Source organism: Dermacentor albipictus, chromosome 1 (genome assembly GCF_038994185.2).
Source record: "Dermacentor albipictus isolate Rhodes 1998 colony chromosome 1, USDA_Dalb.pri_finalv2, whole genome shotgun sequence".
In the NCBI taxonomy this organism is placed as follows: domain Eukaryota; kingdom Metazoa; phylum Arthropoda; class Arachnida; order Ixodida; family Ixodidae; genus Dermacentor; species Dermacentor albipictus.
In genome coordinates, this window is record NC_091821.1 from 219,472,813 (window position 1) to 219,616,991 (window position 144,179).

At 44.7% G+C, this 144,179-nt stretch overlaps 3 protein-coding genes across 3 annotated transcripts in view; 1 reads left to right on the forward strand and 2 right to left on the reverse strand.

Moving 5' to 3' along the window:
* Positions 1 to 31,205: 31,205 nt before the first annotated feature.
* On the forward strand, positions 31,206 to 95,550 carry Cog4 (conserved oligomeric Golgi complex subunit 4). The gene is made up of 22 exons (XM_065426026.1): positions 31,206 to 31,349; positions 31,889 to 31,971; positions 32,782 to 32,896; positions 35,304 to 35,405; positions 35,498 to 35,573; positions 39,585 to 39,778; positions 43,066 to 43,222; positions 43,488 to 43,594; positions 54,422 to 54,468; positions 54,550 to 54,646; positions 62,270 to 62,312; positions 62,858 to 62,976; positions 67,981 to 68,066; positions 71,440 to 71,668; positions 75,515 to 75,577; positions 75,698 to 75,754; positions 77,250 to 77,396; positions 77,479 to 77,571; positions 77,831 to 77,932; positions 85,618 to 85,746; positions 91,673 to 91,764; positions 95,368 to 95,550. Exons 1-22 carry the CDS (start codon positions 31,245 to 31,247, stop codon positions 95,408 to 95,410), a joined length of 2,286 nt encoding a protein of 761 aa, XP_065282098.1. The 5' UTR covers positions 31,206 to 31,244; the 3' UTR covers positions 95,411 to 95,550.
* A 6,106-nt stretch (positions 95,551 to 101,656) lies between these two features.
* Positions 101,657 to 117,283, reverse strand: LOC135897425 (uncharacterized). Its single transcript, XM_065426038.2, has 3 exons — positions 117,157 to 117,283; positions 112,328 to 112,752; positions 101,657 to 101,851 (listed from the first exon to the last, which is right to left on the reverse strand). The coding sequence occupies exons 1-3, from the start codon at positions 117,281 to 117,283 to the stop codon at positions 101,657 to 101,659; spliced, it is 747 nt and encodes a 248-aa protein (XP_065282110.2).
* Positions 117,284 to 121,163: 3,880 nt separating this feature from the next.
* Positions 121,164 to 144,179, reverse strand: part of LOC135897426 (uncharacterized) — a 27,611-nt gene continuing 4,595 nt past the window's right edge. The window contains exons 2-4 of the mRNA XM_065426039.2: positions 127,044 to 127,111; positions 124,564 to 125,051; positions 121,164 to 121,959 (exon numbers count right to left, since the gene is read on the reverse strand). Of these exons, the coding sequence (XP_065282111.1) occupies positions 121,747 to 121,959; positions 124,564 to 125,051; positions 127,044 to 127,098 (756 nt within the window). The 5' untranslated portion in view covers positions 127,099 to 127,111 and the 3' untranslated portion in view covers positions 121,164 to 121,746. The remainder of the gene's footprint in view (positions 121,960 to 124,563; positions 125,052 to 127,043; positions 127,112 to 144,179) is intronic.

Consider the following 144,179-nt stretch of genomic DNA (forward strand, 5'->3'; position numbering starts at 1 on the left):
ACAGTGCTACCTTTCTCGCAGGCTACGAACAATGACGCTCAACAGCGCCTCGAGCAAACACGTATCACTGTGTGTTCTGTGTACTACATAGACAAACACAAGTGTTCACGCAAGGCAACGTTTTGCATCACATTACGACTGTCGTAGGCCATCAACATCAGCGCCATATATTGTCAGTGAACACAAAACAGCACAGAAAGCTTTGCTTATAACAACCTTGCCACTCTTCGCTCGAAGTCCCATGCAAATACAAGGAGGGGGGGGGGGGGGGGGGGGCAGGGAAACTGTGCCGTGAGAAAGCAAGGAAACGCTAGATAAACTCAAGTTCAAGGTAGGGTACGGTGCGTTTCTGCTATTTCTAAAAAATAAAACCATGCAAATATGTCTAGCTGACAACTTACGCAGAGCGTGAAGAAGCAGAGGCGCATTAATTAAAGTGCACCGCAGGGTCTAGGCGACACAACGGCAGCTGTCGCACGTCAAATCAGCACTTCTGTGCCCGCCGCGATAGCTTTGCGGCTACGGCATTGCTCGAGGTCGTGGATTTGACTGAGGCAGCCGCATTTCGACGGGGGCGAAATAAAAAACGCGCATGCACTTTGATGTAGGAACACGTTAAAGAACACCACGGTGCCAAAATTAATCCGGAATGGGCCACTACGGCCTGCCTCATAATCCGATGGTGGTTTTGGCACGTACATCCCCACAGTCCAATTCAAGCTTAATACTTCTGCCATGATGCGATGTGCCATGTGAGGCAATGACAATGCTTAACCCTCTGAGAGGTTATGAAATACGGCACACAACAACTCCTCAAGCAAACACCTCTCTTTTTGTGTTTTGTGTATTACGCTGGCAAACAGCAGTGGTGCACGCAAGCTAACGTTTAACATCAACTCACCACCCTTGTGTTGGACAAAACGTTGAAGAAATTAAACATTCGCCGTCAACATCACCGCTAATTATCGTCAATCAAAGTAAACAGAACAGAAAACTTCGCTTTCATCGATTCCCACAGTGCGTGGGATCTGCATAATTTTGTTTTCTTTGTGTCAACTATTCTGCAAGACAGCAGCAGCAGTACCCGGCAGCAGCCACGGTCAGTAAAGTCTGCGAGGGTTCGCCTAAAAAGCTTCCCTTTAAAAGTTATTTACAAGCGAAGATTTTTCTGGAGTACATTTCTAGAGCAGTTCCTTCCAAGTGATGAAATGCTACAAGCTATCACTCATGAAAGAGTTCAGACACTGCATATGCGGCGTAAATACTCACTTCATTCATAGTGTAAACTTCGGAAGCGCTCCCCCACATGTTGATATGTGGCCTCACTGAGCAGCGCTCATCCGATGTGCCAAATTTTTCTCGTCTTGTTCAAAGCTGCTATATTACTGCGTCTGGCCAATAGAGTAAGGTTCTGCCAAGCTTTGTCTATTTATGAAGTAGGATAGCTTATCTAGGCTCTCCGTAAAATATTTCTTATAGGCAGACAAATATTACCGGCATTGTTTCTTATCAGCTTGAATTTTGTCTTACGATTCAAGTCATTACGACGACCCCCCCAAATTAAGTAAAGATCCTATTAGCAGTTGTCGTCAGACCCGTACGATCTCAGTTTGGCGAGCCTTTTTCAGCTCCCTTGGGGAGCCCAAAGGTGAGACATCGTTTAAAGAGGCACTTCTACATCGACCTCAGCTCGCGAGACATCGACAAACGTGCGACCACGTACGCAGGGGCATCATAATGATGAAGGCGATCGATTGGTCGCGCTAGAAGAAATGCTGGACGTCGTCAGAGCATGCTTCGCCCGTCATCATTCGGTCACCCGGTTGCACAACACGTTGACGAGAACGCTTTCAGAGACACGAATTTCTATTGACTGATTGCTAAATGCGTAAAATTGGGAAACAGGACACCGCACGAGAAGAGACACACAGAAAGACCGAGCGCAGGATCTTCTGTTGGCGCTGGTTTGGCAGAGATGATCTACGTTTGAGTATCTCGCTCGGAGAGCACCCCCATCAACTGCGATCGAGTGAGCCAACCTCCGCGATTCGACGCGGCAGGTCTTGTTGGTATGACCATGATCGATGCGCGAAAGTTTTTCTTAAGTATCCGGCTTACTTGCGGCTCGTATCTGGATGTCATTTGCAACAAGTACTTTTTTCGTGTGCTTTGCCTAATCGTGTACTGCGTGATCCTAGCTTTCTTTCATTTTTCGCGCTATTTATTGCATCACTCATGGTATTGATTGTATATCTTTAGGATATCCTTCAGTCTTGGTGAATTCTTTGACCGGATACCTTAGCTTAAAGCTTCTGACTGAGCCTTACGCGATGCAATATGTTCCCAAGGTTCTTTTTTTTTTGGTAGTAAGGATATTTTTCCCCTCTATATCGATGCTACGATAAACGTTTTATTCATATCACGATACAGCCTATATTTCCCATAAGTCTTCTGAAAGAAAAAAACAACATCAGGAGACTTCAGTGAATCGTCAGGCTCTTAACTCATTTTCTCACTACGGACACCGCCGTCTTCTCAAGAAGTTTACGACGTGCACAACAACGTCGCCGTCGTCCACTGCAGTATTACCTGTGGTGGCCTCCGGAATACAAGTGCAGATGCCACCGCTCTCAGAGTCTGCGTATAGCGCACAAAATACCGCACAAATTGCCAAGCACGAATGTTGCGTGATATACCTGGTTCTCAGGTGCACATAACCGAACGAGCATGCGTGCGATCTGCAATGGGACTATAGTGGGCAAAGTTTTGTAAGCGATAGCTTCTTTGCCACTTCGGCCACTTTCCGTGGTCGCTGCAGGTTTGGAATGGCGTTTCTCACCTAAAGTCACCGGTGTGGGTGTAAGAAAGTTGTGTGAGAACGTACAAGGCGGAAAGAGTAGTGTCAAGCAGCGGGAGAAAGACGGAGCGCTGCTGGCTCGAAGCCGTGTCTCTAGGGGGAGAGGCGCGCGCTCGGCTGGAATCGGCGGCGACAGTTCCACTTGCACGAGCGGCTGAGTGCGTCGCGCGCTTGTCACACTCGTTGTCCATGTGGACAACGAGTGTGACAGCAACGTGCGGCTGCCGCACTCGCACGTTGCAACGATCACAAATGTATTTTTAATAAACGACTGAAGTGGCACAGACACATTGGGAGAAAATGTGCACTGATTGGTTGGCAAAGCACGCGAACAAGGGCGCGTAGATTAAAACCTGCATGGAGCAAAGGACACTGGGTCGAGTACGCCGAGCTACAGTGTAGCCGAGTGCAGGTCACGTGTCGGGCCGACTATATTGACAGAGAGAGAGAGAGAGAATGAAGAGGAAAGGCAGGGAGGTTAACCAGATATGAGTCTCCGGTTTGCTACCCTACACTGGGGATGGGGGATAGGGGTTAGAAAGATGACAGAGAGGAAAAGGCAAAAAAAAGAAAAAAAAACGAACGCGCACACATGGAGACACACACACAAAAGGCGTTCCAGTTAAAGTCGTTCACGCAGGCCGGTAGATCGCAAGAAGCGCAAAAGCGCTTGCACGGCCTTCTGTGACGGTAGGTCCTTTCGATGTTGCAGAATTCTTTTTTCGGACAGCGGTTGGTCGTCCAGTTGGTCAAGTTCTTGGCTAAGGCATGCCCTCTGTGGACTGTACTGCGGGCAGGTGCACAAAATATGGCCAATTGATTCTTCATGGCCGCAGTGGTCACAGGTTGGGCTGTCGGTCATCCCTATGCGGAAGGCATAGGCTTTAGTAAAGGCAACGCCCAACCAGACAGAGAAAAGGCGAAGGGGATATGCTTGACGGAGAGTTGCATGTGTTGCGGCTCGAGGTGGCGTTTGGGCCAGGAATCCCACAATTCCCATCGACGACTACTTCCGGCAGTAGGAATGAAGGAAAAATGGTTTATTTTACATTAATTACACTGGCTCCAGCTACGGAAGCCCACTCCAGGCAGGAGAATATACAGAAGAAAAGTTGTGCAGCCAGATTAGGAACAAAATTTTAAAACTATAACATTTGGTGTCAACTTAATTTTAAAGATTTTTTTTACCACTCACGCAAGCCAGTGGCTGTGTGGAAGGCTACGCTTTAATGTGACAATAACGAACTTCCACAGGCCAGATTTGCTCGAATGTCAACTATATTAACCGAGTTCACATTAAGACACGTCAGCACCTCCTCTCACTGCACGAAAGGTCTTCGCTTTTAATACCGTTCTCTTCCTTAGGCGACTAGACTAGGGGAGACACTAGAAGAGAGACTAGGGATCTAATGACTGTATCGCGGCCAATCACAATTGTCGAATTAGTCCGTAATATGCCGCCCATGATATCGCATCGTTCAGCCGAACTCCGCCTCCGATGTTGCTAAATATGCCCCCGCATATCTAGCAGGCGCGCAGCAATCTGGGAATCCGAGGTCGAAGCCGTTCCCAAGGTAGCATTCGACGTTGGCCCTTTTCATCTTTAGTTCAGGTTGTCCGGTGCAGGAGGAGGGTCCTTTGTTAGCCCGTCAGCTGTCGGAGTCAAAGCTGCGTTGACTTCTGGATAGGCGCCGATGAATGGATGGCGTTGCCTCGTGGCAGACGTCGAATTAATGCCCTTGGCCATGTTGAGACGTATCACATGGCTTGCGAAGGCTGGCTGCATGGCGTAGTGCTCCCTCCTAGTTTATTTGCTTCCTCCGTACTTTTGCCCTTGCGGTGGTTTTTATACAGTATCGTTGTCTCTATGTTGCAAAAAGAAAGGCCGAATCTAGGAATCAAGCGCAATCGCAGAATAATTTAGAGAGCACCATCTCAAGGGCGTCGCCGAGAACTGTATGCCGTTATCAACAAGTAACGATGAGCGACGTCCCTGCGTATCGTTACGACACCGTAACACCACTGACATTTCTTTTTTTACGTGCGATGGAGTCAGCCTTTGAAGTGCCCTAAATATGCTGAATACTTTTGCGACTACACTACGAATCTGTTAAGAGAAACTTCAGAGAGAAATAGGGGAACAGATTCGTAGTGTAGTCGCAAAAGTATTCAGCATATTTAGGGAACTTCCATTATTCGCCAGGCTAAACTCGCCGGTTGCTACAATTCACCACCACCACCACCACCACCACCACCACTTCTATTATTATTATTATTATTATTATTATTATTATTATTATTATTATTATTATTATTATTATTATTATTATTATTATTATTATTATTATTATTATTATTATTAATCGGACTGCATGCTATGCCACAAATTAAATCATTTGTCAAATATTACATACTTCAATTATTATCTCTCTTGGAGATACCCTGCAAAGTCCACTGGACGAGTGTGATTATCGGTCTCCGACACAACTGTAATGCAGAGGACGAGACGGAAGCACATGACAGCATTTGCAAAGGGAACACACCTTCATCAGTTCCTAGCTCTCCTCCAATTATGAGGTTGGTTCCTTCACGCGTCGTTACCACATTGTAAGTCGAAGCAAGAGAAAATGAAAGAGAGAGAAAAAAATTAAAAAATCACCGCCCAAGCGCTCCGTACAGATGGTTAATCATCAAAGCTGAAACTTGCGGCTCCGGTGTTTATCACTGTGGTAATCCCGACGGTTCATTAAACGACGGCTTGGTCGGCTGCCGGATCCTCAGTACGCAGCTGATGCTGGCGCTCGGCTACACGAGCCTGTTTTATGCCAGGGCTGCAGCATCGGAACGGCGTAGACGAGCTCGTTCCCGCTTCTGCTCGTGGCGTTGCTGATCAGAAGCTGCCTGCTCCTCAGGAGCATGTATGACGCGTGGCCTACCCATTTCGGAGCCGGAGAGAAACTGCTGCGTGCGCGCTCAGCTGCGACGGATAGCAACGATGTCACTACTGGTGCAGCCAATCGCAATCCTTTCTTTCTCTTTTTCTTTTTTTTTTCGCGCATGTGCATGGAGTTGCGCCGGGCGAGTTTTCGGCGTACAGGCGACAGACGGACGGATGGACGAATCGGCTAGCCATATAGAGCTTCGCTGTAAAACGAAAAGAGTAAGCATGGGCCAATTTATTGTAGCAGCTCAACGCACATGGCAAAACACTGTGGTGCTGTTCATTTAGCTCAGCCATCGGCGTAACTAAAAGGGGGGGGAGTCAAAATCCCCCCTAAAGGTGGGCTCCGAAAGACCGACATAGATGAAAGGGATAGCTTGAATGTGAAAGTAAGGCGAGGGCTATAGTGGCGGGTGTTGCCATGGGGGCGATCCCTTCTCCCATGCACAGAACATTGCGGCCCCACTCATGGCGCGCCTCCACCTTATTCCGGGTCGTGTCAACCATAACTGCTGAAGGGGGATCAGGGCTAAAAATTCCACACGCAGATAAAGATCGGACGAGCGCGTGCATAAAACTTGGAGGGCATTGTTGCTCTCCTCAAGCCTTTGTGACGTCGAATAGCTTCTCCTTTCGGGTACTTGACCGAATTGTCGACCATGCGGCGCGGAAGAAAAGCATTCCGAAAATATTGCGACTTGCTTGCATAGGAAATGCATAAAAAAAGAACGGGTCAATAATAAGAAAAGAAGACGTCAAGAACGAAGTTGGCGGATGATTGTGGACATAGGAAGAGCCGCTCGTCACTGCCCGATATCCCAACACCAGGTGGCTGTGGCCAATCGCATAGCTGATCGAGGCTCACCTACCACTTCGTAACACGTGCTGCTTGCTGCGGAGAGCCCATCCTAAATAAACATCTAGGCAATTTTCAGAATAGACGGGTGCTAAGAGACACGACACTTTCAAATCTCTCGGAGCTGCTGGCCCTTATTGTACTGCGAACTACGGATGCCGTAATTCTCACAAATGCTTCTAAACAGGAAGCAGCCCTACTTCGGGTGTCTGCCTCATCAGTTCCCGAAGGGGATCAAATAACAATATGCATCGCATGATGACACAATACCATAATCGCAAGTTACTTCCGAACATCTCTTCATACAAGTCGGACAACAGGGCACATTGAAAGTGAGCGAAACTTGCATCATATGATACTGTCGAAGTTCTACCTGTATTTTTAAATCTACAATAATACAGCACGCCCACAACGCCGAAAGTGCTATTGAGTGATAGCCGACTTGCAAAATAGTGCCCTCCCTATTCCGAACGTAGCCGTGGCCGTACCACTTACTAGAAGATCTGGCTGGAATACAATGGTTATCTACACTGTTGCCTCGGCTGCAGCAAATCTGGCATGCAAACAGGAAGACACACGATAGTGCGCTGTCTTGTTTTGTCTGGCCCCATTTTTAGCGCTGTTCGTTTTTCCAAGTTATGTACCAGCTAGGTCATCGACATAAATTATATAAATGCATCAATTCGCTAACGAAGTTTGTTTTTTATTTAATGTCATTTTTAAAAATAGCATAAGGATGATAGAATAATTTGATGCGAAGTGACTGCACGCCTTAGCAACGAAAAACTTTTGTCAGAGGCTAAGCAAAGTGTTCTCTCGGCAACGAAAAACCGTGCATCCTCGTTGTTAAAGAATTCTTGACCGGGGAGTGCTAGGACTTTGTCTTTGCGTGGTGTACTACCTCTGTATATTGTAATGGTAACGAAGTACGCCGCAAGTGAACGAAGAGGAAGAGAAGGGCAAGGCAGAAGGAGCCCAGTGGGAGCCACACACGTGATAGGCAACAACAACAACAACAGTTGGTTTTTGGAACGGCAGGGATTTGGGTGTGTCGTGTACCACTTGGAACTTGGTGTCAGCGGTCATGTTAACGCAGCGAGACGTCCCCCAGTACGACGCCTTCGCACGTATCGGTGCCCTAATCTGTGCCGGCACCATCATCGGATACTCAACTGGACCACGGCCTTTCCGCGAGCGACGCCACCACCACGCAACCGTCGCCGCTATCTCAGGCTTCATATTCTAGTACGATACTGTCAAACGATGCCTTCGCCCGACCTAGCGGCTCTCCTAGACTCTTTTGAAGCATGTCTTGACCTGCGACTTCTCTCCGTTGAGAACTGTTTAGTCCAGCATATGTCTTACGCGGTGAGTCGCATCGCCGACCTCACCACACGTGTTTCAAGCCTCGTGTCGCCTACTTCCACTGATCAACCTCCATCTGTCTCGGCACCTCAATCTCCCTTTCCCAATTCCATCACGCAGCAATGTCAGAGACCCTTCCCAGGCCCACCTATCTTTGACTGTACCACATCATGGTCTGCTTTTCGTATGCAGTTTGAGTCTGTCGCTGCTCGCCACTCCTGGTCACCGCACCACAAAGCTCTAATCCGCGTGGGTCAGCTTCGTTCTGCTGCCGCTGAATTTCTGGCGTTCCTGCCGGCATCCGACCGTTCCAACTACGCAAGTCTCGCCTCGACCGAAGTCGTCTACCATTTCTTAGAGAAATCTTGATGACTGTGACTGTTTTCGGAAAAAGTGTGTGTCCCATTCATTGTGGCGCAAAACATCTGCGTACCGTTAATTTTGGGCTGCAACTGGTGCTTAACACTGGGCGTACGCATGGACTTTAACCACGCCGGGCGCATAGTAGGATTGCACCCTCACAATCTGGCATCTGACGTGGCAGGCCAACACAGTCGCAAGTAGAGTGCTGTCCTCGTGTATGCGCTCTATCCTTAAGTTGGCCAGCCACCTGGCCGCAGGATCTCGCTCCTCTCTGAGCAATGGAACTTCGTCGTTGTGTAAGCTTTTATCTCATTTCGTACGAGAGTACGTGCCCTCTCAACATGGCTATGTGTGCTAACGACCGTGCTTCTACCGAAGGTCCACAAAACTGAACATGTTCGCCCACCACCACGGCTTTCTTCTCCTGTGCTGGCGACATCTACGGTACATATACCCTTGTCTTCTGCTGCGTGGGTGCCCGTTCTTTGCGTCATGGACGTGTGCTTAGATGCGGATGTCTTTATCGACGGAACTATTGCGACCGGGCAATGAATTTGCCATCCCACGCTCTTTACAGCGCTCCTCTTCAAGTGCATTTGCTGTCCTGGTGTTTAACCTTTCAGACAGCCCGCCGCGCCTACTCTCTGGAACTGTGTTGGCGTCCGGGGCAGCCCTTCAGCCCTGCTCCGTCCTCGCAACAGTGCACCACTGTACTTCTCCGGAGAGTGGCGATGACTCCGTCGACTGGAATGTGTTCCATTTCGGCCCAAACCTAACGTCATCTGAGAAGCCCGATATCCAAGCATCGGTGGTGAAATTTCGAAGGTGCTTGGCATTATCACCGAGCGAACTTGGCTGTATGACTCTTGTCCGTCACAACATCAACACTGGCTCATATGCGCCCGTTCGACACAGCCCTCGTCGTGTTTCTGCTTCTGAACGCGCTGAAGTAACAACTCAAGTGGAAGGTACGCTACAGCGTGGCATCATGTCTCGCTCGTTCAGTCCTTGGTCATCCCCTGTAGTTCTCGTGAGAAAGACGGACGGTACTACGCGATTTTGCGTAGACTATCACCGCCTAAACAGCATTGCCCAGCAGGATGTATACCCTCTTCCCCGCCTCGACGACGCCTTAGATCGGCTGCACGGGGCCAGATTTTTCACTGCACTCGACCTCCTCTGCGGCTACTGGCAGGTCGGGCTCGACGAGAGCGACGCGGATAAGACAGCTTTTATCACACCGGACTGCCTGTACCATTTTAAACGCCTTCCTTTTGTGCTCTCTAATGCACCAGCAACTTTCTAATGACTAATGGACCGGGACACCTGGGCACTTGGTCGATGGCGTTGATGTACTTGGATGACATCATCGTTTGCGCTTCCATGTTTTCCGAACACCAACGGCGTTTGAAGCTCGTCTTGCGTGTTATAGATGACGGTGCGCTCCGCACAAAACCTTCAAAGTGTTTCTTCGGCTATTTAGAAGTTACCTACTTGGGTCATGTTGTGACTGCCCACGGCATCAGCTTTGACCCTTCGAAGCTACAAGCTCTAGCAAGCATTTCGCCTTCTACAACAGCCAAACAAGTTTTTTTGTCTTGGCTTTCTACTTCCACTGTTTCGTCCCTGGCTTCGCCGCTCGCGCTGCAGCCCTTAATGAACTTCTGAAGAAAAATCAGGAGTGGCATTCGGGCCCCGACCAGGAATAAGCCTTCCAGAACATTAATGCGGACCTGACGACTCCACCGACACTCGCACACTATCAAGAGGGAGCCCCTAGCATCATCCCCACTGAAAGCCAGTGGTCTTGGCCTCGGGGTAGTTCTTCTGCAATCTGACTCCGAAAGGAACGAGATGCCAGTCGCCGACTCAATGAACCAGAAAGCCGGTACTCCGCTTCAGAACTTGAGAATTTCGCGGAAGTCTGGGCCATTGAGAGGTTTCGGCATTACGTCTACGGCAAGCATTTTACTATTGTTACTGACAACGTTGCACTGCGCTGGCTCCAAACAAAAAAGACCTAAATGTAAAACTTGCCCGGCTGGCCCTCAAAGTTCAAGACTACAGTTTCGCGGTCGCTTATCGTAGTGGTTCTTTTCACCATGACGCCGACTACCTTTCACGCAACCCTGTCGTTACTAACTACTCTATGCCGGCATTTGCAGTACTCGATCTCCGAGCTGCAAAATCAAAGGATACCGAAATCTCCGACATCGCCCGCGCCTCTCTGGTGATTCCACTACACATAAGCGCCGCCTTGAAAGGCTGTCATCAGCTTATGCAGTCAAGATGGCATCATTTATAATCGATGTACAGGAAGTGAGTCGTACCTACTTGTGGTGCCTGTGGCCAAGCGACCATCTATATTTTTCATGTGTCACGACGCCCCCACTGCTGGCCATCTAGGTCAGCAGAAGGCTCTAGCTCGCGTTAAGGAAAGGTTTCGGTGGTCTGGCGTGCACGCTGATATCTACCTGTACGTGTCATCCTGCACCATTTGTCAAGCTCGTAAGGTCGTCGCAAACCCACAATCTGTGCCCTTAAAACCAATCCCCCCTCCTAACGAACCGTTCGATATCATGGGCATTGATAACATGGGGCCGTTTCTTCGCAGCAAGCATGGCAACAAATTTTAACGCGACAGCGTTAAGGAGCTCGTGTCGCAGAAAAGCCGGTGTCGTCGGCGTCGGTGTCGATGTCGGCGTCGGTGTCTATGTCGGCGTCGGCGGCGTTGGCCGTGAGCGATAAATCCAAGCAGGCACTTCATGAATAAAAAACAACTTGCAAGATGGGATGGGTGGGAATCGAACCAGTGTCTCCGGAGTGTGAGACGGAGACGCTACCACTGAGCCACGAGTTCGATGCTTCAAAGCGGTACAAAAGCGCCTCTAGTGAATGCGGTGTTGCCTTAGAAACGAGCTGTTTCTAAGGCTCAGGCGTACGTCGCTTGCTCAGGCGCACATTTCGTAGCCGCGCCGAACGCTGCGTTGCTCGACGCTCACCGCGTCCGATGCGGGGCGCGTAGTCGCTGCACCGTAGCCCATTGTCTTACACCCCTTGGCGGGTCGACGGGAACACTGTCGCGTTCCACTCTTGAAGGCGAAGCTTAAGCGTCCTCCAATTTTTTTTCATTGTGGCCATGGACTACCTAAGTGGGTAGAAGTTCGAGCCGTCCCTGATTCTGCAGACGCTTTTGTCATGACTTTTATTAACGAGTGCCTCATATTCCGGCATGGCATGCCGATATTGCAGCTTTCCAACTGTGGCACGGCATTATGTTTCTTGACAACATGGAATACGACACGCTGCAGCATTCCCTAAACATCCACAAACAAATGAACAGGTCGAGCGAGCCAACCGCACCATAAAACACATAATTTCTTCCTATGTCTGTCCCACACACGACGACTGGGATGACTACGTAGCTGCTGCGGTTTTCGGTCTAAATACGTTCCAACAGGAAGTCACCTGCGCCACGCCGTTTCAACTGCTCTACGAGAGGACGCCAAGGTTACCGCAAGAACACCTTCTTAGCTTCGACACGTCTCTTCAAGGACGCCTCGTAAAGGTGGACTCCAGCGAGACCCTGCGCCAGGCTCGCCTCCGAGTTCAGCCAGCAATACTGCCCCACCAAGCGCAGTTCAATACGTTTTCTCAGCAACGTCCTGCTCTCCCTCTCCAACGGGGCGATTTAGACATGGTTCCACGGGCACTGCGTTTACCTCGGCGCTGAGAAAAATTCTTATCCCGGTTTTCTGGCCCTTTCCGTGTTGTGGAAGCTCTGGGTCGCGTGACGTTTCGCTTAGCCGCGATTCCCTAACTTGATGACAACCGTCGCAAACGCGCTTTTCCTACTCATGCCAGCCAGATGAACCTTTACGCCCCTCGTGAAACCTGTACTGAACTCCCCCTGTGCGAACTCGAGGGGAAAGGGGCGGCGAGTGTAGCGGTAACGAAGAAAGCCTCATGTGAAAGGAGAGGAAGAGAAGGGCAAGGGGGAGACTAAAGATGCAGTGGTTCAGGGGAATATAGCTGTTTTTTGGAACGGCAGGGATTTGGGTGTGTCGTGTACCGCTTGGACCCCGTTCAAGGCGCCGGACTCCCGTTACAATATATATATATATATAAACGAGAAGAAAGGGGGTTAACCTGGGGGCTCGATTTTTATTAGTCATGTCATGAGAAGCCAACAAACACTGACACCAAGCACAACATAGGGGAAATTACTTGTGCTTCACAAATGAAATAAAGAAACGATAAACAATGGAAATTAAAGTGGATGAAAAAACAACTTGCCGCAGTTGGGAACCGAACCCACAACTCCCAGGGTTCTACTAGGACACATAAATACCCAAGAAAGTGGATGGGAAAACGGCGCCGCGGTAGCTCAATCGGTAGAACATCGCACGCGAAATGCGAAGGTTGTGGGTTCGGTTCCCACCTGCGGCAAGTTTTTTCATCCACTTTAATCTCCATTATTTATCGTTTCTTTATTTCATGTGTTAAGCACAAGTGATTTCCCCTATGTTGTCCATGGTGTCAGTGTTTGTCGGCTTCTCATGATAGGACTATATATATATATATATATATATATATATATATATATATCCGCGCGTCTACTTCACTGTGAATATTTACCCGGACCCAGAACTGCTCTTTTTTCTGGTATATATATATATATATATATATATATATATATATATATATATATATATATATATATATATATATATATATATATACATAGAGAGAGAGATTAAGGAGTGGCAGTTGTCAGCGGAGAACCCCTCTTCCCCCCCCCCCCAATAAATTTCTGGCTACACCACTGCAGCCGGGGGGCTGAGAAGGCTTCGCAGCAAACAAGTCCGTGATTGTTTTCGCCTTCAGCGAGTTTCAAGTACCTAGGCGTCTATTCAACCACAGATCTAACATGGCAAACACACACACATAGAATATATAACCAAGAAGGCATTTAAGAAATTAGGATTAATCAAACATCGTTTGTATCCTGCCAACTCAGAAACGAAGCTTCACGCTTACAAATCTCTCATCTGGTCTTTGTTAAAATCCACATCGATAATATGGCACCCAGGTACCGTTACATTGCAGAGCCGCATCGAGCCAGTACAGAATAAGGCGGTAATATTCATACTTTCCCCATATTCTCCCTATATGAGCGTATCATTCTTAAAAAGCAGCATCAACGTTTCCGCTCTGCATGATCACCCGACGCAAATATTAGTGTTTAACATTCTTTCTTTCTTTATATTACGGCGAGTCAACATTTGCAACCAATCGCATTAAACCGGAACAGCACGTTTTATACAGGCGGGATCATGAAAACAAAGTGCATCCCATATTTGCTCGCACACTGAAGTACCAATGTTTACCTCTATGTAATCCATAAACGAATGGAACACGCTACCAGAAAACATTATCGCTTGCAACGATGCCGCTAGTTTTCAAAGGAAACTTGTGAACCGTCTCCATGAATAACGGCTATTTTTATGTGTACGCCTCTCTTAGAATTATATAATGGCTTTTTGTTTTTACTCGTGCACATTTAAATGTGTCACTCAGCATTTATATTATACTACAGTGCTTACCAATTACGAGATTCATTTCAGTGTTCCTCTTAATTATGCGCATTCAGAATTGTGTAATATTTATTTCGTTGCGCATGATGTAAATATGAATAGCATCCTGAAAGTGTCGTTAAACTTTATACTACGGTGTTTTCCTTTTGCCCAACTCATATCTTACTTTTTCTTCTTGTTTGTTCAGGTGGTTCTATATTTTACACAATGATTTTGTATTGCACCCCCACCCCCCATGTAATGCCCTTCAGGACTTTTCGGGTACCTAAATAAATAAATAAATGTCTGCTTTCTCGAACGCAGCTCTCAACGCTAGTCCATCTTCACCGTCGTCGTACGTGTATAACTGTGCAACGAGTCTACGGCGTACAGCGCTTCCGCAGCCGTCGCAGCATCTTCATGTGTCACGGAACGCACAATGTCACCTTAGCTATTCTGTAGCCAGCGAGTCCGTATCAGCGCTCACGTAGTCACACAACGGTTTCGCCTTCGGCCACAACACTGGCATCACGAAGGGGTCTCATGACTCCAGGGCCAGGCTAATGTATCTATTTTATTCCAATTCTTGCCCTACTCGCGTTTCATCGGAGGTCCAAACGATTTCCTGCCTATACATTTTGACCAGACTCGCCGGTCGGCAATAATAAGGAAGGAATAGAATCGAGTGAAAAGACTCCTCACTATACAGGAGTGTCACACGCAGCGCTTCCCTTGTGGGCAGCGCGTCCCTTGTCGCCACTGCATGGTGTCAAACGAAACCTGCAAAGAAGGCCGAGTCATTGAAAGATGAAAGGTAAAGTGGAAAAAAGGCAGGCAAGAGATCGATTGGAACGAGTTCGTTACGTGCATAGGTAACAGTACAAGCCAGATATAGAAGTCGTAAGGAAACGAGAAAAGATTAATAAGATGCAGACAAAATGCTGGACTGAAAAGCATGCAAGTATATACCTGACTAGCTCAAGCAGGCTAGGTGACTATTTGTCACCGCCCAATCTCAGAGAGGATGCCAATAAATCATCACCATCACGTGCAGAGATTTTCATCGCTATATTCGATCTGAGTAGATGTTTCACTGAGGTAAACACACATGTTATAGTGCCTAAAATTACAAATGTATTGGATTCGACGATCATGAGTGTTGGGCAAGTCTCGAACGTGGCTCTACAAACTACAATAAAAATAATTAATTAGTACAAAAAGTAAGTATGATGTGAAATGGCGTGAAATGAGTTAAAGGATTAATTTAATAATCCATTAAAGCTACATACTATCGAACCACAATCCTTTTCGGCCAAATGTAAATTCTGCGGACAGAAAGCAGATTTGTACCATATGGTTTGGACCTGCCAGGGTAATTATAGTGCCTTAGACACTACACTACAGCCAACTCGGGAAGGATGGGAGGCAGCCCTGTCCAGCTAAACCCTCGAGGACCAGCAAGCCCTCGTGGAGAGAGCCGGGGCGGCGGCCTTAGCCAAAAGGATCCCAGAATGAGGATCCGACCACCCTTCCCCTAGCTCCCCTCCCCTTCTCCAGTCAATAAAACCTTTTCATCCTCATTGAGATATATCAATTAAGTTTGGTAGCCGGCGGCCTACGCTGTGCCGAAAAATTAGAGCCTCTCTAAAAGCAACTCGGCAGGACAGCCCTGACGTCCAATACACGAGAAAATCGAATCAGTGTGGAAAGTTTCTTGCACAACAAACGCTATCTGTTCGGTGGGCAAGTCCGTGATTTGCTTGTTACGTAAAGCTTTTCTGTTGCCGAAAATATTATTCTCAGCCTTGAATAAAGTCAGGGCCGGGTTGCATCAAAATCTTTGTGAGCGTACATACGAGTGTTTTTGGTACATTAAACTAGCGCGCCTTGCATAGAGATGATTATTTCACCACTCGGCCCTGTAACACAAATAAATGAGCTTGATTTATTTTTGTAATATGCGTTTATTTGATTAATTTGTTGTAAAAAGTGTGGCACTCAATTACGTTTAGCGCTATGTGGGTGCAGCAAACACGACTTAATTAGGGGTTCATAGGGAATGGGTCATCGGATGGTTCCTAGGCTTATACATTTGCGAACTCAGTGCTATGCTTAAAATATGAAGTGCGTTCGGGACTGGAGATTAATCTTAGGGCTGCTAGAAGATTAGCAGATTAGCACTGAGAGCGAAGGGAAATATGACATGCACATGGAGCATTAAAACTTCTTTCTGGGCGAGTTGGCGCATACTTGACACGAAAATTGTAACAGCGCAAACACATGCAACCACAAAGTAACAAGGACGAGACACTCTCGTCCTTGTTACTTTGTGGTTACGTGTGTTTGCGCTGTTACAATTTTTATGTCAAGCATATGGAGCAGCACAGGAAGACATGAAGCCGGGCGTTATTGGAAGTGCGGCAAGCTCAGAGCCAAATATGCTTCGACAGATGACTGCCGTATATCAATGAAAACAGATGGATGGCAGGGGTATTTATAGGCAACAGCATGCGAAAGATGTTGATTCATAACTACCCGGAAACTAAGCAGTAAGTATTGCGCTAACGTGATCGACAGTGAAGAGGGAAGAATGTTAAACCTAAGTTCAGAGATGAAGGAACATTATACTGGATGGGCGCAATGGAGAGGGAGCTAGCTATAGATCTATATCAAACACAAATAGTTAAATCATGACGAAGCAGCTTTATGATAATCGAAAAGGCAGTGCCCTGCTGTTCGAAGCGACCGAGATGAGGCTATATACCTGAGTACACGTAGTAATAGAAACATTTCAGAGGAAAACGATTCGTGCACGGCACGTGGAAATGGCGTAGAAGCTATTGAGCATGTTCTGGTAAAATTTCAGTCTCCATCCAGCAATAAATGTGAAAGTGGTCTTGCCCGAGCTCTTAAACGAAAAGTATTCTGCGGTGGAGATTAGTAAGAAACGGCTGGAAGATTACGTAGACACGTAAAGGAAGCAGAAATCGGCAATGAAGCAAACTTAATTGGCTCAGTGTAACAAACAGGGCAGGCACGTACGCAGGACTTTTTTTTTGGGGGGGGGGGGGGCTAAGGGGGGGGGGCTAAGGGGGGGGGCGAACCCAAGGTAACTTTTCTATGCAAATGAGGAGGAGGAGGTACTTTTACTAGCAGAAATGTGAATATAACCCACCATTCCCCATAAAGACGCGTAAACCCGCAAAAGAGAATTGAAATAACGTGTATCTCACAGGTACGCCTGGGAGATACACCTCTCCTTTACTTGGCGAACAAAGATCCACATCAAATGGACTCGCACATGAACGATGTGCAGGAAGAACCTTGCCAAGAACAGGTTAACAAGCGAAAGTGCAAAATTAAGATTTCTAGTAGCATTTTTTTAAATTAGCTCTGAAAGAATTATAGAGAAAAATATATTTGCGGAACAATCACAGTTCTTTTGGATCCCTAGTTTACTGCTCTACCAAGTGCCAAAACCAACTCGTGTTGTTATTTTAGGAAGTTGCGTAACGATTAGTGGTCACCAGTCCCGTACAACCGCATAGAGCGCAAGATGCTGCGGTTCTAGACGTACTGCGCCAACCCCGGAAGGTTAGAAACACCCACATTAGCACAGCACAGGAGTGTCTATGTCAGGCGGCTCGACTGATAACTGTAGAAGCGTCATTTAAAACACACAGAATTATTCCCCACTTCCGACGGCGTTTTCTCTACTTTTTTAAATAAAAAGATGTTGACCCATAAATATTTTCATAAATAATTTTCGCTTTTCCTCCCTGTCTGGTTGTTGTCTTTGCTCTCTCCCTTAGTAGATCGCTTAATTTTTCAACAGCTTGCGACTCTTGTTTCCAGTTGCCAATTTTGCACGAAAAGTGCTGTACAATTAGGGAAAAGCCAGACGAGGCAACGGGTGACTGTCATATTGCTTATAGGTTTAATGGTTATTGCAGGGTCTGATGATGGACGCTGTTCTGCATTATTTTATTTTCCACCTTATCCAACTCATATCGCGGGTATATGGTTCCGAGGATCTGACAGCGTCGCGGTGAGCGGTCACTTGAGGAAATAATGAAGCAAAAAGGAAAAGTTAAACGCAACTGGCGTTTTCTAAGGCCACAGCTCGTTCCACGAGCATAAAGGCCAGCTGACTATGAACCGAATCTCTTTCTTGGCCCCTGGATCCGTCTAAACAAAGGAGGTTGAACTAACGAAGCAACGGCGATGCGCGTGATCGTTGAATAGATGGTCACATAAAAATTGTGTTGGGTATTATAAATAAAATAAGGTATTTCAATTAAAACGATAAACTACGCCCTGCCTGCAACAATAGATGTTGACAACTGAACCCATCTTGAGTTAATTCGCGGGGGCACCGAATCAATGAGAACATTGGCCTCCATACCCCAAGAGATGCCGACGACTACCGCCATCCAAAAGGAGTGAAAAAACTGACAACAATGGCAAGCCGACGACAGTCAAAGCGCTCAAACGAAAAGTGTTTCACCTCTGCCGCGGGTCGGCCTGAAGATAGTGCAATATCGGGCCGACCCGCAGCGGGGGTGAAGCTGGCGTTAAGCCCCCGCCCCATACGTAGGCCGATCCCGAAGGTTGTGCAACGCCGGGCCGACCCGCGGCAAAGGTAAAGCAGGCGTTAAGCACTCCCCATACGTGGGCCGCTCCCGAATATAGTGCAATACCGGGACCACCCGCGGCGGAGGTGACGCAGGCGTTAATGCTCCCCATACGTGGGTCCACCCCGAAGGTAGTGCAATGCCAGGAACACCCGCGGTGGAGGTGAAGGAGGCGTTAAGCAATCCCCATACGTGGGCCCATCCCGAAGATCTCGAAGGCCGCGTTATGCGTTCCCGAGTCCACAGGTGTATGTGCCATTGATATTGGACCCTTCTTGCACTGTCACCAGGATCGGCCCACATGATGATTTTTTCTTTTGTTGGACGGCGAAAAATCTACAGAAGTTAGTCATATAATGCTTTCGCTGTAAAAGGCAGCAAAACGTTGACCGCCGAGTAGATTGATTTGTCGGAGCTTTAGGAATGTGCGTGAGGAGTGGTGGCGTGGGCGGATGGGGGGGGGGAGGGGGATGTATGCTGCTTAATTTCGGGGGGGGGGGAGGGGGGGCCTGGGCCCCCTGCCCTGGGTACGTGCCTGGAACTCTCAATCATCGCCATCAAAGTGGTTATGAGTTGGTAAGAAGGATTAAAGGCAAAGTTACGCAACACCTTGCCAAAAATTCAGTACTCGCAAAATGAGTTAATAAAGGAGCCTGCTTTGGATAAGTTAACTTTTACTTCCACGACGGCCGAATTTCAATGCATTCTTTAAAACATTTACACCCTCTGGGACTTACTCCTGTTCCACAACATGAGGCGATATGCGAAAGCACCCGTGTAGTTAGATTTAGGTGCACGTTAAAGAACCCTAGTTGGTCCAAATTTCCAGTCCCCCCCTATACACTCTTGAGCAAAATTACACCCTTTTGCCACACAACGATAATCGTCATCTGTCTTGTCCGCATTTCCTTTATTTACCGCGGCGAGCCCGATACTTTCCAGAAACGAACGGCATGCGCGTTATCAGCATGACATAGCATTCCCGACAAGAAAGTTGCGGGCGCGGCGTTTTCAAGAAAGGAAACGCAAGCAAGGCAAATGACGATTATTGTTGTGTGGCAGAGATACACTCCAAAGGGTGTAACTTTGCTTACACACTCTTAAAACGGTTGCACCCTTTGGGGTGTATATTTGTCCCACAACAATAATTGTCATCTGCCTTGCTTGCGTTTCCTTTCTTGAAACTCGACGCTCGCTACTTTCCTATCGAGAATGCTGCGTCACACTGATAACGCGCATGCCGTTCGTGACTGGGAAGTACCGGGCTCGCAGCGTTAAAGAAAGGAAACGCGGGCAAGACAGATGACGATTATTGTTGTGGGACAAGGTACGCCCACAGGTAAATTTTTCTAAGAGTGCACTCTTAGAAAAATAGCATTCCCGACAAGAAAGGTGTCGGGAATGCTATGCTGGTGTCGGGAGTGCAATCTTAGAAAAATTTACACCCTTTGGGGCGTATCTTGTCCCACAACAATAACCGTCATCTGTCTGGCCCGCGTTTCCTTTTAACGCTGCGAGCCCGGTACTTGCCAGTCACGAACGGCATGCGCGTTATCAGTGTGACGCAGCATTCTCGACAGGAACGTAGCGAGCGCCGAGCTTTCAAGAAAGGAAACGCAAGCAAAGCAGATGACGATTATTGTTGTGGGACAAATATACACCCCAAAGGGTGCAACCGTTTTAAGAGTGTAAGAGTGTACGATGTGCCTCATAATGAGATCGTGGTTTTGGCACGTAAAACCCCATAATCTAATTTTTTTTACTTTTACTTCTCTCTTTCATTTGTTATTGATTACAAAATCACAGCTTCACCCGAAAGGCGAAGCATCGATTGCGATAGCAATTTAGTAGACAGCTACACTCTAAAACAAAATTACACCCTTTGGGTCGTCTCTTGCCACACAACGATAATCATCAACTGTCTTGTCCGCATTTCCTTTCTTTAACGCTGCGAGCCTGGTACTTCCAAGTCACGAACGGCATGCGCGTTATCAGCATGACAGAGCATTCTCGACAGGAAAGTAGCAAGCGCGGCGTTTTCAAGACAGGAAACGCAAGCAAGGCAGATGATGATTATCGTTGTGTGGCAGAATACATCCAAAAGGCTGTAAACTTTTTTTTGAGTGTATACACTCTTAAACAAATGTACACCCCTTTGGGGTGTATATCTGCCACACAATAATAACCATCTGTCTTGCTTACGTTTCCTTTCTTGAAGACGCCGCGCCTGCTACTTTCCTGTCGAGAATGCTCTGTCATGCTGATAACGCGCATGCCGTTCGTGACTTGGAAGTACCGGGCTCGCAGCGTTAAAGAAGGAAATGCAGACAAGACAGATGAGGTTTGTTGTTGTGTGGCAAGATACGACTCAAAGGTTGTAAACCTTTTTTAGAGTGCACACGAAGTAAGCACACTAAAAACAGTTGCACCCTTTGACATTTATATTTGCCACACAACGATAATCGTCATCTGTCTTGCCTGCATTTTCTTTCTTTACGAGCCCGGAATTCCATGTCACGAACGGCATGCGCATTATCAGCATGACAGAGCATTCTCGACAGAAAAGTAGCAGGCGCGGCGTCTTCAAGAAAGGAAACATAAGCAAGACAGATGACGACTATCGTTGTGTGGCAAATATACAGCTCAAAGGGTGTAACTGTTTTTAGCGTGCGCTCACCCTTAAAACTGTTGCACCCTTCGGGGTGTATATTTGTCCCACAACAATAATCGTCATCTGCCTTGCTTGCGTTTCCTTTCCTGAAAACTCGGCGCCCGCTACTTTACTGTCGAGAATGCTGCGTCACACTGATAACGCGCATGCCGTTCGTGACTGGGAAGTACCGGGCTCGCAGTGTTAAAGAAAGGAAACGCGGGCAAGGCAGACGACGATTATTGTTGTGGGACAAGATAAGCCCCAAAGGGTGTAAACTTTTCTAAGAGTGCTCTTTAAGAAATGTACACCCTTTGGAGCTTATCTTGTCCCTCAACAATAATCGATACCTGTCTTGGCTGCATTTACTTTCTTTAATGCTTCGAGCCTGGTAGGTCCAAGTCACGAAGGGTTTGCGCGTTATCAGCGGGACACATCATTCTCGGCAGGAAAGTATAGCAAGCGCTGAGTTTTCAAGAAAGGAAACGCAAGCAAGAGAGATGACGATTATCGTTCTAGGACAAGCCCCAAGGGTTGCAACCTTTTTTAAGTGTGAGGATATAGAGTAAATTTATCGACCGTACATATACTTGGAAACATTCGCTCACTAATGGCGAATTCGGCAAATCGCACCTGTGCGCAACGGGACGCCCCAATGCGCCGTTTCATATAGTCATGGCCGCACAATAGCGTCCCGGTGCGCATTGGTGCAATTTTCCGAACCCGCCATACCTGAATTAACAAGCATGGTGTCAGCGTGCACAAGCAAATATGAACACATCCCACTCGATGATCGCGGACACTCCCGGTCAAAACACTCCACACTCTTACACTCTTAAAACGGTTGCACCCTTTGGGGTGTATATTTGTCCCACAACAATAATCGTCATCTGCCTTGCTTGCGTTTCCTTTCTTGAAAACTCGGCGCGCGCTACTTTCCTGTCGGGAATGCTCTGTCATGCTGATAACGCGCATGCCGTTCGTGACTGGGAAGTACCGGGCTCGCCGCGTTAGACAAAGGAAACGCGGGCAAGACGGATGACGATTATTGTTGTGGGACAAGATAAGCCCCAAAGGGTGTAAAATTTTCTAAGAGTGTAGGCAAAGTTACACCCTTTGGGGTGTATCTCTGCCACGCAACGATAATCGTCATCTGCCTTGCTTGCGTTTCCTCTCTTGAAAACGCCGCGCCCGCTACTTTCTTGTCAGGAATGCTATGTCATGCTGATAACGCTCATGCCGTTCGTTACTGGAAAGCACCGAGCTCGCCGCGTTAAAGAAAGGAAATGCGGACAAGACAGATGACGATTATCGTTGTGGCAAAAGGGTGTAATTTTGCTTAAAAGTACACTCTCAGGCCCAAGTTACACCTTTTGGGGTGTATCTCTGCCACGTACCACTCTAAGAAAAGTTTACACCCTTTGACCCAGTACAAAACATCGCTATTGCTAGCACACCAAACGAAGAGCTAGCTATGAGCATCCGTCACATCACTACAATTCACCTTGGCAGTCGAGAATTTGCAGTCACGGCATACGGGGCGGCACCCGACAGCTCCGTCAAAGGGGTCATTCACGGCATTCCCGCAGGAACTCCCACAGAAGTCCTCCTTAACGGGCCCTATGCACCTGGCCGAGAAATCTTACATGCTCGTATGCTCGGACAAACCGGTGTGGCAGTGATCACATTCACTGGCAAGGTTGTACCCTTCTACGTGCGATACTACAGCGGTGAAGTACGATGCAAACCATACCGACCAACCACGCATTTCTGCCGTATCTGCCAAGTCGGCCACCGGACCGATGTATGCCCAACTCCAGAAGCGAACGTATGCCCCCAGTGTGGTACACGGAACCCCGCTCAGGACCACCCCTGTCACCCCCGGTGCGCCTTATGCCAGGGGCCTCATCCTACGGCTTCCGAGGAGTGCCCTAATCGACTGAAGAAGGCATCCTCAGCATCCCAAAGGACTAGCCGCCAGGACTACTCACGGTCGAAGTCTAGGTCACGTACAGACCAACAACGGAAGCGTTCCCGCTCCAGGTCTCGCTCCTGCTCGCGTAACCAACAAGGAGCGACCCGGAACCTCAGCGGACCTGCTGTACCGGGATCACAAGCGGTGAGCTGGTCAGCACGGCTTTTCCCCTCTCACACAGTCCACCAAGACAACACCCTCTCATCACGTCTACACACAGCACCCACCCCACATAATTCTTCACCCATACACAATACTGATGTTCAACTGCAAATTCTAGCTGAACTAAAGGCCATCAGAGAAGAAAACAAACGCCTTCATGAAGAAAACAACAAACTTCGCACGCAGATTGCAGAACTATGCGCGACTCGTACTGCCACTCAGCATTTCACACCAATAACCGCACCCTCAATGCCATCATCTTCGGAACATTCTGAACCCATGATTCTCGCGGAATCAGCAAAACCGACAGAAATCGCACAAGTCGAGGAGAAGGTTGATGTACTGCAACGGCAGCTTCTAGCAATGCAACAAAGCATCCAGCAACTGGCAAGTGTTATTGAAGAAACACGGCTCGGAAAAGATCAGCGACGCAAGAAAGTCAGAACACTATAGTACAACAGGAAGTAGAGCAGGGACACCCTGCCGATCCACCCGTCAGCCAGGACGAATAGCAAAACCAACCACAGGAACGAAAACCCACTCATAATCTGGCAATGGAATTGCCGCAGCTACAAACGCAAGCAAGGGTCACTGAGACAGTACATAAGTAACTCCAAAACGACACCAAGCATAATCGCACTACAGGAAACAGGCACACACCCAACTCAAACTGGCTACAACACACATACCACCACGCCTGAAAGCCGCGTGGCCACACTTACAGCTAAAACGCTCACAACCACACAACACACAATAGACGGCAGTGACGTCGATCATAACGTAATTGAGATCCTGCCGCTCCAACGAGGCCGAAAGAGCCTTTTCATACTGAATATATACAGCCCACCCAAGCAGAAGCAGGCCAAGTTCGACTACTTGAGCTCTAAAGCGATTGGCATAGCCAAAAATAATAGTCTGCTGGTTGTAGGCGACTTCAACGCTGCTCACCAGGCATGGGGCTACACGACAGCCACATCAAAAGGCACTGCACTCCAGTGCACGATACAGCAGCACCGTCTCACCATCATCACAGACCCCGCATACCCCACACGTCTAGGAAACAGCGTCTCCCGAGATACATGCCCTGACCTCAGCCTCACTAAAGGAATACAGCAAGCTGCCTGGCTCAACACCGAGGAAACTCTGGGCAGTGACCACTGCATACTTGCCACCACATCGAACGTTACGCATGCACGCCACCCGATAAAAAAGACAACACTCACAGATTGGACAGCTTTTCGCAAAGAGCGAGCGAATGACTCCTCAACGGGTATCACGGATATCGAGCAGTGGGTACGAGAGCTCCATCAAGACGTAGCCAGACATTCAAAACAGATCACACTCACCACAGACATACCGGCCGTAGACCCACACCTTCTTCACCTCTGGGAAGCACGTCGAGGCCTTGTTAGGAGATGGAAGTGCCAAAAACATAATTGTAAATTGAAACTACGTATAGCGAAACTCACGGCAACCGCGGAATTTTATGCTGGGGAGCTCACCCGTCACAACTGGCGACAACTATGCAATAAGTTGCAGGGTGATCTTAGCACGGCCAAAACATGGTCGCTGCTACGCCATCTTCTTGACCCCACACAAAGCAAGGCAATTAGCCAGCAAACAATCCAACGTATCCTCCACAACCATCCGGGTTCTGATGACGAAATCCTGGAGGAGTTGCGGGCGTGGTACATGGGCGATTTCGAACCCGCACAAGGACAACCTCCAACCTACAGCGGGAGCGACAATTACGACCTCGACAAGCCGATCACTATCACTGAGGTGCAACAAGCACTCCATGCACTCACACGAAACACCACCCCAGGCAAGGACAAAATAAATAACAAGCTCCTGCGCAATCTGGATGATGGCACCATTCAATCTCTTACTGACCTCTTTAATCATCACTGGGAAGCGGGTACGCTACCAGCAGACTGGAAGCACGCGGACATCATACTCATTCCGAAGCCAGGCAAACTCTCCAGCTTAGAAAATATGAGACCAATCTCACTGACTTCATGCCTAGGCAAGCTTCTGGAACATGTCATTCTGAACCGGCTTCAAACTTACCTAGAATCCAGCGACCTCTTTCCCGAAACAATGTTCGGATTCCGGCCCCACCTTTCTACCCACGACATCCTTCTTCAGCTGAAGGAACAAGTCCTTGAACACATCTCACCGCACAACACCGGAGCGATTTTAGCACTCGATCTCAAAGGCGCTTTCGACAATGTGGCTCACCATACCATCCTCACAAACCTAAGCCTCACGAACTGTGGTCGTAATACTTACAATTATATACGCGCCTTTCTAAGCAACGGCACGGCCACAATAGGCATTGGCTCAGTCAGAACCTCGACGTTACCTACCCGCAACACAGGAACCCCACAAGGTGCTGTTCTATCACCCACCCTTTTCAATATTGCTATGATGAAATTACCTGACAAACTCAACGCAATACCAGGAATCAGGCATGCAATATACGCCGATGACATCACTATCTGGACCACCGCTGGTTCCGAAGGAGAGAAACAAGACGTCCTTCAACAAGCGACCGACGTCGTCCAGCAATATGCAAAAACAAGTGGTCTCCGGTGCTCCCCCTAGAAGTCAGAACTATTAGTCGTTCGACAGAAATCCCGAAGAAAACTCAATGAACTACCAAGCATCACGCTCACCCTCGACGGCAAAGAAAACCCACAGTAAACCGCGTCCGCATTCTCGGACTCCACATACAACAGGACGACGGAGGCGCATACACCATCCAACGTCTCAAGCAGACCACCTTTCAGACCATGCGAATGGTCAGCCGTATCACCACCAAACAATACGGACTGAAAGAAGACGACATAATACAGCTCGTCCAGGCCCTGATAATCAGCCGCATTGCCTACGCTGCCCCGTATTTGCCCCTCACTCCCAAGGAGATACATCAATTAGACGTGCTTCTTCGGAAAGCCTACAAGCAAGCGCTCGGCCTACCCCCGGGAACAGCGACACTCAAGCTTGAAGCCCTAGGAGTCCATAATACTATAAAAGAAATTATAGACGCCCACCTCACAAGCCAACGAGAACGACTAGCCCTCACACCAACAGGAAGAACAGTCCTAGCGCGCCTAGGCTACCCCACACACAGCAAAGGCCACGAACAAGGAATCCATCTGGCCCCCAACTTACGGGAGCACATCAAGGTAGCCCCTATCCCCAGAAGCGTGCACCCGGAACATCATGCCGATCGTCGCCAAGCTCGCGCAAAAACTCTACAGACAAGATATGGCAGTCTCCCCACCGCACTATACACAGATGCCGCGCAGTACCCCCAAAAATCAGCCATGACGGCCAGCGTTCCCTATTGCAAAAACCAGCGCCACTGGGACCCAGTGCGCCGGATTATGGGCCCAGTGCAGCGCGCTGGACGCTGGGGCGCTGGGAAGGCGCTGGGAAGGCACGGCACTGGCTACTCGTGCGAAAAAGAGCTCTAGCGCGTTAAATATGCGGTGCCTGGACGCCGTATATATATTTTTTTTATTGCAGAAAGCAAGGAAGAGCGCTTTAGTGCAATAAAAAAAGAAAAAAAACGTAAAAAATTAAATATCTCCGACAAGGATTCGAACGCCCGACCTACAGATCCCAAGCCCGTCACTTTACCACTACGCCACGCCATCACACGGAAATTTGCGGATAATTTGCCATGTCAAAGCCGAGAAGCCGCTTGTTTTGCAGAGCTACGTCTCGTAGAGACGTGGTTGATGCGCTATCACCCAGCAACTAAAACTCACGCCTGTACCAGAAATAAAATGTGGCTGTCCGTATTCAGCGGCACGCTTGGAAGTGCCACACCATCGGTTTTCACTTGCGATTGCTATTTTAACTACCCGCGCCGAGATCGCTCCCCACCGAAGCGTAGGCCTAGCGTATCCGTCGAGTCCATCCTCTGGGAGTGTCTAGGCGCAGGAATCAAGAAATCTAACAAGGATAAATCACTCTATATGCCAGCTTTCGCATCGATGTTCTTAAATAAACATTTTTTTCATGTCTACAGTGCCAGCATAAGAAGCGATGACTGCAGAAGTGACGCGTCATAAACACAGGTATGTGTGCTATCTCCGAAGGCTCCCAGCACTAGCCCGCGCTTCTCTGACGAAGATCTATGACTAGCCAGGCGTCTTGACTGAAAGGCATCACTGTGCTAAGGAAACGGTGCACATCCTTTGCGTGAAGAACGAGAAATGGCTATCGAAATCGGCAGTAACAGGCCATACACCATCCCGGGTCGGCGGTTCATTTAGGACTTTTTTTTTAAGTTAAAACAGCAATCGCAAGTGAAAATCGATGGTGTGGCACTTCCAAGGATACTGCTGAATACGGACAGCAACCTTTTCTTTCTGGTACAGGCGTGAGTTTTAGTTGCTGGGCGATAGCGCATCGACCATATCTGTACGTGACGTCGCTCTGCGAAACAAACTGCTTCTCGGCTTTGACATGGCAAATTATCCGCAAATTTCCGTGTGATGGCGTGGCGTAGTGGTAAAGTGACGGGCTTGGAATATGTAGGTCGGTCGTTCGAATCCTTGTCGGAGCAATTTTATTTTTACGTTTTTTTTTTCTCTTTTTTTATTGCACCAAAGCGCTCTTCCTTGCTTTCTGTATTCAAAAAAATATATACGGTGTCCAGGCACCGCATATTTAACGCGCTAGAGCTGTTTTTCGCACGAGTAGCCAGTGCCGCTCCTTCCCAGTGCCTTCCCAGCGCCCCAGCGTACAGCGCGCTGCACTGGGCCCATAATCCGGCGCACTGGGCGCTGGTTTTTGCAATAGGGGTTGTCGACTATAACCTACAAGAGGTGGTCTCGATGACGGTCCGCACTGCCAGCGCCCTTGTAGCGGAGGAGACAGCCATCGCCTTGGCCATCACCTCTAGTCTGACCAACGAGTACATCACAATTATTACTGACTCTCAGGCAGCTTGCCGTAGCTACGCGAGAAGTCGAATATCTTCAATCGCCCACCGATTCCTCAAACAAGCCTCCGAATTCCCGGACGTTGAACTAGTGTGGACTCCAGGACACGAGTCCCTCCGTGGAAATCAGCGTGCGCACGCTGTAGCCCGAGCTCATGCCTCCCGGGCGCCACAATTAGAGAGGGATACGGACGCATCCATGGAGCCCGTACCTTTACAATACAACGCCATACTACAACACCACAGATTGAACAGACGAAAATACCCACCTCCACACAAGACCCTCTCACGTGAAGACGTCGTAACATGGAGACAACTACAAACCAATACATACCCACATTTAAGCAGACTAGACGCAATCCACCCTACACTATATTCATAGAAATTTCCCCTTTGTAATGATTACGCCTCCCTATATCACACCACATGGGCGTGCCCCAACGTGAACGCGGCCCCGCAAGTACCCAACCCCACACCCGAGCAGTGGGAGGCCGTGCTGACTAGTTCGGACCCTCGTAACCAGCAGCAACTGGTGCGGCGGGCCCGGGAGACAGCAAGAGCCGCAGGAGCTCTGGACTAAGGGCGCCTCCCGCAGAAGCAGAAAGGCACCTGCTTGTCCTTTCTTTTTTTTAATAAAGGTTTCTCCTCCTCCTCCTCCTCCTACATCCTTTGGGGTTTATCTTGTCCCACAACACTCTTAAAACGGTTGCACCCTTTGGGGCGTATATTTGTCCCCTAACAATAATCGTCATCTGCCTTGCTTGCGTTTCCTTTCCTGAATACTCGGCGCTCGCTACTTTTCTGTCGAGAATGCTGCGTCACACTGATAAGGTGCATGCCGTTCGTGACTGGAAAGTACCGGGCTCGCAGCGTTAAAGAAAGGAAACGCGGGCAGCACGGATGACGATTACTGTTGTGGGACAAGATACGCCCCAAAGGGTGTAAATTTTTCTAAGAGTGTTAACAATAATCCTCATCTGTCTTGCCCGCGTTTCTTTTCTTTAACGCTGCGAGCCCGGTACTTCCCAGACACGAGCGGCTTGCGTGTTATCAGCGTGACAGAGCTTCCTCGACAAGAAAGCAGCGAGCGCCGAGTTTTCAAGAAAGGAAACGCAAGAAATTAAGGCAGATGGCGGTTATTGTTGTGGAACAAATATACACCCCAAAGGGTGCAACCGTTTTATGAGTGAACGATAATCGTCATCTGCCTTGCTTGCGTTTCCTTTCTTGAAAACGCTGCGCCCGGTACTTTCCTGTCGGGAATGCTATGTCATACTGATAACGCGCATGCCGTTAGTTACTGCACTCTTCACTCTTAGAAAAATTTACACCATTTGGGGCATATCCTGTCCCACAACAATAATCCTCATCTGTTGCCCGCGTTTCCTTTCTTTAACGCTGCGAGCCCGGTACTTCCCAGTCACGAACGGCATGCGCGTTATCAGTGTGACGCAGCTTCTCGACAGGAAAGTAGCGAGCGCCGAGCTTTCAAGAAAGGAAACGCAAGCAAGGCAGATGACGATTATTGTTGTAAGACAAATATACACCCCAAAGGGTGCAACCGTTTTAAGAGTGAAGAGTGTGGTGTGAGCAAGCGCGGCAGCAGCAGCGAGCGAAGTGACCCTCTTGCTGTCTATCGCTTCGCTGAAAACAGTGGCGAGAAAACAGCACTCACAAAGGTATGGGTAGACTGCAGATCGCTTTCGAGATACGGTGCTCGCGACCGCGCGCCGCCGCGCAAAGTACGCAGTTGCTGGCGGAGTAAAAGCCAGCCCTCCCCCCCCCCCCCTCCCGCGCTGCCTCCCCTCTTTCCTCCCTTTCGCGCGTGAGATTAAGCCGTGATAGCCAGTTCCCCTTGAGCCCGGTCGCGAAATACGCATTTGCTGCTGGAGCCGAATGACGCAGCCCCTTCCCTCCCTCCCTTACATACCTCCACGGCTTGCGCCACGGAAGATGGCGCGTTTGCTCTCCGTCTTCCTCCCTGGCGCGCGCCAGATTGAGCTGCGATCGGTGGCTCCCCTCGTGTGTTTTCACTCGTACATAAAGCATACGGCGCGCGGCGACAATGTTATCGCCCTTCGACTTTACATGGAACAACACAGCGACGCCGACGGCGATGGCAAAGATGCGTCTGGAATGTCCATGTAATTGCAATAAAAAAAAAACGCCAGCAGCAGGCAAGGAGCACGAGGAAATCTTGTGGACGATCGACACACACACAAGCATACAAATGCATACAAAACGAGCGAAGAAACTTCACCGCATACATGTACCTATTTTTATAGGCAAAAGTCAAACATTCAAAAAGCAAAAGCCCCCAGATTTTCTCTCTTGCACCTTGTACTCGCGCCTGCGCACGAACGGCTGACGATTCCTGAAATGAGATGGTCGAACACTTTTACAAGCTAGGTTTTTCAAGAAAGAACTGCAAATTTGCCTTTGTTGGCGTTCGTCACAATTAAATTTCGCTTTCGGCAACTGCAGTACGGTAAATCAAAGACTGCTAGAACTGTTTTCATTAATTTCTGCAGGCTGCGTCTGAGAGCCCATCATTTGTAGCGTTTTCTTGAAAAACCAGGCAAGTAACAGTGTCCAGTGTTAAATTTAATAATTTGCACCATAAAATTAAATTTCTTTTTCTAAATTGGAACAAGAACAGAGCAGCGGTAAGCGCGAAATATCTTTTCTGCATTAAAAAAAAAACGTGTTCCGAAACTAAATAAAACTGAACAATTTGTAAACAAGAATACCACGAAATCACCGATAACTTTTAGTATTTTACCATGTTAATATCTTAGGATTTTTTAAAAAGCATCTTAGATTAAAACGTTTTGAGATGGCTCTTGTTGGCGGTTTCGTGGGTCGGGCGTCAGCAACATTGATCCGAAGCGTGTCACGTGTCGCTATGGCGATTTCTGTACACGGTTTAGAAATGAGCGATGATCGTATTTACAATGTTTCTTCCGTTGAACAAGCTGAAGATATGTACAAGCAGCTTTGCTTAGAAGAGGTAAGACATATTTTTTCACAGGCGTTTTAATTTACGTCCATTTACTGCGGTGCAAAGAACGCGAGCAGCTATACTTTGGTGTGTACGGAGCAACTTGCAGACGTAAGTCGATGAACGGGATGTGAACTACATTATTTTTAGTTTCTTTTATAATTTATTTCAGCTTTTTATTCGATTTATGTCCTCTCAGTTCAATTTTTTTTTCTGTTGTCATCAGGACCGGTGGTGTCTTACACATTTGCACCTTGTGTGTCAGCTGGCGTATACTACTAGCTGTGCCAGTAGCTGTCATTTGCTTTCTGCTTTTGCTTACATCGTTGCACTTGCGAATATCAAGGCACAGGCGCTAAACAGCTTATTGCGAGGTCACGCATAGACTTTAATCAGTTCCGGTCCTCCGATTGCATCGCTATATGTTTATTTGCTTGCTAACCATCGACTTGTTTATTGAGTTGTTTGCGTGCTTGAATACATTTTGACTTACGATCGCTCTGGTGACCGAAGTGCTTATTCTTTTCTTATGCCATTTTCTGCCGCAGGAACAAGCTACCAAAGCTTTGGATGGCTTGGTCTCGCAGAGAACTGAGTTGGAGTCGAAGATCAGCAAAATTCATAAGATTTTGTAAGCACGCAGTTACGGTTCGTTTATGGATATATTCACTTGAAACCCTGCACCTAAACTTCAAGGCTCACAGGTTAAAAAGCTGTTCAAATGTGGTGTTAGGTAACTGTATTGCCGAGTGTCATTTGACTGTCACGGAAGTTGTCATGTGCCACGCCCCCCCCTCCCCCCCCCCCCTCCGTAAAGCATGCATAACAGTGTTTTTCTTGAAGTAATTCGTTTGTATATTAGAGCGGCCGTTGAAACTTAATGGGGCAAACAAATATAGCCTTGAATAATTGAACATGGCTGTGCGCTAATTACTTTAAATTTTACTTTCATTAGTGTGATACTTGAACACAAGTGGAGCATAAATACGCAATCAGATGTCCCGAAGTAAGAACTCTCGAGACCTCCTAACAGGAAAAAAAAGTGTGTTTACGAAGATTGCATGCATGGTGTATACTGTTGCATCAAAAACCATTTGTTAACAGCCCTCCTTTCTGTGTAGATGCACACTGAGAACATTCCATAATAGTTTTTTTTTTTAGTTTTTTTATCGCCACATTTTTAACCTGCCTGTACTAGTCACATTGGAAGCACTGTCTTGATATCTTTTGTGTGTTACTACCGTAATAAGCAACGTTAGCTGTAGATTGTTTCTTGCTTCATCAAAAGCTCTGTATAATACACAGCAGTGCATCAGCATAAGGGCTTAAATGACAGAACATACTGCTATCTGGCTGTTGCACAATAGGTGAAGAGGCCTTCGAGCGATCTTATTTATAAATAAAATAATATTTCAATTAAAATGTTATTCTTTCTTTGCAGGCCAACATTCCAGCTTGTTTATGGGGATGCAGAGCAACTTGCAAACATGATATCATTTACTTCCACACTTGCTGAGGACATCAGCAGCAAGGTTCGGCAGTTAGACTTAGCAAAGGTGACAATATTTGACATTTACTATGACAACTCTGCCTGCAAGACAGTGCAGTCTAGCATACTCACATGATTGTTGTATAATCATTGCTGAAGCTTACTGGCACGTGGTATTAACATTAAACATGAACTCAATGCCAAATGAGACATATAATTCCCAACATATTTGTCACTGGTTTGTAGTAAGAAATGGTCAAAAAAGCTCCATGATACTGCTGCTGGTTTATTTTTATATTTTTTTCTATTTCACTGTGTCTTTTGTTTAGCAAATATGCCTTAGCGTTACTGCATCTAAACACTTCTGTTTTTTTCCCGAACAGTCATGTACAATTTTACTTGTTTTGTCGCTTGTGCTTGCCCAAATATAGAGAGAAGTCATTCTGGAGAAGGTTAGTGCAAATGTACGCTTTAATTTGTATGCTTTAATTTAATCTGAATTGTGTGAACACGAGATACTGACCTGAGGACAGGAACTTAATACGTTTAAGGACCCATAGATGCTTTGGTTCAAAAGGCTATATGACATTAAAAGCCTGGAAATTGATATTCCATTTTTGTACGTAAACCTCAGAGCATGGTGTTGTGCACTGTACTACTTGATAGAAGTAACACCAAGTCCTGGAGTCGAAGATAATACTCGATCCAGGGCACTGCTGAACTATTTCTTCCAATGACCCCACTGTTGGTCTCGGCTGTTGGCCCTTGACACTCAATTGTCAGGCTACACATTGCAAAGAGCTTGAAACAACTCCTCTGTATATACAGGTTTATTTATGTCAAAACAGACTGAAGTGACATAGCTTCGGATGCTGGCAGATCAGTTCTGCAGACTCCTGCAAGGTGGAGGAAGCGTCATCGAAGGGAAAATCGTCATCCACCCAAATGTAGCATGACACTACGAAGAAAATCCATACGGGATTCTCAGAAAGAAAACGTCCCAGTCAAGGGAGACAAATTTTTCCTCAACTGCGATGTTTTCTTTCTGAGAAACCTGTATGGGTTTCCTTCGTAGCTGTGTGCTACATTCGGGCAGATGACAGTTTTCCCTTGCAGCTCCAGACACTCAGACCGCCATTTCTTTTTACTAAGTCAAACCATTTATTTTCAACCAATTCGATTCACAGAGAATCGCACTTCTTTGCCGCTCAGCACTATAGGGAAGAGGGACACTGCCACTCCAGTGGCTTTGTAAGCATGCTGCTCTACCATTGCTTAGAACAAATCAATGCGCAAGTTTTCTATGTTATTCCTATTCGTCCCCTTAATTCAGTTCTCCTTTCCCTCCACAACTTGTGTTTTGTGTTCCACTTCAATAAACAGCAACAAAAAGATGCATAAATGCAAGCAAGGGAAGGTCACATTGAGCATCCTTTCCATTTCTGGCATCCGGGCCATACCTGAGCTCATGCACTTGCAAGCAAACGGCGAACTTGAGGGCATTCCATATAATTACTTGTATATGAGGAGCTTGCTACCCTATGCGACAGACAGCCTCCGACTAAGCAATGCAACCCCCATCTGCCTATAGGCTTCAGGAAGACCGCTGGGTTTATGTGCGTGCTTTTGTCCAGTTCTCACAACACTGCGGGGTGATGACAATTAAGTATGGCGAGACCTGTGCAGTGCTTCGTGGGAACTTAGCTTTATCCTTGTGGCGACAATTATGGCACAATGGCAGGGGTTGCTGTCAGACAATGAGTGACAGGCTTGTTCGCATATTCATCCATGGCGGAGTTAGGAGCGACCACAAAAGTTGTGCAGTTTAGAATATCCTACACATGGGGTAAATGATCATTGGTGTGCCAGTTCTAATGTCTTATGGTGATGAGTCTTATTCTGATGTCTTATGGATTATGATGAGAGTCTGATGTCTTCCTTGTTGATAACATAATGTTTTCTTAATTTTTATTTTGCTGTCATCCAAGTTTTAACACTTGTACCTTTAATAAATGTAAGATGCTGTGTGCACATAAATTTCACATGCTACTTCATGAAGATGTTAAACCTGCCGCAGTGGTCTAGCAGCTATGGTGTTGCGCTGCTAAGCACGAGGTTGCAGGATCAAATCCCATGTGTGGCGACCGCGTTTCGATGGGGGCGAAATGGAAAAACGCCCATGTCCTGTGCATTGGGGGCACGTTAAGGATTCCCTGGTGGTCGAAATTAATCGTGATTCCCCCCACTACGGCGTGCCTCATAATCAAATCATGATTTTGGTACATAAAACCCCAGAATTCAATTCACTTCTTGAAGATGTTAACTGTGAAGTTAGGGCTAAACAACAAAGACCTTTAGATTGGGTGCACCAATGTTTAAAATAAAAAGGGGATGAACTGTTGTTAGCGCTGTATTCATATGCTGCTTGGTACACCTGCTTTTGCCATTCATTCTGTTTGTTATTGATTGCACAGGGTCGGGTGATGGAGTGTGTTCAAAGAGTTGGAGATATCTTAGACCTGAAGTTCTGCACTGATGGTGTACAAACTGCATTACAAAACGAGGATTATGAACAGGTACTTATTCTGCAGTCAAAATAAGCAGTATAGGCATCTGTCAACCTGCGTTTTCCTTTTGATCTTTAATGCTTGGCACATGTGATTTGCAGGCAGCCGCACACATTCATAGATTCTTGAGCCTGGATGAGTCTGTTCTGAAACGATCGACAGCCGACACTCAAGAAGGTAGGTGTGTGTTTATCACTTGCAGATGCACTAGTCCTGTAGCACAATAAGAGATGGCTGTTTTTGTGCTGCTGCTGAAAGTTTGTAGTGTGTGCTGAGATATTATAAAGTGCATTACAGTTAAGGTACCTAATTTTTCCTTAAAACCCGATGATTCTTAAACCGCTAACAAGATTTAAGAAAATAAGTTTGAACCCAATTTCTCCCTAACCTTCCAATCTTTTGTAAAGAGTAAAAAGCACATGTGTCACAGAACCAACGAATGCTGTGCCCGTGAGCAAGCAGTTAATATATTAATTATTGTTATTCATATATAAATATATGATATGCTTCTTTTTCGCTTAACACTCAAGTGAAAGCCAGCATATATACAGCACATGCTGGTCTTGGGTAAATGAAAACTTGTTACCCTTTTATTAGCAGGGTTCACATGAATGTTACAATGGTGCATCGCATCCCATTTTCCACACGTTACGTACATTTAAATGGTGGTAATGAGTTAGCGAACACAGCGCTGACGCTGCTCTTCATGGCAAATGGTAGCTGTGATATTGAGAAGGTGCTTTTCTAACTGATGTACATTCAAAGGCCCGACAGGATGGACACAAATTTTCAAAATAGGAAAGTTAGTGTATGTCAACAAGGGCTTGTGAAATAAGGAGAAGCATTGCACCTCTTGTGAAACATGCCGATGTGCAGTACTATTTGTGCTTTCTTTTTACTTTGTTAAAAAAGTGCAGAAACAAAGTAAACAAGGTATTGCTGAGCACGCCTCTATTTGTCGTTTTTGTTTATGTAGTTTCTGAAAAAAGTGTAGATGATGGCTGCCAATGAGGATTTGTATAGACAAGCTCGTAACATGACCAGTGAGGAGCTCTTTGTCATTATATGTCCCTTTGAGTCATCTTGTTTGTTTAAATAAAGCTTTTTTGTCCAAATGGACAATTGCCTTTGTTATGTGCAAGTGACCAGGAGAATACCGAACTTTGGCCCTGAATTCTCTGCGGTTTTCGTCTTTAAAGATAACACGTGATATTACAAAGCATAGAACTTGAAAGTGAAAAACCCTAATATGCTTAGTCAGCAATTTGTGGCTATATGGTTATGTAATCTGAAAGTGAACACTGTAATCACCATGACTTAGCTTGGCCTTGTTCGTTGCAAAGAAATGTTAGTCGCGAAAACTCTCTGCATTGCACTATTCTTCATTCATAAATTTTCCTATCAATTAAGGAGGAACTGTGGCTACAGCATTCTGTTGCTGCGTAGAGTTGCAACTTGGACTCCCAGCTGCGGTGACCGCATTAGGAAAAGGCTGCAAAAGCACCCTGATTGCTGAGATTCCTGTTCACATTAAAGAACACAATGAGGTCAAAACAGGGACCTTCCATTTTGTCACCTCTCATAGCCCTGCGCTAACGATTCCTCTTGATCATTTTGATTCATTCACCACTTGTTACCAGCCAGTTCTAGCAATTGTGAGGTGCGACTAAAACCAGTAACAAAGTGTGAAAAAAAAAAGTAGAATCGAAATGTTCCACTATTTCAACCCTTCTGTATTAGTAGCCTTGGTACATAAAGCATATGATCAGTTAAGGTTGCTATTATGAAATTTTTATGAAACGGAAGTATCTGTATGAGCAATTGTACTATTTATGAAACAACAGTTAAAATCACTGGCTTAGCACTAATTATCCTAAGTAAACAGTCACTGCAAAAACCATGACCCACCATGGTGGTTCGTTGGTTATGTCTTTATGAGGCTGACCACAAAGTCACGATTTCGATTCCTTGCTGCTGCTGCTGCAGCCACATTCCATCAGGGGTGGAATGCAAAAACGCTCAAGTACTTAGGTTCAGGTGCACACAAAGAATCCTAGGTGGGCAAAATTAATCTGGAGCCTTCCCCACCCCTCTCTCTGTGGCATACCTCATAGCCTGTGCATTGCATTGGGAGCTTAAGAGGAAGCTTTAGCTCGGGTGCTCCTATCTAAATACATGTAAAAGGAGAATTCGTTTTTCTCGGCAACCACTGCACTAAATTTGACTGGGTTTGCTGCATTTAAAAGAAAAACTTAAAATCTAGTGACTGTTGGTTTCGAATTTTTGAGTTAGGCCGTCAATATTTTATAAAAAATTGACAAAAATTGCAAATTTTCAGAAAACGAAACTATCAAGTTTACAACTCTGTAACTGAACAAGAAAAAATGATATCGCAATTCTGTGAATTGTATCTGATAGCACATCTAAAGCGGACAAAAGTGATATGTTACACATGAACCTAAAAAAATGTAATAATATGTAATTACAACTTTTGCAGAACCCTCGTAAACAATGTAACAAATTCACGTAAGATGTAAAATGACATATAATATTTGTCCGCTTTGAATGATCTAATGGATGCCGTTTACAGAACCGCGATATCTGTTTTTGATGCAGAGCTATTAGTTTGTAAACTTCATGCTCCTATTTTTTTCAAACTTCTGAATTTTTGAAAATCTTTCTAACAACATTCAAGCCCTAAATCAAAATTCTGCTTCCAACAGTCACTAGAATTTATCTTACTCTCTCAAATGCAACAAATTTCATCAAAATTGGTCCAAGGGTTATCTCAGAAAAACGTTTTTGCGTTTTTACATGTATTTGAATAGGCCGCGTCAGAGTTTGGCCCGAGCTAAAGCTTCCTCTTAAGCCCCACATTGGGATTTGACTGTAAAAACCAATCGTCATTTGATAGTGTAGTGATAACCAAATGCAGTCAAAGTAACACAGCAAGGGAATGCCAAATTAGGCTAGGTTAGTAAGCTATCTTTCAAAATTCTATTTCTTTGTTTGGTGCAAAAAGATGGCATGATAGTGGAGAATATAAATTCAGACATCCCTTATTTTTCTTTGTGTACAAATTACAGCACCACTGATGTTGTGTCATGGAGTTCCTTTGGTGCACATTCTTTTTGCAGGAAAGTCTGCAAAGTTCTTTGCTAGGTTAAGCTTTTATTTAGTTTTCAAGCTATGTAATCACTCCTTTTTAATTTTAACATTTAACTAGCCTAAGCCAGAGATTACCACAATGTCAATGTTATAGGGACCTGGTGCAGGAATTTTAATGTTATTACAGCTGTTTCACCTTTTGCCTTACTAGAGGGCCTGTTTTGTTCCCTAATCTGTCCATGCCTTTCCTGCACTCCTTTATTCCTTATCGTGACCTAACTCACCCAACAACTTCTCTTGTTAAGTCTTTACTTTGTTTTCTACCATACTAACCCTTCATCAGTAAATGTTTTCTGTTTAGTATATTCCAAAGTGTAATTGGCTAATCTAGCTACAAAATATCTTTGTCTTGTGTTCCTCTAATATGAACCACTTTCTTGCTGATCACTTTGTAATTTTAATTATTTTATTATTGCCATATAGACTGCGAGAGGTACGGGGATCGATACCCAGCACCTCCACCAATTGTAAAGGGGGTTTTATTCGGGTCGTAGAGGAGCAGCGACCAACGCGGCAACAGCAGGTAGGGCGCAGCCAGCCAGCGAGCAGGGTACGAGCTACGCGATGGCAATGGGGCTTTTCAGCCTGCCGATCTTCTTCGTCACAGGATAAATAAAATTTGCAAACTTCCTGAATAGTTGGGTGTCCCAAATCTTCCTTTAAAACATGTACCATTTTTACATTCCACTCTAAAGAGGCCAATGGCAATAATGCGAATGCTTGTTTGTACTTGTAAAAGCAAAATATGCACTTTATATACCATGATCATGTAGTTTTTGATGGAAAAGTATTGTATAAAACAACAAATTTGTCATTTCCACCATAGGAGCTACAGAAAGCCTCATATATATCATGAAATCAGTTATTTTAGGAGTGAATATTTCACTTCATGCTTTCATATTTTGCTTTCGTAAGCACTATTTAGTTCAACAAACCTGCCATTTCTGCCTGTTTTATGCGCATAATCAATGCAGTTTGTTATTTTAAGATAATGTCTTACTGAATGTTTTTCTCTTTTAGGCAGCAGCTTGGAAGAAGCATTTTCATCACTTCGTGAAGCTAAAAACAGGCTACGTCATATAGTCATGAAAAAGTTCAAAGAGGCAGTCAATGAAGGAGACATTGCTTCTGTGGAGCGCTTCTTCAAAATTTTTCCTCTTCTCAACCAACATGATGAAGGGCTGCACAAGTTCTCCCTTTACTTGAGCTCACAGGTAATGTTTTTACCAGTGGCAAAACCTTAAATCACAATTATTTTTACAACTTAGTTGCTTTACCAGTTGTTACATCAAAGTAACTTTCTTTTAGTTATCTGAAGAGCTTTGAAAAGACCTTGAAGATCTATTTTCCTTTGCTGTGTTTCAATCATGCACAATCTTTCATAGCATTAGCCACTACTGAGCGCATGCATGCGATCATGTCTGTCACTGAAGTTGAAAGCCACCATTGGCTTGTTTTCTTGTAGTGAACATCACAGCACAAGCTTTTGTGCATTCGTGAAAGAGACAGAAAAAAGATCTTCATAGTTTTTTTGTTGTCATGCAACTTTTGCACAGGACAGCCCAAGCATGCACATGCTCAGGTTTAGATGTCCACCTTGTTTGCTTTCAGCAGTTAACACTTCTTGGCGCATCTCCATCATCATCTGCTTTTGTTCACATTTTTTAGCTCACTTCGGTTTACCATTTCGCTCTTATTGTTGTCATCTGTCCTCTGCATTTGTTACTCGGAATTCAAGCTCTTTTCTCCCCTCTTTGGGAGTCCTTGTTGCTGTCCTTACACCTCTGCCTGGTGAACTCTGAATTGCTGCGGCTCATGTGTGCATGCTTGCATTTGGGAAGGCACCAGAAGTGCTGCTAGCTCTGCTTGACCTTCCTGTTCTGTGAACCTTAATGCACACTCTTCTCTACTCACCCCACACTCTAGTGAGCAGGAGCTTGCATTGTATATAACATTACTTTGCATCCCATCTGTACAACTGACCATAAGTGCTATTATTAAAACACTGGAGCAGAGAAAATTAAGCGTCCTCCCTTAAATAAAAAGGTGCAGTGGATGCTTCTGCATATGTGCACCACATTGCTCGTCTAAATTCTAGGCTGACGGGCAACATAAGTGCTCTGAGAAGTCTGTAGTCAGCTGTACTTGCTTATGTGTTTTATTGGCAGAGCCAATGTAAACAACATTCATGGGAGGATTGTTGCATAGCTTTATTGTAACCCGGAAAATGCTGCACAGAACAAAGGCTGTTTCAGCACCAAATACATTCATTTTCCTTCCACTATGTACTAGAAGACACTAACAGGGACGAAACGAACACTGGTCATAAAAAGGGCACGGAGTGATGCAGGCGAGCGCAGTACATATCGAAGCAAACCATAAATGGTGGTATCACATTGCAAAACATTAGAAAACAGTTTAGGCACATTAGTAGCACTACAAAACCTTACTAAGCATTGTAATTAGGCGAGGAAAATTACTTGAAAATGTATCCATCAGCTGTGGCATGCCTAGGTATGATGTCCTTGACTGCTGCAGTTGTTTGTCAGCATTTTGCACTTTTGTATTAAGGGGGCATTAGGTTTCTGTGTGCACGCTTCTGTCGCTTGTGTAGAGGGCATAAAGGAAGGGGGAAGGAAAAAACATTTGCTTGCTCCCCCATTTCAGTGTGCACCATGTGATGCAAGACGTTTGACAGAGAAAGAAGGTGAACAGAAATGTGTAGGGCCAAAGCACAAAATAAATGCTGAGCATGAACAGCTCCCTAGGCAATGGCAAAACTATGCCTGTATTCTTTCTACTCCTCAACAACTTGTATTAGATTAAACTTCTCAGCATCTTTGTTTGCACAGTATAGCCATACACCATTGGTATACCTGGGGAGTGCCTTTTCTTTGGGTGGCACTCCTCAGGAGTAATGAGAGGCATGTCCGAAGAGAGCTACGTGTGGCTCAGCCATGAAATTAACATAACACATTACATCATTAATTCTGTCTTGGTGTTTTTTTTTTTTTTGCATGACAGTGAATATGTTGCGTCACATATAGTTGCATAGCGTCTACTGGCTGCTTCAATATGAGTCATTCAGTAATAGCATGAAGACTGCCGTAGTTTATCACTCTTCTTTACTCTGTCCTAGGCAGAACGCTTTATGGAAGGAGTGGCTCATGTGGAATGTGTGATCTCCCATTTTTAACTTCCTGCACACAAGCTGTCAACTGTAGAAAGGTGCTGCATGGTTATGCATGATAACCCAGGCATTATGGGTGTCATATTTGCTCCACCTAGCCAGTTCTTGTACCATTTGGCATGCTCACAATGATCAGAAAAGAGGGAAAGGCTCAGAGACAATAAACTGCAGCATCTTCATGGAAGGTGCTCTTGGGCGTTTCAAAGCTTAATCGAAGCTTCTTTAATCACTCCCTTGCAAATGCAGTCGAACCTCATGATAACGAAATCACATCTGACGCAAATATACCTTCATTATATCCCATATTCATAATAAGCAATCCCATTGATATTGACAGAAAAAGTTGTGATCATGTCTATGCTAAAAAAAAATCGAGGTTGCTGCATCCAACAAGCCAGCAAAGGGTCTTTGTTGGATTTTGATGGCCCCCAGACAATGATGTGCAGTGGGGCTACATGGCATGGGAACAACAGCAAATTACATATACGGTTTTTGCACCATCATTAATATGCAACCGTGTGATTGGTATGAACACACAGGATCAGCATGTTAGCTTGATGGCTGCAGTCCAACCAAGCCAAGCCACTGGCTGTAGCATGCATGCCCATCCCGAATGTGCTGTTTCAAGTGGCTCTGAGTGCACTCAACGACTGATTTTTCAAACACAGAGGGAGCTGCATGCGTACCTGAACTTCAGTACTACAGCTATTAGTCTAGCTAGTGTGAGTGACATTACGCTTGATCGCTGTTTTGGTCTACGACTGCGAACATATTGACAAGCTTTGTGTGACAGCTTGTGGCCAGCCGCTCCACCGCCTGTCATTAAGGAATTTTTGTCACAACCAGACATGGAGGTGGTCAGGCCTAGGACCTTTGGCCTAACACCCACCATTTCATCTGGAGTTGGCAATCAAAGTTGCAGTTTGGTGCTGAGGCGATATTTTATTGTATTTGGCATCATAATACATATTTTGAGCCACATGCAAACAAAAATTTCCTTCACTATCTGTATAATCGATGTCATGGCCAATCCCACATTTCTTTATTTTGCTATAGCAGGAGAATACTGTATATAAATAAAGCAGTCTGACCAAATTTTTTAATTACTTTTCTATATACAATAATATGTTATATCAAGGTTCAACTGTATAGTTTGCCCTATATCATACAATCCAGTGTCACTGCTTTAGCTGTTGGTTTTTTGAAATTGGTACCGTGTAGATTGTTGACCGTAGTTGAATTTATGTATACCAGTTATTATTGTGAAGTTTTGACAGTGTTACCAGCAAGAGCTTTTATGCTATTTTGCAGATCTCTGAAACGGCGCATAAAAATCTCAAGCAGGCTCAAGCAACAAGTTCCACAGACAAGCGGGCAAATGTTATTTATGCTGATACTGTGACGCTTTTGTTTGAGGGAATAGCAAGGACCATTGAGATCCATCAGCCCCTAGTGGAGACTTACTATGGTAATGTTTCAACAGAGTCACTTTTAATTTGAAAATATTGCTTCAAGAAATTTTGTAACTTGTTCATAAATTTACTGAGAACAAAAATCACAAGAGTGGTCAGTATAGTTCTGAGTCAACTTTTTTACCGATTTGCTTTCTTTTGCTCTGTGCATATCGTTAAATTGTATCCTTCCAGAATTTTTGCTTTAGTTCAAAATATTAAACCAGTTTTGCTATATGAAAGTAACATATTTACTTGCTTGTGTTCCTTATTCACTGAAAGGTCATGGCAGGCTGCACACTGTGGTGGAGTTACTACAGAAGGAGTGCGACTGCCAAGTGAAAAAAATCTTAGAAGACTTCAAGAAAAATAGGCAGTTCAAGAAAAAGGCAAGTCTCCACTAACCAACTTTTCTAGTCGGAAACAGTGTGATAGTCCAAGAACGTTAAGAACATCTTCTATGCAGTATTGCATTCTTTGATAAGGTGGATAAAATTACATATATTTTGCCTTGACGTAGCATGGGTCTTCTGACTGGTCCCAGTGATCTTTTCATTTCAAGAGGGCCTCCCGCCAAGTTGCAAACAAATAAGCTCGGTGCATAAATAATGTGGTGACAATCATGCCCACAAAATAGGTAAGCCTCGATATAACGAAATTGTGGATATAACGAAGTACTATTTAACTTTACATAAATTCTTGTCCACAGAACACCATGTATTTAAAACCTCAATATAACGAAGTGTGCTTCTATGCAATTGCAATATAATGAAATATCACTGCCGCCGCAAAGGAATGCCGAGATAGTAGTTTTAGTTGGGTGTCCACAAGAGTTCTGCTTACGCAGGAAACTCATGGAGGCAAAAGCCCGCAGCTTTTGAAAAGCTGCATAGCTTCTGCTGCGGGCTGTGCAGCCTTTGTAGGACATTCTCGCATGTTAAAGCGTGTCCACGAGACAGCATTTTTCTATATCGCTCCGACCAAAGATATGACACTGACTTGGGGTTTGACTTCCTGGCGGCAGATATTGGCTACACTGTTTCAGAAGCTATCGTATGGCGGTGCTGAGTTTCACACTACTGGCTCCTGTGCAAGTTGGCAATCCCCTTAACTTTTGCGTCCAGCCAACTGTTGCTGTCCTGTGCGCGTGCATGCACTTTGCTACGTACGCACAACCTCACGCGCGGTGTACGTTGGTGGTTGCGGACGCCCAACTAAAGCTGTCTAATAAATGGAAACTTCCGCGGACACAGAGGGTCGAATGATTAAATTACAAGCTGCTTGCAATTACGGCTGCTTGCAAACGCACCATTAAAATTGCGCGCCGCGCGATAACAGCTACTGCCGAAGTGGAGCTGCATCATGTTCAGTATAAAGCCCAAGTGCGGTAAGATCCTATACAACCCCACGCACTGTGTGCTTTAGGTGCGAGTGAAAGTGTGTGATCGTGAGACAAAAAAGATAGTCACTTCACGAGTGCCGCTTTCTCGTGCTAGCGAAGGGAAAGAGGGGGAGGGGAGCAAGCTCGCGGTAATGCAGTGAAGCGCGTGCGAGGCAGCAGGGCGAGGGAGGAAGTTAAGTTGGCGCGCATCTCGGCGGTGGCTGCGCGTAGCTGTGAGGCTTAACTGTGAGGCGCATAGCTGTGAGCCCCCTCTGTGTTTGAATGTATGTGGGGGGGTTGGGCGCTTCTTCAACTGTGAGGCTTTTCTTTCGAGGAACCCGTATGGGTTTCCTTTGTAGCAATTGCTATGAACGGGTGGATGTCTGATTTTTCCTTTATTAATAGCAGTAAGCGCGGCTGAGTGCATATGCTGCCGCGTACCCTGATTTAGAGGTAACCTGCCACGTGTGCAACGTGTCAGCGTGCCGAGACGGCGCGGCACCATGTAAGCTGTCTTCCCGCGTGTTTAGTACTGGAGGTTGCATAATTTCGAGTTTCGGTGACTTGTTATAGCGAGAGGCAGACGAAGCATTCGCTCCCCACTGCCAGCGCTTTTCATGATAGCGTCATTCCAGTGCTGGCGACGCTATCAGCTGCGGGGCCGGAATGCACCGCAAAAATGCGGCTGGCTCCGCTTAATTCCTACCGCTTATGGGAAGATATTGTTAACGTACATGGCATGAAACTGTATCATTCGTCGCCGGCTCCCAAATTCATCAAAATGAACAGTTTTTTCATTCAGATTTGTTTTTTTACGTTGCCGGATAATTCAGAAAATTCTGCGGCCCCTTTCCGTGTAAGAAAAATCAATCAGCGAATGTGCTTATTTGCATAAATGGTCGAATTTCAATAGAATTAAATTTCGATATAACGAAGCAAATTGCCAATTTTACCAACTTCGTTATATCGAAGTTTAACTGTATTGCAGGGTGATTCCACTAGAGATCAAACATCCTTGTCCACTTGATATTTTTGTTTTGTCTGGTTTTTTTATGTCATGTAGGAATATTCAAACTGCTCGGAACCGAAAATTTTATTCCCAAGTAATGTTCCCAGCAAGCAGAAAAATATTTAAAGGTGGTGGTGCGAGTGTCCTCCTTTTGCTTACCACAATATTTTCCGATGTCATGGACGAATTAAATGCAAACTAGAAAGGTTGTGAGGTTGTGTCAAAAACCTTTTCTGCTCATTTTAATATGTGTCACAGTAAATTAGTTCCATGCATTTTTTATGCAGTCCACAAACTAAAAAAATGTAAAAAAATTCCAAACATGGCCCAAATCTGCAAAATTTTGCAACTTTGGTACGCCTTGATGCATTTTCTATTTCACACAGAAACTTGCAAAAATGTCAAACATAGAAGATTCTCTTTGCAACAATTATGCAAAATATTATCTTCCTAAATGAAACACAAGAGAAGAAAAAGAAATTGTTGAACAAGCAAGGTTTTTGAAAAAAACTCATTTTCAAATATAAAATAAAAAAAAAACTCCGGTTCCAGTTTTGAAAAAATTTTGGATGGAAGTTCGCTTATGTTGGGCAAAATGTGGGTGCACTAATATGTTTCCTCACTTGCATTATTCACAAACTCATCATCATCATCAGCCTGGTTACGCCCACTGCAGGGCAAAGGCCTCTCCCATATTTCTCCAACAACCCCGGTCATGTACTAAATGTGGCCATGCCGTCCCTGCAAACTTCTTAATCTCATCCGCCCACCTAACTTTCTGCCGTCCCCTGCTACGCTTCCCTTCCCTTGGAATCCAGTCCGTAACCCTTAATGACCATCGGTTATCTTCCCTCCTCATTACATGTCCTGCCCATGCCCATTTCTTTTTCTTGATTTCAACTAAGATGTCATTAACTCGCGTTTGTTCCCTCACCCGATCTGCTCTTTTCTTATCCCTTAACGTTACACCTATCATTCTTCTTTCCATAGCTCGTTGCGTCGTCCTCAATTTGAGTAGAACCCTTTTTGTAAGCCTCCAGGTTTCTGCCCCGTAGGTGAGTACTGGTAAGACACAGCTATTATACACTTTTCTCTTGAGGGATAATGGCAACCTGCTGTTCATGATCTGAGAATGCCTGCCAAACGCACCCCAGCCCATTCTTATTCTTCTGATTATTTCTGTCTCATGATCCGGATCCGCAGTCACTACCTGCCCTAAGTAGATGTATTCCCTTACGACTTCCAGTGCCTCGCTGCCTATTGTAAACTGCTGTTCTCTTCCGAGACTGTTAAACATTACTTTAGTTTTCTGCAGATTAATTTTTAGACCCACTCTTCTGCTTTGCCTCTCCAGGTCAGTGAGCATGCATTGCAGTTGGTCCCCTGAGTTACTAAGCAAGGCAATATCATCAGCGAATCGCAAGTTACTAAGGTATTCTCCATTAACTTTTATCCCCATTTCTTCCCAATCCAGGTCTCTGAATACCTCCTGTAAACACGCTGTGAATAGCATTGGAGAGATCGTATCTCCCTGCCTGACGCCTTTCTTTATTGGGATTTTGTTGCTTTCTTTATGGAGGACTATGGTGGCTGTGGAGCCGCTATAGATATTTTTCAGTATTTTTACATATGGCTCGTCTACACCCTGATTCCGTAATGCCTCCATGACTGCTGAGGTTTCGACAGAATCAAATGCTTTCTTGTAATCAATGAAAGCTATATATAAGGGTTGGTTATATTCCGCACATTTCTCTATCACCTGATTGATAGTGTGAATATGATCTATTGTTGAGTAGCCTTTACGGAATCCTGCCTGGTCCTTTGCTTGACAGAAGTCTAAGGTGTTCCTGATTCTATTTGTGATTACCTTAGTAAATAGTTTGTAGGCAACGGACAGTAAGCTGATTGGTCTATAATTTTTCAAGTCTTTGGCGTCCTCTTTCTTATGGATTAGGATTATGTTAGCCTTTTTCCAAGATTCCGGTACGCTCGACATTATGAGGCATTGCGTATACAGAATGGCCAGTTTCTCTAGAACAATCTGCCCACCATCCTTCAACAAATCTGCTGTTACCTGATCCTCCCCAGCTGCCTTCCCCCTTTGCATATCTCCCAAGGCTTTCTTTACTTCTTCCGGCGTTACCTGTGGGATTTCGAATTCCTCTAGACTATTTTCTCTTCCATTATCGTCGTGGGTGGCACTGGTGCTGTACAAATCTCTATAGAACTCCTCAGCCACTTGTACTATCTCATCCATATTAGTAATGATATTGCCGGCTTTGTCTCTTAACGCATACATCTGATTCTTGCCAATTCCTAGTTTCTTCTTCACTGTTTTTAGGCTTCCTTCGTTCCTGAGAGCATGTTCAATTCTATCCATATTATACTTCCTTATGTCAGCTGTCTTACGCTTGTTGATTAACTTCGAAAGTTCTGCCAGTTCTATTCTAGCTGTAGGGTTAAAGGCTTTCATACATTGGCGTTTCTTGATCAGATCTTTCGTCTCACAAACTATAACAGGCCAAAGTGGCCCATGTTGAGCGTGCTGACTTCAGTACCATTGCTGGTTGTCTGTCAGTTTGTATTGTATGCTAATGTAGTTCTAATTTCTTTGCTGCTTCAGAACTTTGCTCTGGCAGCTTGTTTTCAACAAAAAATATATTTTCAGATTTTGTTTGTCTAGCATGTGTGGGGGTTGGGTGCTGCCACCCTCTGAAGTGCTAACGTGTACTGACTTGGCAGCCTACAACCTCTGTGGGCATCGTACTTACACCTCCATTATTCACTTATGAACAGCATGAGAGACAACACAAGTGCATCTGTGGCTGTCTTTGCCCAAATCCGCCTGGCGCACACAGTGCACTGCCTGTACCTGCCTGCCTGTGCCTGCCTTGGCAATGCACCTGTGTGCACTGCCAAGGCAGGCTAATACGTAAGCGACAGAGCGCTTCCGTAATCAGCAGGTGTGCCATTATGGAGTGCTACTTCAATGCCTGCTCTCCATCCCCCACATGCAATGGATACTGGAACCTTCCTAGGCACCACCACACGCGACTCACACTGTGACTTTCTTAAAACTCTTCTGAGTCATTTCCCAAGCCGTTTATTTCACTTCCCATTATCACATGTTTTCCGTGTCACTCGCAGATAACGTCTTCCTGTCTTACCTTGACCTTCACATCTGCATAATTACTTTGTTTAGCACAATACAACGGACGCAAGAAAGACGACAGGACAAGGCACTACTTTCAACTGGCATCATTTTATTGCGTCAGTCGTTTATAGACAGCAGAAGTTAGAGAAACACGCGCAGTGAGCACCATGTGCAGGAACCACCATCATCCGATCACAAGAGCGCACTCATGCGACAGAATTCAAAACACCATATTCAGCACTGTACAAGGTTAAAGAACCTTGTACAGTGCTTTAACCTTGTACTGTGTTGAATATGTTTTTTTTTTATTCTATCACATGAGTGCATCAGATGTTGGTGGTTCCTACACATGGTTCTCACTACGCGTGTTCCTCTAGATTCTGCTGTCTATAAAGAAGTGACACAATAAAATGATGTCAGTTGAGAGTAGCACCTTGTCCTGTTGTCTTTCTTGTGTCCGTTGTTTTGCGCTAAACAAAGTAATTATGGATTCGCACCAACTAGCCCGCCAACGCATTGTGTTTCACCTTTGCGTTTCAGCTGTCCAAAAAAGTGCAGTGCGGCACAACTGAGCCAAAGGCTCCCGAAGTTGCCTAATTTATGATATTTTGTCAGCACCTTGCTGATGCACTTTCCCACACCGAGAACAGCAGAGGTCACTGGTGGCACCAGACGGACATTGTCCTTCAGTAACGGGCGTGGCCCACACATTTTCACAGTGAAAAGTTTTAGACGGCCTTGTGCATGGAACATGAAACCATGAGACATTCTGGAGGCTCATTCACAACAGCGGCACAGAAAAAAAGCAACAGAGGTTTAGCAAGAGGTTCTGCGAGAGGTTTAGGGTATTCACAACACAGACGAGGTCTGGCAGCACTGCTTTACGTGCCTCAAGAAAATCCTGTCTTCATCTAAGTGACACCCTCGATGAAGCAGACAAGGCATTCCTTGGGGAAGAAACAGTGATTGACGACTTGAACAGGTGCATTCAACTTTCTTCTGATGTTTCACCATTGAAGCCACCATCTTCCATTCACAAACACAGCAGATGATCTTACGGAAAGAGAAAACAGGCTGAGATTGAAAGCTTCGTGGTGACAGATACGTTCAACCTTAAGCACTGCATACAGAAGCTTAGTACAGCTGAACCGCCTGTGACGGAGTATCGTGCATGTGCTGGCTGGATAAATAACCTGAAGCAAGAGCACGAGGCTTCAAGGTCCTCCTGAGAGAGCACTTAATTATCATGCCACCAGAAGTTGAAAACGAACATGTTCAAGGGGCAATCCCAGCTGTCGCAATGTACATGCTCAGAAAGGCCCGACATTGACACAAGAAGCATGGAATGTGGTTAGATTTTGATCTGTATGCGAGTTCAAGGTTAAGCCCATTAGGTGTACAGGCTGTGCTCGACTGCTTCACAAAGGACAAGCTTGGGTGCTCTCGGCAGAGCCCGAACAAGAAGGACCTTGTGTCATCATCACGAACAGCCAGAGAGCGTACATCTCAAAACGGTTTATGACACATTCTATTTATTTATTTATTTATTTATTTATTTATTTATTTATTTATCAAATACCGCAAGCCTATGCGGGCCCAAGCAGAAGTGTTAAAATTACAAAAAATAATCATACATGCATTCAGAAGAAAACAAACTGTTGCAAAATTAACAGATCAAAAATTAATCAGATCAATGAGTCACTGCTGTTTATCAATGATAGTGGTAGTGCGTTCCATTCTTTAATAGTATGGGGGGAAAAGGAAAATTTGAAGGCATTATTTCTTGTTTGCTGGGGAGTTAAGGATTCGGAGTGGTGATGGCTTGTTTGTCTTGTGGTTAATGGTCGGGCATATGGAACAGGGTGGTTCGAGAGTTTATTTTTGAGTAGAAAAAGAAATTTAATCCTTTGTCTTTTCCACCATAGTTGTAATGTCTGTATACCATGATCGTGCATGTTAGTTGTTGGTGAGTCAGTTATACGGTACTTGGAAAAAGTAAACATAACTGCTTTCCGCTGAATCATTTCCAGTGCATTAATATTGTGTTTATTGTCTGGATCCCAGAGAGTGCATGCATATTCCATTTTCAGCCTAATGAGGGATCTGTATGCAGGAAGTTTAGTTTCTGGGGGCACTTGTTTTACTTTATGACGCAGAATACAGAGTTTGTGAAATGATGCAGCACATATATTAGAGATATGAGAATTCCAACTCAGTTTGTTAGTTATTGTCGCACACAAATATTTATATTCATTTACTTCGAGAGGATGAGTAGGAAGACTATAGGGAAATGCCCATCTGCGTCTTTTTTTTGTTTGGCATGTATACTGTTTTTCTTCATTCAACTTCATGTCCCATTCTTTACACCATGAATAAATGTTATGAAGGTCATTATTCAAAAGTTCCTGATCCTCTCGGCAAGCAATCTCATGAAACAAAATGCAGTCATCTACGAACAAAGGTATTTGTACTGGTTCAGTAATAACGCAAACAATATCATTAATAAAAATGAAAAATAGGAGTGGTCCCAGTATGCTACCTTGTAGTACTCTGGAAGTAACTGACAAATGACGCAAGTGGTGACCATCAACATAAACCAACTGTGTGCGGTTTGCTAATTAGGCGGAAGTCCAGTTTATTATGAAAGAGGGGAGGCCAATGTATTTTAGCTTGAAGATTAACTTTTTAAAACAAGGTCGAATGCTTTTCGAAAGTAAAAAAAAAATGATGTCAGTTTGACAAGACTTGTCGGTAATGCTTGCAAAATCTATCTGCGAGATGTTCTAGATGTTCAAAGCAGCTTGCCCCGCAAGTGCCATCGCCCTGTCAGTTTTACAGCCTGCGTCCAAAATGGGTGCTGCTCGTACCACAACAAGAGGTTTGCGTTTATTGTGCTAATGCCAACCTTTGTGTCTTCACGCTTGAGAATGTAACTGGTGCGGAAATCTCATTGGAAGGCATGAAAGCATTGTGCATTTGCAGCTCCTCAACCACTGATTGTATGTTAGATGAATGTGAGAGCTGCCCATGGAGTTTCATGAAAGCTTCACTTTGGCCAGTCTGGGAAGGGTTGACGAGGACGAGGTCACATTTGCTGTTTGGGAAAGTGGTGACTTGATCAAGAAGACCTCGTCTCCAACTCTTTTTGCGAAAGAGCTCGGGAAATGGATGACCAAATGGATTCCTCAAGAATACACACGCCACACTCAAGCCGCGGCTGTTCATGAGGCAAAGATGCGCGAGCAGCATAGACGCATTGTTCTGCATTTTGATTTTGCAAAAAACTGGACTGTCCTTCTCTCAAATAAAACACAATCATGCCATTGGCGCTAGAAACAAATCTCCATTTTCACCTGTGTCGCCACGACAAGCAAAGCAACGTACAGCTTTGCTGTCATAAGTGACGACATGCACCACAGTGCAGTTGCACGCCTGCTACACCCTAGGTAGAGTACACAAAGTGTTAGATGAAAAAGCACCCATCTACTGTCGCGCAACACACATCAGCGATGGTGCAGCAAGCCATTTTAAAAATAGGTACCAACTGTATAAGTTGTTCCACTCCAAATATACATCCGCGAAGTGAATATTTTCTGCTATCGGGCATAGGAAGAACGCCTGTCACAGTGTAGGTGCACTTCTTAAACACCAAGCTTCCCTGCACAACCTGAGGTTGGAAGCACCGCCTCCATTCAGTCGGCACATGAGATGGTGTCCCAACTTAGCGGCAACATCAAGAATATGGCCCTGCTTCATGCGCCTGCTGCAGCCATTGAGCATTTTGAGCAGAAGTCAGTGGAGTGGAAGTCAGTGCCGCATGTGCCGGGAATTAGTCATGGCATGTGTGGATGTGCATCCACGATCAGTGAAGCACACATGCGCTGTCCATTGCTAGAACATCTGGCCAGTTGATGGTGGTTAAACCGTTTTAATTACCAACTGCAAAGGATGCACAATAAATTTGTTTTAGCACCACAAGTAGTGTCAAACTTGTTCTCTCTTGTGCCCCCAGGAAACAAAGCAGAAAACACGTTCTCTGTTCTTGCCACAATAAGAAACTCAGGTGAACCTTCCTTCAGCTGTGGCAACCATTGCCTTTTCTTTTCTTAAAGGAGAGTAAATGTTAACAAACCACAACGAGTGATTGGGGTACTAAGACCAGTACGCTCAACATGGGCCCCTTTGGCTTGTTATATTTTGTGAATAAAGCAAATGAGGAAACATCGCACCCACGTTTTGCCCAACATAAGCAGACTTCCATCCAAAGTTTCTTCAGAAATTGGAACTGTAGCTTTTTTTATCATTTGAAATTGAGTTCTTTTTAAAAGACCTTGTTTATTTGACTTTCTTTCTTCTTTTGTGTTTCATTGAGGAAGATATATTGCATAAAAGTTGCAAAGAGAATGTTCTATGTTTGACACTGTTTTCAAGTTTTTGTGTGAAATAGAAAATGCACCAAGGCGTACCAAAGTTGCCAGATTTTTGAGATTTGGGCCATGTTTGGAATTTTTTTTACATTTTTTTAGTTTGTGGACAGCATAAAAAATTGCATGGAACTAATTTACTGTGAAGCATATTAAAATGAGCAGAAAATTTTTTTCACCACAACCTCGCAACCTTTTCAGTTTGCATTTAATTTGTCCGTGAAATCGGAAAATATTGTGGCAAGCAATAGGAGGACGCTCGCACCACCACCTCCAATTTTTTTTTGCCTTGCTGGGAGCTCTTTTTGGGAATAAAATTTTTGCTTCCATGCAGTTTGAATATTCCTGCATGACATATAAAAAAACCAGATGAAACAAAAATATTGAAGCGGGCTTGCATGTTTGATCTCTCGTGGAATCGCCCTACAGCAATGTATACTATGAATACAGCTAAATATTCAAATGAGAGCCTATGCTTCCCTTTCTCAGAGACACTAGTCTTTTCACCAACCGATACGTCATAGCTCTGACCTACAAGTCACAGGTTCTGCCTGCAACGCTCTAAATGCTAGCAGCTGTACAAACACGAGCATTCTCGTAAAATGCGGAGGTGCAAGACTGCTCCTGGAAATACACTATGCAGCAACGAGGAAAGAGAGGTAAAAAATATAGGAGGCCAGGTTCATGAATTTAATATGTGGTCCATCAATTGATTCAGGAGAAGGCAGGGAAGGAATTTCATTTACAGAGACGGGTCAAAGTGATGGGAGAGAGCCTCTGCAGTGGGGAGGGTAGTTCACACCATTGCACCATTACTTTGCAACGTTTCATTTGTTTCCATTTCCACTATATTACTAAACCCTCTAAAAATTCTTGTGAGAAAATGGCCTCTCGATGACATTTAACTTCCTGTGCATAATCAAAATTTCTGGCAGAGCCTGGTGAGGCACCCTTAACACCACTCAAATAAAGCTGACTAGTGTTAAGATGACATATTTTGCATAAAGCTTAGTACAGAATAGGCAAGTGCCAGTCATATTCTTGCCACCATTTCTTGTTTGGTGCTAAATGAATAAAACGGAATGAAAACATGCAATGCATGGACATTTAAAAGACTTGGAGCAGAAACATTTGTGGCTTATAGCATTTCTTATTCATGCATGTCTGACATTCAGTTGACTAGTTATGTACTCTGAAGAGCATTTGGGAGCTTTAGCCATAGTGTTTTACATGCATTTATTTCACCAGGCACAACAAGTTCAAACATACCTTCGAAGTTCCAAACAGACTGACAAGTAAGTGTTCTTTCTTCTTGTACAAGTACAGCTGTTCTTCATTTTAGCGCTCTCTCTTCAAGAAGGACTTTGTTTTCGTAGGTTGGATCCGCGAGACTTGGATGTTCTTCTTGCAGAAGTGGCTCTCTTGAATAGCCGGGCAGAACTCTACTTGCGATTTATTCGAAGAAGAGTAGCAGTAAGTCCAATGTAGATTTAATACTCTTTTCTTCTTATAGCACTTTAGCATGCTGCAGATTTTATGAAGCTAGTGTAGTCTCTTAGCATTCATTCTTGTAATTGAGAGCTCACCATAGTCCATTTGTTGATGGCCATGAGTGACAAACAATTGACATGCTAAACATAATGCAACAAAACATTCGGTGTGCAAAGTAACATCCCCACAACATATACACGCATGTGTGTGAACACATACATATTTACACACCTTTAATAAGTGCACTTGCCGAGTGCTGTCTTCCATTTGTGTATTGCTCCTTTTGCATGTTGCCCTCTGAAGGCCAGAAACATCACCAGAGATTATTCGTGTCTCCATATTTTTTTGCATGCCCATGTGTTGCACTGTCCAGAATGATGTACATAATTAGGTACAGTCAACTTCCATTATTTCGACCCTGACAGAACCAAGAAAATTTATCTAATTATCCTGTGGGTCAAATAAAACAGGTTGCCAAAAAAAAGGACACCAAAATATACCTCTGTCTCATTTGGCAGTATTTTTTCAATTCTAACAACCCCCCGAATCAAGCACACACATTTTCTATGTGTCGAAAGTAGAAAACTTATGTAGAGATCACACTAAAGCTCCTAAACAAAGTGGAAATCTAACGTGCACCCGATTTTTAAGCAAGAAAAAAAACACAAAGGTTTAATACGTGTTTCACAGTGGTGGCTTGTTTCCTAAAGTCAGCTCCGCCGCACCTTCTAATGGTTTTTTTTTTATTCAGCTTCGTCATAATACAGCCATGTAATGTGGCAAAGCATACAAAAGTTGTGAATGGGCTTTCTGGCTCAATTTTCTTGGGAAAAAAATGTGTGCTTTAGAATCAGGTAATAACCGTTATCACACATCGTGAGGTACCATTATTTTTTCAAAATTTTATGGCGGGCTGAAAATAGGCATTTTCGAAAGGTGATGGCATGTGTTCAACACATTTACATTCCCCTAAGCTCTGCCGAGACGCAGGCTGCCAGCAAAGGGGTCACTATTGGGTCCCCCATAGGGGTCGGGCATGCTGACTGGTCAAGTTTGTATTATCTGGCAAAGGCCAATTTTAGGATCGAAATAACTAAAGGTTTGAGCCTATAGAAATACATGGATGCTGGCCGGGGCCATCGGTTGGGATCGAATTTATCGGAGTCAAATTAACCAGTCTTCATATGTAAAGCTGTTAAGTGCAGCCTGAGAAACAGACAGACAGAACGCAGATATTACTTGGAAGTTAACACTGAAGACTAGGGATATGTGAATATTCTAAACTTGAATATGAATCTTCGTATTCTTCGTTTCTCTCTCTCTCTCTCTCTAATACAAGTAAAATAGTCTTTGCTGTCATATTCAGTAGCCGTATTTGCTAATTTTATTATCTAAATTTTCTTACATTAGTCTGTGACTGAATAGTGTAGCATGAGAAGGGTTGTTAGTGTCTATCAGGTGGAAGAAACAGAAATTGGCAGTTGCGCTAAAACGCAAAGCATTGAAAACGATAGGAAGGTTTAGCATTGCACTTGATTTCGAAGTTTTATAACAATATGCAGAGGTGGCGCAGTGTGATGCAACACATGAGACAATTGCTGCTGAGCAACAGAAAGAGAACCCTGGCAGATGACAGGCATGTCACAACACTGGGACGGTGATTAATGCTGGTAATGGTGATAAAAGCATCGCATCTGGATGCTTCATGACATGACACCAATTAGAGAATATCAATGTTTGTCGGCGCCAAATGAAAGGATTAGATATATTTTGCTTGACATTTACTTACCGCTGCACTCAGATCAATGTATGCACCATGGTACAGTGTAGTACAGTCCACAGCTGCTCAGCAGGAATGCTAATGTGTGTGCAGACAATGCTCGTGCTAGAACGCTGTCCTCGCACGTTAATGAACCCCATGTGGTCATAATTAATCTGGAGTACCTCACTACGGCGTGCCCCATAATCGAATCATAGTTTTGGTATGTAAAACCCCAGAAATTAATTTTTTATTTGAATATAGTTAACTTTACTGCATTGACACTGTAGGGATGTGTTCTTTCTTACCTTTATTTTTATAAGAAATGTGTGGTATTCAATTCCATATTTAGAGCCTCATTTTCGTGTGATAGTTGTAGGGACACTCCAAGTGAATTTCCACCGTCGGCGTAACGTTTTATATAAAGGCAGTGTGATAAAATCCCATTGTGCTCCGCAAGTGGAGGGGAGGAGGGGGGTGGCAAGTTAGCGCGCTAGCCGGCTGTTGCTGTGTGTGGTACTTCTGAGCGTGGCTGCACATGCCCGATCTTGGAAATAATCGGGGGCAAGTACAAAGCCTTCGTGATGTGAGATGGCTTGTGGCTTGCACTGTGTTCTTGCTGGAGGTCGTGTAATCTCACATTTCGGAGACACGTTTATGCTAGAGGTAGCACGAAGCATTTCCTGACTGCTGCTACCGCTCTTCATGCCGGAATTCTGACGGCGTGTGTCTGGGCTCATCAAGTGAGATCTGTTAATGTTTGTCTGTGCACGTGTGACGCCATAGTTGTTAATTTTGTTAGTAAGCAAATGTTTGCTGCACTTTATATGGTGGATAAAACTACCAACCTTACTTCATATAGTTGTCTAATAATTTGCTATCACAATTAAAGCTTCGCATTTCCAGCAAAAGTGTGACAGCAAAAGTGTGACACAGTTAACTTCTCTTAATTTGACCTTGACAGGACCAGTGGAATTAACTAAGTTGTCTGGTAGTCCAAGTTAGAGAAAAGGCAAAAGAAACATCCTAACACACAGCTACTTCTCTTCGCAGTATATTTACTGCACTTTCTGGAATGGTGCGCAGGTCTCTTCTCGCATTGTCCTGGATCTCCTCTATGGTTTGGAAACGACATCCTTTCAAGGTGGTTTTCAGCTTGGGGAATAGAAAAAAGTCTGTTGGGGCTTACGTCCAGAGAATATGGTGGTTGGGGCGCAACAGAAGTGTGGTGTTTCGCTGAGTAGCTGCGGACAAGGAGCGACGCGTGAGCCAGGGTATTGTCATGATGCAACATCCAAGCCTGATTTTCCCACATTTCAGGCCTCTTACTGCGCACAGAATCTCTCAAATGTGCTAGAATTCCCTGGAAACTTCTTTGTTTACCGTCTGACCATGTGGCACAAATTCCTGATGGACAATGCCTTTGCAGTTAAAAAACACTACCAACGCCACCTTCATTTTTGACCGACTCATGTGTGCTTCTTTTTTTGGACGAGAACCTTTTGGCCACCCACTGCGGTGACGGCACTTTCGTTTCAACATCATAGCCATAAACCCATGTCTCGTCGCCTGTTATGATGCTCTTAAGAAAGTTTTCATCGTCATTGGTAGCAGCGAGCAGTTCCTGGCTGATTTCAACACGGGTCTGCTTCTGTTCGTCAGTCAACAAATGCGACACGAATTTTGCAGGGACACAACGTCTCCCAAGTTTCTCACTCAAAATTTCATGACATGATCCTACCCTGATATCCGTTTCGTCAGCGACTTCTCAAACAGTCAAACAACAATTTCCACAAATCACAGTTCAAACTCTCTCGACGTGGTCATCATCTGTGGATGTGGAAGGTAGTCCAGGCTTGAGATCGTCACCGACCAACACTCTTCCGTGTTCAAAATGCTTGAACCAATCATAGCACTGCGTGCGACTCATACAGTCGTTCTCGTATGCTTGGCTAAGCAACCGAAATGTCTCTGTGAAAGTTTTCCCAAGTTTGTAGCAGAACCTCATACACACACGCTGTTCTTCCAGTTCCTTCATCGTCACTTTGGCACCAATCCTAAGAACAGCTTGTTCATGTGCTCACTTCAGTGGCTGTAGCTCGCCAACTAACAGTCAGAGCAAAGCATCGCAAATGGCAGTTTGTTGTCTAAACCTGCCGCTACATGCGCTCAGTAGCCGCAGCGAGCTCCCTCTGCTGGTTGGTGCGCTATTTCAAAAGTTCGGTTTCTTTTCGAACACATCTCTTATATATATACACATGTACACACACACACACACACACACACACACACACACACGCTATATTTACTCGAATCTAGGCCGGCCCCGATTCTAAGCCGACCCCCGAATGTCTGAAGCCAGACAAAATTTAAAAACTTACCTCGAATGTAAGCCCTACAAAAAAGTGAGGATAGCGTTCACAAAATGAAAACAATATTTGTTTAAATAGAACATGCCGAGCTCACTCTGCACAATCATCGCTGCTAGCCTCATACGCTTGCAAACGTGTGCAAGCTCAAGTCCGCATGCCCACGCATGCGCAGACAATGCAGCACGGCTCGTACACGTTGAAATGCGGCACGATCTCAGTGAACAGCTCCTCTCTGTTATTGCGTGCTTCCTTATCACTATCATCTCCTCGTTATGGCACACACAAAAGTCGTCTCCCGTTGTTGCCCCCTCCTACAACAGACGCTTTTCTCATCGATGCTGCTGCTGCTGATGATGAAAAACTTTATTTATCCCTGATTAAAGGGAAGGGGGAAACGGAATAGAGGGTGAGGGGAGGAACTACTTGGAGTAGGCTTCCTCCATCCTCTCAGCCCACTCCAGGATGGCCTTTTGAAGGTCAGGTCTCGAGCTGCGTAAGGCAGCCTCCCACTGCACATGATGTGGTTTAAGTCTACTTTGGGAGAGACGCAAATTTTACAAGAGGGAAAAATATAAATGGAGGGATGAATGCGGTGGAGGAGGTAAGGGGAGGGAAAGGTGCGAGTCTGCAGCTGTCGCCACAGAACTTTACAGCTGCGCGGGGATTAGGCTATGAGTGGCAGAAAGGTTAAATGGTGTAATCGGTAGTGTGTGCAGATGTCGTGGTAGGTAATAAGCAGATCCTGCACTGTAAACAGCACCTCCTCCGTAACAAGGTCCAACACATGATGTCCGGGCCACAGACGGTAAATCCTCGGGCACTGGCATGAGCCGCCTCGTTTCCAGCAAGGCCCGCATGCGCGGGAGTTCAGGTTAATGCTACAGTTTGATGGCCAAGAGGAGGGAAAGGGCTGGCTCAGAGACCCTGTCCGCTCCTGAAGTCCCGCTCAAGCTTGAATGTTTGACAATACCTCTGCGGCTAGCACAACTTTTCGTTTGTGGCATCACCTGTTTGGTGCCATTACGATAACGCCACGCCGCATGCCTATACTATACTGATACCAATGACCGATACTACACAGGGCAAAATGGTAACGTCGCTCGTGTACTTTGGTTGGCGACTAGTGCAGCTAGTAGTGGTTGCGATGCTGACTTTTCCAGATACACATATGAACAAGAGGAAAGGAAACCGAGCTCCCGATTTTTATTAGTCATATAAGATGCCAACAACCAAAGACACCAAGGACAGCTTAGGGGAAATTTCATGTACTTATTAATTGAATTAAAGAAAATGATAAATTAATGAAAATGAACGTAGATTAAAAAACAATTGGCTGCAGGTGGGGCACGAACCCACCTCTTCGCTTGCACGTGCGATGCTATTCTTGGTGTCTTTGTTGCAGTTTTGTGATAACCCACTGTGGTTGTTCAGTGACTATAGTGTTGGGCTGCTAAGCTTAAGGTCACGGGATCAAATCCTGGACATGGCGGCCGCATTTCAGTGGGAGCAAAGTGCGAAAACACCCGTGTGCTTAGATTTAGGTGCACATTAAAGAACCTCAGGAGGTCGAAATTTTCTGCACTGGCCGTTCCCTTGACAAGGGATCCTGCCTCAGCATATTGAGTTAGGTAGTCAGTTGCAACTACGATTTAACGCTTTCCTGATGATGATGTGGGAAAGGGGCCAAGTAAGTCCGTTCCCACTTGTGCGAATGGAATTTCTGGTGGCTGTATCTGTTTTAGGAGACCTGCCGGCTTGAATGGTGGTACTTTACGTCTTTGGCAGTCCCGGCAGGTTCTTACGTAGTGTTGCACAGAATTCAATAACTTTGGCCAGTAATACTTCATGCGAATGCGTGTGAATGTTCTGCTCACTCCTAAATGTCCTGCTGATGGATCGTTGTGGCAGGCTTCCAATATCTCGAGTCGCTAGCTGGTTGGCTAGCTTCTTCTCCTTGAAAAAATATAATAAACTTTCCTGTGTATACAGGGGGTCCCAACTATCATGCACCAAGATTTAAAAATATGCAAATGCCACGTAGGTGGACAGAACCAAGGTAATGTTGTTTGCCATTACTTAGAGACACTCATATTATTTTTTGTCTTTCACCTAATTACGTACTTAGTTTTAATTAATCAACTTCTCAAATAATATCATTAGATTAGAAGTATCAATGAGAAAATTTTAGAACAACATGAAAAAGTCCAGATACAAATTTCTGTTGCTCAATACGTGCTACATGAAAGTGTTTTTCCAAGCATGAAATAAGCTCGCAAATACACGCAAAGTGCCTTTAGCGGCCAGTCGCTTGGAAATTTTGCACTTTGCATGTATTCGCCGGCGTCCTTCACGTTCAGAAAAGCACTTATGTAGCACATATTCAGCAACAGAAAGCTTTATTGGAAGTTTTTCATGTTGCTCTACAATTTTCTCATTGACACTTTTCAGCTAATTATAATATTTGCAAAGTTGAATTAATAATGAAGACCAATTATGCAATTAGGTGGAATGCAAAAAATAATCCGAGTATCTCCAAGTAATGGCAAACAACATTACTTTGGTTCTGTCCAACTACGTGGCATTTGCATATTTTTAAATCTTGGTGTTCACAGTGGAAACTTTAAAAAAAGAAATGGTAAAGTAAAGAAATACCGGGTAGGTAGCTGCCGATTGGTGCTTTAATGTGCTTGTCCTCCTGTTGTAAAGATTTGCAGAAATAAAGTGAAAACATGAATTAACAACCGTGAATGTCCCTGCCAACAATGATGCAGTAAGCTTTTAGCCACCATAAAATTTTAAGTGAAAAGGTAAAGGTAAGAAATTCAAAAGAAACCTCAAATAATGTGGGTCACAGAACAATCTGGTAATGACACTTTGAGGAGGGGGGTAGGCTTCAGCATCGCCGCAGGAGGGGGGGGGGCTCGCTCTCCCCCCCCCCCTCTCAGGAACTTTTGTAGGGGGCCCGGGTTCCGGAGCCCCTTCTGTAATTGATGCCTGTGGTACAGATAATGAACCAGCAGTTTGTCACAGTGGCTGCTGATCAAGGGTCAAACTAGTGGCAGGGCTGTAGTAGACATGGTAGCAGGTCATGATGGTGGTGGTCACAAGGAACATGAAGTTAAAAAATTACAGGCCCTCTGAGCCCACATTGGTAGCTCCTTGTTGACACAATGGACAAGAACCTTGGGTGTTTTCTGTGTGTTCTTCATACATCACCAGAGACTGCAGTTGGGCTACACTTTTAAGAGGCCATGGCAGCTGTTTACCTGCTGCACTCCCTTTTGCACCTTGAGCATGTCACATCAGCTTCTTCACCCCTATTGATCACACTTTGTTCTTTCCACTGTCATTGTTGCCATTTTTGGTTTTGCTTAGTCTCGATTTAGTGTAGCCATGAGAATTTAACTACATCATCTGGTGTTAAGTGTATGGGTGTGATTGTTACTGATCCCTTGATCATTCTTGTTTTCGTAGAGTGACTTCGATGTTGCATACCAAGATCCTACAGTGAAGTCTGGTATGTCACATCTATGGACTTCCTATGATTTACTTAACCCAGCTTGCACTAAAGTTGATTAGCTTTTTATTTGATTTTATAATAAAGCTGCAAGTTGATTCGCTGTGCTTCACATAGCATTGTAACATGTTACATTGCTCGGGTACTACTGTACTATACTTCCAACATGCAGCTGGAACACACAGCCTGGGAAACCCAAGCATTATGAACTAATATAGCATACATGCTGAGAAAAAGTACCAGAAGTCTTTTAAAGATGAAGTAAAAAAAGTAAGATAATTAAATTTTTGATTTCATCATGGCATAATGTGCCAAGTTAAAATGGTCTGCATGTAATAAGGCTGACATGGCTTTTTAGAAAGGGGACTTGAATTGTTATGCATGTCTTGCTTTCAAGTTTTCATCTACAAGCTGCAATTCATGCCTCAGCAAATTAAACTCCTTCTTAGCCATCAGTTTGCTAATCTAACAAAGGTGATGTCGCAGCTCACTCATGTGCCCAATAAAGTGTTGCAATTTGTCATTTTGTTTCCATGTGCTTCCAGATAAAGTTCAGCAGTTTGACAGAAAAATCAAAGAGAGCGACCTCTGCAAATCTATGCAAGAAATTGTGAGCACATATATAATAATGGAAGAGTATTTCCTCATCGAGTCTGTTAGGAAGGTAAGGTGCACTTTTCCTTCTCACATCTCACGCAACGTTACTTTATGTACGCATCCCTTAATTTTTTTCGTAAAACCACTTTGGCACCTCTAGCCAGTTTTGCAAATGATCAAGGAAATGCCAGTTTCTTACTGAAAAACTGCCTTCCCGAAAGACTAATTCTGATCTGGCATAGTTGCACAGTGAGGCTGATTGAATGCTCAAACCAAGATTTTGCTGGGGTATTTGCTTTTTCCATTTATGGCGCACCACAGTGTGGCTACTATGCAAGAAACAGCCTTAGAATGTTAGGTTGCAGTGAACCTCTAATGAACTTTCAATGATAACAGGTGAAAGAGATTATGGCATGGCCATGCCATCACTGCTGTCAATGATTAATGATTAATTATCAAATTTGAAAAGCTTTAGGCAGTAAGGCACACTAAATTAAAGGGCATGTTTCCAAGTTTGGCAGTTAGAAATGATGAAACCTTTAAAGTTTGCATTTACACAATGGAAATTTATTTACACTTACTGTCCATTGTCATTATTCTCGGCTCTTTATTACTATGGGCCATAACATGCCTTATTGCATCCAATTCACTGTGTTTGATATTCCACATTTTTTGCACAACTCTGCAACTGTTGCATATAAAATAGAGGCTCATGCCTAAACTAAATACTTTGCCGGTTCATTAGGTGACGCAAAGCTCCAACATGCTGAAAACACGTGGCGTAGCTCCATTGCCACTAGCTTAACATGCAAAATAACTTCTCTTTTGCATGAGCTTTTGTATTGCAAGTGGCGCATCGTTGACACCGAGCTGTGCGAGAACTTGTTGTGTCACCATCTAATGATGACAAAGGTGATGACGCTGACTGGCAGTAGGCTATTGACAACACCATGAACATGGTTTTGCTTTCATATCTGATTGTAACATGCAAGCATTTTTCGGACCTATATTCTTTGAAAAAAACAGTTTTAGAATTGTGTAAATGTAGTAATCATTCATTGTGAGGTGCCATTTCCTTTGGAAACTCGGCTAAGGCTATGCTAGAAATCAGCGTTTTCAACAGGAGATGGTGTGTCTTCGACACAGTCGCGGTGTTGTCGTACCGCCAAGATCACTGCCTTTGGGGTCATCATTGGGGCACAGTTGCTCTATAGAATGGCAAAGTGGTTAGTATAGGTGTGAGCCACCATCCATTCACGGTGGCCGTGAAGCTGTTCAAGAAATAGGAATTATCAAACATGATTAACTGCACGAAGGACGGCATATCATGGCTTATAGTGATAAATTGTAGTCACATGCATAAGTTTTGACAAATCAAGTTCGAGTTCATCAGCAAGGGACATTTCATGATCCAAATAACAAAGGTCTTGGCCCCTGGAAATTTATGAGCGCCAGCTGGAACCTTCACTCAGGATAGAATTAACCGAAGTTGAATGAATAGAAGTCTACCATATTGTGTAATGCCTACTGTCACTCCTAAATACCTGTTTCCTATTTGTTCACTTCATTTTGCCACAGTATGCTATCAGCAGAGCCCAGTGCTGCTGGCTAAAAGGTGTATAAAGACAAGGCATGTCAAAAAGGCATGTCAGACAACTGACAGTTGAGCAGTGCCATCCCGCACATTGTTATATCTGTCTTCATCACTGCTTGCAGCGCTCTCACTTTCTGACCAGCTGCTCTGGAGTGGATCGAATTTGAAATGCTTTGCTCTATACATAACTGTGACAGTGACGGAATTGCTGTGCCATTTGCGCCAAACTGCGTCATGAAGGAAATCTTGCTACATGCTGCGCCAAATTGTCATTTATCTCAGTTACCTCCAGGCATGCACCAACACGCACCTGCTCCAAATTAGGAATATTTTGCATGTGTAAGAAGGCACCACGCATCAAGCAATTACCCTTCACGCCTCATCCTCGCACACTTTCTATCGCAGCTACAGCGTATATGGCATGCGACCGCCATCTAATCGCACTTGGACATTATACGGAACCTCACGGTGATGCTGACACCAACGACGACCGCAGAAATTCGCCTGAAGTGTCCATATAATCGCTATTGCCATAGTAATTATGTGTAATATGGTGACGCACGATTGTGAGGGCACAGCGGCTCGACATGCCTTTCTCACGGTAACTTAGTGGTATATCGACAAGTGTGTAAGGGACATTTTATTACAACTAGGCAGCCCCAACATGTAAAGAAATTCAAAAACAGGACAAGGAAGTAGTCACAGGCGCACAAGTCACACGATTCAAATGTTATTCAATCTACCTGTTAGGACAATTAAAGTAGCATCATTGTTTCTGTTCCATCTAGATTTGCTCTGCTTAGGCGTTTTTCTGATCAACTACCAACTTGCTCCGCTAGTAATTTCAATCGTAGGGATATATAGTGTCGATACAACACAGCCAGCCAATTCTTTATTAACGTTGTGTGAGCGCCAAACAGATAGTGCATCAGTGCCTTGCTTGGAACTGCCTAGAAGACCACACGCTGTGACTAGCATCAGCTTTTAGTGCATGAGCTTACCTGTATGCAATATTATTAACGTGCAAGGATACAACACTCACGCCATTTTACAGCAAGGCTGTTAGCCTCTCGGTAGTCGTCATTTTTCCTGTCCACATCTATTAGCGAAAATGTGGGCCAATCTCAGTGGCAGTGCTGGGTCAGGAGCAGTGGCTCGTACCCCAATAAGGCAGAGACTTCAAGCACCCAGCACAGTGAAGCAAACAGCGCATACATTCTTTGGAATCACGCATACAACATGCAGAACAGCATGCATTTCAATAAAGAGCAAGCACAAAACAAGCATCCGAACCACATAATTGATGATAAGGCACTCTTGATAACAATGCGAAGCACGTAGCACTCCCCACATACATTTTCTAGTAAAGATTACTGTTGCTGACTCCAACGACAACCGCAGTAATTCGCCTGGAGTGTCCATATAATCGCTATTGCTATAGTAATTATGTAATTATGGTGACGTATGATTGTGAGGGCACAGCTGCTCGACATGCCTTTCTCACGGTCACTTAGTGGTATATCGACAAGTGTGTAAGGGACATTTTATTACAACTAAGCAGCCCCAACATGTAAAGAAATTCAAAAACAGGACAAGGAAGTAGTCGCAGGCACACAAGTGACGTCTCTAGCATTTTGTATATAAAAGAACAAGCCTAGCAACTGATTTCAATGTTGTTGCAGCACCGCTATGGGCAGTGGCATGCTGTCAAAATTACCATTACTCCCATTACTACCATTACTCTAAAGCAGTGAAGCATTGTATACTGCCCTCAGGAGTTGTAGCGGTGGTTTTCAACAGCTTAGCTGGATGTCCGCTTTCGCAGGGCGGGGATGGCGAGTCAATATTTTAATAAAGAATTGGGCAGGCTGTGCATATTCAACTTCTTTAGCGGATGAAATTAATAATGAAGCCAGAGACAGCTTGATGGGGCTTAACTCTCAATTGCAATGCAAAATTAACTGTAAATCAGGATTATGTATGTGCTTATCTTCATCTTCTTATATAATAACAACAAAATGGAACAGCAAGTTGAAGAAAAAATACTTGCATCTTAGTATAATATGTATTGAATACAACGTTTCTGAAAATGTTAACTTATGTGGAGCTTCCTTTTTGTGCCAGATGAGTAAGTTACTGCTCAAAAACGTTCTTTTCTTGCTCCAAACAGCAAATTTAGCTCCAAAAGCATATATTTCTGCTCCAAACCGACTTTTCCTGCTCCGAAAGCTGCTGCATAAGACCAAGTGCCGCTTCCATCACTGCTGTGACGATCCCAGCTTGCAGAAAATCAAGCTTGCTTCACTATGACAATGAGGATGACCATGATTCAGACAGCAACAACATGATGCAGAATGTGCCGGGCTAGCAGAGAAATTCTACAACTGACAACTGATTGAACCCTCTTCATAACTGTCAAACTAGCTTTCCAGTGAGGCGTTCTACCAAACTAATGGCATAGTCATTTTGCAATCTACATGGGAATGTGGTTTTGGTATTGTGTCTGATTGATTGCAGGAAAATGTAGACATGGCTCTCATGATGAAACCATGTGCAAGAGACAAGCCCCAGCATCTGCTGCTAGCATTTCATGTTTGTTTGAACCATGACCAGTAGCGCTACTAGTTGCACAAATGTGCAATGCAAAGAACTGCACTTGCAAATTAGGAAACAGGTCTATTGGTGTGCTCATTTGCATCACTGGTCTTTTGCCCGTGTGATCATCTGTGAGGCCACATGATTACCAGCTGTGTTCTGCTGCTGACCGTGTATGAGGTTGCATGTTTGATTCTTCACTGCAGCAGCAGCATTACGATGGGGGTGGGATGCACAAACACGTGTGTACCATGCTTTCTAGTGCATGTTAAAGGACTCCAGGCAGTTGAAGTTCTTCCATAACTTCAACTGTCTGGCATCTCTCATAGTCCACCAGTTGTTTTGGCACGTTAAACATCATAACATAATTTTGATTATCAGCTATGGCTGCCATCATGTGGCGCTTGGCAAGCTATGTCTTTGGGCACTCACTTGTTTTAAAGTAAAACCAGAATTGTTAACAATTAACAATATTACCATTAGTTATTTGTCACGTTGGAGCAATTACGGTTTCAATCCATGATTCCTGGTCACACACCTACTCACTGAAGCTTGCAAGTGATGAAATAAGAAGTTTACATCTATACTCCTTTAATGTATTTGCTGTTGCACAAATATCAAATTTTTTTTCTCTATGACATAACTCAAAAGTACCCTAATTTCTGCAACAGCTTATAGAAAAGTTAACTGTTCTGTTACTAGATAAAAAAAGATGGAACCTGATTTTTACTACCATAAACTTTGGTAATTGTGAAACCTAAAAACAATGGACCTTGTTTATGTATTCATTCCTGCTTGTAACAGTGCATTCATAATACATGGTCTCGCCTGCTTCCGGTTTCTCCTGTGTAAGGCTTGATTTTGCTTTATTTCTTTCAACAGGCGATTGAAGTTGATACAATTGAGGAGAATTCCCAGTGTTCTAGCATGTTGGATGACGTCTTTTTTATCCTGAAGAAATGTCTTAGGTAAGACGTTTTGAATACTCTTTCACCTTCTCTTTCCATGTGTGTATAGTGCTATGGTTTTCTTTTTAGAACTGTAAAACATCTAATTGAGCAAATGGATTTTTATTAAGAGTCCTGATCAAGTTGCAGTAATCTTGGATATACCAAAGGAAAGCAATACATGCAAGACTACATGCAAAGCCTGTAGTTGAGATTGAGAAGAAATATTGCCCTCTTAGTTTAAAATATGAATAAAGGGAAGGATGAACTTTTCTTTAAAGTCTTTACTGTCATGGTTTATAAGTTCATGGTGGTAGAAACTGCACAGTGATACCCTCACATTCAAGTATGTTTAGTCCAAATGGAAAGTATCAGTGAACAAATAATAGCAGTTACTCTTGCCTGCATTTTATTTACAGAAATGTTCATTTGTAAATCTGATATATATAATTATTTCATGGTTTTCTTAGAGAAGGTACTCTAGAGAAAAAGTGTATCAACTCAAGCTAAATTAATTGATTATATCCCTGAAATTGCAGCTACAATGAATCCCTTTTGCAGACACATACAGTAAAGGTTTGAGATGCCAGAAAAAAAATGTAACAGTCGGATGGCAGCCAACCTCGAATTTTTTAATGATCTTATTATGGCATGACAGATTAGAGTAACAATTGGCTGAAGCCAGTTCATTGTTGGCTATTAAAAAAATAATCACATCACATTTAAAAGTAAAAGGAGTTAAACCTGGTGACTGCTGTAGACATTTACCGCAGAAAAAATACCTATGAAGAAACCATAAAAAATCCACAGATGTAAGCCAATTTGACAGCTGATAAATCAAAGACAGTGATGCTGTATAAGTGAGTTCTCGCACCTTTCAGAAGTACTAGGAGCCTGTTTTCTTGCTCAGGGCATCAATCGAACACAGCAGCAGTCACTTCTGCGTTCAAGCACTTTCATGGGTAGCTAGTACTTAGTGATGGCTCCCATGCTGGTGGTGTTGCCGCACCACAGCGTCAGCTTTCACCACTGTTCAAACTCTTAGCTGACCTCTAATGTGGAGCCAGTATAAGACGACATAAGAGACAAGAATGATAGATTACTGGTTAAAAGAATTGCACATATATGTTGTCTATTTGAATGAAATACATGTAAGGTTACTTTAATTTTATAATTGTCGATAATTACGTTTCAAACCAATTTCGGGGTTCTGAAACACTTTGCATTGCATCTGTATTTGATATCAACCATGCCACCACACTAAAGCCATGGCATAACTCCCCTTAACAGTTTTGCTGTAATAAACATTGTGCAATGATGTCATGGGTGCTGCACTTTAAGCACAGGGGAAATTCAACAAGAAAAGTTTGGTCCTCACTTGCGATGATCTCCACTAATCAGTCACAGTCTTTCTCAGATCAATCACCAAAAAGATTCTATAAAGCCAATCTGCCTTTCCAACTTGTTCTGCTTGTCCGTAGCCTCTATTTAAGAAGACATAAGTAATGTTGCAGAGTGGGCAACATTTTATTTGTTCATACTTAACAGTAAGTAGCTTAAACAAAGATATTTCACCTTGTGATTTTACTTTCCTGTTGCATTCAGCCTTGCCATCAAGTAAATACTTATATATCCGCTAATAAATTATATAAACAAGTGCCGTAGGTCTAGTTGCACAGGTGCTTTTTTCATCTAACAACAGGCAGTGATATTTACATGCTTCATATGTTGTTGTAGCTTCAGAGTTCAGAGTGACTGCGCTGTGGGCATAGTCTCTCTTGGTGTGCTTCTTTATTTCTCTATAAGCTCTAACCCATTTGGTGTCATGCGTGCGTGCATGTGTGTGTGCGTGCATGTGTGTGCACGCGTGTGTGTGTGTGTGTGTGTGTGTGCGTGTGTGTGTGTGTGTGTGTGTGTGTGTGTGTGTGTGTGTGTGTGTGTGTTTTGAAGTGACGTAACCCTCAGCATCAAGTTTTTTTCTTGGATGTTTTGAAATGAACACAGCAATTTATTTTTGGTTATGCAAAAGGCGAAAAAATGACACAGGTAATGGCAAATGCTCTCATGGTATGATGCTCACATTCCTATTGGAGAAAAGGAATTAGACATGCAGCAGACTGAAAAACAGCGTCATTCTCAGTATTTTTCACCGTGTCAGGGGGAGAATCGAACTGGTTGAAGTTGCTTCTGCCTCGGACGACAAGCTGTCATCTTCAGAGTCCGAGCTTAGCTTGTATTGGGAGTCAGAAAAGCTGCCACTCCAATCAACAGTTGAAGGTGTCATACAGGCAGCCATCTCTAAGCAATCACATGGCCATGCTCAAAGAAAGAGTGCTTTCATTTATTCAAACTTGATCAGAAAATGCAATGAGAGGAACAGATGAAAGAGATATGATAGAGGGCAGAGCCATTCTGGAAATGATGAAAGGAGCACTGACAAAAGGAGTGAAGATAGCAGAAGACCAAAAAAAAAAATTTTATAAACATGTGACAGATGGCAGAAACATGCAAGAATGTTGGCCTCGCACTACAACACAAATATTTTAATAGAGAATCAGCACCATGGCACTGTACAAACTCCGGAAGCCACCCCTCCCATCTGCAGAGGCATGCACTCTGCACAGCACAACCATGCCTACGAAGGGGCGCATTTTACAGTCACTGATAAAAACCAAACAGGAATTTCAGAGAAAGGAGAAAATATGCATCTAGAAATACTATGCAGCAGATGGCGGAACCACCTCGAAGCTTGCCAACTTCGTGTTACAGCACACATGCAAGTGGAGAAAGTGGAGAACGTAGAGTAACACGGCGGGGCAGGAATGTGGAAACGTACCGGTGTGTCACTGACACTGAAATGGTTAATAATGTGATTGTGCCAGAGGGCCACCTTTATTTAGAATTATGAAATAAAGCCATGCTTTCAGTTTTTCATATGGCTTAACATTGCGTTTTTCTTTTGCTATATTTAATATAATTGCCTGTACCTACTGGGCACCTTGCACCATACAAACACATTGACTCGGGCTGTGAAAGTTATTGCTCAAATAATTGTTCAGAATGCACGTTGGTACTTCCTTTAGGGTTAAAATACATGTAGGTAAAACATGTGAAAGCATTAAAAGCTTTGTACAGCAGTCTTGACAGTTTAGCTGGAAGTATCTTGATATAAAAAAGTAGTACCTACTTATTGTTCAAAAATTGCATTGTGTGACATTCTTGCACCAAAAAGTGTTACCGTCATCACCTGTGTCATGTCATTTTAAAGCATTCATTATTGAAAAGTAAGGGAAATACTTATCAATGTTTTAAATGCACAGTTTATGGATATTGTTGGGTCTTTTGGTGCTAATTTGATTTACAGTGCCCCCCCCCCCTCTTTCCTTCTTTTTAGGCGAGCCTTTTCAAGTGGCAGTGTGGATGGTGTATGTGCCATGCTGAACCATAGTTGTGCACTCTTGGAAACAGACTTTGCTAATGAGCTTTCTGAACGCTTAAAAATGGGTTTTCCACCATCAGGCATCTTGGACCTCAGTCAGGCATATTCTATGATTCAAAGTAGCTTTCAGCAAGGAAGAATACAGCCAGCTGAAACTGTGGAAAAGGCCAGAGCTCTCTTTGTGGTAAGCAGGACAGGCATTTGCTTACTTCTGCTCAGGTGTCACAATTCGAGACTACAGTTAATGGTGACAGCATGACATACCTGTACTATAATTAAAATCTGTATGCTAGTGAGTTTAGTGTAGCTTGATTGGTCATTCAGTGCGAAGAGGTGCTTAAGTCAGGTAAAGCTAGCAGTGTGGCATATATTGTTACATTGTAGTGACGGTGAAGAATAGAACTGACAAAAGTGCTAGTTCAAGATTTAACTCTTTATTGGGTGAAATTGTGTCCAACAAAACTAGGAACACTCAAAGCACAATTGCGACAAGTAAAATTGGCGGTTGTCAAAATCTGATCTATGGGTCAAGTGTGCCGGCTATTTCTACATGACTCATCGTACATTCCAATGAAATTGCTGGTGCCTTGTATGTTCAAGAATGTGTGCCACCATTTGCGTCACATGAATGGTCGTGTACGGTCTTAACTGACTTCATATCTGATAGATTGTCTCTTTTGCTATAAAATTGGCGACAACATTCTGGAAATTTCAGGTAAATAAAGATGTGTCTTGCATTGAGCAACAACCTTGTAATAGTGGATAAATGGTGAAAACAGTGAATGTGTCTATATCATTGTCTTCATCATAGTCTTCATCATTGCTGGCGACCACAGGCAACTTTTGAATTTTGGACTAACACTTTTCTTCCCTTACTAGGCCAATCAATCAATTTGATGGACAGTTTTTCAACATGTTGATAAATATTACCATTGGAATTCTTCCACGAGCTAGGCTACACACAATATGAAATGACGACTGTACTTCAACTATTTGTCAGATTTGACAATTTGTGGCACATAGAGAAGTCTGAAAAATGAACTTCAACAGGCAGTATCATCAAAAGGCAGCTTCCATTGGTCCTAGCAGTTCCCCAATTCTTAAATGACATCCGAAGTGAGAACACAAAAGCTTTTTCTTGGGTTGTCTAAATTTCTAAGCCAATGACTACGCTGTTTTAACTACGTCTCAAACATCAGTACTTGCTCAAGAGTGTGTATCGTTTTGATGATTGTATTAGACTAATATCAAGTGGTACTTTACTTTTTTCCCCCTGTGCATTGCTTTCATCCACCAGTGTTTCGACATTGTATGTACAGTTGATTACAAGTAGTACTTCTCATTGTGTGGAGTTTTCACTCACAAGAGTTCGCAGTAGACTTCAGACCAACCTTCGACACCAGCTTGACTAACAGTCTAATCTGTTACTTTTTGAACACCACCTGTGCAAATGGCCTTATTCAGTATTGTACAATACTGTGCAACACTGTACGTTAATGTGTAGTACTGTACAAGTATTGTACAAAGCAAGCAAAGGCTCCAGCACCAGTTCAAGACGCAAGACTACACCAGCTTGCTTGCACATAAAAGCTGATTGAATACAATAATCAAGTATGAGGAGGCTTTGGGTGCTCCCTAACCTGACAGCCATTGCTTCGAGAGCCTAACCAATGCAGAAAAAAAAAAAAACAGGTGCCTACTGTAATGAGTAAATACAAATGTTCTCTTCACGATATGCACTTGCTCGTTTTCAGATCTGCAAAGCCACGACTTTCCTGTATAACATGGTTGTCACTATTGCTAATATTCACATTTTTTTTTTTCTTTAGCGTGGGCTTAACAGGAATTGGAAACTAGGAGCAAAGCGCATATTTTGTATATTTCAGACTTTTAATGCGAAAGCGTCAAATGACCCATTGAGTGAAAAAGTCGGCGTATGTACTCTGTAGTAGTGAAATGGCACCTAAAGTCCCATTGGCTGCAATGCCACGTCACGAGCGCGCCTCAGCGGAGCAGAGTGGGCACGATACGTGCATAACCTGCTGCCGCGATAGCATGCCAGGTGATGCTTGAGAGGAGGGGGCATCTCCGCGACACATCGTCCCCCTTGCTTTCGCTCTCGGAAGCCAGCGCGCGGTGCCTGAGCCAGCACCGCAGGCTGCTGCTGCTTGCTGGCTCAGGCAGCACGTACCACTATGTATGGAGTCTGAAGCATCTACATTGTTGGTGGCCGCGACCTCAGTAGTAGTGAAATGTGGTAGTGCATGCCAGAACACCACAACAAAGTAAGGGAGTGGAAGAAAACAGCAAAATGAGTGAAAAGGCAGGCATCGAAGTCCACCATCGTTGTCAGCTCGCCCAATACACGCAGGCCAAACAAGCAGTAGTGCAACGTGATAGGAGACAGCACAAAGCCATTCGTCAGCATGAGGCAGAAGTGTAACGCCAAGCAAAGAGTCTCAAGTGGCAATTTGATCGTAAAACTTCATAACATACCCTGCAGCAAAATTTGAAAACATTACTCACAGTGCAAAACTCGAAGGACCGCTTGGCGGAATTCATTTGGGCATTAATGTTTTTGCATTCACAACTCATAAGAAGTGCTTAAGTGTCCTCGAATTTTTTTTTACTCTCAGAACCTACACTAAAGATAGCAAATTATTGCTTTCATTCATGTTTCTTAATGTGCTTCTTTGAAGTTTTGCATAAGAATAAAAATAACTCTCTGAGCAATTATTTCTGCTTTACTTCCATTCAAAACACCAATGATCAGGATAAAATTTTATGTACCACAGTAGACATTGTCACTAATACGTCTTGAAATAAAATGCTAATTCATAAAAGCAGCGAAAATGGGCACATTTCTAGTATCAAGGAAAGAGGTAAATGGTAGCATTGCTAGTTATTGATTAATGTGAGTAAAAACAACTGCTTAGAAAACCAGAGAAAAGGTGAGAGAGAATGTTATGAAAATAAGCTTCCTCTCTTTCCTCTGCCTTTGCTGTTTTTAACAATGTGAATTCATTTCTAAATGCAAAAAGAGGCACACCTCACCTCTTTTTTTGCATGATGAATCCTTACCAACTAGCTCGGCTTTCTGTCGTTCTAAGCTTCATTTCTAAACTTGGGCTGAAGTATCACATGTTATTTATAGACTGTAGTGCTGAAGGGACACTTTTTGGATGTGGTAAATGAACTTGAGATAGTGTGGTGACGAACATCTGAGCCAAATGTTATTTTGTAGGGCACTATACATAACTGACAGTACATGCATAGACAAGTTGCTGTCACTGAAAGCTATACTAATACAACTTTAGTACGGCAGGTAGCATTATTGTCACTCTCGATATGTACACACTTGTTAAAAATACTTTGCACACTATTTATGCTTCTCTATTTTCTCTCTGATAAAGATATGAACGAACACAAGGTCTAAGAGGAACTTTAGCTGGAGCCCTCCCTATTCAGATACATGTTAAATGCAGAAATGGTCTTATTAGGGAACCACTGAAAAAATTCGGTTTAAATTTTTCTTGGTGCCATAGAGGATTGCATAGCCCTTGTTGCCAAAACCCTTGATTGCCATATTGTCATATTGAACACCTAAATGCAAGTGATCTGCTATTGATAATGGGAACTCTGCAAAAGCTGGTGATGCTGGCGGGGGGACTTTGAGGATATTGAGACTTGGAATCGTTGCAGGCTAGGGCGAACTTGTCACAGAGCCATAACAGAAATTGGTTGCACCCCTACTGTAAGGCTTTGACGCATATTCGGATGTCCCTAAATTCATGTAGAGGCTAGACCTATGCCAGGCAATAACTATTAAAGGAAAGAGGAAATGCAAAGCGCAAGGAAAATTATATTGTTCCAGACAGACATAGCTCTGACAGCAGCTTTCCAAATATTCTTGCAAAAGGACCTTTCCATACAGTTTCTAAGTGCCACTTGAGCACACAGGGCATTTTATGCATATCTTTATGTTGCTCGCGCATATAAAAATTAAATATGTAACTTTTCTGTTTTGTAGACGACATTGAACAATGTGGAAATGGCACGAGAATACACGAAGACCCTTGCCAGCTCTCTTCAGGTAAACAGCATTTTTCTGGATAGACTACATAGCTTTAAATTAAGCTACAGTTATCCTTACTTTATTTCTTTTTCTGCACCAACATTAGTTTGCAAAATGACGTTGTAATTGCTTTTACAGGAAGACCTTCCGAAATCTTTTGCTTCAGCCACTGAACAAGAGACTGCAAAACTGGAGGTAAGTTTTGCTATTAAGGGTGTGAACTTTTATTCTAAAGTGGAGAATATGTTTTTTCTTTCTTTCTTTCTTTCTTTCTTTCTTTCTTTCTTTCTTTCTTTCTTTCTTTCTTTCTTTCTTTCTTTCTTTTAATACTCATGGTCATCTTTTATCTAGGCACCCTTTGCCTTTTAAAAACTGAAAGGGCTTGCATTCAATTTTTAGCATTACAAACAATAATATGAAGCTTAAACCATGCACTCCCCTGCTGTACTGCCACTTTGGTCATCAGAGTTGTGAAGTAGAGGGCAAGGGGAGCATGCTTGAGACCTAACAATAATGATAGTGCTGCAACTGCATTTTGTGTGTTGTTTTCTTTTGACTCTGTTCCTCTCTAATGTGACTGCAGATTACTTATTATACTGCAGATCCTTTTAGTTCACTTCTTTTCTATTCATGTTATCCACCACAGCTGACTAATCACAGTAGTGTCTACAACCACTGTGATTTATTTGAATGGTTACCCTGCCTTGCGCATCAGTCAGGGCAAGCTTTTTGAAACGGAATTTGAATAAAATAATCTTCTTTCGGCCACGATGTATGCATATTTTCAGTGGCCTGTATTTAAAAAAAAGAATTCTTGGTAGGCTTTTTTGCAACAACTAGCAAGCAATCCATTTACTCTTCTAGACTTATCTCACTTAATTAAATCTACCACACAGCTTTTTCATTTGATCAGAGGCCAGTTTTTCAGTTAGTATAGACTTCATGTGTCTATATACCCTCTGTCTAATGATGATAGCAGTCTACATTTTCTAATCAACTAGTGGAGCCAAGACTGTGAGATTAGAGAGTTTTAGCCCAGCGGGTTTACGGCCAGCGGAGCGGAGCGGTCTCCACCGTTGCGCCAGCGGAGCGGCTCGCGAAAAAAGAATTTTAGCCCAGCGGATCACCCGCTCGAGCGGGGTAAAGAGCGGGGCACTCTGCTGCCCCACCTAGTGGTTCGAATAGGAGTTACTGAGAAATGAAATTGAATTAAGCTTGCTTTTATTATGCAAGAAATGTTGAATAAAGATATATTACATGTTCTCAGTGCATTATTTGTTAATAACGTACTGAGTACTAATGTACGGGTTAGCGCGGCAGTCGCCGTCTTCGATGCAGAACTGCCGGCGTTCATGTTCGCGGCTGCCGTCTTGCATTTCCCATACACGCCCGCGCGCCCTTACGCACGCTCGCGCGCTGCGTATACCCTCCGCTGGGGAGTGCTTTCCAGCGGGCGTAAACGCTGCTCCGTAAAACCGCTGGCCGCCTCAGCGTGGTGCGCATGCGCAGTCGCGTCTCCGCTCGCCCGCTCCGCTCCGCTGGCCGTAAACCCGCTGGGCTAAAACTCTCTATTGCTCATTGCAGGAATTCGAAGTATTTACTGCAGTGCTTATATTAGTTGCTCTCTTTGCTCTTGAAAATGCATTGTTGTACCTTGGGTACATTTTATGTGTTGCTTTTCATTATACAGAGCTGCCTGACTGACCTCAACAACTCTTCACTAAAGTTTCAATCCCTTCTAAGCTATGGTGTGGCAGAGCTTTGCAATGCAGCAATCAAGCCACATGTCAAGTCATGGGTTGACACATTCCAGTCAACTGACCATTCATTGACTGAAGTAAGTCAAGGTGAAAATAGGCTTTGTTCCTTTCACTGTTTGCTTATGGTTTAAAGCTTAACCTTTATATTCATAATTCTAGGATGACTTCACATCTTATGAAGCTAATGATGGAATAAGACCATTTCTGCAGACATTCATTGTTACGCTTGATGGAGCACTGAAGGCTTTCAAGGTGAGTACAATTGTGACGTGATGCTGTGTCAGTGAGAATTGCATTCCAGTATTATTTAGTAATTTCCTGTTTGTGACAAGTCATCAATAACCATTTTTCTATAGGGGTGTGTGAGTATATGAAATTTCATATATGAATTGAATTGTCCCTGTTGTTCAATTCTTACAGCATTAATTTAGCATATCCTGAGGTAGATGAGAGCAAGTTTTATTTTATAAAACTGTTTTCATTTGTCTTATTGGTGCCCTTTTTTTTTAAGGGTGATCTGATTCCTGCCAACTATGACAGCTTGGTAAATCTCACAGCAGCAGAGACTACATTTCAGCTTGAGAAAGCAGTTTTCAAGTGTTCTTTCAACAGGGTAAGAGAACTTCCACAGTTGACTACAGTGGCGTAGCCAGAAATTTCGTTCGTGGGGTGCTCACATTGCAGCTCGGTCTCCTCCTTGAGAGGAAGCTTTAGCTTGGGTGCTCGTGTCTAAATACATTTAGAAGGAGAATTCGTTTTTGTCGGCAACCAATGCACCAAATTTGATGAGATTTGTTGCATTTAAAAGAAAAACTTAAATTCTAGTGACTTTTGGTTTAGAATTTTTCATTTAGGTTGTCAATTCTTTGTTAAAAATTCACCAAAATCGCAAATTTTCCGAAATATAAACTATCAAGTTTCAAACTATGTAACTCAATAATGAAAAATTATATCACAATTCTGGAAATTGCACCTAATAGTACGTCTACAGCGGAAAAATTTCTATATTACACGTGAATTTTTAGAAATTTAGCATTATGAAAATACGGCTTTTGCAGAATCCTTGTACACAATGTAACCAATTCACGTAAGATACGAATTGACACACCAAATTTGTCCGCTTTGACTGTTATAATAGATGCCGTTTACTTAACAGCCACATGTGTGCTTCATGCAGAGCTATTAATTTGTAAATGTCGTGCTTCTATTTTTTTTTAACTTTCGAGTTTTTCAAAATACTTAAAGAATGTTCAGGCCCTAAATCGAAATTCCGCTTCCAACAGACACTAGAATTTAACTTTCTCTCTCAAATGCAACAAATTTCATTAAAATCGATCCGGGGGTTATCACACAAAAGCGTCTCTGCGTTTTACATGTATTTAAATAGGCTGCATTGGAGTTGGGCGCGAGCTATAGCTTCCTCTTAAAGAATTTGTCTGGGGATCAGATACATGAATAATGACTCCATTGTCATTGTTAAAGATGCTGCAAATGAATTCTTAAACGCTACGCACTGTCAGAACAAGTAAAATATGTATTTTTTTATAAAAGACTGTACTTGTATATGCCAAAAATCGTGCCCAAAATAACAGATATCAATGTTTCCATGTTTTTTCTCTATTTAATAAGTAAATAAAATATCACACGAACTTTAGAACTATATCAGCTTGAAACCAGCAAGGCAGTGCATGCCGCTGATATGACAAATGTAAAGGCCATGAAATGAGCAAGCTGAGGACAAATATTGTAATGAAACTTTGTCATTCAAGAACCTTGTTTTGATTTTTGTACATATGCAACGGCCAGTGAAAAATCTCAGTGACACTGTCATTTATTCCAATGTATTACACAGGAGCAGCTGTCACCGGTCGTGTATCGTGAGTAATTGCACAGAAATTATAGCCGCAACAGAGAGCTGGTATAAAAAGCAGGAGTTCTGAAAAATAAACAAAGGCGAGTCAAATGAAAGTCAGCCAATGCGAATATACGACAAACGGGGTACCTTATTTATAAGTAGTCTCCATGATCATTTAGACATTTGTCCCGTTGTCTAACGAGTTGCGTGATTCCCGTCTCATTAAATTCCTTGGGTTGCTGCTTCAAAAGTCTGCAACTGACTCTTTCACGTCATCGTCCGACACGAATCTGGTTCGCTTGAGCTGTTTTTTCAGATGCTCCAAAAAAGTGGAAGTCGCAAGACGACAGGTCTGGGCTGTATGGCGGATGTTGCAGCGTTTTCCACTTGAACATTGCCAGTTTTGTATTAACCACATCAGCGACGTGGGGACGGCATTGTCATGGAACAAGATGACCCCATTCATCAATTTTCCACGTAGTTTGTTCTTGATTGTGACACCCACCCGATCTGGCGTTTTACAATAACGAAACAAATTGATAGACTCTCAAGATTTAGTAAATTCTATCAGTAATGGCCCTTGACGATCTAAAAAGAAAGTCAACAACACTTTTCCGGTGGAAATGACGGCCTTTCCTTTCTTTAGGGTGATGAATTCGAATGTTTCCATTGTAAGCTTTGCTGTCGTGTTTCAGGCTCGTTGTAGTGGCACCATGGTTCATCCCCGATCACAACTTCAGACAATATGTCAACACCCTCATTGTGATACCGGATCAGATGAGTCAAGGCAGTGCTGAACTTCTTCGTCTTCTGGCGGTAGTTCAAAATTTTGGGCAACCATTGCGAACGCAAGAGCGGATAACCGAGATTTATGAATTATGGCGTGAACCGAACAATGACTGATGTTCACACGCTCTGCCAGTCCATCGATGCTTATCCTCCGTTCTTGTCTCATCAGCTCATCAACCTTTGCAGTTTTGTTAGGGGTGATTGCACGATGGCTTTGGCCCAGCCTTGGATCATCTTTACAACTTTCACGTCCTTCTTTGAACTGTTTGCTCGAACGCTTCACAGTGGCCAATGAAATGCAATGCTGAACGTACACGGCAGCCATACGGTGACTAATTTCTTTTTGGGAAATACGTTCAGCTTCAAAAACCTCAGGGCACCACGCTGCTCAACTTCTAGAGCATCCATTATGTCACGCAACCATGTTCAACCCAATGTATCAGAGCATTAAACTGTCTTGATACTCATACCTGCGTGTCACTTTTGTAATAGAGAGATGCCCCTGTGTCACGTGCATGCCTTGCAGATAATGGACCGAACAATTATTGCGTGGGATGGGTTGGCTCACTTTGTTTTTACTCACCTTCGTACATTAGAAATGCGAAGATACAATGGAATATACAAATGCGAAGATACAGCTTGATAAAAGGCAAAAAAGTGTCACTGGAAACCAAGTTCACTGCACGTATACACAAAACCCCGCAACAAGATATTTAAATATACGTATAAGTCTCCAATGAATCTACGTATCTAAAAGATGTCACTGTATAATACGTCAAACAAGGCAAATAAACATGTTGCGCAATCAGAGATTCCCAGAATCTTAGATGCACCCCCATTCCATCGACTCCCTCCGATGTACCGCGCGCGACGGAAGGCGGCGCGCTTGCCCCCGCTTTTCTCTTTTGCGCACACAAGACTGAGCCACCATCGTCGTCTCACCCATTCCAGCCCCCTATCCCACTCCCTACGCTTTCACTCGCACATACAGCATGCGGCACGTGGTCACAATGTTATCGCCCTTGGACTTTATACGAAACATGAGGGCGACGGCCACGGCAGGAATGCGCCTGGAGCGTCCATATAATTGCTATCGCAATACTATATAGTAAGACTATCCAGCAACTGAAGCGTCCCGTGGCCCATTACTGTCTGCGAAAGAAGAAACATAATCGAACTTTCACCATGCGACAATTCGCTGCGCCACAACAATGTCCTTTTTTTTTTCATTTTTGGGGCCGGGGCACCGAAATAAAAAAGCGCAAAATATGTTGGCCACAATCGAATGCCCACTTTGGGCACCTAATGTAGCTCCCGAAAGAATATCGAAGAAAACGTGAGACATTTGGTCCACCGAGAACCATACGCATACTGCTCGGTATCCTACACTGGCGAGACAAGACTTTCCGGAGAGGTTGCGCTCAAGCGAACGCGGTGTAATTCGTCGAGTCCCCACAGTGATGGCGGCGAGCGATGATAGTTTCTTTTTCTCGTCTGCTAGCCAGAAAGTGCCCAAAATTCTACCAGGCGAAAATCCACTCAGCCACAGAGAAGCAAACGCGCACCGAAGTGCGCCGCGCGGTGGTCACAGTGACACGAGAAAAACGCATTCGCTCTGGCTGCCTCTGGCAGCCCGCGGGTAGGGTGGCGAGGACAAAAAAATTGAAGAGGCTCAATGTTTCCTCGCGAGCAAAAGTCGAAGTAGAAAAAATAAATAAGAACGTAGTTATCTTGGCTGACTATAGTGCCTTGACATGGATGCTTTGGTGTGGGTGAAAAAAAACGTTGATATTTTTTGCGTCATGACAGCACAAATGAACCACCACAACGCTTCATCTCATCCAACCTCGCTGCTGGCTTTGTCAACTTGTCTGATAGTGTGTTGATTTGGCTTGTCTCGTTGTATGGTCCGATGTAAGACTTCAGAAAAGGTAATGCCCCTTTGGCGTCCAATATTTATAGTAACATCAAACCCACGAAGTTCCGCAATTGACAATCTAAAGCACAACTTTGGAAATGTCGATGCACCTTTCACATCAAAAGTTTGAGAACTTTATACCCATAAATTTCGGAATCGGCATCCACACGCTGCCGTAGACTCCACGGCCTTTGCAAGATGCCGTGGCGAGCCCGTTTGCCATCAAAACGCCCTTGAAACTTTGTGCTCGGATGGGGCTGCTTGGTGTTATGTGACTCCCGGTGCATGGGAACTGCCACGAAATCCAGCCCGAGTTCTCAAGGTTCGCACTGAAATGTCTTTTCGAGCGTGAAAAAGACATCCTAGAGAAAATTTAGAATGATTTCCGGCACCGGGGATTGCTTGGGTGGGCTGTGCATGGACAGCACGAAAAAATTTCGGGGGGGGGGGGGGGGGCTGAAGCCCCATAAGCCCCCCCCCTGGCTGCGCCCCTAGTTGACTATGTAATGCATTAACCTTCAAAGTCTGTTGTATTTGTGCTAGAAAGTTCGGGCTTATAGCTTGAACTTCTCTTTATCTTTTTTTACTGGTGTATGTAAATTTTATAAACCAAAATATCAAACACGTAACCAGAAGGTGCGAGGTCTAAGCTCCATGCAAAGTCCTTGTATTTTTGTTGTTCACAATATCTTTCACTCCCAGATGATGACCAGAAGCGTTTTTGTCATGTCGAGAATAATTTAAAAATGTTAGCACAAATTTTTAAGTATATACTGTTACGAGTTTTCTTGGAGTGCCTTTACTGTGCTTACTGCTCTCTCATGTAAAACCAAGGGCATTAATTCCTTGCGTTAATGTGAACAGCTCTAAGTTATACCCTACAGTTTTTGTTGTTATAGTTTTCGATTATGTATAAATACACTATTTACTTGTGTAAGGCCCATATTTTATTTTGATGGGGGTTACAGGGTGCAAGCCTTACACAATGCAGGCTTATGGCTACTCACTGAAACCTTGAACTGCACTTAGACTGCTGTGCAGAGTAGCACAACCACTAACAGCTGACAAGGAACAATTTTGTTCACACATCCTTGTCCCTTCGCTGCCCTAATCGTTTGACAAGCTCACCTCATTGGCACTCTCCCAAAGCTGGTCGTCCTGTGTGTCCTCCATTTCTGTTTGAGATTCCTGTCACCTTGAAGCTCTTGATGACAGTATCGAATGAAACCGCTTCAAAATCCGAGAGCACACATTTTGGAGTAATGCCCTTTTAATGGCCCCAAAAGCACAACGCAGCTAAACAACACACTTCAATGCAGCCAATACCATTGAAGCACAGTGGATCTATGCTGTGTGATCACAATGCGGTAAGATACAGTGGTGGTGATGATACTACCATGATCAGCAAGACAGTGACTAGTGCTATATAGTAGTGTCTTGAAAAAATGAACCAGAATGCTGGCTTGCATGTGGCACTTAGTGAAACATTTTTTTCCAAATTTTCGCACTCCAAAGTGGAGGTGCAAGCTTTACATGAGGACAGAACTTACGCAAGTAAGTATGCTAATTTAAAGTTTTAGCTTTAACTGGGACTTCCTTTTTCACTGGAAGGAGCCCTTGCGTAAACTACAATTTATAGACAAAAATGCAGTAGAGGCTTCTCTTAAAAAAGCATTATGCGCCTACTCTTCATCTTCCTTCATTCCAAGAAATAGTTCCCTTAAAGACAAAAAGCTCCCTTAGCTAGGTGATTTGTTTTGATACACCACATCTCCTGAGCAAGGTAGAGTATGGTGCATGGATGCAAAAAAGAGGGAGAATAAGATGCATTAATTCGTTGGCATGCATGAATTTTCTTGTTCTTTTATGGGCACTTGCTGCTGCATTCCCCGACAGACTGACTGGTAATAGAGTTCTGCAGTTGAGAATTATCAGGCTAACTCCAAATCTAGAAAATTGCTACTGTTTAGTTTTCTTACTTTATCACACTTATCCAAAAGCTCAAGGCCCTACATAAAGTATAATGCCACTGTAATTAGTTCCACGAGCATGGAGTTTTAAACTCAAATGATGCTCAGAGTGCTTTACAGTACATGAACAAAGGATGCCCAGGGAAGACCAAGATGCCACTACACGCCGCTGTTTATTTTCCAAGAATTGAATAACTTTCATAATATGCAACAATCACCCGTTATCGAGGACTCATCGCGACCTACAAGAAGGCAATCCCTATCTGTCAATTCTGTGGAAGTGGCACTAGCACATGCCGCATTCATTCTCCTGATTATGTCATCTTTTTATTACTATTTGTCACGCCGTTCTGTCCTTATGGCTGGTAAGCACCAGGCACTCGCCTAAGTATAACGTGCAACTGCACACCTTTGTTTGGCTAATACCTGTTCTAAATGTGCACAGCCTTAGTAACTCTAACTTTATTAATTTTGACTGAGTAAGTAATTCAAATAGCTGTTTACATTACCTCAGGCAGCTATTTTTACGAGTTTACTCAAGCTGCAAGCTGTACTGCAAGACTCGCACATTCCTTTCAGTATCATTTTGTAGTCAATTTTTAAAAGATCAGCAGCAGCAACACAAAGACACAGAAGGTGCTGAAGTTTATTGGCCCACCTTTTGTTTGGCCTTGTTGTTGGTTTCATATTAGAATTTGCAAGCCTCGAAAAGCACATGTTACAGTCTTCCACAGTACGGTCCATACTGTTGCTCTGTACTGTCAGCATATTAAAAGATCACTTGAGAAGAGATACATGTGTGCTGCTGGCTGCTCTCACTGTTAAAAGAGGTGTCAGACCATAACATCTGCTCAGTTCCATGTGCTGCAGAGGTTGTTTGCTTTTATGATGTGCATTTATGGTGTAGTTAGCACTCAAATGTCACTTCATAAACCTTGAATGAGCTAACTACAATGGTTCTCCAAGTGGAGTATAATGAGGCTACTATGGGGAAAATGTTTATTCAAACACCTGCATTGACCAAAATGACATTACTATAGGAAAGCAGGAAACATTTTATACACAGAAACATGCATAAAAGTACTGTAAAACCAGTTTTACTTGAATTGCAATAATTGTAATTATGACCTATGTAGTAAAAGTAAAAACTTTATTCAAAGTGATTGCAGTGCATCTTGTCCCAATGGGAGGGGCCCTTATCCAAGGCTCCTGTTGCCTCGGCTGCTGAGCGAGCTTGGTTCACCAGCTGTCGCTGGTCATCCATGCTAGAGCTGAGCAGCACAGTGTCCCGTTGGGACTGGCTGGAGTGGGAGATGGTGGACTTTTCTAAAAACCCCAGCTAGTGTAGCATAAATTGGTGTATTCCCCGCAAAAAGGGCTTGTGTTATTATATTGTGTGGAGTTCCAATCGTGTAGTAAGCTTAGGTGTCTGCACATGTTTTTTCGTGGTCACCGCCAGACGACGGCCTCTTCTCTGGTTAGCTTGTTATGGGCTGGAGATAGCATGATAAAACAAACCATGGTTAACAATAGCAGACACATACAATGATGGCATCCTGTGGCTTAAAGCAGGGTGAGAATCAAGCTAAGCACAGTGTAGCCACATATTAAAACAGCTGCATTTGTCAGAATAGCTGTTGTTTTTGCAGCTTGAAATATACTAGTATCTCTGACTAGCAGTTTTGCTGCTGCAAGTACTCTTGCTCACATTCGTGCTATTGTACACTGCACAATGTATATCACCTAATTTTGCTTACCATTTGCAGCTTGGTGGTCTTCAGTTTGACAAGGAGCTGCGTTATCTAATCAGCTACATGACTTCAGTCACAACGTGGTCAATTAGGGACAAATTTTCCAGAGTGTCACAAATTTCTACTCTTCTCAACATGGAGATGGTGAGTCAAGACTGAAAAAAATTACCTACGGTATTGTGAGAAAGTAGCTTGGCTCACTTGCTGTCAACAGTGTTTTCATATAGACAAAAACAGGTCAGCTTTAGCAAGCTGACCTGTAGCACTTGCTTTTATTTCTTCTTTCTTTTTAAATAGGGTCCAAGAACAGAGGTTTGGATGCCCTTTACATTACAGAATGATGGAACGTTCATTGCTGTAAACTGATCCCTTTGCAATACATTGCTAAAAGTGCTGTGTAAAACATTTTGCAGCATTCAACAGGTTCCCCCCATATGTACATTGGTAATGACTGAATGCCCACATTGCAATAGGATTGGGGCCTGCTCATGCCTAAGGTGCATATCATCCAAGACTTGATGTGCTGCATGTGACATCCATGCCAAGCTGCACCAACCCCGGAAGCCTTATATTCATTGTACACTAGCATAACCAGCATAAATTTTTTTTGACAGAAAACACACGTAAATGATTATGAACAGTAATAAAAGAAATATTTGTGGGGCAAAAAAGCAAGATGTGCTCCACTGTGTACAGGAGAACCCCCTGTTGATGTGTCTCTTAGGGGACAATGAAAAGAAAATTCATGATACAGGGAAATGTAACATGCAATAACGTCTACGACAGCGCTACAGATAAGATGAAAAGCTACTCTGGCACAATTTATTTCAGGTTGACTAGAAAGCCAACAAACTACTGAGAACCTGATAATTAATGCTCGCTGTCACTGCCTGGCAGTAAGATTGAACACTAAACTCTTTTGAAGTGGTTGCAGCCATGAATCACACTAAATAAAGCTTGGGATTTCCATCTGGTGCTTAGGGCAAATGTTCAATAATCTCAGCCTCTCTTCAAGTACTTGCAGCTTTTCTTTAGTTTCCATGCAGCCATGTCCATTGAAGTTACAGTGCAAAAGGGTATCTAATGACACAACAGCATCTGTGAACTTATGTGTAAGGCAACCGCTTGTGCCTTCATTAACCCCCCTTCACTTTCAATGTCGTGAACAGAGTTGAGACTGGCAGCAATATCAGACATGCTTAGTGTTTTCAATTTATTAATGCCATCATCAAAAGACACCTATTTATTATAGGTGACACAGGCTCTTATTCATGCCTTAGCATGCTCAATGTAGGTGCCGCCTACAGATGATGCCACGTCAGTGTTGCGCCGTTGCAGCTTTTGGACGTAACAGCCGAGAAGGGAAATGTGAAAAACTGGAAGCTAATGCACGATTCTATGTGAACTAAATGAGACTGACATTTCAGAGCGTAAGAGATGGTAAGACATAACAAACAGAAACATACCAACAAAGTTCTATGGTATGTCTGTGCCATTTACAACATTTTGTGGTCATGCAACAAAATCTGACTCACCACAGAGCCACGTGTCACTTAGTTTTGTGTTGCTTTCTCTGCCAATTTAAAACTAGAACTGTTGGTTTAAACACTTTTCCCATATTGCAGTGAAATGATATAAAGGAAGGGAGATCTTTTAACTTGCATCATATTTTTTTTTAGGTATTTGCTCAGCGGCAGTACTTTTGAATATGACTGCTGTCAGCATAGCAGTTCTCACGACATATTAAGTGGCCCTGGAAAAATGTCAGTGCAGTAATGTATACAGTCAGTAAGTCATAAGGACCCAGCATAGCACTTCCGTAATGTCAAAAGCCTTTCTGTTCAGGTTTCCTAAGTGGTATTACAAGGTCTTCGAACTACTCACGGTTGCTGGTATGTTCATACATGAATTTGTTTCATTTCAGTTACACAGTTGTAGTTATCGGATTGCTGTGGTTCTATTCATTCACATTTTTTGCACCTATTAAAGGGTCCTTTAAGAAAAAGGTACAGTAAAACCTTGCTATGACAGAGTTGAAGGGAGAGCTGCACTTACTGGTAGCATCATGGGCTACCCGACTTGAGTGGGTTGTTTCTACGACGGCAAGCAAAAGTATAGCAATTAAAGCTGCCTTGCAGAAATTTAAATCTTGCACAGTGCCAACGGTAGTGATATTATCGCACTGCAAGGCAGCACTCCAGGTACTCCAGTGAGATATTCTATAGGACATTTGCCTAAAGCAGTCTTTAAGCAGAATCAAGCATGTACACAGTTATTGATTTCACCTGGATTTTCAGTAGCTTCCATCCCACATTGGCATGTTCGGAAATGAAGATGCAGACAGTCTTGCGTATCAAGCCCTACTGTGCAGGCCGATGGTGAGAGTACCACAAAACATGCAACGAGTATCAAACACGATCATTGGGAACCGCTTTCGCTCATTGGGATCCCCACCATATCAGTCCCGTGTGTCTTAGGAACTTAGCCGATTGGGAGCCTGCTGACAACATTGTGTTCACACTCGGTTGGCAAGAACACTGGCATGGCTGCGCAATATAGAAAAAAATTAAATTATGGGCTTTTACATGCCAGCACCTTGATCTGATTATGAGGCACATTGTAGTGGGGGCTCCGGATTAATGTTGACTACCTCGGGTTCTTTAACATACACCTAAATCTAAGTACACATGTGTTTTTGCATTTCGCCCCCATCGAAATGTGGCTGCCATGGCTGGGATTTCATCCCGTGACCTCGTGCTTCGCAGCGCAACACCAAAGCCACTAAGCAACCACAGTCGGTGTTACACTGGATAGGTTTCTGGCCTTCACCAGTGTGTTCTGTCATGCCCATGGTGATATAAAACATTACTTGCTAGATTGCCCAGAATTTGTGGAAAAGGACAAGACTACTTGATGGACTGAAACATAAAAGTCTCTCCGTGTGCTATCGTGGAGGAATTGATCTTCCCTCAAGGACACTGGATATTTAGGAGGGAGGTGTTCTACCACCTCCTGAAGTTTTTTTCAAGACACTGCCCTATTCATAGAGTGGTAAAGTTTAGCATTGAATGCTAAACTTTACCAATGTCATGCAGTTGATAGTGCCAGGAGATACAGAGTGAACATTATGCTGTAATGAACTGCGTGCTCATATGCATATTTATCCCCAGACAGTAAAAGGAGATGCTCTGCCAGAGAAATTGTCAGCAAGCCTTTGTAAGACTAGATTTGCCCGTAGATTGCACCATCCTCCTCCATCTCCTTGCACGCTTATTTTATATATTGCTTTAAGTTATTTTCATTACTTTGTTATATGATTGCACACTCTCACAATGGTCATTGGCCACCAGGATAGCAGGAGTGTGCTGTTAGAAACAATTCGGTAAGCCAATTGAAAATCCCACTACACATCATTTGATTTGCACAAGGTTTTCTGCAGTGTCTTCGTCAGTGTGATGACTGCTTTCTCTAACGCAGCTGTCAATGCCAATCAATCTTTTCTGTCATCAGGAACACTCGACTAGCAGTGTGACAAGTCTTGCAGTATTTCGTGAATGTGCTGACAGAGCACTACAGGCCTCTGATTTTGTACACTGTTCATCACTATGTACAAGGGGCCACTTATAAATGACAAGGTAGCATTTATTTTCACTGGCATATAGATATGGCATGGCAATGAATCAGAGGCTAGCAGCAGTCCCCCCCCCCCCCTTGAGTGATCGCCAAGAACATGAACAGTGATGTTAGCTTGTAAGGAACCATTTCATTTTTCATTCTTATCATTTCTTGCAACGAGTGGGAAGTCCCAGAAATAATGGCAGTGAGGTTTTGGCATTATCGATTTGTCGCTATCAAATATGGTCCCTTAGCTGCGTATCTGCAGAAGATTATTATGGCCACGGTTAGAGATCACAGCAGGCAATACATGTTACAATACATGGGCATTGCAGGCTTGTGGTACAAAGGTGCACATGGGCACCTTTGTACCGCAAGCACTGTGCTTCTTCTACCAAGGCACAGCCTACTATGTGCACCAGAGCCCAACAGTATGGTAGCTGATAGAATTGGCAGAGTACTATAGTGCAAGGTGGTAGTGGTAGATTAGAACGACATTCAAGCTATCAACAAACAGCGTAGCACATTATCAGATTTTGGACTATTCGGTGCAAAACAATCATTAAATCTTCATTCTGAACAAAAAAAATTTTGTTATATCCATTTAAAGAAAATGTTTTCTTCACTAGAACAAGATTTTAAATGCATGGGATTTTATGGAAGCTTCAAGAGGAACCACGAAGTATCCATTACTTAAATATAACATATTTTATAATAAGGTTTGACTGTATATTTTAAACTCTTTAACATTATGTAGCTGCCCAAGAATCAGCTCATGTGCCCGCCAGTAGGTTCTTTCAAAAGAGCTGATATTGAACCGTGACATTTCAGATTGTCAGCTGAACAGCAGAAAAGTGCCCCTGTAGACCGCATGTAACTCTATAGGAGCGCCATAACATTTATATTGAACTCCATCCTTCAGCACATTCAACCTGCCCTAGCTACTCAGTGGCTTTGGCATTACATTGTTAATCCCAGGCCATGGAATCAAATCCCGGCCATGGCAGTTGCGTTTCGATGAGGCAGAATGTAAAAACATCCTTGTACAGTGCATTGGGTGCACATTAGAGAACTTCAGGTGGTCAAAATTAATCCGTAGTCCCCCACCACACTATGCCTCAGTGACTGCAATCAGTTCAATTGTAGAGTTTTTTTAATGGATTCTCAGTACTCTGCATAGGCAATCTATAGTGAGGCATCTGGGCTTGGTGTTGCACTGAGCAATTAGAAATCACTTTCAATTGCAATGTTTGGGGTAGCCAGTCATGACCACCTTGACAAAAAAAAATTCCAGCAAAACCCATCTCACGATAAATGTTGATGTTAACACAGTTAGCATTGAAGCACTGTAGCGAGGCACCATATTGCCACCGCTAAAACGAGTCATGTAGGAGGGTATGCAGCTGGGCTCCCATCTCATGCTTCCCTCTGGACGCACTGTCATCTAGCAACGCCTCCACGAAGTCCGCGCGTAGCGCATTTAGGAATGTATATATTCTGCAAAAATTGTATGAGTGTGTATGGCGCAGGTTCCATTCTGCCCAGCATTGGATAAACTTTAAAGAATTTTTCTTTTTTGTCGTTTATGAGCGGCACATACCCAGTGGCACGTATGCAGGGAACCAAATTGACGTCAGAAAAATTCATTGAAGAGCGACACATGCTCTGTCACTCAAGTTGGAGTTAAAAAGGTTCATTGAACAGCAGCACATATCCATTGGCATATAGCCAATGTCACATACGCTTAACCCAAGTTGGCCCAACGGTTGGTGTCACACCCGGTTCCCTTATCACAGCAGCCCGATGCTCCACCCATCAGACCATTGACTACACAGGGACCTATATTGGTGGGACAACTGTTAAGAGACATAGATAGACAAACAGACAGTCCAACCCCTGAAAGTACATAAAGTACCCTAATAATGCTAATCGCATGAATAAGTAAACTTTATGCCTTGGTCATTTTATTTCCACTTGATACCCTCTCGGTTGTGTGTTAAGATACTGTAGTTGGAAGGGGGCCTCTCTTTGATGGCCTGGATGCCCTGATTGGTGTGTTGTGCCACTTCATGCTGGTATAGCTGACATGAACTGTGCACACTGTGCGCACAAGATTGTCATTTCTATACAGTCTGGTTTCCTGGTGATTTCACATTGACATGCCATCCATTTCTGCTTTCATGCCCTGCGCCAAAGCATCACTCACAAGGACTATCAATTCACACTTCAGACAGTACAATGGGCACACAGATGTTGCGCACAGTTCTATCATTCACTCCTTTGAACTTCTAGTACTAATTCTTTGGTACTTCTATTCTTAAGGAAGCTGAACAATAAGAACTGTTTCCAAAAATCTCTTAGGCAAGATTTGCATTTTTTTATGTCACATTGCAAATTTATTGTCTGAGCTATTCCCCCATATGCAGAGTTTTAAATGTTCCATTCTAAATTCCAGGTGTCTGAGATACTTGACATTTGGGGAACAAATGCTGGACCTATGACATGGAGGCTTACTCCTACTGAAGTCAGGCAAGTTTTGAGTCTGAGGTAAGGATGGCTTTTTATTTTCTTAGTATGGAGCCAAAGCAGCTCATGTATAACTGTATATATTGAATTACTAGGGAGTAAACTTCATACCTTTATCATTGTATGTGCCACACCATGGTTACCATAATTGCGAATTTTAATGCTATAGCAGCATTGTCACAAGGGCTCTGATAGTTTTGAATAACTGTGTTCTACTTTGAAATTTACTCAACCCTCAGGTTTGCATTGATTATTTGAGCAAATGATGTGGAATGTGCAAGTGTGGTTTACCTTATTGCAGCTTCACTGAAACATGGTTTTATTGCGCTTGAAACTCAGTTCAATTTCTGAAGTTTTGTTCCAACCTGCTTAATAACAAATGCTATCATTCTGCAATAAACAGTTATATCAGTCATTTGTTATCCTCTATACTTACTGTGAAAAATGCTTATAAAGCAGAAATAATGTAGCCATTGAACCTAAAGAAAAATAAAGCTATGTGCAACATGATAAACCACATAGAAAGGTTCTCATAAAACACAGCAAGCACCACAAAATGTAAAGAATTAAAGAAGGTCCAGTAGAAAATATAGTAATTATGTACTTGCATGTTCAATTGTCTCTGTCAGGTCGGTCAGATAGGGAGGCCATTTTTATTGCATGCGGTACATCTCTATAGTATATAAGATAGCGATACCATGCTTAGAGGTACAGTAGATGCAGTACGGATGTCTCAGAGTGTCGTTATCTTTGTTATCTGATTTTATTGAACCCAAAAACAAACTGTATCAGTACACCAAGCTGCAACATATTTTATTTTTAATGTCAATTTATTAATATCATCCAAAAGTTGTACGATTGGCTATAGCTCTTTTGTGCTCCCAAGTTTTATTGGAATGTACTGCTGGACTCTGTAAGTGTGTGTGTGTGTGTGCGTGCATGAACACATGTGTGTTCACACACACAGCTAGCATTTACTTCATGTTTTGATTTTTTCAGTGACCTTTCAATTTTGCTTTGACCACATATGCCATATATGAATTGAGAACAGTGTATTTTGCTTTGCCTGCTAGAAATTTCATATAAAGTTGAAAGCCTGGACAAGGAGTTTTTTTCATACTCATGATTGTGGAGTTAGGGATGGCACATTTCCTGACAATAAAGTTAGTACCTTTAGTAGACTAAATATAGCCCCTCGTTGTATGTTCAGAAATCTGATGTGGAGTCTTAGACTTTAAACCTCTGTCTGCCACTATTTTTGTCACTGGCTACACCTTGCACTGAAGCTCGCTGATGAGCTGAAGATGTAATTTTTAGTAAACAGTTGGTTGGCCTTGAAAGCCGTTACTCTCTCCTGTATATGTGCATTCTGGTGTCCCACAGGGCAGTGTAATTAGACTACTTTGTGTGTGGAGGGATCTTTGTCTCAGGACTAGCTTCAACTTCCCTATTCAAATGCACGTAAAATGCGGAAATGCTCTCATGAGACAACTGCTGGACCAATTTGAATGAAATGTTGCTTCTTGGAAAGAAAGTTAAATATAGCAACTGTAGGAAGCACAATATTGATTTAAGACCTCATACATTGGTAAGTTCTAAAAAAAAAATAGAAGCCCAAAGTTGACAAAGCCATAAATCTGCACCAAAAACAGATATTGTAAACTTTAATTGTTAGAGCATATAAAGTTCACAAATTTGATATACATGACTCTACAGCATACCTCAGATTTTACAGTGCTTTCGAGAGTTTTGCAATAATGCTACCGACGAATTAGTGGTATATTGTAACAACTGTGAATAAAATGTCAAATTTGTCCTCTTTAGGTGTATAATAAATGATTTTACAGAATTGTGATTTCATTATTTGTTACTGAGTTAGAGTCGAAGACTTGGCACTTGTATTTTATTTTTTCAATTTCACAACTCGAAACAGTCTTGTTTAAAAATTAATGGCCCGAATAAAAGATTTGTTTCCTACAGCCAGTTGGTTTTAACTTCTTTTAAATGCAACAAACCTTATCAAATTCAGTGAAGTGGATGCCAAGCAAAACATTTTCTTCGTTCCCATGTACAAGTTAAGTAGGTGTTCCCAAGGAAAAGCTCCCTCTTAATTGTTTGATTGCGTGTGTGCGGGAGAGCGAAATAATGAATTTATTTTACAGATGACTGCCTATTGTTTGAATCATTCAAGTAGATATTATCAACTTATATTAATTGAAGGCACTAACCCTCTGTCACTGTGATGTGCTGATTACAAAATAAAGTTAAATCAGGAAAAAAAACAGTTTCATGATCACAAACAAACAGCATCCCTTTGAGTATGTTTACTCATTGTCAATTCCCTCTCACATGCTAAATGGTTTAAGTATATTGGTGATATTTTCACAAACTGTCTAAGTCATATCACATAAATTGCAAATGCACTACTGCACATCGCTGGTTGGGTATAATCTATCACAAGTTAAAAAACTGTCCATCTTTTTAACTGCTTGGGCCAGATAAGACACGAAAGTGTTGCAGGCTTCACTTCATACTGTCAATGTCATGATATAGTCAATGCAGCATGAAACCATATCTCTGTTCAACGACTCAATTTCAACTAAAGTAAACTTTTTTTCTGATTGAAAGTTGGTTTTTCTGACTGCTCGATAATTTTCCATGCCCTTCCATGTGAGAAAAATTAATTGGCATATACTTAACTGCAAAGTCAAATTTCAATGTAAGGAAAATTCTATATAGTTAAGTGCCAATTACCATCATTATCATTAGAATTCCATTAAGGAAAGAAATATTGGAGGACATCTAAGCACATGTGATTGTGAACGCGAAAGCTTTAATGTCCAATTGAACGCCGCTGAGTGCTCCTTTGAGTTATAAACGCCTCGTGGGCAAGCAAGTGCATTGAGACGCTAGGAGCAGTTTGATTTGGCCTTACCAAGGCACACTTAGAATGCAAGCGAGAGCTTGCATGGACAAGGAACACACGGATGGATAACACAGGCTTCGGAGAGTGAGAACGAGGGTGACGTGGCGTCACGCCGACGCCCTCTCCCCTCACACAACACCTGGCACGCTAGCACAGCAGCAGGTGTCCCCTATCGTCAGCTCTGCTCCGTCAAGATGCGCTCGGGATGTGGCTTTGCAGCCAGTGGAAATTTACCTGCCGTTTCGCAGCTACAGATGACAGGCGCTGGCTTTTTTCGCTCAGAGGGCCATTTGATGTTTTCACATCAATGTCTGGGCAGTCATGGAGTCATACCCGTCTTAATTATTTACAGTAGGCTTCATTGGTGTAAAGGAGTTGCTTTGTCTGTTTAGTATGATAACCTGGCTGGTGCTTTAGATGTCACATCAGATTTACTGCACTAGCATTATGTAGTGGCATCTACTGTCAGTGTTCCAATAGTGTTGATTTTTATTACTCTGTGAATTTAGGATAAATTACGTAAAGCAGCATATACCTTCCTTTCTTTTTTTTTTGGCTTTTCCAGCTTATTAGCACATCTAGTTTTGCATGTTTACTTGACATGTGGCACATATACTTCTACATTTCTTCCTTTTTATCATAGTTTTTTGTAGCCACTGTGTGGTAATGCAGCACAATTTTATATTCACTATTTACAGGAATGACTTCCGTCAAGAGGATATAAGAAGACTCAAGCTATAGTTTTATATTTCACTGTTTATAGAGTTGTACATAGACCAAAGTTATTCTATATGTGCACCTGTGGTGCATGGAACAGAAGCTACTAAAATCTTTTAGCTACGCTTATTTAAAAAAAAATAAAAGGTCACTTTTTGTGGTTAGGCATGCATGTTTTGTCTTCTCCCCCACTGGCCTTCAATTTGCATGATGTCCCATATTTGAATTACTATTTACCTGAAAGTTTTTACTTCACAAGGCATGAAACCTTGCCAAGGAAGCAACATTGCATGAGTTGTTCTATATTAATCACAGTGTCTATTGCCATGTACTTAGTATTACATGTACAAGCCAGGGAAAACGGGGAAGGCAGGAGATGGAAATTCAAGACGATGAGCAAACCAAGAACAAGATGAAAGCAGGAGCCAATGTTTCAACAAGTGCACTTGTCAAAATGTCGCCTTGAAGAAGACAAGTCCACTTGTCGAAGGCTCCTGCTTTCACCTTGTTCTCGTTTTGCTCATGTACAAGCCAAGTGGTTTATTTATAGCATTCAAAAGGCATGTCCAAGTTCTCTGAACATAACCATATTTGATTATAATGCAGGCCGTTCCTTCTTTTTCTTTTTCATTTTTTTTTTAATAAGCGACTGTTACTGAAAATGAATTATTGTACGTGCGTACTTGGCATTGCATGCATTTGTATAGACAGCAGTAATTGTTTACATACTTTGTGGGCTCCATAAAGCCTCTGTAAGCAAAGAAGCCTGCCCACTATGCTGGCTCAGTAGCTGTAGCATGGTCATGCTGGGCACGAGTGTGCTTGCTCGATTTCTAGCTGCTGCGGCAGCATTTTGATGGAGGCAAAATGTAAAAATTCCTGTGTACTTAGATTTCGGTGCATTTTAAAGAGCCCCAGGTGGTCAAAATTTGTCCGGTTCCTTTACTACTGCATCCTTCGTAACCCACTGGGCATTTTTGCAACCTTAAATCCCACAATTTAAAGGCAAAATCTTCATGTTGTCACTCCCCTGAAAGGTCACCCAAGTAAACTTGCTGGTGCAAGAAAGATGAGAGAAAACTTCTTAGCCATTTCACTGTTTTTGCCTCATCTTTTGTCTTCAGCATCACAGCTGTGCTAGCAAACTTATCCTACAAATCCAAGCTTTTGTTTTCTTCCTTCTAAATAATTTACTGGATTAACTGCCCACAAGTTGTGTAGTTATGAGCATATGGGTGGTGCATTCTTCCTACAAGCATGATTCACTAGCTAAAACATGTGGTACTTTTGCATTTGCTCACCTGTTTGACTACTGAGTTGTAGCATGACCTTCCTGTAGAAGGGTTCACTCATAGGCGAAAAGTGGGGGTTATGGGGGTTAACCAGAATGTGGGGGTTAACCTCCATATATATATACATATATATATATATATATATATATATATATATATATATATATATATATATATATATATATATATATATATATATATATATAAACGAGAAGAAAGGGGTTAACCGAGGGGTCAGATTTTTATTAATCGTATAATAAGAAGCCAACAAACTGACACCAAAGACAACATAGGGGAAATTACTTGTGCTTACTAATTGAATTAAAGAAATGATAAATTAATGGAAATGAAAGTAGATGAAAAAATAACTTGCGGCAGGTAGGGAACGATCCCACGTCTTCTTATTACGCATGCAATGCTATCCCAATTAAGCTTCCACAGCGCCGTTCTCCCACCCACGTTCTTGGGTATTTGTTTTTACTACTAGAATTAACCCTGGGAGTGGTAGCAAGCTGTAGTTTTCTGTGGTGCATGGTGTGCACATTGTGATCTGTAGATCCCTTTTAGGCCATCAATATCTGATGTGTTGTCTAGTGCTTTCACATTTTGCTCGTATAGTATTATATGTTGTGGGGTCTTCGAGTCTCACATGAGGACCAACCACCGTGCGTGCGAGTGTAGCGAGCCACAGGGCTGCATCAGCCACCAGCCTGTAGCACTGCTGCGCGCGAGCTCAGGCCACAAGGGACTACCGAGCAACGCACGCAAGAACACAATATTGCCCTGAGCTAACGGAAACCGTTTATTGTGTTCGTCGGCACCCGACACTGCACAAACGCCGGTCCCGGGATGGCGGGGAACCAAAGGGGTGTCACGCCAAGGGCAAAAAATACAGTAAGGGGCCCCTATATCACGTCACTGCAAGAGCACAGGCTCAAGCTAGGACTCTCCGCTAGGAAAAGTCCCGGCGGCTATGCTACTTGCACTCGCATTCACAATAGGGGGCCAGAAAATTTGGGTATTCATTGTGATTATTTTTTATTCTTTTTTTTTCTTTTTTATCCTAGGTAGGACATTAGGCAGTATAATAGCAAGAGCTCTGTGGCGCAACCCACCGCCCCGTTACAAAGGGGACATCCATCCATCCATTACGCGAGCCATCACGAGTGGAGCGCCACTGCTGACAATCGGTTCGAAGTGAAAATGGTGATGCGTAGGGACGGCGGAACAAGTGAATGCGCCCACACAATGGCACGTCGAATTCCCCAAATCCCCATAAGCAGCACGCATGTCACACGAATTACAGTAGACTCTCGTTAATTCAAACTCGAAGGGACCCCAGGATTTTGTTTGATTTTGCAAGTGGATAGGGGAGTTCATTCACTGGCAGCGTGTGCTAAAGTGACAAAGTGTTGCCAACTGTCTGCGTTTTGACAAATGGATGTGAAGTTGGAAATTTTGTGTGAAGTTGAGTAAATCCGCCGTGGAAACTCTTTAAATGCTTCGTCAGGCATGTGGTGATGCTGCTGTAGGACGCCGTCAGTCTTTTGAGTGGCAGTCTCAGTTGTAGGGCAGTCAAACCTCAGTGGAAGACGGCGAGTGTTCAGGAGAGCCACAAACCAGCACAACACCGGAGAATGTTGTGAAAATTGCAGAACTGATTCAAAGGGATTGTCACTGAACCATTCATGAACTGTGTGATGTGCGAGAAATTAAGCGCAGTGCCAGACAATTCTCAGTGAAGGACTGGTTCAGTGACGAGGTGCTTATCTGCATCGCGTCGCCGCAAGGTTCATTCCTCGAGTCAACTTCCAACTAGAAACAACGCCATGTTGATGTGTCCATGGAGGGCCACTGCAAGTGCAGGCACAACCTTCACCAACAGAGTCATCACTGCTGATGAATCATAGGTTTACGGGGACAACCCCGAAACAAAGTAGCAATCTTTCCACTGCAAGAGCCAGAGTTCTCCAAGACCAAAAAATGCAAGACAAGTGAGGAGTGCTACCAAAATCGCGTTCATAGGCTTCTTTGATGTGAAAGGGGTTGTCTACAGGGAAATTGTTCCCAAAGGGCAGGCTGTTAATTCAGACTTCTACTTGGACGTTCCGCGACGCCTGCGAAACGGCCTTCACCGGAAATAACCTGAACTTTGGCACAACAAAAAAAATGGCTGTTCGTCATGACAACGCACCCATTCACACCTCTCTCTAAGGCCACTGATTTTTTGGCAAAGAACACCATGGAAATCGTACCCCACTCTCCCTACTCACCCGACCTGGCCCCATGCCACTTTGCCTTGTTTCCAAAAATGAAGTGGAAGCTCAAAAGGGTGTCACTTCTTTGACACTGGACATCATTCAACAAGAAGCGTAGAAGTTCCTCGACAGTTTCACAAAAACGACTTCAAGAAAGTGTTCCAAGACTGGCAAAAGCGCTTGGACAGATGCATTCAGTCCCATAGGACACTAAGCCATGAAGGACACTAAGTGTAAACCACTGTATGATAACAAGAAACTGTTGTGTACACCCAGTCCAAGAACTTTCGGATGCCACCTGATATTTACATTTCTTGTAAGTCAATCTCGGATATATCAAACTCAGACATATCGAATTATTGTCAATATATATTTTGGGGGTCACACCAGTACTCTTGGGAAAAACGATTGACAACACAGCAGTGCAATCATAAGGGTATTTATTGGACCTTTCGTACAATAAAGTCTGCAAGCCGAAGTGCTGCTATCCACAGAACATGACAGTGGGCACGCGACAAATCTAGGAAGTCCGACTCACCGCGACTGGATATCGAGTGAATACGTTTGCCCCATGCTGGACACCAGCGCCTGGTCGTTCGTGTGTGCGGTTATGCAAATGACCATGCCTCGCGAGACGGTCTCGCAGAAGCATGGATCGGCGCACGCGCGGAACGTCTGCGCCGCTTTCCGGCACCAAGCCAAAGAGGAACAGCGGAACAGCCTTCTCCCTTTTTGCGCCCTAGTAACCCCGCCGTTAGGTGGCGTCAGCAGCGCAACACTCGCGCCCCGTCTCTCGTACTACTCTTCAAACACACCAACCGCTGCCGTAAAGCTGCGCCGGCCGCGCGGCGAAGCCTGATTACAGGAGGCGCATCCCCACAGTATCAAGCGCCGCGCACCTGCAAGCGCGCTTCTTCTAACGGGGACGCGATCGCATCTCGCCCCGTCAGAACTTTTTGATGCCGACGAACTCGAAACGGCACTGTTTTGGCAAATGGTTTCAATCAAGACATTCCGAAGTGAAGTATGTACACGCCACAGAGGAAAAATGAGCAGGGTGCGTGTTTCACATATGCTCGCTTCGCACAAATGGATGGCTCGTGCAAACAGCGGCCGGCCGTTCGTCATCGGCAAGACCAGACGGCCTTCTTCAAGAACTCGAAAGGCCTCCCGGTCCGATACGCGTTCCACAAGAAAGTGTGGATGACATTCGACCTTTTCATTGAATGGCTCCGGGCATGGGATACCGAACTGGAAATCTCTGCGCCGCCGGGTTTGTCTTATTCTAGACAGTGGTTTTCTGGAAACGGCATTTCAGGTTTCCGCGAGCGGCCAACACGAGTTTGACCTCATCCCGCACACTATGATATCCATTTTATATCACAGTTTGCATATAACAACGCCGCGCGCTACATCCGCACTTCGCGAAAAGACCCATCACGCCAGCGGCGCACAAGACTCGTCGCTGTGCGATTCGCAGGGTCACAGTGCGCACTGAGCTGCAGCTGAACGCGTTACTTTCGTGGTCGCCGGTTTACACGTGAGTAGGAGTGGACTCGGGTGTTCTGCGAGCTGAAAGCCACTTAGAATCTAACGGCGTCTGCGCACTGTCGGCAGTCACTGTTGCAGCGGCTGAGGGGAAGGGCCGAGAACGAAATAAGGGACCGCGCGCGGCCTGGGTGCGCCGAGCGGCAGGCAAGAATTGGGAGTGGCAGGCGTACGAAAAGCGAGGACGACTGTCTCCAACAGGAAGTCGATTCTGGAACCCGACGCAACTGCCTGGTTGACTCGTTGCCGACGTACGACGATCGGCCGTTTGAACAGCTTATTGTAGCGGACACGTTGCCGCGGGCGCGTTGACGCCCGATTCGCAATACAAGTGCGCTGATGGCTGCACAGCGCATATATCCACACAGGCTGGTTTGCTTCCGGGTTGAGTCCATTTCTACCCTATCCTCAATGAATACGTGCAACAAGCACTTCGACGCGCGCGAGGCGCACCGCGGGTATCGAAGACCACCCCGCAGCACGAGTTGCGCAATTAGCAAAAAAAAAAAAATGCTTTTATGCGTTCGATATGGTCTTGGAGAAGCAAATCGGTAAATTCCCGCCTTTCACGATCGCGCAAAACTGTCCCGAGACGCGTGGAGGTTTCAGATAAGCTTATTTTATATCGAATTATTGATATAACGAACTATTTCGAGATTCCCTGCGGGTTCGATATATCCGGGATCGGCTTTAACATCCTTAATTCTGTTAAACGATATTTTGTTCAACATGAGACAACTAAAACTTCTGAAATGCAAACTTACCTTGAAAAAATGTGCGATACAAATGGGATAGGCTTTCCTTTATTTTCCCTCGTCGTTAAACTAATGTTTGTATATGTAATATATAGTGTATTGAAGACTTACATACTTAAGCATACTTAATTATGCTTAAGTGTGTGTCCTAGGGGTTCTGTGAAACAGTGATTGGAAAATAATTTATGTGGTGGGGCTCGCATCACTTTGGTAGAAACTTTATAGTATATCTTTTGGCGAGCTACAGGAGTAATTTTTCCATTCATTAAAAATGTGCTTTGGAATGTATTATTTTCAGGAGCTGTAGCCAGGACCTGTGCTATAACCTCTAAGCAAACAACCGAAAACATGCTAACGCGGTTACGCGGGGTTTTGCAATCATACGTACTCGCTGGATTCTGCCATAACATGTCGAAATCAGTTTATTGTTAATGGGATTTTAGTGTTTGCAAGGGACTCGTTGAGAGCTGCCTTGGCTTCCTCCTCAAGCTTCTGGCGCAGTGTGTCTGCCTGGTCTTCCAGTATAAAATTCATGATCAGAACACCGAGCCAGTTGAATGCTGGTGTTGCTCCTGTCATCCGTGTGACTTGGATGTCGCCGATGTCGCTGAACTGCACCGGACACAAAAGGTCGTTAGCTCTAGCGCTGCATCAAAGCATCGTTGATACATAAATAGGCGTTTGTACACTGCAAACATCTGAGATGGCTGAACTACCTAGTGTCGTATTGCATTTGTGGCTTCTCGGAGAAGAATAAGCGCGCGGGTCAATTCCAGCGCATATTAACTAACAGACGCCGTCACCCTTAGAAAGAGCAGGCCTTTTACGCATATTTGCTTTCCCGATGACATGTGACATGATTCAGAGCAAATTAGGTCAAATGGCCCTGTCCCATGTAAGGTTCGTCAAAATCGTGACAAGAAAGTGCGGCCTTTACACGAGTTTATACGTTTGTTATATCGGCCATACAAATAATAGTAAACGTTCACTTGCTAATTAAAGTAGCAAGCATAATGTACTGCACGGACCACGTAAGCCTGCAAGTATCTCACTAAATGACTACGAGCAGTCGCCGTCGCAACGCTGGCATTACGAAGAACGCCGGTAGTGAGGACGAACGGTTCGCACAGCCGCGATATTCACCGCGACTCCGCAAATTAGATTGACCGTCTGTCTATTTTTATGTTCGCTACAGTGCGGCCACTGTCAGCGATCTCCAATTACCGCTCTCTCTGAACTTAGACTACGCTATCGGCAACACTAGGGGCGCGGAAAGACAGCCCGGGAAGGAAGACAGCGCGCATGAAGTTAGCAGCCATCCCTACACGCCCTGGATCATTGCATCCACCAATCATTACCAACAATTAGATACGGCACGCGGGCCGCGTAAGCGTCAGCCGCGCGCAATCATTCGCAGCTACGGCAGGGATAGAGGAGAATCCGCAAAATCTTCCCAAGCGCGCGTTTGATCACGTAACCTCCAACTAACCCGAATATTGAGCGCGTGGGAAGATCATTCCCATCAAGCCTCCACCCATTTCGGCTCACTGTTACGTTTCTTTTTTTTTCTTTTTTTGCCCACGATGTATGGGTCGCTCATTCATATGGCTTTTGGAAGACACATGGTGCGATTTTCCGTGCGATCTGTCGTACGGCGCGTCGTGTGCGACTTGCCGCATGCGGCGATTCGGAACACTTGATACGAATGAGCGAGCGGCGGGTAGCTCCGCCCAGAACCGGCGCCCCTGCGTGGAAGTTCGGAATGCTGCATAACTTCGAACAGAAAGTGAAAGCAAACATGTTTGCACAGCTCTCTTGTTTGAACCAAACGATGGCAATATAAACACGCCTATAGAAACACTGTAGACGTATTTCCGCAAGGCCGCGTTAGCAGTAACGGCTCCTTTGACGCTCGTCCATCGAATCCGACACCGGTGGCGCTTGTGACACGATCGCTTGCAGCTCGTAAAACGAAGCGCCTATGTTAGTCGGCACAACATGTACACAGTTATCTCATGCTTAAATTGCAGCACATTTGATTTTATTGGCGCCGACGGAAGCGAACGAGCATGCCAGGCGAGCTTGCGATCGCTGGGAGACTGTGTAGGCTGTAGGGGTTGAGGACGGACTTCGGGATGAAAACCAAACTTGGAGGATTTATTTTACATTATATACAGAGAGGTGAGAGTCAAGTAACAGTCGTACAGTCATTACGGGCCGGCAGCAACTCGGACGCTGCGGCCCGCGGCAAGAAGTTCGAGAGAGGTCAATCAGGGAATGCTCTGGTCTCTCTGGAATGCTTCTTTTAAACCCTTCGAGGACTGGAAGTCGCGTCATGTTCGACCAATGGGAGAGTCCGCTCAGATGACGCCATTTTCGGCCAATGGTTGGTGCCCGTGTCGCGGTGTCACTCCCGGCGGCTCTCTGCGGTCTTGCCTTGCAGACTTGCAATGCGCTCTTCAAAGGCGGAGAAGGGGGACGCTTGGGCTCCATTGTCCGAGGGCTCACCTACTCCCGGCGGTACGGCCCCGCTGTGGTAGCAAATGCCTTCTTCAAAGGCGAAGAAGGGGGACGCTTGGGCCTCATTGTCCGAGGGCCCCTTCTACTCCCGGCGGCACGGCTCCACCGGCGGCGTACGAACTTGTTTGCACGTGAACTTGTTTGCTCGAGCGCTCCTCTGGAATGTGCTTTCCGCGTTTCTGCGCTTCTCAATTAGTTGTGCTGCGATTCGATGTGGTCCGGGGGAAATCGAAGTAGGCGCAGGAAACAGCTCCATATCTAACAAGGCCTAGCTCGCCGGCCGTCTATCCGAGGCCGAGGGCCCATGCCGATGCGTCCGCAGCTCATAATAAAGCGCCTAAATTCATCAGCACAATCAATGTCTGAACATTTATGCTTCTCTTAAGTGAAAATACGGTTAGTTTTCTCGGTGCCGTTAGTAGCGATGAGTAAACACGCCAGTCAGGCGAACCGCTTCGTATAGACGATGCGTCTGCGCTGACCGCGTCCGATTAGAAATCACACCAACGATTCACAACGTTTTATAACATGCACCCTTTCGAGGCCACTTTTTTCTATAAGTTATTTCGTGTCAGAAACAAATTGCAGCTTATTTATGTGCCGCGGCGAAAAAGGCCTTCGTTTCGACCAGGGATAAAAAAAAAAAAACAGGCATGATCGGTGCGGCGAGGCGCTCGCTCGCCGGCTCCGGCCCTTCGGGTCTACGACGTAGCCGTGACGTTCGCGCTAGCGGCGCTGTCATTGGCTGCGGTCGCCCGACCGATGCGGCAAGTTGGTCGCATGCGCGGCGCGCGATTCGGCGTCGCGTGCGGCGGATTTGGTTGGTTCTCAAGTGCGGTTGCCGATGCAAATGGTCGTACGACCGATTGCACCCAAAATCGCACCATGTGTCTCCCGCTAGGGAACATCATGGCGACGACGAGAAATAGAAATCATGCGTCGAGCTCGCTTCCGCCGCGGCTGCGGACGTCGCAGTGTGCACTGGCTACAAACACAGCATGAGCACCAACGACAAAGGCAACAGTGGGCACGTCGCTTATCGTTACTTCGCCAGAACCCGTCGATGCTGAGAAGGAAACGTGTTTTCCACCGTATAAACACCAGCGGAAACATAATGTTAGGCGCGCGGGGAGACAGCGCACGCGAAGGGACCAGCCATCTCGGATTGCAAGCTTGAACTCAGCGCACATTACCTCCAAAATAAAGCGTGCGACCAGCGTATGGAGTACTCTTCAGGTGCACAGACAGCCAAGCGCAGTCCACACAAACTTGGAGAAAACGCGCTTAACTGTCTGATTCGGCGTAACTGACCGATTCGGAAAGTTGTCCGCTCTCGTTCTAATGGAGGGGTGTGCCTTCATGAACGTTGCGTGGCGATAAGTCTTGATAGAAGAAAGAAGTTGGGAGCTATCACATAGCTCTAACCCGTTCTGTACCAGAGTGCCAGTTTTACAGAGTGATCCTTCTACAGTAACAAGCCAACAAAGAAACACCAAGGACAACACAGGGGAAATTCCGTGTACTTACTAATTGAAATAAAAAAAATTGTGAATTAATGGAGCTGAAAGTGGATGAAAAAACAACTTGGCGAAGGTGAGGAACGATCCCACGTCTTCGCATTACGCGTGCGATGCTCTATCAAGTGAGCTAGTAGCAACACATAAATACCCCAGAAAGTGGAGGGGAAACGAGGTCTTGTAACTTCTCATATAAGGCCGTCACTACAGTGAACAATTCTTCGAGGGCACACTAAGTTTCCTCAAGTGCAGCTGTTATTAAAGATTGTTTCCCCCCAGGAAAATGAAAACTTTCCGCCTATGATTCAGAGGCTCCGGTCTTATTTTTATTTACATGGAGGGATTGACTCCAAAAATCATGCCCTAGTTCCCAAGTGATAGCACCGCCGGTCTGACACTCCGCGTTTGTGCAGCCACCCGTAGAGAAGCGTTTTGCATCATGACGACGTCCTTCCCTGCGTTTATGTTTTACGCGGCGGGTCAACAGCGCCAGACCACGGAATGCTGAATACCAAGCTGATAAGCTTCGGTTCCAAAAGTCACGCTAAAACGGCACGTGTCCTACATGATTAATTGCCCCGTAGAGTACAATATACTAGAGGGAACTCTAGCGCTGCAATCGTTGAGCCACGATGGGAATGAGGCATAGAGTTTCATACAAAAATTACTAGAGGGAACTCTGGCGCTAGTGTCTACGGGAGCTGCAATGAGAGCGATTGTACCAGCATGGGAAGTACATGGATTTGCCTTAACTTCTTCATTTTGGCTTCAAACGGCTTGTAAACTCGTCATGTTCACCAGTGTACTGCGTAATAAATAATTAACTAAACATCATTAAAATTATCCGATGGCAGGATTTGAACGCCGGAACCCCAACACAGAAGCTTGAAACTGAAACCATTGAGCCAGGGACGCATGTGTCGACAAGCGAACGAAACGCCCTTATGAATTTATCGCGGGCATGCCAGTTGCTTGAGACGCTTGGCACGTTTAGATTTGGCCGCCTGGACAAGCTCAGTCGTTGTAATCAATAGCAATTTTGCGTGTTCGCGGCATCTTCTAGACTTCGAAGAGCATAGATTGCGCCAAAATTTACGACAATAAGATTTACATAGCGTAATATACACAGCCACATGAACGTCTGAATCCACAAGCACCAAGATCAGACAAATCCATGTACTTCCCATCATTCCAATACTATGGTGCTACAACGACTGCAGCGCCAGAGTTCCCTCTAGTAATTATTGTATGAAACTCTATGAAATTATGGGAAGCTTGGATTTGTCTAATCGTCGTGCTTGTGGATTCAGATGTTCTTGTGGATTCGTTTGTTACGCTTTGTATGCCTTCATATTGTCAGACCAATCTAAATTTCAGACCAATCTATGCTCTTCTAAGTGCAGAAGACGCTGCGAGCACGCACAATCGTTACTAATTGCAACGATTCAGCTTGTCGAGGTGGCCAAATCGAAACGCGCCAAGCGTCTCAAGGCACTGGCTTGCCCGCGATAAATTCATAAGGGCGTTATATGTCGCTCGTCGATGCATGCGTCCGCCCATGTCGTATTGGTTTCAATATCGGGCCTCTGTGCTAGAGGTCCTGTGCTCGAATCCTGCCGTCGGGCAACCTTAGTAATCTTTATTTAATTATTTCTTAAACGGTGCATTGTTGAAAATGACGAGTTTACAAATTCACGAAGCCGCTTGAAGCCAGAAGGACGAAGTTTAGGCAAACCCATGTACTTCCCGTGCTGGCTCAACCGCTCCCATTGCAGCTTCCGAAGACGCTAGCGCCAGAGTTCCATTTAGTAAATATTGCAGGAAACGCCATGGATTGCGCCATAGAAATAGCTTTCCGACTTAAGCGTGGTCCCAGATACTCATGCGCGCGCCGTCATCTACCCAACCGCCGCAGGTCGTCTGCTAATGTCTGCACTCGGGATCTTGCGCCGAGGCAAAGTAATCCCCGCTGTGTGGTCGGCCTTTTGAACTCCACATATACTGGTGCACCGTCGCCCGGGGCTTGCATACGCATCTGCCATTGCTGAAACGCGCACCGCCGCTGTCCGCGCTCGCACCGCGCTTCGGCGCGCATACGAGCTGTCCCGGGCCGTCTGCGCATGCGTAGGCGCGCGGACGCGAGCTAGCGCGTGGTTGGGCCTTGACTCAATTGGCTGTGGCACGATGTCGCGGGATCGAATCGCAGCTCACTGTGGATACACACGTTTTGTGAGATCTCAGTGTCCGTGTGACCAAAACATATCCATAATCGTGCACTGCGGTATCCGTGAACGTGCTGCGCTGCTTTGTGATGATGAACCCCAGGTGATGAACTGGCAATGAATATTTGGATAACAAGGTTACAAAATAAAAGTCTGACTGCCTTGCGCTACATTCGCAGCATTGAAAAAGAGAAGACGTCATCACCCTAGGTTGTAGAGATCTCCCCGCATACTCTCATTCCTGGTGAAAAAAAAAATGCGAAAAATTTAGTTTGCCGTTGGCAAATCCCGCCAAACACATCCCGATGCGAAATTGTTCTGGCCTAACTTTGACCAGATGCATAGTAGGAATTTGGTCATCGGCATCGTTCTCTCGTCGGCCGATCACCAGGCTGCCTACGTTTCGCCTTGAATGGCCTGACGAATCATTCAATGGCTCTCATCTCCGAAATCAAGCAAAGGGATTAGATATACCTGGACATTTCGTTTTGATAGGCATTCAATCCTAAAGCTGCCACGCACCGTATATTCATTATGTGCTCATTTTCGCATGGTACTTTTACCGCAGACAACGTTAGCCACGGCCTTTATACCTTCTGCCGCCACGGAATCTCAACGTGAGCTCTGAGCTCGGATTTGGTTGAGGACACGTGTGAATAAGGCACGGGTGCTTATGTGCTGCTCGTGGAGCGTAGCAAGTTTATATCCCCTATTTCTTGAACCGCCGCATTCCCCGGTGGTGCGATGCGGCGAATCAGAGTTTACGACGTCTGTTTTAAATAATTACTCACGAACTAGTGTGCGCTTGAGCTTGGAGGCTCGTAGCGCAGTGTTACAATTATTTACTGTTTACAGTGCATTGGATGCACGTTGAACAACCCCAGGTTGTCAAAATTAATCCGGAACCCTCCACTACGGCGAGCTTCACAATCGGATCGTGGTTGTGGCACGCAAAACCCCATAATTTCGTTAATTAAAGCCACTGTAGCGCAAAGAAACACGGATAAAGAAGAGGACAGGACACCACGCTTCTTTGTCCGTCTTTCTTTGCGTTACAATGGTTTCAATACATATCAACCAACTCGACCAAGAAGCCTTATCTCATACCTTGCTGGTGAAGCAGCGCACTGACACGGACACAGTGAAGACAAACAGGAAAAGACGAAACTCGCTGCTTCCTGTTTGTCTTCACTGTGTCCGTGTCAGTGCGCTGCTTCACCAGCAAGGTATGATGATTACTCACCAACTAGCCCAACTTTCCACTTTACTGAAGCCTTATCTCATTAATTAAATTTCGAGCCTTCATTGCGTACCATTCCAACATCGCATATAGTGGCCTACCGGGCGCTCTATTACAACACTGGGCAATGCTTGGTCTCACTGCGTTTTTGGACCGAAGTCCCTGGCCAGCTGTGTAACAGCGTTAGCTCATGAACGCCAGACGCGGCCCGATTATTCACGCAGCTAACTGTTCCCCAATGTTTGGCCAATCGTTCCGCTTAGGATGTAGAGAAAAATAATGAGCGAGGTCGCCATGAACTGGTTTGCTGGTGCACGATCGCTTTCCATGCCGATTTAATGCCGAACTTTTCGTTCAGTTTGCTATGCGGGATTATTAGCCTATCTTCGAATAGGTGGCAGTGCACTGCAAGAGTTGGGCCGCATCTGATTAACATCGATGTCATTTTGCATTGCTATCGCTGGTCGGCAAAATTGTGTGCTGGCTTCGTTCAATTTTTGATACGGGATTGCGTACTTTACAAATAGGAATGGGCGTTGATTACTTCAGCCCATTCAGCTTCAGATTACTTCAGATTTCTTCGGAAAATACCTAGACGGGTATGGCATGTGAACCCATGCGAATACGAATGAACCATTCCTTTTTCTTTCTATGAGTGTCATTAGTCGTAATAGCGTAGCGTGTATATATAGCGAAACTCGTGTTTAGTCTTCCTCCAGCACGGGGGAGTCAAGGTCGTCCCGCTGCGGCACTAAAGCGAAAAAGTGAAAGAAAAAAGCGTCGCGTTGTCAGACGTCGAACGCTAACTGTAACAAACAACTGCACCGGCTTCCCGCCGGAGCCTTGGTGTTTGACAGCAGACATGTGAAGGGCGCAACGGGTGCACGTCGAGACAGCGGTTACAGGCTTCGCCACGAATCTTGCTTTGTCGCCACGACTGTGCAATCGCTTTCTGTCTGTGTGATTCTTGTTTGGGAGTACCCGCCGTGGTTGCTCAGTGGCTATGGTGTTGGGCTGCTGAGCACGAGGTCGCGGGATCGAATCCCGGCCACGGCGGCCGCATTTCGATGGGGGCGAAATGCGAAAACACCCGTGTGCTTAGATTTAGGTGCACGTTAAAGAACCCCAGGTGGTCAAAATTTCCGGAGTCCTCAACTACGGCGTGCCTCATAATCAGAAAGTGGTTTTGGCACGTAAAACCCCAAATATTATTATTATTGTTTGGGAGTGAAAGATGGCTACGTTAGCTTGTATGTGCAGCGAGCGCCGCACTGTGGGGAAAGGGAATAATAAAATGGGTAAGAGTCGGAAGGAGGGGGATCGCGGAGAAGTCGCGCCGTCGCCATGTAGAGTAGAACCTCGTGTGTTTGTTTATCGAGCGGCCGTGGTAGGACACGTTGGAAGGAAGAGAGGGAGGAGTGAAGCGCACGGCAAAGCAACACTGCCCAGAACATGTTGCGCAAAGGCGCAAGAAGGTGGGGAGGAGATACGAGGCACAGCTTTCGTTATATGTGCAGGTCGCCAGCGTTGATTTTACGGATAAAATAATAATCATAATAATAAGTGGACTTCAGCGATTGCTTGTGCTCTGAACTTGTTTGCCGCGACAGCAGCAGGCTCTCAAAGCCGACAACGTCATCTTCTCGAGAACTTTTCTACGCGCCGAGACAGCAAATGCGTCAACACCAACTAGCCCAACTTTCTGCATTAATTACTCTGTTTTCTACGCACACAACGCTGCTTTCGACCGCTACAGCATTGCCTTCTGTGGCCTCCTAAACATGCATGCACAAAAGCCACGGGGCGCCGAAGTTCTGCTACAGCTAAGTTATGTTACATTCTAGGCACTTTAGCTAAGTGCGCGAATTCGATCTCCAGTGCGGTGTCCGGCAAAATCTGACGAGGAGGTGGCCTGACGAAGATGGAGGCGTTACGGAAAGGGCGGACACAGGCAGCCAAGTTTCGTGGTCCACTGTCGCAGTAAAAAAAAAAAAAAAGTGAAATGGAAGAAAATGCATTTCTAGGTGCTTGAGTCGGCGGTCCAGGGCGTTTGATCCTAATAAAACGTTCACAGCGTGTGCTCATTCCAGTGTATAGAACACAGCCCGCTAAGTTTTACCGTTTTAGGAATACATTCTTGTCTGAACCATAAGAAGTTTCGAAATGTAAAGGAATACTAAATTATTTATTTATTTATTTATTTATTTATTTATTTACTTTGCTACTTTCACTCTCAAGAACTTCACAGAGAGGCTATGTCGGGCTGCATTCAACGAGAATCAACAACAACAATAATATTTAAACTAAGTCTACAAATGGGCTAAATACCGAAAAACACTCAATTATAGTTACTTGCTTCCCTTATACGTTTCCTTGCATTGAGGGCCTTTATGAGAACGCATAAAAGTAACGAACCGTTATTTTCTGTTTATTTGGAAGAACGTTAGTCGCGGGGATTTTAGGCGGCGTGTGAATTAGCCTGTCCAGTTGAGAAATACGCCGTTAATGCAAAAGAATGTTACATCACGAAGGACGATCGTGCAGATATGCACCGATCTTTGCTGCCCCGCCACCCGAAGCCCTTTTCTATCGGATAGCGCTTCAAAGGACAAACATCAGTACAAGGTGTCTACTCAAAGTGTATATTTAATCAAATTCTAATGCAGCTTTTTGTCAAATTTATATATCTCCATTGCCTGCGTCTGATTTCATTTGAAATTTTCCAGGGAACTGGCAGAAAATATCTGTTTACTGGCTGAATGCTGTACCGTTATGTGCGTTTCATGAGCGCATCCGGCTGTAATAACGCGGAATGTGCGAAAGTTTTGTTGTTGCTCCCGTTCCGCCTCAAATACCATTTAGTAGATTGTCGCTATAGGCGTATTTGAATACATTGGGCGCGCGTGTAGCGACGATTTTATAAAATCCTTTAAATATTTAAACTTTTGCTGACGATCTGCTTTTCGCAGCGATCGATGTTTCAGCGGTGTTAGACACTGCGTTTCTTGACGTGAAGTTTATTCGTGATATGGCTCAACACAATAATATTCAATATCTTGATTTAGGACTTATTTCCGTCTTTTCACCGGAAGGGGGAGGGGAGATAAGTACTTATTTAAGATAATGCAGCATTTTAACTTTCGCAGGAACCAAATAACACTTGGGTAATTTTTTATTAAAATGCTTTAGCAATGGTGGCGTGTTATTGATGATTATGACGTTGACTACAGGAGTGAGCAAACCTTGCTGTGCTGTAGCGAATGGAAGTCAGCCTTCAGTTTGGGGCTAGGCGCATTCAGTGCGCACATAAGAAAAGGAAGTAAAATTTTTAAAATGGCATGAAGCGTACGGAAAACTTACAAAACAAAAGAAAAATGCTTGCAGTTGCAGATCGATCTGCGCACGGAACTACGTCGGGCATGCAGCAAGACAAAAAAAAAGATGCATCGTTTAATAATTACGATAAAAAAAGAAAGGAAGGCTTTGCGTGAGCCTAAAATGAGTTGCGGTTCAACCACGATGCAGTGCAGTGGTTCAGCTAGCGCACGTCGCAGCGGGGCCCGCGCGATCGGTGCGAACGGGCGGGCACCTCGAACACGTCGAGGACAGCGCTGGCCCGCGCCACGTTGACGGCGAGCTGCACGCCGGCAGTGAGGTTGGTGACGCGCGCGTCGATCTCGCCGGCCAGCTGCAGGGGCTGTCGCGGGCCGGCGCCGTAGCGGCCCTGCACGAGCAGCTCGTCGAGGCCCAGGCCGCCCGACAGGGCGAGCACGCCGCCGCTGAGCGACGCGGCCGCGTCCCCGCGGCGTTCCAGCGCGGGCAGCCCGAGCACGCGCACGTCGTGCACGCGGCCGCCCGGGAAGCGCAGCTCGCCCGGGACGCGCAGCGGCGTCAGCCGCTCCACCAGCGCCGCGTTCAGCCGGAACACGCGCAGCGTCTCGTCCACGACGGCGTTGGCCAGGCGCGTCGTGTCCAGCCCCCTGCGGCGCGGCGGCGTGACCCGCGCGGCGTGCGCTGCGTGTGGAAAAAGCGCGCACCTGGCACGGGGAGGCTCTTCCGCTGGCGCCGGAGTTGGTCGCCACTCGGGTCCGCGCGTTTAACTGCTCCGGAATTCAGCTCGGGCGATGGACCGCTTCGCACTCTTCCCCGAGGGTGCGCGATTTTTTGCCTCGCCCGAGAGGCTTCGCGCATGTGACAGTAAATTGGGACGAAGGTTAAGAAAGAAAAAAAGTTTCGCGCGATTGGGTCAATATTCCCTTTTGTCCCGAAACAACTTCATCATCATCATCATCATCATCATCATCATCATCAGCCTGGTTACGCCCACTGCATGGCAAAGGCCTCTCCCATACTTCTCCAACAACCCCGGTCATGTACTAATTGTGGCCATGCCGTGCCTGCAAACTTCTTAATCTCATCCGCCCACCTAACTTTCTGCCGTCCCCTGCTACGCTTCCCTTCCCTTGGGATCCAGTCCGTAACCCTAAATGACCATCGGTTATCTTCCCTCCTCATTAAACAACTTACTGTGCGGGAACTCGATGTCACTTTAACGGGAAAATAATGCACACACGGGGAAGGTTATGCTTCGTTCAAGCAGCCCCTGGACGATACAGGGTGTTTGAGCGAACACTTCCGAAAATCTTTGAAAGTTGCCTGTGTCAGATATCACAATTCTAGTTCGTGAGCTGGTCTACTCGAAGCGGCGGACATTACTTGCACAAAACGTTTAGATTCTAAATCGACGAATTAATAAAAATGCACTAATTAAGTTTCCAACTAATTACATTATGGCCCATATAGCAGTTTGCAAATTCTAGCCGTTTTGTTAACAAGATGTCGTTTCACGCGCTGAAGCGCACAAGTAACTGGAACGCCAGTGCATTTCTCCGCAAAGTTCGGAAATTTATATCCCAAAACCGGTGTCGTCCTGAGAGTGCGTTCCAAGTGCCTTGCAAAGTCCACTGCTAGAATTTGTAAATTGCAATATGTGTCATAAGATAATTATCTAAAAGTTAATTAGCTAATTCTTGTTAATTAGTCGATTTTGCACTTGAATTTATTGTGCAAGTAGTGTCCGCCGCTTCGAGTAGACCGGCTCATAAACTAGAATTGAGCTATCTGCCATAGGCAACCTTTAAAAAATTTTGAAAGTGTTCGCTGAAACACCCTGTATGTTACAATAATGATTTGTGTGCCGAGTATGTATTAGTGCGTGCTGTTTCCATAATATTCCCGATCATTACCCCATTTCTTCCGCGTATAGTTGTCATCTAAGCCATATGGATGAGTCAGTCGCAATGCGCAACGTGCACAGGCAATGGTTGAAAAGACGGGAAGTAGCACTGACTGAAAACTAAAGCCTTTATTGAAAGGTACTCTAAATATGTAGGCCACGTGCGATGTACCTCAGAGAAGAAGCAAAAAAAAAACATAGTAATGTGTTTTATTATATTTATTTGTTTATTTAATTATATTGATTCTCTTTTTTCCCGTATATATAAATCTCGGCCTATGTCACCAAGCTGTCTTTCAATGAAAACTTTTTGTTATCGCTGTGCCCCTAGTTCCCGTCTTTCTTTCGTCGTCAGTCCGCCTTGTATAGCATTCACGTTAAAGCGTCGAACCAACAAGGCTGCCATAATATCCTATAGTATAGCATAGATTGCCTCTGAAAGCAACAGTGTAGGATCGAAGCTATACCTGCTATCCATTGTAGCTTGGTAAGCGGGTGGGGAGGCGAGGGGAAAGAGATTGGAGGCAACGCGGTCATGTAATTGCCTCTGTATACACTGTCCGGTCAGTCATGTCTGAGAGATCATTCCGCAAAACGTGTGTGTGAGTGTGAGTGTGAGTGCGGAGGTGGTGCAGGAGGACCATCACCGCGCCCCTTTCCCTTCATGTCGACGAGTTCAGCACTTTTGATAATGCGGTGAATCTGAAAGGTCCCGTCCTGTAAACCGATTTACACCCTTGGTCTTGAGGGTCCCTAAGGGTGCAAAGTAGCCTTTAACTCTCATAAAACCACAGTAAGGGTGTGAGCAATACCCTGGATGGAGTTATAGACACAAAACACCTTTAAGATCATCTCGAAAACGGGACTTTTGAACAGAATCTAATTTCATGGCTTCGCTGCAGTCACGCAAAGCACAAAAGCGCAAGGGCAGCGTCAAACGCGATCTGCGTGCTTGAGTATGGAACTCAGTGCTGGCTTCTGTATTCAGTGACGGCACAGCCTGCACTAGAACGCAAAGGTGAACAAAAGAAAAGAGAAACGAGATGTCACGAAAGATTTCACGTGCGGGAAAAAGCGAGCAGTATCATTGCAGAGCGCGTTGACGGTGTGATCAAACGACACTGTTAGAGCATCCCGAAATGGCGACGTCTCCTCGTTAAGTCGTCTATCAATCTGGTTTTATCAAAACTTGAAGAACCTCTCCTTGCAAATAACAATACGGACGGAAGACAGTCAAACGAGGCATGCACCCTGGTATGCAGTTTAACGAATACGGGAAAACTGGTGTGAGTGGAATGGTGCTTATAGAGACTGGAGGCACTATGAATGGATACCTAGGTTTTATTCGAAGTTATGAGCCAATAAATGGTGTGTGCTCCCCCAAATTAAGGCGCCCCAGTAAAGAGATATTCAGCACTCTGTGACGTGGGAAGCCTTCGCACCTCCATTTTATTCCTTTGTATTACTGCGACCACAGTTGCCTAATAAGAGCATGAAAACTTGTTACGGGCTATAGTTATCTATAGTTTACCCGGCACAATTTAGGAAACAGAAAAAGCGGTCAAATGGGTTCGAACAGAGAGAGAGAGAGAAAACAAGGATAGGAAAGGCGGGGAGGTACGAAACATTCTCCCCCCCCCCCTACACTAGGGGGGGGGGGGGAACAATGTTTCGTTTCGCTTCAGCGGTGGTTCGCCGCTTCCTGACTATAAAAGTATTCAAAAGATATCCGGCGAAAAGTTGCAGGCTGAGGTAGAATCCTTCGTAGGCATTAATTTGACGTTTCCGGGGATGTTGCCACCTATACAGCAAAGGACAGTTCGCTGAAATCGACGAGAGAGGCGTATGAACCCCTGCAACGCTTGACTGATATAAGGCTGTGCCTTTAAGATCGGTGTCATATATGCTCACGCATCGGACCCGATGGAAAATCATCGCATTATCCGATTTTGCAGATCGTTAGTCGTCATGCATTATGTTTGGCTTTAATGTCCGTAAATGGAGTAATCCTGGTGAAATGTGCAAATGCTTTTTTTGTCCGCTGGCACCGCTATAGGGTCCTTGGCGCGCTTCGGCAACTGGCAGTTCTTCGTAGTTATTATCTTGGACCGGTAAACAGATGGGGGGTGCATGCATCAGTGGTTCTGATCTTCGGGGTCAGGATCGCTGACAGCTGTATGCACTTCGGGTGGTCTGCACTCGAAGGATGAGCTCCGGTCAGCGCATATATAAATATATACTATCCGTTCTATCGCCCCAATCGCCCATCGTCTTTTCTTTCTCCCTTTCCCCGAATGCACAGAGTAGTTGTTCGGAACCCGCTGAAACCTGATACGTGGCAAGACTAGATTCATTCCGTTTTGTTTTTCAGAATTATCTTTTCCTCTTTCTCTGCCCTTCAAAGCAGCCGGCCTTGGCTAGAGTGCGGTTAGCATGTGACTCAGCTGTGAACGGGCCAATAAAAGCTACAGAAAACGCAAGCTTCTATATCCTTCTCTATATTTATCTTTTTTTCTGTCGAATAAAATGTGTATATGCGAACAAAGGCGCGCTCCTTCGTGTCGAAATTGACCATGTGTGCTGCCCAGTTCAAGGCTGGTCCGTTTACGCGCTCTCCACGCTCTGCTGCATGCAATTAAAAGAAGCCCAATTAAACGGAGTTCTCCCTGAACCGAGACTTCAGAACGAGACAAAATGCTGCCTGTCAGCGAGCACGGTGCGGACAACGACGGCGATGGCCTTGGCGTTTTTCACGGATCAAAGAACTTGTGGGAACAGAGAACATTGTTTGTGCATGTAAGTATGTGCGTGTGTGTGCGTGTGCTGAGTGGGGGACAGATCAACTCCGAGTTCACGCATAAAAGAAGCTGCTGTTGTGAGAAATAGATCGGATGCGTGCCAGGCTAAATTCTCCGAAACGTGATTGACCTACCATACAGAAAAGGCAAAATTTCGCATTATGCGGCCTTATTTCGTCCTACAAACATGTACCGCACACACCATTAAATTATGTGGCTGCTTAACTGGCTTATTTAGCACTTGTAAAAAACATATCCTTATTAGCCGACCTTATATATGTATGCACCCCTATGTGTTAGCTTAATCTTTCAACTGCGCTGAGCTGTTGATCGCAATTTTTTTTTTTTCATACTGATGGCCACCATGTTGACCTACACACTCACCTGAGGTCATAGTGCATGTCGCAAGAAACAGCAGACTGCGCAGCGTAGAACACCGTGACATCTCGTTGCCGCAGAAGACGTGCATCTGGCTTCCGCAACCAGACTGTCGCCACAAAGGGGCCCGCATAATTTAAAAGCTTGTCAGCTATGATAAACCGTGCCTCGATCGAGTCGGAAAAGCCGGTGTTTTGCTTCTCGCGGCGGCGTACGCGCATGCGGGAGCTTGAAATGCGCGAGTCTTTCTTCCTGAACCCATGTACACACACGAAAATATTTCTTGCAGTTGGCTGTAGTTGGTCGTACTTTCCTTGCGCGTCGCATTTCTTAAAGGGCTCCAGGTTTGGCCAATTTGAGCTGACAAGCACCGTGCATACAATGCGCGCTAACGATCGCGTCTGCTAAGTATTACATCGCAACGCGCCGCGGAAAGAGTTGAAATTTAAAACCGAACGCCATTTGCCCTTCTCCTCGGTGGTGCCGCGCTCCAAGCCGGAGGGATGATGTATATATACGTGCTAGTGCGCCTACGTACATGTGTCTTTGATGTGACGTCGCTCTTAGTGACTCGTGACTTGGAGAATTATTCAAGGCAACATCTGTTGTGTAATCTTAAGATTTAAGATAATCTTAAACTATACGAATCAAGATTTCGAGAAATAATAAAACACACAATCCGAATGTCTGCGTGTATTTGTTTTACTTTGCACCGCAGCAAGAGATATACTTCGTTTCGTCTGCTTGTTACCAGGTTGTGCAGTCGCGCCCACTGACACCGAAACTATGCTATTTTCTAACGTGTTCCAGCGCGCGATCATGCTCTGTGATCCACTTGTGTCTGTCTGCCTCAGTGTTCGTGTAGCACTGACTGATACCGCTAGTCAGGTTTTCTCGTGCACAGCGCGCACAATCGTGCGCTGGACGAAACGAGACAAATGCAACAGCTCGCGCGAGACCGTTTTTAGGAGGTGTTGGCGGGACACCCTCAGCGGAGGTGCAGTAAAAAAAGCCCATGACCAATGCGTCTCGCTATCCTCGAGGTCCGGTATGAGAGAACGCAGGGATGGAATTTCGCTTGCGGAGGCTAGACGGGGCAACTAGAGAGAGTGTCTCGTTTGGCAGTGGAACTCGCCTTCTGAAACCTTGGCTTCGCGACACTGAAATATTTCCGTCTAGGATATTATTGAACCGATTTGAAAAATTCTTGCGGCTGAATGCTCCTTAGAGGGCACGTAACAACTTCCAGCGTATAACTAAAATTTGCTATGGGACCTCGTGAGGGGCGCTTTGACGCGCTGTTGCTTTCATCGCAAATGGTAGAAGAGCGCCTTGCCGCATCGGTTTTCTGGAATCAGAATCCAGCATGCCAAATTGCGTATTCGGTTGTGACGAGACTGCAGAGCGCCGTAACACTTTCTGTGTGCAGTGTCAGTAAAGTATGATGTTCTGTCTGTGGCTATAGCTATAAAATAAAAATAAAATATTTATCCGCTTATAGTATCATAAACAATTAATTGTTTTTTTTTTGTGTCCCAGAACGCCAAAATGAACTTACACCCTTAGATACTTCGGTATACCCGAATGTAATACGAGCGTACATCTGGCGTGCCGAAATCAGGGAGGAAACACCTCGTCTCGCGTGTGGGATATCTCGACTAAAATTATGTGGTTCAACTGCACAGTGGGTTGCAATGATGGACGCCGTAGTGGAGGGCTCCGAGTTAATTCTGACCACCTGGCGTTCTTTAACGTGTACCTAAATATAAGTATACTATAGCGTTTTTTCAATTTCACCTTCACCGAAATGAGGCCGCCGTCGCGGCCGGGAATCGTCCCTGCAACCTCATGTTCGGCAGCAGAACAGCCACTGATCGATGCATACATACTGCAGTGTTGCTTGCTTGCGATATTGTTATTTTTCACTCGCCGTGGTGACTTAGCGGCTATGGTGTTGCGCTGCGAAGTACCAGGTCGTGGGATCGAATTCCAGCCGCGGCGGCCGCATTTCTATGGGGGCCTAATGCAAGTTGTCCAGTGCATTGTGGGCACCTTGAAGAACCCCAGGTGGTAAAAATTAATCCTGGGTCCCCAATACGGCGTTCGTCATAATCAAATCGTGGTTTTGGCACGTATAACACCAGAATTCATTCATACTGGGATTTTACATGTCATGGTTTTCTCGCCATTATCATACCCTTATCATCTCGCTGTATTTATTGTTCGTTGTTTCTTTTAAATCAGGCGCGTCTTTTCACCGCAATTAATATTGTTGCGGTAAAGTGCGGGGATATATATATATATATATATATATATATATATATATATATATATATATATATATATATATATATATATATATATATATATATATATATATATATATATATATATAGCAAACGGTCGCGGTCGTTTCGTCAGCAGCGGTACGGCCCGCGCGATGCCGAAGAACCATTTTTAGAAGTTTCATTTTCTTGTCTTCTTTTTTTTTCGGCGGCTTTCATACGGGGGAACTGGTATACGGTCAGCAAGAAACTGGCTGCTCGAACACCGGGCGTGTACCCGTCAGTTTCAGGATACCGAGCGAGGCTGCGAGTAAATGCGTATTTTCTCGTGGCGCCCGGGTCCCGTATATACTTGCTCTATGCTATAGATTTTCTTCAAGATTAATGGCGTCGACGGCGGAAGAAAGATTTGAAGTTATGCGTTGTGCTATAGTCGAAGAGAAGACATGTGCTACCTGTCGAATGGTCGGCGCATCTATCAAAACTGCGACGAAACTATAAAAAAGCTTGGAATGGTTTGGGCTCGCTGTACCCTCTTGTCAAAAAGAACACCTTCAGACGCAGACAGTGAGCTCAGTTTTTGTTTTGTATCAGGTACGTTTGTGATTTGTTTTCATTCAAAAAGTCTGTTTTTCTTATTTTTTTAATGGGGGAGGGAGGGTTGGCTGGGTTGGACAGATTACATACTAACACGCATATTTCGTGCCCGGTGTGCTACTGCGTTGAGAGACAGGAAAGAGAAGGTGAAAGAGGGTGCAGTGGTAGGCCCAGACAGATACTTCACAGAAAAAAAAATTCAACTATCTTTCTGGCGTGTTTCGGACAAGCCCTCAATGAAAGCATCAGCCCATAAGCCCCCGTTACAGAAATACACCACCGCTGCGGCGAGGCACAGAAGCCGTGAGACCAGCTGAATGTCCGGGCCGCTGAGTCGCTTCAGAGGCACGTGGCTGCCCTCAATGCAGAAAAAAGTGAAAGAGAAACTCAACGTTCGGAACACATGTGACATTTATTACAGTACTAGAACATCACCGGGTGACATCAAGCGCTTGTGTATACAGTGAAGCTCCAACTAAAGTTCCCACGCCGTGGAAACCGTGATTGACCAGTTTCACCGTGCAGCTCGTTCGTGTGAAGGCAGGTGAATCATGCGATGGAATACGTTGCGACTTGAGCGTAAAGCTGCGTAAATACTTTAAGCGTGCTACTCTATGGAAAATATAATTACATTAAATACAAATAACCGCGAATCGCAGCTGTGTATTATCACAGTTATCGCACTTTCAAAAAGAGAGAAACGCGACGGTATATAGTGCAACGCTGTCGTATATCCTACAATCGTGTGCGTCAAACTGTTGGCCCACAATGCTGCGGATTGAATTGGTTACGCACAGCAACAAATACAGCCTATGGAAGCTCTTTCACAGTGATTCGGTCAATAGACCTTAGCATTCGTCATGCAGTGGAACGGGAACTGCGTGAATCGCCATTTCCTGCGTTCGGTTGTGCTAAAATATACCGCATACGTCACTCACAAGTTCGTGCGGCGCGTAAGTGTGGACACCGCGATGCGGGACTTGCGACTCTTGACTCACTGTTTCGCGTTGAGCTAGTCCGAGCCTTATCAAGCGTTCGCAAACCTTATAACTTGCTTGAACATATATATATATATATATATATATATATATATATATATATATATATATATATATATATATATATATATATATATATATATATATTTATTTATTTATTTATATCAAAAGTCCAGATGCTATATAGAGCGGCGAGACATATGTGCAGCGCAGCGCCATCTATAACGGCGTGGCGGTGCAGTTCGATTGCCGCTTCAATCCATACGTTTACTTCTGGCTGCACTTTGCGTTTTTGTAGTAACTACTGTTCACTGTATTGGGATGAAGCGCAGTATCTGATAGCACGATTTCTTGCGAATGTCGTAAAACTATCGAACACTCTCACAAAGCGCGCGTACAGTCGTTGCTGACGAAATGAATGGTTGGCGCAGGAGCGCGCGCAAACACATTTGTAATGCCCAGCTAAAGTTTACTATAACGGCACAGTAACGTGCGCGCGCGGATATAAAAGACCCTGAACTTGCTATAGTATTAGCTCGGCTTCGTAAGGGAGCGCAGGCATGAGGAGCGCCGTTGCTTATTGTACCTTGCCCCGCGCGTTTCCTTTTTTCGGCTCATCGCGATGCCGGCGCGCACACACACATCGGGCCGTTCTGCGGCGACTGCGCGCACCGTGACCCTCCGCGCCCCCGCTCGTTCCCGTGGCCGCGCACGACCTAGCGCTTGCGGAACTCATTGAGCGAGGTGAGCTTGGTGCCCAGGTCCTTCATGGCCTCGTTGATGGCCATCGCTCCGTCGGTCTCCAGCAGCTGGATGATGCGGCCTTTGTTGGCGTTGACGGCCCAGTTGAGGATGCTGCGCAGCGCCCAGTTGAACAGGACGCTCGCGCCCGTTGCCCGGGTGATGCGGATGTCGCTCAGTCGAGCCACCTGCGCGAACACGCGCTCGCGTCATTGGCATTCGGGCTCGGTGCACGTGCACGCTCGACACGTTCGCGGTGGCCGATTCAACACTTCCAGCGGTGTATGACTCGAAAGCAGACCGTTTAAGGCGCGTCGATAAAGCTAGTTGGGCTACGTTATACGTTTGGCAGAAGCTGTCTCTGTACGATGGGAAATCACGCTCTGCGGGGGGGATTTCCCAGTAAGGAGCCGGTAAACTAGTCCGGCAATAATATTCACAGAGATATATGTTGAGAGAAAGAGAGGAAGAAATCACGCCGAGTTTTCTAAAAACATAATTCAAGGAGATTCTCACAGTGCCTTTTGTCTTTTTCGGGCTCTCTGCAAACGCCTGTATAGGCAGGATCGCGAATCATTAAGTGCATTCTTGAAAAAGAGCGCCTCTGACCGGCCGGCGGAATTTCGGAAGTACATCCGTAAGCGCTCTAATATACGTGGAGAGTGTTTTCGCCTGCTTGACCCTAGAGGAGCAGAAGTTCAAGCAGCTGCGGATTGTTTTGCTGCTTATTTCTCATCCTCATGTAAACTTCAGGTTTAGAAGCTAGTGTCAGTCAGCAGCACACTACGGTTTTTACATCTAGTGCTGTGCTGTTTGATGAAAAGCTCATCAGCGAATGCCTTAAGCGTTAGAAACCTTCCCTATCCTGTGGCCCTGGTGGCAACACCTCCACAGTTCTAATGGCTTACGGCACTATATTTGCCCCAGTATTGACATCTATATTTAATATCTCTTTGAATGCTCCCACTTTCCATCACATGTAGAAAACTGCTGGTGTTTTTCCTGTATTTAAGTCTGAATGTAAAAACGACGTCTCGCATTATATATCGCCCGATTTCTCTTCTCTGTGCCACGTCTAAGATTACTGAACTGCTCTTCACAACATATTGTCGTTTACTGTGAAGAACTCATTGATTCCCAATCAGCATGAATGTCTCACCGGCGTCTCCACCATCACAAATCTCGCAAGTTTCATTACACAGATCTCCGCGCCGGTACTTCAGAGGGGGCAAGTGGAACATTTACTGCTACCTCAGCAAAGCTTTTGATGTAGTCAGCCACTCACTGCTTCTGATCAAGATTACGCACTTTGGTGTTGACTCGTCAATTATCAATCTCTTGCGCAGTTATCTGCTCAAAAAATCATGTTATGTTAACGCCAATGGCCAAACGTTTTCTTTTTACATAGCAACCAGTGGCCTCCCTCAAGGATCAGTATTAGGACCACTCCTTTTTTAAATGTTTATTAATGACGTTCTTTCCGCTATTCGGAATTATTCATTCCTTCTATATGCCGATGACATCAAGGTTTTGAAGGAAATACATACTGTTGATGACTGTCGCATCCTGCAATCTGGCCTGTTTTCTTTTTCTAAATGGTGCAAAGATAATAACCTCACCTTGAATGCTACTATAAGACCAAAGTCATGACTTTCACATGCAAAACAGCAAGCGTTTCTTTTTCTTATTCTGTAGATTATGTACCATTGTGTAAGGTCTTTGAGGTCAATGATCTAGGTGTACTTTTTGATGCAACCTTACACTTTTCAGCTCACACTAAACTTATTGCAATGCGGAGTATGCGCTCTCTTGGCTCTGTTTGCAGACTATTGAGATAATTCAGTTTTCCTACACCATTCCCCAAGTTGTACACAAGTCTGTCTTCCTCAACTCGAATATGCGTCGGTCGTCCGGAATGGCATTTCTAGATCCAACAGTTGCATTATAGATTCGAGTCCAGAAAAACGTTTCTAAGCATATATCATCACCGCTTTGTTAACACGGATACTGGACTTTATTCTAGCACTATTGGATTATTGTCATTGCCCTTTTTTCGCTGCTGACGTAATCGCGCTGACCTCTTGTTACTTTTCAAACTCCTTCACGGTAATAACGTGCTAACTTGGCCTGATTGGTGCACGTTTGAAGAAAACGAGTAACAGCGCTGGACAACGCGACGCGACCGAGACAGAAGCGCTTCGTCTGTCCCAGTCGCGTCGCGTTGTCTAGCGCTGTTATCCGTTTTCTTCATCCTTCACGGTATCCTCACCTGCTTCGAACTCCTCAGTTGCATCACGTTTTGTATTCCGGGCAATGTCACCAGAGACCATAGACCGTTCCATGTTCCTTCCTGTCATCACCAACACGCAACCGTCCACGGAATGCATTCTATATAACGCTTATTTTCTTGGTCTTCATATTTTTCCTAACTCATGCACTGCATTGTTATTTTATGATCTTTGCGTTAGATCGCAGTTTCGCATATTGTTCAACTGCCCTTCTCCTCGTCCTTCCTTTGTATTCACCTTGCGCCTTGCCGTGTGTACGCTCTTCTCTTCAAGATTGTTCTATCATAGTTTTTTCACTTATATTCTCCTGTTGGTTTTTTTCTTATTTATGCGTGCGCCAGCACTCACACCTCATAGTTGTTTCGGGGCACAGTAAATAAATTATTATTATTATTATTATTATTATTATTATTATTATTATTATTATTATTATTATTATTATTATTATTATTATTATTATTATTAATAAACTACTTCGGGAAGTTACGCGCGTTGCAGACATACCTTAAGCTTGCGGAGCGAGGGTGTGCCGTTGTTGTCGACATTGATGTCCATAGAGATGCTGACGTCCTCTACCTTGGCGCTCAGCTTGCCGCCGAACGGTATGAAGAGCCAGCTCCTCTTCCAGTCGGACTCGAGCACCAGGTCCCGCGCGCCGAGGTGCACGAGCACGTCAAACGAGGAGTCGCCGAAGCGGAAAGTGCAGTTGTCGCTGCGGTACACCGAGTTCACGCCATAGAGAAGCGCGTTGGACAGCACGAAGCCGTTGTACTGCAGCGTGCCCAGCGACGCCGGCGATATCTTGGACTGGATGGTCTCGCTCGTCTGCACCTCCTCCAGTATCTGGTCCACAAAGTCGTTGGCGTCGTTGATGTCGTCCTCGCTGTCGTCGCTGGGCTTCGCCGTGGTGGCTGGCGCGGGCGCCGTGTCGCCCGCTGCTGTGGACGCCGACGGCAGGCCGTCCGCCAGGGTCGTCGTGGTGGTCGACTCATCTGGCGAGGGAAGAATCGAGCCGCTTCAGGGGGCGCAGCAGCCGGACAACTTAACCGAGCTGAGCTGTTCAGCCCGAATTGGCCTCACTTTGGGGAAGCTGCATTTACAGTCTAAAGAGTCCTGCCTTGATTTTCATATGCAGGACAGTTAGAGGGAAAACGTGAACGAAAGAGTGTGGCGCGCACAGTAGCGCGCGATTTGTCAAGGGTTTGTCAGCTACAGGAACAGCCATACAGACTCGACAGCCTGACTGTGGCTCCCCGAGGCACCACGCTCATTCTCTCGTTTAATCATTTTACTGCTCCCAACCACCGCGCAGCAGCACTTTTGGACTCTATGCTCTATATAGCGTATTTAGGACTGGTGCGTTAGACGGCTTCTCCGTAAGGAATAACACTCGGTAGATCCACTTCTGCACGTGAGCTTTCAACCTCAACAGATGTGTCATAGAACTCGTTAAAGTTTTTTTGTCTTTCGCTTTGCGATGGATTGCCGAAAGTATGTCTTTGTAACGCTAATGCGAATGGAATCGGGAAACAGCAAGTCGCAACCAGGAACGATGTGCATGTCATGTTTGCAGAAACTTTGCTCAAAATTCGCAGGCTTTGGGTTACTGTTTTGTATACGCTCACAACGTAATTTTGTTCCACTCTCTATGGCTGCTGCACCTCCACGCGACAGACTGTGAGTCGCAATATTCGTACTTCCCGCGATGGCTTAAACAGTGACGTAGAGAAACGGTGTGCAGTTAATAACTGAATGAGCCAGATTGAGCGGAGAAAAAAAAAACATGCATCTTGCGCATGTATCGAACCAACAAACTCGCTTTCAGCCGATCAGCGAGTTTACGGTCACTAACTCCGCCCAGGCACAATCGAGTTGGCAGTCAGTGCTTTGTGTGTGTGTTTGCCACTCGCCTGTCCCATCTTTTGCGCTGTTCCGTTCAAAAATGTTGCTTTATGAACTAGCTCGGATTCATACTTTAGTACCGTTTAGTCGTTCGGAGACGCGCTGCAAGGAGCTATAGCTGTATGCGGAGCCTTTGAACTTCGTTTAAAGAAAAATGAGAAATGATACATTCTATAATGGACACCGTATAGTTTCTGCACAAATCTTTTTTTTTTTTTTGCACACAGAATATGGCTTCAAATTTGGACGGTTTCTATAGACTCCCATTCTTCAAATTTCGCCTGCAATTTGGAACGGGTTCTCACAGCAGCGCATTTGCAGCTTTAGGCGGGTAGAATCTATTTCCTTGAGACATTTCTAGTTTCAAACCTCCGTGTTCAGTTATTTGTGAAAACTGGCTCTGTCTCATAAAATAATGACTGCCCTGTTTCCAGCTCGTAGCCTGCAGGGGGCTGGGTGTTTACGTCCCTTATTCATGGACGTAAGCTGCTCGTGAGAGCCGTGTTTCATTTCATGCCAACTATAGTATACGCTGCTGTCAAACATTTTTTTTTAAATATTGAAGGTGTCAGAATTACTTCTTGCTGTCCAGAGACAAACCTTATGGTCGTAAAAGCTGGAAATTACAGACACGTACGCCTGCGCAGAGGTTAAGAATGACTCTCTGTGCTTTCTTAAAAGTCACAAGAAATTACATTACTTATAACACAGGCGACACGAGCGTTTGTCCTTGTGTAAACAGCGGCGCACCCGCAGTTAGCGGACACAAACCGCCCTGCGTACAAACTAACGCAAATGAAGCGCAAAAGAACGCAAGCAGGCGCGGGGCTTTGTTCGTGCAAGGACGCTTGGGTGTGCTGTTTCAAAAACTCCCTATTGTTCTTTAAGTCATTGTTTCATGAATGTCTAATCTTATTTTACAACTATGTTAACATTCGAGTTGAAACGAGGGTTGAGGAGGGCACTGTGTATAACATAAGCCACTTGTTATCATCACTGGCCATTTTCCTACTCGTTTGTGAATGGTAAGCCAAAGCAGGAAATGCAAGAATGGCTTTAAAGGCTGAAAAACGATGGATTACCTTGGCAGAGACCGCCGGCTACTAGCCAGCTCAGAAGAATCAATCGTAGTATCATGGTTATATGGAATCTGGAATAGAAAGAGGCACCACTTTTTTAGGCATTGGCTCGCTAGTGAGAAAAAAATGAAAGAAAGGGAGCGAGGGCAGTAATGAATAATATTTGGCCAAGGAGCGTGATTTCGCAGTACCATGCACTTAAAATAAACGGCGGTGGATTCCTTTCGTTGTATTATTATTATTATTATTATTATTATTATTATTATTATTATTATTATTATTATTATTATTATCCTTATGCAGACGTATGAACACTCCACAGAGAGAAAGGGAAGCAGGCTGGCCAGTGTCTCCTGAAACGAAAACCACGCCCACTCGCTTGTGTAGGAGAGAAAAAGAAGCGAGAAAGGAGAGGAAGAAACTCCAGAAGACATTGATAAATAGAACTGTTTATGGCGAACAAATACTTCAATGGCAAATTCCAAATCTCCTAAATAACTATTGTGCTATTATATATTAAACAGAAAAACCGACATCCTTCTTTTTTTTTCAGAAAACGCGACAAACTGCTATTTTTGATAAATAAAAGAACTTTTCTTTTTCGAAAATTCTCGATTGATTATTGTAACTTATGTATAACTACTGTATGTATTCCACGCTCCTTTGTTTATAAAGAACAGGGCGTACTATACTGTATTTGGTGGTGCTGACTTTGCATCGTAATATATGTGCTGTGTATGGATTTTCTGTCGTCCTTTTCCTTTTCTTTTTTTTTTTCTGTCACGCTTGTATATTGTGCTAAACTATGTTGGCCAGAAATCGAAACTAATGTGTTGCGTGCATGGCGGCTCCAAGGGCCCACTCAGGTGACAGGCAGTGTCGCCTTTAGCCAAAGAGCCACCTCAATCTGTACTGTGTGGTTTAGATAAACACGAGTTAATCACATCACATCACATTACATCACCAACGTTTTATGAGCACCACAGGCGACGGTCGAGTACCGCTATTGAGAATAAATGTGAGACAGCTTTGTAAGTTGCAGAATGTATCTTACAGAAAGTAAATGAGTTCGAAGGACCGAAAGTGCAGGACCATGTCCTAAAATGCCTGACCGCGCCACGAGTAACACAAGCGTTGGAGGCGGGGAGGAATTCCAATGCTAAACGATCGTCAAACGCGCACCGTGTGCAAGTGCTTGCAATATAGCGCACGCTGTGATCGCCTTTCGCTTCGCGTCAGCCGACCTTCGCGAGGCACTGCTGCAGCCGCATGAGCCAAAAGCTGATGCTCGGTTTCTGTAAACACATCCTTCAGCATTTTTTTCGCCTCATCACTGGTACCATTTATGAGCATGTGCTAGGCTGCTTGAACCAGCCGGTCACCGTGCTCTGGACTGTTCAACCCCAGCATTTTGGAAGCAACATTTCAATGCATCGTGAACGCAAATAATGCTTTAGACTTACCCAAATGACACATTGTGGCTACCAGGATTTCTTCACACATAAGGTATACTTACACCAGGCACTTACGAGGCAATCATTGCTTTATTTTTTTCACGCAGCTCACGGCCCCAAGACTTAGTTGTGCATTATGCATTATCAATATTGCTAACTAAGGTCTGCTCTTCCTCTCCGATTTGTGTTGTTATAAAGTGAATGTCTTGGAAAATTTATGAACAGATGCATGCCCCCCAAGAGAATTGTCGATGTAAATGGGATGCTGTAAAGGTGATTGTGTACTGTGAATTGTGTAAGTATTAAAGAACCCCTGGTGGGGGCAAATTTAAACGGCCGTTCTCCACTATACGATGTCCCTCAGAGTCCAGATGTTGATTTTGGGACATTAAAACCAGTCAATCAATAGAAGTTTGCATTTACCTTAATATGCTAGTGTTGAGGGTTAGGCGAGTTGGTATTTCAATCCAAATCGCACCATTATTAGTCACCGAACACGTGCAAATTATTTGTGCACGTTTTCTGTTACTAATGATGGTGCGGTTCTCTCAAGATGCGACGTTTTGTGACGTGTTTTGACGATATTATCTGATGCTTTCTCGTGGCTATATGATCCGTGCAATCTGCTAATAAAACCAGTTGGAAGTCGGCGCTTTGTTTTTTCTCTTGGCCGCCTCGGCTGTTTCTTCCTTTCTTTGTTGCGCTGCGCCAGTTTGCAAATACATTAATATGGCAATTTAGGTTACAAGCGTCGAGGAAGCATCAAGAATCTTTGAAGCAGTTCTATAGTACTTGGGGTATACATAAACATACGAGAAACGACGAATGAACATTGAGACATAGATAATTGGCGCTGGCTAACAATTAATGACATTTATTGCGTTATAGCTGATGAACAAGTAAGCTCTTACAAGTACTTAGGAATTCATGTCACATTCAGCCTTACCTGGGCAACCCACATTAATAATGTAGGGATCAATGCTAACCGCGCTCTTGGTTACTTAAGGCAACACTTTTTTTAAGACTCCAGACTCTTTGAAATTGTTGCGTTATAAAATACAAATACGCCCGAAATTAGAATATGCTACAGCCGTCTGGGACCCTGGTAACACAAACTTCACACATTATAATTAGTTCAGAATAACGCGGCTGGTTTTATTCTCTCGAATTATAACAGAACTGCCAGCGTAACAGCCATGAAAACTAGCCTTTCTCTTCCATCTTGTGAGCTCCGCGTAAAGTTTTCCGTTTGTCATTATTTCACAAAATATTTCACCATACAACACTGCATGACGAATTCATATTCCACACTACGTATCCCGTCGCATCGATCATTCTTAAAAGGTTCACGTTCCGTCTTGCAGCACAAATACATTTTCCCAGTCGTTCGTACGTCGGACGTCACTAGAGTGGAACCGCCTTCCCGCAAACATTGTATCCATTAGCAATAATTCTTTATTTCGTGATGCCTTAGACAACATTACTTACTAGAATGCGGTTTCATGTACCTGTATACCTTGTATTTTTGTAATAGCTTCTTTATTTCCCCTACTCATTGTATCCCTACCGAATTATTTGTCAAAGTGTATGTATGTTGTATGTTGTATTTTTTTGTGTGTAATTGCTGATATTACCTGTAACCCACTCCCCTCTGTAAAACCTTGAGAGGCCTTGAGGGTATAATAAATGAAATTAAATTAAATGAAAACATGTAATCGTGAACCAGAAGCAAAGCAATAAGCGCAGCAAGCTATTGCCAAGGACAGTTAACGTTAGTTGTTTATTCAAGGAAATTACTCCTTTAGTAGAGCTTACGTGTGCTTCGTCTCTTTTGCGAATGGCGTGCGCATCATATATTTTTCTGGGCAGTTGATCGCTGTATTTTTTTAACAGTTTACAATTTTAACAGATAGGCTTGCATCCACGTGTATTATTTCGTGAGGCCAGATTGCTGATCAAGACGTGCGGAGTGCGTAGGCGTTGTTCTTTAATGATTATCAATGTGGCGCCAATGAACTCTGCACGAACGACGACACATTAGCAACACCGCATGCGCAACTAGCGAAGAACAATTCACGAACCGCGCCGCATACTTGATTATACACGACGGCTTTGAACGCTCCCCGCTATTCACTTCACACTGCGAGTATTCGAAGAAAGGTAGGAGGAAAAGAGACCTTAACAACAAGAAATTTACAGCAACAGTTTCGCTGGTGTGCACTGTAGTTTGTCCGTCTGGAGGAATTCAATGACAGCCTTCAGTTGATCCCGAGATTCTCGAGCTAGAGAACTAACCAACCAGCATCAGCACCCTGTTGTAGCTTTGACTAAAAAGTTAACTCGCTGAAGCGACAAGGCTGAGATATTCCACGTGAGAGCAACCCAATACGAAAATTTTCCGCGGCTTTTTGCTCGGGGGCGACCCGCTTCACGTGAGCGGACTAATGAGCAACGCTTGCGAACGACTTTTCGGCACCACCAAGGTCAAATGCGCGCCCGTCTCGCATGGAACTAACGTTTGTTCTTAAAGCCTGTTTCCGCACGAACGCACCCTTCGTACGTATACGCGTACTCTGCCTTCCTTTTGTATGGGCAGGCTGCAAATGCGACACGCTGTTTATGAATGCACAGGACGCACGGGTCAGGCGCTTATCTCCGGAAGCTCCCCGTGAGGCCATGCCGCTCCGTCGAATGCGGGCTAGGAGCGGGCGGCTCTATTTCATGTGGAATGTCTGAGGTGGCGATACGTCGACCCGATTCGCACGGCATGAGTAATGCTCCTTTGAACTGGAGCGCCCTGAACATGCACTGAAGTTAGCTTCATGCAGGAAGCGCTGTGCGCATACGGTGACAGCAAAACGTCTGAGCTAAGGTGTTGGTTTGGCAAAATTATAAGAGGCCTTCTTACTCACTACTTCGATCACGTAATCACGTAATAACGTGATCACTACTGGTCACGTAGTCGCGCGTAATCGCACTTGCGCAGTTGGTATAAGAATGCAAGAGTAGCTGTGCATGCCTTCAACAAATTTATTGAAGCTGTGTGCATCCCGCAATGTGGCGTACGCGCAAAGTCTTTAGCATTACTCGGAGCGCATACACTGAAAATGTGCTCTCAGAAGCTTCCATTTTCGCAGAGGTCTAGGTGCATTCAATTTACGCTCTGGCCAAGTTTTCGCTTATGCAATGCACCGCACATCTGGCGATGGAAACGCACACACGCGCTCTTGAACAAATCCGTTGCCAAAAACGACCCATAACAAATATCGGTGAAAAACTTGGACGTCGTAACCGGTTGTGCCGGAAAAAAAAGTTGTTGCAGTTTTGTTTACCGATTGCAAATTACATAAGTTTCTGCTGATAACGGCGATAAAGGTTGAACCTTGGCTTGCTGCCCATGCCAACATAGCCGTTACTACATCTGAATGCATGTGCACAGTGTGTGCCATCAAGCATGGATGCGCCATGTGCTCTGAAAGCATCGATACTCATATACAACTGTTGACGTTGGCTTCCTTTTTACATAATCCCCAGCACTTGCTGGATTACATCGATACATGAAAAATAAATACATGAAAGTTGTGAAGAGAACTTCGTCGTGGCAAGTGGGCGACTGTCAGAAGCAACTGTTAGAAACAAAGTCGCAGCAAACTCAGTTCCCAAAATTATGTTCCCTAAAACGTACAGCGACATATTCACCAACTCTAAAACTTCTATTATTGCGGTGAAGCTATCTTTCTTCCTGCCAGAATTGGTTATTCTTAGCAAACTACGGTAGCTTTCTTTGCCGTTCCCCAGTGATTGTTATCGATAAACAAGCACGAATCTTCTTCAAGGGCCGCTTTCTAGTAAATATAGGTGATAAAAACTCACGTCACTAACAATGATCCGATGCGCGCACACCTTTCTTCTGACGGCGACGACACCGATAGAGAATAATTGTCAACATCCGTTAAACTTGGAAACAAAATACAAGGTTAGTCCATGTAAGATGCTGTTGTGCGACGCCACTGACCTCTGCTTGTCTGACGGTGTGTCTTAAGTCTCACACAAGGAGGCGTGTCGTTTTCGGTGGCCCGTTGTCATGGCAATATTGGTTTTGTGCCTACTCGTGTTTTGTCCGTGCGTGGCGTTTACTACTGAAAGGAAAGGTTCTTTCATCGAAACCGCACAGAAGAGAAAGAATCGAAGAGCCCTTCAGCCAACAGTATAGATGCGGTGCAAAAAAGTTGCAACGCAAAGCTATGTATGGTGAAACACGACCCGTGACTAATTATTCATTCCCTGTTAGCGAAATTACAGCTCAGATCATTGGTCATTTAGGTTAGATTAATAAGTTTGTGTCGCCGATGATAGAAAAGAAAGTAACAAGTTGATGTTGGTGTGGAGCAATTTGCCATGGTGCGATATATTTTGTTCAGGTAGAAAACTTGTGGACTCCGGATGAAGTGCAAGTTTCACTCTTGAGCTCTGACCGTAACGCTCAGCACTTGTAACTCGCATTCCTGGCTGTGGCTTGCGGGCCCGATGCATGCACGACCATATATGGAAGCGACTAATGACTAGTATTATTTATACGAAGGAAAAACTTTCTGAATTCGCCCTCTGGGTCACGTTCATTTACGCGCGGCTCTTCTAGTCACGCTGCAGTAACACGTGCACGAAACCATCCTTCTTTAAACACTGATTGATAAACACAGCCATGATTGCTACTCTTGGCGTTTCCCTATAAAAGTCACTTGGTTTTATTCGCGAACTAAAGGAAGCAGTGTTGAAAGGGAACTTGAAGCACATGAGACATCAATGCAGAAGTTCACATATTTCATTCATTGGAAATCACCGGCGATGTTTGTCTGGGCAAACACCGATTTATTTCTGGTGGCGTTAATTTAACGCACAGTGCAATAAACAGTCGATTACTTCAAAGTAAGTGACATTCTCAACTGAATGGAGGTTATTTCGTGCCTCGTTTTTGAAAAAGCTTGTGCATTTTCTTTAAGAAATGACGGGAATATTAAACCTTGCAATGTTCTGCTGGCAGGCAACTTGTAATATAAAATTACAAGATTAGCTTAGCTGTTGTGCCTCTTATACTAGCATTGGGGGACTAAAAAGAAATGCGAACGCCTGAGCGTGCGTTCTAAGAGCATTACCGCGCTCTGTAATTGGGAAACTCAAAAGCTGTGCTTGTGCACAGTATCTTACTCTAGATCCCAGCCATACTATAGGGCCTAGACTTTCGGAACAAGGCAGTTACAGAGCGCTACGGCGCTTTTAGAGCGCAAGTTCGGACGCTTGCATTTCTTTTTAGTTCCCCTGTACTGTCGTGGGATTGCGTGAATGACATTGCCAACACTCACCGAGCGGATAACGAGTCGGGAGGACGACGAAGGGAGGCGCAGTACTGCAGTTTGAATCACTGAAACTGCTGTACAGGAACGAGTCTGACGGGTGCATACAGCGTTGGGCCCTTAATAGACACATAAGAAACACTTTACCTCGCACCGTGTTCGTATTTTTCTGTTGGGCGCTTACAATGCGTGCCTTTGCGCCTTAATTTTCATCATACTGTTCAAAATAGTACAATGAAACGCTTGCGACAATCTTCGCTGCGTGCCCTTGTGTTTCCTTTGCGCCTAACTGCGAGCTCCACTGTATGTCTATACAGCAGCATGTACGTACACAACGGAGCGGAGCTACCAAGTGTTTATGATGTCTGTTGACATACCGCAACGCTGCCTTTACAGCTGGGGAGAGATTAGACAGCAGTTTCTTCTACAACCGAGCTGCAGCTTACCGACGTATACGCCTCCTGCAAAGTGAGCTCATTTATCTCTCTCCCCTTCTTTTTTTTCTTGCAACGGCGTGCTTGACCGACTTTACCGGCGCACGCTTTGCAGTGATTCGGCGCGAGCGACAAATGCAACGTTAGCGTTGTTTCCACTGCGGATGTAAAGTGACATCTAACGACGTGGAGAGAAGACATCTATACAGGTTTCGCACACTGAAATCACAGGACTCAGCGGTGCACCGATCGATCATTATGCAGGTTTGTTCGAATCGGTCTGGCTAGAAACTTAATGCCCTATACTAACGGGACCTTGGATTTTCCAATGGCTTTCGCAACTCACATGTGATCAGTGGCGCAGAGCGCGTTTCTCACAGCGCTCGTTCCCAAGCGCTTTGTACTAGCCGTAATCATGCAGAACAGTGTCAGCGAGACTTGTTTGCCATTGGTTTGGCTACCCATTTTCTACAGGATGTTAGTCACCAAATGGAATACGAAGTATTCGCGCTAAATCGACGCCGCAGCCTAGTACGCGCGTATAGTTCTAAATAGCCTGTTCTCTCGTTATCTTTGCTTAACCTTGAGAAGCCCCGCCAGACGCTGCTGCTGCATTTGCGTTCCCGGCCTTGCTGTTATTAGAGCACCATGAACTTCTACTTCGCTAATCTCTGTTCACCCAACAAACAGTACCGTTCAAGCAACAGTAGCAACATTATCAGTGGAGAAGATGCACGGCGCTGCTGCATTTTCTAATGCTCCATTTCCCTTCATCCGTTTGTCAGTCCATCGATTTCTGTTTTCATCAGCATTTACGACTCGGAAAGCGACGCTGCTCATACTTTGCTTTGTCGCTTAATTGTTACGAGGTATCTGGCTTCACATAAATTTTAGCCTCTTGCTCTGACTTGCTTGGCCGTCGTGTGGAAAACTAGCCGAAAGAGAAAAAAGAATGCAAACAAATTTCCGCAAAGAAAAAGAAAAAGAAGAAGGGAAGGGAGAGGAAGTCAGGAGTAAAACAACTGCAGAAATAGGAAATAAATAATAACAATAGCCGAACCGCTCAAAGAACATTAGAAAAAAACAAGCCGATCCAACGCAGTATTGGAATCTAAATGACACGAAACTTGTTTGAGTTAGTTAGGTAGCAGCAGTAGCGGATGTAGCTGTTAGCTGTCTGCTTCACGAGGGCGAAGACGATGTATGGTCAGTGTCTAGGTGAATTTTGTAAAACTATTATGGGTACCAGGCCGTCGTGGATTACATTGGGCAGATTCATTAGCGCGAGCATCCCTGAGTGGACCGATAATGTCGGTTCTTCCAGTAGGGGCGCAGGTAACAACGGTTAGATATCGAAAATATTCAATTCGTACAGATATCATTGAACCAATAACAACACCTTCTTACAACAAAAACGACGCAACACACCAAGAAAGGCCTTTCGCCTGTCTTTCTTGGTGTGTTGCGTCATTTTCGCTGTAAGAAACATGCACCAACTAGCCCAACAAAAAGTGTTATTAATAATAACAACATGCACAGAATTTCAGTGCCTAAAATTTCCGTGCAAAATTCAGTGGTGTCCGTCAAGACAATCGGAAGTAGGGATCACCAGATTACGCTGCCGTGTCCCCCCTTTAAACCCATATTTACAGAGGACTCGTCTGACGTTATCGCCTCTGTGTCCACACTGCCAAGAAACAGAATCCCTAGATCACTATTTTTTTCTTATGTAGCCGATACAAATTATTAGTAAAAAGACTTCTAGAAATTCTGCGTGCTGGGTAAATTAGGGTTAATCTGATCATCAGAAATAATACTATCTTTAGGTGCGTCACGTGTGGATTTTAGCCATCAGGGACGTGTTTGATGCCGTTTGCGGTTACATACAATCAACTAAACGAATAAGTTTTTGAATGTTCTTTTCTTTTCTCTTTTTTTGTTTGTTTTGTGCGGTTTTTTTTTTAATCGTATATGTAATACTTCAAAGCATTAAGTAAAAGTTCAAGCACACAATCCTTGGCCAATCCCCCAGTATGGGTACCATCCATAGTATGAGGCCATCATCATCGTCTAGTGAAGAATGTTGATAGAAAGTGTGTGCACAGTACGACACATGTCTAAATACGTTTAAGGATTCATACCCCTTATGTCGCAGTGGCACATCCGTTATGGGGGATCGGCCACGAATGGGCACGTACCCAGTTGCACGTACCCATGCCGAAATTGTCTGTTCGGGCACATATATCTAATGGCTCAAGTTGTCTGCTAGGCCACGCAGCAGCCAGCAGCAAGGTGACTATACGGTCACGTACCCAGTGGTCCAAGTTGTCTATATATATGCACAAATATATCCGGCATGGAAACGCGCCAAATCCCGGGTAAGAGGAAAAGAAAGCTTCGCTTTGAATAAGTGCACGATCCGTAAGGTAGGCGTATACGCAGCACATCGATGTCATTCTGGCAATATTCCTGACGTTTGATTGTACTCAACTTTCAGGTGCTCCGCTGTAGGCGATTTCTTTGTGTTTGGAGCATAACTCCTTTCGGACCCTCAAACTTAAAGAAAGAAAGGAAGCAGGTAAAACGAGTTTGCCCTCACATTCTCTTTGCTGAAACGGATCGTGCACCGACATTTCCGAGAATGAAGTACCAGATCGTTACGACGGGGCAGCTGCCTAGGGCTTTAAAGCAGGCTTACATAATGAACGCCTATACGTTTCCTTCTTTGCGCCAGCTGGCATAGTCGGCGTTTTCTGTGCTCTTGCTACTCGAAATGAAAGTGCAAGGCTTCGCTAACGCTGTATTAGACAGTACCGGATGGAGTTGTGAATCGGTTATGAGGTCCAAACGCAGCTCTGCGCTACCAACGGGAAATCGCCTCGTGTGAGTAACTGTGCTAGAAAGTAGGGCATATACACTGCTGCCCACTGCATGTAACCTCGCAGCGGAACGCCGGATTTCGAATTCTTCTCTTCGAGAACGAAACATTCAGGCGTGGAAATGTATTATCTTTTTTGTTACGGACGATCCGTAAAAGAAGTAGTTTTCACACTCAGATTCGTCTGGCCGTTTGCCCCCGTCTGCCCCATTCATTCAATCACTCCGAAAGCGTATACTCTCCATATAACATTACAAAAATAATAATATAACGGTGCTTTTTGTTGCACGGAGAGACGAGTTCCTTCCATTTTACTTTTTTTTTTCTGGCGATGTTTAGAATGTTTGTGGGCTGAGTGCGTGGTTCAAAAGCGTCAAGCGCGACGCTCGGAACCATTCAGAGTGCAAATGTAATTGGCGATCTTGACGCTGCGCTTCGGTGTCACGGTATCCTCATTTCTAGGGAACACTGTCACGGTGTGTTTAACTAGCCTGCTTACTTACTTGATGCAGGGAGAGTATAAGCGCCTACCCGCGCCTTGTTTACCGAGATATAGCACCAGCCGGTAGGACTCGCTTTTCTTCTTTCCCGGCGTTCTCAAGCCATGCCGCACAGCTTATAAGTAAAAAATTTCGCCGCTCTGAGACAGATTAACAAATGCTTCTGCGCTTACGGAGTAAAACTGGTTCGCCGTCTTTGATCAAAACAAAACATCGCTTAAGAAAAAATTGCGAATCTGTGTGCCGCCCTTTTGTGAACAAGAAAGGGCTCAAATGCTTGGCGATTGAAAAAGTTTCTTCTAATTTTATCCAGTTAATACGTAGATGCAGATGGGAGAAGAACATATTATTATTATTTCTTTTGAAAACATATATGCATTTGACAGGAAAGGGAAAGCGAGGAGCAGGATGGCAACTGCCACCGGAAGGGGCACAACGCCTAGCCTACTCTTCAGAAATGAGGTGACAGGAACACAGAAATGGAAGATAGGAAGGGGGGAAGGAAAGAGGAAAGAAAGAGCAACAGGACAAATCAAAAAAAATTAAGTAGAACACACTGTACAGATCACACACAGTAGGGCCGGTCGCTGAAGGTCACGCAGTTACAGAATGGTAAATAGAAGAAATAGTATCGATGCTACAAACTTGAACCTAAGTTAGTTAACTCTAGAAAAATAAGTAGGGTGCGATGAGCCTGATCACGTCGAGACTCACAACCACTGCGGTACGAAAATCCGTCGAGTGTCGTACACCGCAGGCCAAAGAGATGAGTCTCTCACTAGCGACATGCGCTTCGCACTCAAAGCAGGACACTCATATATCAGGTGCTGAAGTGTCTCGCAGCAGCCGCAAGAAGTACGCGATGGGCTGGCCACACGTCCTTGTCTGTATAAACGTTCGCGCATGTTCACGCAGCCAACCCTCAGCTTGAGTGTAGTTGCGCACTAGCGCGACGAGGAGAGCCTCGACCGCGAACACATACATACATACATACATACATACATACATACATACATACATACATACATACATACATACATACATACATACATACATACATACATACATACATACATACATACATACATACATACATACATACATACATACATACATACATACATACATACATACATACATACATACATACATACATACATACATACATACATCTCTAGCAGTAGATGCAGCCATATAACACTGCCGATTAAGATAGAAGTTACATGTTTTGATGTTGACCAGATAACTGTGCTATTTCTCTTGAAATAATAGCAGCACGGAAATCATGTATAGGCGCGTGCAAAAGTGGGAATAACTCCATTGGTGCACACGTATGGTAGACAAAAGAGCTGACACAGCAGTAAAGCGCTGACTGCACTTGGAAGAAATCGACTGCCCTGTCATGAAGTTCGTATACGAGACAAAAACGTCCGAGTGAATGGACGAGAAAACATGGCTTATTCCGAAACGTGTGGGGCGTTTCTTGAACCTTTAGTGCGCGGTTTTATTCCCCTGCCATGGCGGCAGCATACCGATGGGGGCGGAATACAAGATGCGAGATCTCAGTGCACATCAAATAACGCCAGGTGGTATCGTAGCTCAAGAACAGCTTCGGAAAGACTCCATCAATCTATCAAAGTTTTCTTCATCTTAAAACTTTTTGTGCGCAAACAAACAGGGACGAAGAATAGGGGCAACATAAGGACGAGCGCTTACCACATATTCTATTCCGCTTTCTACTTGTCCGAACTATGGCTTAAACAACCCAGCAGTTCTGGTAAGCGCTCGTCCTTGTGTTGCCCCTATTCTTCGTCCCTGTTTGCGCACAAAAAGTTTTAAGATGAATCTGTTCCAACTAGGCCGACTCGCTGTTATGCTAAAGTTTTCTTCTTTTTTGATGACAAAAAAAACATTGTTAATTAACGACTAAATGTCTTGCACCATAGCATTTCTTACAAAAATTGCTTGCACATTCCACTACATATTTCGGAAAAAGGGACATATATGTTGATTTGATCAAAATTTTGATGAGTTAGTTCGGCCGGAGGCCTGGCATGCGCTGACCATAATGCTTACAGTGAAAAATGAGATGACACACATCGCGAACACGCACAAGTAATGGGCACAAACGAGCTCATACACGCACACACATGCACTAGCATGCTATTAAGCCTTGTTGTGCTAGGGAGCGAGAGAACAAAAAATTAAGGAAAGGCATGGAGGTTAACTAGACAGACGCCTGGTTGGTTATCCTGCGCGAGCGAAGGTGGATAGAAAGAAGAAAAAGGGCAAAATAACGTAGAAGATTCGTTGTCGAGGAAGGCCGGAAGCATCTTCGTGGCTCACAAGTGAAAAGGGAAAGATGTTTGTTGAGACTTTGTTTCAACACAATGTGGCTAAATGAGCGAGCGAGGCAGCTAATGGACTTCATTGGGCTGATTTGTTCGCGTTGTATAGCTGTTGTGCAAGCGAGGCTGACGCATCTGCGACGTTGTCACTTCGGCTTCCTGCGCACTCCATTGCTTGCGTTTCTTCAAGCACCATATATGTCTTCGCGTAGTGGACGGTAGACAGAGCGCAGAAAGTAAACAGCGGGTATACATACCGTGCACGAGGGACCTGTACCGGATGCAGCGCGGTTGTAAAAAAAAAATCCCCGGCTTTCTCGCTTATATTACTGCCGTAGAAAGCAATGTATCTGCGAAGGTTTCACTTCTCTATCGCACAGGATAAGAAGAAAACGCAGGTTATTGCGAACCCCCGCTGCTGGCTGCATGCACTCTTAGCTCCAAATTGCTCCGAAATGAAGTCATGCCCCTTGCTCAGCCGTTCCGCAAGCCGCCACTTCTACCGGGAGAAACGTCGGCGCGGTTTCTTGGAAATCATGTCCTCACATCATCCGCTCGCCCTCATTGAGAACTAGGTCGCAAGGCAGAGAGCGACAACGAGCCTCGAAACGCAGTTCGGTGTTACCGGATGCCCAACTGCACAGATGAAACGTGTCATTCATGTCCGTGATAAAAAAAAATAAACATGTCGTGTGCCGCCGCTGTTGTGTCCACTTCGACCGTTACTGAACGCCGTAATTGTCTGCTGCTGTCATCAAAGACTATCAAATCGCCATGTCGGTGGCTTAGTCGTTCGGCTTCTCATACCAGAGTGCAGTCTAGACCTATGACCGCGTAAGCCGCTTTTAGCGGGGCAGGAAACAAATAACACGCCCCGTTACAAGTTTTCGTAAAACACTCCCATGAAGGTCAACATCGATCCGTATTAGTCCCGATCTACCTTTCCCTCACATGCCCTCCCCCAGCAATCGTGCCAATTTTCGGTACGGTTCTTGCGTTATATATAAGAGGATGGGGAGGATGAAAGAGTGCTGCGTTGACGAACTTGAGAAAAGAAAAAAAGAAAAGAGGAGCGAACAATTTTTGGCCGCTCTCCGCCGACGGGCCTCCCTGGCGCGTTGCGTAGCCGCTGCCGAGGGAGGAGGTCGCGTTGCCGGAACGGAAGGGGCTACGTGCGCCGAATGCAGCGCACCGAGCCTGGCGCTACCGGGCGTGCACGGCGTGCCGTCCGGCGCCTTGTGCGCACTGGGCAGGCGCGCTGCCATGCACTGCGCACCTGTGGCGGAACCTACGCCTCCGGGCGTCTTCCGTCAAAGTGGGGCCTGCCTTCGTATACCTGAGCCGAACGCCCACCGACTGAGACGAAGTTCTCGCTTAGAGGTTGCAAACACATGCAGGTGCCTTGTTCGGTTATTAAACCAGCTTTTTGCTCGACTCATTACATGGGCGGCCCGAGGCTGGGTGAACTACCAGGGTGAAGCACGATCTGAGCCGTAGTTCTCTCACCACTTTTGGTCCTTGAATGATCGGACACGCATGCGGTGTTCGCGGATACCTCTAGCGCAGATTAAGCTAACAAAGTAAATGTTCAACCTTTACATCGAGGTTATATATGCCACCGTGTGCTTCGCCAGTAGCTTGAAAATCTACCCTGTGAACTATCATAAAAGGGAGAGAGAACTAAACAAAAATAGGGTGCAGACTCGTGCAATAGTGCACACCTCTTTTTTTTTTTGCTATACTAAAATAAAATTACTGCGGATATAATCGCTATGTCATTCTTTCATTTTTTTCCGCCAAGATTTGTGCGCCACAGTAAAGCCGATTTTATTCCACACTACCATGTAGAATCGTGTGGTCTGAAGGGGTAAGTTATGTCGTACATCTGTGATTGAACTTTAAACGGGGCTTTGTGTGTGTTGTTCAAGTGGTATAGTGGGTGCGATACACACGAGAGGCAATGAGCCTATTCATATGTGTGAGCGTCTCTTTTCCCGATCTACGGGCGCGTCGTCCAACTCGGATGAGCTTGTGCGGAGCGCGCCAGAGAGCTATAGCTGCTCAGGCTTGGCGCATCATCTTGCGAGTATGTTCACACAGACTGCTTGTTTATTAGTTTTCTTACAACGCTTTCCTTTTTCTCATATATGCATCACCCCTCCTCCCAAACCTAAGGTATAGCCAACCGGGCAAGACCTTGAGAAACCTCCCTGCCTTTCCCCCTCCGTCTCTCTCGTGTCACCTATGATGAACAAAATCTACGTGCGAAGCTTTGCATGGGCGATGATGAATATCTTTAGCGCCAGAGTGCTTTCCACTGGCGCGATCTTTATTCACGAGATCGCCAGATCATATTCCTCCCTGGCAGCTTTGGCGGTCGTTCTCTCTCTCCGTTTCCGTCACACTTCAGCAGCCGCGGGGGCTTTCTACGCGCCTCTAACTTGGTTTGGTCAGGCGATGCTGTACTCGGAAAGGTCGTATGAGGTAACTCCGGGCGCTATGTGGCAACGAACAGGGTAAAACCTTTATGAAATCTGAAGGGACTCTGCGCTTGTTCTTGTTGTTTTCGAATGTGCATTTGTTTTCAAATAAGATCTGGTGACGAACTCGCTTCAAAGCGTCACGTAGTTTTGAATGCCGATAATATCACACCATACATCTTCGAATCCATACTAGTCTCTACTTTGTTATAACTTGACCGTGAGTTTTACTCTCCATTTTTTTTTTTACTCCCGGAGTTAAAGAAGGAACCTGTTGTCCTGGTACAAGGAAGAAGGCACTAAGTGTATTAGGGCCCTATTTAGTAGCCTAATTCAGCTCACCAGACATTAGCTCGCTCGGACTGAATGGCGCTGCGATCCGGCAACGCGTCGTGTTACAGGAAAGCAAGGAGTGGCCACGAGTTCTCATATGCCTGCGAATGTTGGCCTGAAACCAGCTGCAATTCCTTCTCATTATTAAAATGCATAGGATTCTCTTTCTTTTGAATGTTGATATTTTGTTCATACGTTTCTCTCTCTCTCTCTCTTTCATTCGAGGAGAAAATAAACCGCGACAAAAAAATCAGAAGATCGTCAGCTTTTTGACAAACTCTTGCCTCGAGAAAGAAGCAAGAGGACGGGCGCAACTTCTGCGCAATGCGGCTGAGTGCTCCGCGATAACGTTACGGGAGTCATTTCGGCATGACGCAATAAAGCACCCTCGCGCTGTTAGTAGCGAGGCGCGTCCGCTGCTGCCGTAAATTAGCCGGACAGAGACTGAATAAAGAGAGAAGTGACCGTGTGGCTGTAGGACTGGCGTTACTTTGTGCTGCGGAGAGATAACACATCGGAACCGCCGTTTACGCGAGAACATCGTGTTTCCTGCAGTAAACGTTGCCGCCTCGGTATAGCGATTGCCTCGATGATAAGTATGCCACGATATAGGCGGCTGAAGATATATATATATATATATATATATATAAACATTTACGGCGACAAGGGGAATCTTGACCTCACCGAAGGAAACATCTGAACTATTGCGTCGCCGCCGAGGTTTTGCTCCAGACGGTGCTGGCGCGACTGAAGTGTGCGTGACCGGTTTGGCGAGTGCCTCACCGGTTGCCAAACCGGGGTAGTTTTCACGGGTGCGTCCGGTTTTTTGGATATATTTCCGCCAATTTTTGGAGGCCCTTGTCGTTCGTGCCCTGCCTGAGACACAGAGACCCACGGGTGACCCGCACGAAGTCGCCTCCATTCCACCTTCACGGTTTTTTTTATCGTTTTTTTTTTTTTCTCCTCTTCCGATGCACTCCTATCCCCTTACGGCCAATGCCAAGAAAATACGGCAGGTCGCCTCCCGTGGTGCCATTACTGCAGTGCCGTTAGCGTCTGATACAGAAGTGCATTCCAGCTTTGTAACCTAATGGCTCGATTCGTTGTTGTTTTTTCTGCCTGCGCAGAGTAGGTCTTCAGTGCTGAGAGATGTGTCGACGTGTAAATTCCGTATCTTTTTGTTTAAGTCGAGTGCTACTTAGAATCAAATCGAATAAAATGTTTATTTCGACACAAATAAATATACGCAAGTAATTTCCAGTGCGCATAAGCCTTGAGGCGTGTGTGCGTGGCAATTACACAGAAGCTTGTGAACAGTTTTACAACTGGATCAAAAGTTAATGCGTAAGTAATCGTCCGAG

Coding starts and splice junctions, on each gene's coding strand:
- Cog4 (XM_065426026.1), top strand. CDS start 31,245: ATGGCGATTTCTGTACACGGTTTAGAAATGAGCGATGATCGTATTTAC. Junction 31,972..32,781: donor AGCAAAATTCATAAGATTTT/GTAAGCACGCAG, acceptor CTTTCTTTGCAG/GCCAACATTCCAGCTTGTTT. Junction 85,747..91,672: donor CTCTTCTCAACATGGAGATG/GTGAGTCAAGAC, acceptor TCTAAATTCCAG/GTGTCTGAGATACTTGACAT.
- LOC135897425 (XM_065426038.2), bottom strand. CDS start 117,283: ATGCGGGCCCCTTTGTGGCGACAGTCTGGTTGCGGAAGCCAGATGCAC. Junction 112,753..117,156: donor GACATGCACTATGACCTCAG/GTGAGTGTGTAG, acceptor TTCCACACGCAG/CGCACGCCGCGCGGGTCACG. Junction 101,852..112,327: donor CTGTCCTCGACGTGTTCGAG/GTGCCCGCCCGT, acceptor TGTCCGGTGCAG/TTCAGCGACATCGGCGACAT.